The 144,179-nt window shown below is 46.7% G+C and overlaps 6 protein-coding genes across 10 annotated transcripts in view; 5 read left to right on the forward strand and 1 right to left on the reverse strand.

Moving 5' to 3' along the window:
* The first annotated feature begins 2,419 nt into the window (after window positions 1-2,419).
* Window positions 2,420-26,142, forward strand: SKIC8 (SKI8 subunit of superkiller complex). Of its 2 annotated transcripts, XM_078773060.1 has the most exons (11): window positions 2,420-2,567; window positions 5,038-5,061; window positions 5,222-5,249; window positions 5,391-5,496; window positions 6,783-6,955; window positions 7,071-7,219; window positions 16,560-16,653; window positions 21,547-21,640; window positions 22,663-22,755; window positions 22,919-22,997; window positions 25,593-26,142. In XM_078773060.1, exons 2-11 carry the CDS (start codon window positions 5,050-5,052, stop codon window positions 25,680-25,682), a joined length of 918 nt encoding a protein of 305 aa, XP_078629186.1. In that variant the 5' UTR covers window positions 2,420-2,567; window positions 5,038-5,049; the 3' UTR covers window positions 25,683-26,142. The 2 variants fall into 2 exon arrangements, with proteins under 2 accessions (XP_078629186.1, XP_078629185.1); XM_078773059.1 differs by lacking the exons at window positions 2,420-2,567; window positions 5,038-5,061 and having other exon boundaries at window positions 5,186-5,249.
* LOC137421939 (dnaJ homolog subfamily A member 1) lies at window positions 24,294-50,920 on the reverse strand. 3 transcript variants are annotated; one of them, XM_068108538.2, is made up of 9 exons: window positions 50,861-50,920; window positions 34,996-35,152; window positions 32,660-32,843; window positions 32,347-32,451; window positions 29,943-30,170; window positions 29,738-29,852; window positions 29,458-29,573; window positions 26,942-27,042; window positions 24,294-26,768 (listed from the first exon to the last, which is right to left on the reverse strand). In XM_068108538.2, exons 2-9 carry the CDS (start codon window positions 35,125-35,127, stop codon window positions 26,544-26,546), a joined length of 1,206 nt encoding a protein of 401 aa, XP_067964639.1. In that variant the 5' UTR covers window positions 35,128-35,152; window positions 50,861-50,920; the 3' UTR covers window positions 24,294-26,543. The 3 variants fall into 3 exon arrangements, with proteins under 3 accessions (XP_067964639.1, XP_067964640.1, XP_067964638.1); XM_068108539.2 differs by lacking the exon at window positions 50,861-50,920 and adding an exon at window positions 46,823-46,947; XM_068108537.2 differs by lacking the exon at window positions 50,861-50,920 and adding an exon at window positions 45,259-45,554.
* Window positions 50,921-80,587: 29,667 nt separating this feature from the next.
* Window positions 80,588-100,252, forward strand: AK2 (adenylate kinase 2). The gene is made up of 6 exons (XM_068108541.2): window positions 80,588-80,796; window positions 81,983-82,108; window positions 82,484-82,594; window positions 82,742-82,836; window positions 89,691-89,763; window positions 96,750-100,252. The coding sequence occupies exons 1-6, from the start codon at window positions 80,692-80,694 to the stop codon at window positions 96,951-96,953; spliced, it is 714 nt and encodes a 237-aa protein (XP_067964642.1). The 5' UTR covers window positions 80,588-80,691; the 3' UTR covers window positions 96,954-100,252.
* Window positions 100,253-109,922: 9,670 nt separating this feature from the next.
* ACOT13 (acyl-CoA thioesterase 13) lies at window positions 109,923-115,586 on the forward strand. Its single transcript, XM_078772576.1, has 2 exons — window positions 109,923-110,274; window positions 115,178-115,586. Exons 1-2 carry the CDS (start codon window positions 110,102-110,104, stop codon window positions 115,332-115,334), a joined length of 330 nt encoding a protein of 109 aa, XP_078628702.1. The 5' UTR covers window positions 109,923-110,101; the 3' UTR covers window positions 115,335-115,586.
* A 117-nt stretch (window positions 115,587-115,703) lies between these two features.
* On the forward strand, window positions 115,704-129,632 carry LOC137421933 (uncharacterized). Of its 2 annotated transcripts, none has more exons than XM_078773061.1 (3): window positions 115,704-115,935; window positions 127,182-127,400; window positions 127,679-129,632. In XM_078773061.1, exons 2-3 carry the CDS (start codon window positions 127,185-127,187, stop codon window positions 129,002-129,004), a joined length of 1,542 nt encoding a protein of 513 aa, XP_078629187.1. In that variant the 5' UTR covers window positions 115,704-115,935; window positions 127,182-127,184; the 3' UTR covers window positions 129,005-129,632. The 2 variants fall into 2 exon arrangements, with proteins under 2 accessions (XP_078629187.1, XP_067964631.2); XM_068108530.2 differs by lacking the exon at window positions 115,704-115,935 and adding an exon at window positions 123,996-125,109.
* Window positions 129,633-140,070: 10,438 nt separating this feature from the next.
* Window positions 140,071-144,179, forward strand: part of GMNN (geminin DNA replication inhibitor) — an 18,770-nt gene continuing 14,661 nt past the window's right edge. The window contains exon 1 of the mRNA XM_068108529.2: window positions 140,071-140,217. The gene's annotated coding sequence lies outside the window, so the exon portion shown is untranslated. The remainder of the gene's footprint in view (window positions 140,218-144,179) is intronic.

The following is a 144,179-nucleotide window of genomic DNA, read 5'->3' on the forward strand; positions in this document are numbered from 1 at the left end:
GCTGCCGAAGCAGAGGGTGACGACGCGTGGGCCGAAAGTGCGTATGGCCGAGCCATTAGCAGCGACCAAAGAGGGGCCGCAAATGGCGTCCCGCCTGTCCTGCTCGGAGGCGGGTATGACGCTCAGTTGGGCGCCGGTGCCACACAGGAAACGCCGCCCAGACGCTTTGTCCCGAATAAACAGCAAGTTGCCCGAGTGGCCGGCGCTCATGGCTGGGAATGAACGCCGGCCCGGCCGTTTCCCGACCTGCCGAAAGTGCACGGGGGCCGGCACGTCCGAGCCTTGTGTCCGAACCTGGCGTGGTAATAACACCACGCCCGGTCAGGTGGAGGCCCCGGCCGTCGTGTCGGAAGCGGGCGGTGCGGCGTGGCGGCCGCCAGTTGCACCGGCAGTTTGGCCTCCAACCGCGCAGGGCGCTCGGGTGTCGTGGGCGTCGCCTCGGACGGCGGCGGGATCCAGGTAACCGCGCCGATGTGCTGGCCCGCCGAGGAGATTTTATCGGCTTCCCTGGCGAGGGCGCCGGAATCCGTGATCAACGTGCCAGCCAGGGCGAGGCGTACCGGGTGAGGCAGCTGGCGAAGGAACAGCTCGCGGAACAGAAAATCCGGAGAGTGCTCACCGAGCAACGAGAGCATATAGTCCATGCGCTTGGACGGGCGCGTGTCGCCGAGCTCGGGCAGAGCGAGCAGGCGCCGTGCGCGTGCTGCCGGTGAGAGGGCGAAAGCGTCGAGGAGGAGTGTCTTCAGCGCGTCGTATTTGTCAGCAGCCGGCGGGTGCTCGAGGAGGCTCAAGGCGCGGGCCGCGGTGGCGGAACCGAGCGCCGCCACAACATGGTGGAAGCGGGTGTCGTCCGCGGTGATGCCTCGCAGGGCGAACTGAGAGTCCGCCTGAGCGAACCAAACAGCCGCGTGAGCCTCCCAGAAGGTAGGCAGTTTAAGCGTCACTGTCGTATCCATGTCGGTAGGTCACCAATGAAGGAACTGCGCTCCAACGCGAGTCGAAAGAATTGACGCGACCAAAGACGGAATTCGTCCGAGTTGCTTTATTGAAACAAAACAGCTCAGGTATTCTGACAAGCCCGTTTATCGGGCAGCAATATATATACACATTTATGTCGGGAAGTTTGCCCGGCAAAAGCTATACCGGGCATGCCCGGGTGTCAAGGGCGAGCCTTGGAAAGGCGAGTCTGGACCTGCCCGGGCGTGTTTGGCTGCGGCCTGGCAAGTCGAGGCTGGGCGTGCCTGGGCGCTCTGGACGAGCCCTGGAAAGGCGATAGCGGGCATGCCCGGACGCTCTGGGCGAGCCCTGGAAAGGCGATAGCGGGCATGCCCGGACGCTCTGGGCGAGCCCTGGAAAGGCGATAGCGGGCATGCCCGGACGCTCTGGGCGAGCCCTGGAAAGGCGATAGCGGGCATGCCCGGACGCTCTGGGCGTGCCCTGAAAAGGCGATAGCGGGCATGCCCGGACGCTCTGGGCGAGCCCTGGAAAGGCGAGAGCGGGCATGCCCGGACGCTCTGGGCGAGCCCTGGAAAGGCGATAGCGGTCATGCCCGGACGCTCTGGGCGAGCCCTGGAAAGGCGATAGCGGGCATGCCCGGACGCTCTGGGCGTGCCCTGAAAAGGCGATAGCGGGCATGCCCGGACGCTCTGGGCGTGCCCTGAAAAGGCGATAGCGGGCATGCCCGGACGCTCTGGGCGAGCCCTGGAAAGACGAGACCGGGCGTGCCCGGGAACAGTGAGTCCGGGCATGCCCGGGAGAGGCGCGTCTGGCCTTGTTCTGGCCGGTGCAAGGCGATTGTGTGCATCCAGCGGTAACCGCTACAATATCATATATCATAATTAAATACGGTATAGCATGATATTTCAAAAAGTTATGGACGGATTATGACAAAACTAGCTGGATGAGTTGGTTAAGTGACAATAACTTAATAAGCCGATTAGATTTTGGTTCAGATCTGAAATTGAATCGAGATCCGTCCTATCAGTGGGATACGAAACGTAAACTGTGTATAGCTATAGCCTGGTGGAGGTATGCTCCCCACCGAATGCCGTTTCTAGTTAATTTTGTTAGAACATACAGGATAGAAGTAATTAATTAATATAATGGAAAATAATTAAGATAATCCCAAAATATATTTCACCTTTTTAACATGTCTTTTATTTTCGAGGATTTTTTTTGTATTACCACAGTTAAAACGTTTTTCCTGTGGTTGCACGTCAATAATATTACTTGAGGTGTATAATATATATTAGCAGCTTGAATGGTGATTTCACCTTTTATCTTCTTTTCTCTATTCTATCTTGCTTTTAACTAATAAACTGCTTGTTTTGGTTTTCGTGTTGGTAAACAACTCCTCTAGAAAACGTTGGTATTGTCAATTAAAATTATAACAAATTGGCATCAACGACTGTCTGTCTTTGGGATCGTCATCGTCGTGACGTCGATTGAGCGCGACGCGTTTGATCCACCCCACGCGTTGTGTGTGTGACAGGAATCTTTACTGAAACTGGAGACGTGAAGCATTTAATTGTTTATTTATCGTTCGTTACTGTACTGGAACATTGTTGGTAAGGACTGTACTTTCAGCCCAATGTTTCTCGAGTGCGGACATGAACTGCTTGATTGATAATGATAGTATTAGTCGTTGCATCGATAACGTGTCCCGGTAGATCATGACATTACATTTATTGACGCTGCTGGCAGAGTAAGCACAGTAGTAGTGATGTGCAGTGAGTGCTGTGTTCCTTGTCCTCTTGTCATGACCTCCGGTTCTCGAGCTTTTATCCATCACAAAGAATTTCTGAACGTCAGTTTTGTCGATTCGCTTAATGATTTTAAAGATCTGGATGAATTCGGCCCGTTGTCTTCTGTAGACGAATGGGGACAATTTAGCTGCTCTCAAGCTGCATTGTTCTTCGATTCTCATTGTTCTTATACACAGGACACCACGTGACATGACCACACCGAGTTCCAAAAATGTCCATAGTTGGTCATATCATTCCAAAGAGTTGTATACTTGGAGTCGCCCTTTCCTCGCCACTCCTGAGAATGACCTCTTGATGCCACCCATAAGAATGACCTCCTGATGCCACTCATGAGAATAACCTCTTGATGCCACCCATGAGAATGACCTCCTGATGCCACCCATGGGAATAACGTCTTGAGGCCTCTCCTGAGAATGACCTCTTGATGCCACCCATGAGAATAACCTCCTGATGCCACCCATGAGAATAACGTCTTGAGGCCACTCGTGAGAATAACCTCTTGGTGCCACCCATGGGAATAACCTCTTGAGGCCACTCATGAGAATAACCTCTTGAGGCCGCCCATGAGAATAACCTCTTGAGGCCGCCCATGAGAATAACCTCTTGGTGCCACCCATGAGAATAACCTCTTGGTGCCACCCATGAGAATAACCTCTTGATGCCACCCATGAGAATGACCTCCTGATACCACTCGTGAGAATAACCTCTTGGTGCCACCCATGAGAATAACCTCGAGGCCACTCATGAGAATGACCTCTTGGTGCCACCCATGAGAATAACCTGAGGCCACTCATGAGAATGACCTCTTGATGCCACTCGTGAGAATAACCTCTTGGTGCCACCCATGAGAATAACCTTTTGAGGCCACTCATGAGAATAACCTCTTGATGCCACCCATGAGAATAACCTCTTGATGCCACTCGTGAGAATAACCTCTTGGTGCCACCCATGAGAATGACCTCCTGATGCCACTCGTGAGAATAACCTCTTAAGGCCACTCATGAGAATAACCTCTTGATGCCACTCCTGAGAATGACCTCTTGATGCCACCCATGAGAATAACCTCTTGAGGCCACTCGTGAGAATAACCTCTTGAGGCCACTCATGAGAATAACCTCCTGAGGCCACTCATGAGAATAACCTCCTGAGGCCACTCATGAGAATAACCTCTTGAGGCCACTCATGAGAATAACCTCTTGAGGCCACTCATGAGAATAAACGGAACTGGGTAACTCGATAAGAAATGCAACTCATTCGCCAAAATACAAGACATTGATGTTCTCTTCATGTGCAACTCTTGCTGATGATCTGGTTTGTTGGGACTTCAAACAACAGCTTCCACACATTGCAAACCTCGGACACTGCGGTACACCACACCACAAAAACACCACAAAAATATCCAAGACATCATCAAGTAACATTCAGATGGTGCTTCACTAACTTTGATCTGTCAACAGAAATTGCTCTAAGTCTTGATAATGGAGAATATCGGTTGATAAGTAGATCTCCACAATGGCTGATTGTCTTTGAGTCGTCCATTGTTCATGAAACTCCATTATTAAGGGAAAAAAGCAAAGTACAATCATCTAACAGTATTCATCGGGCAAAATCCCGACTAGTTATAAGACACTGTTTATGTCCATATACCATGGAAGAAGTTTCGGGAACTGAGTGGCGTGCTGACGAGGAGGGGAGTGTCGTTGAAGCTGAAGGGAAAGGTGTCTGCTTCATGTGTGAGAAGTGTTATGATTTATGGGAGCGAGACATGGGTAATGAACGTAGAGCAGCAACGAAGGCTGGAAAGGGTGGAAATGTGAATGGTTCGGTGGATGTGCGGAGTATCGTTGAGAGAGAGGAAGACAAATGATGAATTGCGAAAGATGATGGGAATAGAGCCTGTGATTGATGCTGTGAAGAGGAACAGGTTGAGATGGTTTGGTCATGTGTTGAGGAAGGATGAAAGTGACTGGTTGAGAAGAGTGATGTAAATGAATGTAGAAGGAAGTAGAGGACGGGGAAGACCGAGAAAGACTTGGCTAAAGGTGGTGGAAGAAGAAATGCGGGCAAGGGGGTTAACAAGGGGAGATGCAGAAAATAGGGCAAGATGGAGAAGATCTTCATGGGGACCGCAAGGCTAACCCTCGCTCGAGCAGGGAAAATGGCCTTAAAATGCCTGTTGTTGTGGTTTATGTCCATATATTTGATTACTTATTTATTTATTGCACGTGCTAGCTTAAGTGACTAATTGTTTTGGGTTTTTTTTTTCATCCAGGTGATTTTTGAAATGAGCACACAGGTATGTGCTATTTTATTTCAATATTTTATAATGAAACTTTTTATTTTTCTTTCTATTTTATTTCTTTTATTTTATTTCTTTTATTTTATTTATATTTTATTTCTATTATTTCTTTCTCGCTTACTTTAACACTAAGCAAATGTATTGTTTTCATTTCCAGTACAGTGTATTGTTCAAGCAAGAGCATGGTAAGATATGGAATGTTGTTTTCACATATATATGATGGAATATCTGCTTTTATGAATGATGAAAATGCAGAATGCAAATTTTTTTTTTACGAAAGGTTTGTTTGAATTGATATTTTTGATGCCCGTTGTTTGTTTTACCAGCCCATACTGATGCCATATGGACAGTGGCTTGGGGTAAAAATGAAAACGATGGATCAGAAAACATCGTCACGGGTTCTGTTGACAACACAGTAAAATGCTGGAAATGGTAGGTATTTGTGTTTATAGCCTTTACTGAATGTGTGCTCATTAAATCTTTAACATTCGTCTCTTCTGAATTATCAGCATCGTAAAGTCCCAGACAATGAAGCTTTTTATAATCATCCAGATCCTTGCAAAAAAAATTATTTTTCATAAGGAAATATTGGACATTCTAGCTCGTTTGGATTATTTATTACATCTGCAGGCTGAAAAGGTTGTGGATATCTATTTTTTGATAGTGGGACGAGGGGGACAAGAACTTCAGTCTGTGGGATAGATTTTTTTTAAGGAATGACTTTGAACGACAGAAGATTCCCAGTTTGCGGCTGGCTTTGGAGGCAGGTTTGTTATATAGTCGGCCCAGGAGAGGTCCTGGCTGATGGTGAGGCCGAAAGGTTCAAGGGGCTGAACCTCTTCCACCACTGGTTGATCTTGAAATCGAGTTAGGAATAGAATTCTGGACATACGCAGACAGCAACACCAACTCCTGGACAGGGTGGGTCGGGTGGGGAAGGAGGAAGGAGGAGGGAGGGGGAAGAGGAGGAGGACAAATTTACTCATTCGAAGAGTGATTTAACCTCGGTGTTGCCCAGATAAAAAGGTAATTGTAATACCTTCTGCGACCACCACCAGGTGGCGCTACACGGTACATGTCGACATAGAAAATGTATGCCCCCACCAGCCACCCACACCCCTGCGTGAGGCTGCGGCCACATAGCCTATGGTACCCCCCCACGCAAAGCTGTATTTGTACCCCGAGTTTGGAGTTTGTAACTTAAAAGATGTGGCCGTGCATAGAACAGATACCTACATACAAAGAGATAGAGAGATTTTTGCCTTTTATAGATATAGATATTATATATTATATATAATAACCATATTCTCAGTGTGTGCATGTTGTTTTTTAAATGTAGGACAACATTAGGAGGGATCATTCTGCTTTTACAGAAGTTGTGGACATGAATATAGAATCTAGATAGATTGAGACACAGCATTTCATCATGAGATCACAGTATCATGTGCTAAATGCTCAGATGTGAGCATATTCCGTCTGCCTTTATTCGTTGAAGGAAAAACATTAAATATTCCATGGTGTCTTTTACAATGAGTCGGCGAGATATTGCTGACATGAACAAATTAAAAATTCCTGCCCTAACGACTACGGAGAAGACAATAGCACCTCCCCCAGTATATGCCTTGCCAAAAAACTGCTTCGGCCGCACCAACGCTCTGTAACAGAGGCGTGGTACATCACAATCAGGATAATTCTTAACCTTGTTTTTATTTTTCAAGGATGGACGATAAACTAGAACTACAGTGGACATTTGACGGTCAACGGTTGGGAGTAGTGTCTGTGGACATCAGCCACACGGGGACCTTGGCTGCCTCCAGCTCGCTTGATGCTGGACTTCATATCTGGAACCTGGAATCTGGAGAGAAATTGAAAACCATTGATGCAGGTCCCGGTGCGTAAGGATCGAGTTGATGATTACGATAAACCTTTTGATATATTGTTTGTATTTCAATGTGTTGATAACATACGTACATTAACGGTGCATCAATCGTGTGCTTCAATTCCAGTGGACGCATGGTCGGTCGCCTTCTCACCGGACTCGCAATTCCTGGCTACCGGAAGTCACACCGGCAAAGTGAATATCTTTGGTGTCGAGAGCGGGAAGAAAGAGTCATCCTTTGACACGAGGGGGAAATTTATTATCAGCATAGCATATGTAAGTACCTTTCTTCCCCAATGTTTTTTTGTTTCAACTGCAAACCCAACCCTTTCAACCACACTCTGTGGATCAGTGTGACATGCAGGCCATCAGATGCAGGAAAATTACCCCCTGCCTGACGATCATCAGTGAACCATTTGAATTTTTACTGTTATTCCTGTTATGACCGGTAGCCTGGTGTTGGCTTAGTGGTTAGGGTGCCAGCTTGGGATCGTCGGATCCTGGGTTCGAATCCCGGTCAATCACTGAATTAACGCCAGGGGGTCGACTCAGCCTGTCATCCTTCCGAGGTCGGCAAATTGAGTACCAGTTCACCGGTAATTCCCTGTGTGTCGCAAAAGACGACTAACCGTGTTGGCGGCAGGAAGGGCATCTGGCCATAAAACATTGCTTCAAAAAAGGGGACCACGGTGTCCGAAAAAGACAAACCCCTGCTCTGCGGGGAGAAATGGCCTCCAAAGGTGGTTCTTATTCCTGTCATGACCGAGTAATTCTACTATGATTACCTCCTGACGCAACCATTCATTGTTCCCACTACCATTCATTGTTCCATGCAACCATTCATTGCAAGTCACCCAGTCCCTGCCGCTGAAAAACATCCTCATAGCATGATACTGCCACCACCATGCTTCATGGTAGGGATGGTGTTAGATCGGTGATGAGCTATGCTTGGTTTCCACCAGATGTAGCGCTTTGCATTCAGGCCAAAGAGTTCAATTTTCGTCTCGTCAAACCACAGAATATTTTGCCTCATGCTCTCATAGTCTTTCACATGAATGAATGAATATGAATGATCGTTTTAAGGCCATTTTCCGCGCTAGAGCGGGGGTTAGCCTTGCGGGCCCCATGACAATCATGGTTCCCTGTTTGAGGCAATGTTTTTATGGCCGGATGCCCTTCCTGACTTTCACATGCCTTTTTGCAAACTCCAAACATGCTGTCATGTGCCTTTTTCTCAGGAGTGGCTTCCGTCTGGCCACTCTCCCATAAAGGCTAGATTTATGAAATGTTGCAGAGACTGTTGTCCTTCCGGCAGGTTCTCCAATCTCAGTCAAGGAACTCTATAGTTCTGTCATATTGGTCATGGGGTTCTTGGTCACCTCTGTGATCAAAGTCCTTCTTGCTTAGTTGCTCAATTTGGTCGGACGGCCAGCTCTAGGAAGAGTCTGGGTAATTCCATATTCTTTCCATTTCCTAATGATGAAGTTCACTGTGCTCTTAGTGGGGCGGCTTAGCCCAAATATTCAAAGAATTGTGCATTTTGTGATACAAGCACCAAATTTGGCACAAATGTACATTAATATGTTGCGAACATTTTCAGATATTGGGCCACTTGAAATTCTCTCTTTATGTCCGCCATATTGGATTTCAAAATGGCCGCCACTTGAAATCTACATTTGCTATTATCTCTGGACGTAATGCAGCTATTGACTTGATTCTGGTATCTAAATGTATGTTTTTGGGGGCAAGGAATCCAATGGTACCAATTTCAACTTAATATTATCTATCACAGTCTGTTATATAATTTTATTTGGAAATTATCTAGGCAAATATTGGATTCAACACAATACTTTGAAAAGAATGTCTTAGTTCTGTAAATATAAATAAATAAATAAACTATACTAAATCACTAGTAACAACTCAGACAAGCTCATATATACTGGCAGTCTAAAATATAAATTCATATCCCATTAGGAAACAAAGTGACCCATTCATTTGTGTTTTTCATATGCATATTTTATGTAACATTACATTCATATTGTCAATAAATACCAAACATGCATAATCCCCTTTTCCTAGACCCTTTAAGCCATCTTTTGTGTTTCTAGAGTACAGAAATTTCTTGTATAGGCTTCCATCTGTCTTGTTTCCTTAACAATGCACTGTAGCATGTCTTTAACAATGTTTACAAACATGACTCCACTACATGTCTTTAATCACAGCCCTGACCCAAATAAAAGAGTAGAGAGGCTGCATGTGTGTTGACCCACATCAATTGTGTTCTTTGTGTGTGGCTGTGTTTAAATCACCTTGTGACTCCACATAAATGAGTTAATTACATACAATCTGGGCTCAGCTAGACAACATTGTGTGGTCAGCAATGAAGACGAGAGTCTGAATTACATGTATGCAAAAGACCTTGTGAACCAGTGAAGCAAATACACGGGTAAGCATGAATTAAATCTAGGGCATGATATAATTTCCATGATGTTTACCTCTACACTCAATGGTGGAAGGAGGTAATGTTTTGATCCCAGCTTGTCTGTATGTCTGTTTGTCTGTTAGTCCACAAAATTCCAGACAAAGCTTGTAGTAGTGGTAGTTGTAGTGGTAGTGGTGATAACAGAAATTGTTATATAGAACTGAACTTATATTATTATTATATGCAGAAAATAACTTCATTTCTATATGCCCTGCAGTGGACAGGTTAATTGGTTTATGCACTGAAGGGGTCACCCTGGTGTGCACTGCTGTGTTCTGCCTCACTGAGTTGTTCAGGTATGATGTACTCAGCACAAGCTTACCTGATACACATGTGTGCTGGCTAAAACCACTTGTCTGGTGGGCACGACAGAGGCAGGTTGTCTCATAGCCAACCTGGTCTTACTTTTTTGGGGTTTATCTGAAATTCTTACTATAAGGCTTTAAATTAGAAATGTTTTATATAAAGTAGTATTTTGAGTGAAGTGTGTATTCCACACTGACAGTTTTGACATGTTCTGAATTTAACACGAAGGCTGTAATTAACAGAACGGGGTATGTCTGGAAAATGTACTGTCCAACCTAATAAGAGTTTAGACTGATTTATATTTAAATCTTGGCTGTGTAAATATTGTAAGAATTTATGAATTCAAATGTTTTGTAAATATTCAATAAATTTGGGAATATTTTTTAACTAAAGAATCTCATGTGATTTTATTTCTCTTCTTGCCTCCGGTATGGGTGAAAATTTAATTCCGGCATAATCTCACAAAACTAATTCCCCAAGTGTGCCAAGCCAAGTCAAGTGACTGCAGCAGCACTGTACATCCTGCAACACCGTGCCTACAACCACTACTGTCTGGGAGAAACCAGGGATGCAGAGGACCTTCCGGAGTTTGAAGACTGGTGTTGCCAGAGAGGAGAAGACATCCCCCAGTTTCACTACTGGGCAACCGTGCTGGAACTAGAACTGTTGGTTCTAGTGTATGTGCGTTCTCTCAGGCAGGGATCGTTAATGATGTACCTCGATGCTCTGACAGAGCTGGTCCCCTGGTTCCATGCACTGGATCACACCCACTATGCTAGGTGGATACCAGTGCACCTGAAGGACATGACCGAACTCACCATCAAACACCCAGATGTAGCCAGGAAATTCAGGGAAAGCCACTTCACCGTTCAGAAAACACAGAGGGTGTTCTCTTCAATCCCGATTGACCAGGCACATGAGCAGAATAATGCCTGCATCAAAGGAGACGGTGGAGCAGTTGGGCTCACTGACAACCCTAGTGCCCTACGTCGCTGGATGGTTGCGGGACCAGAAGTTGCCAGGGTGATCGAAGAATTCCAGGATGGGAACCAACACTGGAGACGGCAAACAGCAGACACACGTCATCATGATCAGACGCCAAGTGTACAGGCCTCATTTGTGAAAGATGTTCGCTCTCTCGTCGGTGTCATAGAGGAGATGGGCAACCCATTCGAGGAGGAGAGTCAGGATGTAGTCAAACTGGACACAAAGGAGATCGCAGATCCTGCTGCTGTGGAGACCGTGATGAATGCCAAGAGGATTGGCCAAGAGCAGTTCGAGGCTTTCACCAGAGAGTGTCTGTTGGACAGAACAAAGGCAGTGGACGCACCCATTCCTCGTAACAAGCTGAAGGTGTTCAGCACTTCCACTCCAAGAAGCCAGAGCAAAGGTCAGCAACAGCTCGCCTCCATCAAGAATGACCGTGAACTCTTCGCACGCCTGTACATTGGCTGCCAGACGAGGGATGGAAACCTTGAGGAGTTCTTTTGTCACGAGAATCAGGCATGTCCTCCTGCATTGTCTGATGGTGGAAGCCTCTGCACTGGTACCAAGAGTGATCTCCTCACATGCTTGGAAGAAGTCTCCGACGCAAAGACAGAGACTCCTGTCACGACCTGTATTGTGCTTGATGGAGCAGCCATCGTCCAGATGCTGAAGCCGGCTGCATCAAAGACCTTTGAAGAGTATGCACAACAGATCTTCATCCCATATATGTCCACGAAGCTGCAAACAGTGTCACGCCTGGATCTGGTCTGGGATACTTACCTTGCTGATTCACTGAAAGGTAGTACACGTGCAAAGCGGGGACAAGGTGTGCGGAGACGTGTGGTGGCTGCCGCAGCCATACCAGGAAACTGGCAGAACTTCCTACGAGTGGACAGCAACAAGACCGAGCTGTTCAGGTTCCTCTCAGCAGCTCTCATGGAATGGTTTGACCAGGAGGACAAGCAACTCGTCATTACTGATGGAGAGGCAGTGCTCAGCAAGCCACTACTGCCAGATCTGACCTCACTCGCCCCATGTAACCATGAAGAGGCTGACAGTCGGATGTTGCTGCATGCATCTCACGCAGTCCAGCATGGACACCATGCAATACTCATCCGGACTGTAGACACCGATGTTGTGGTGCTGGCAGTGTCCCTGGCACAGGAGTTGCAACCAGAAGACAAATTGTGGCTGGCATTCGGAACAGGCCAGAGTTTCCGATACCTAGCAGCACACAAAATAGCAGCTGGATTGGGACGAGAGAAGGCTCGTGCACTGCCAATGTTCCACGCTCTAACTGGATGCGACACTGTGTCTAGTTTTCATAGACATGGCAAGAACACTGCGTGGGCAGTCTGGACGGTACTGCCAGAACTCACTGAGGCGCTGCTGCTGCTGTCCTCTGCACCTCGTGACATACCAGACGATGCAATGCGCATCATCGAGAGGTTCGTGATCCTGTTGTATGATCGAACCAGCAAATGCACAGACATTGACAAGGCCAGGAGGAAACTCTTCGCAAGGAAGAACAATGTGCAGCTCATCCCTCCAATGAAGGCAGCTCTGGAGGAACATGTCAAGAGGGCAGTGTATCAAGGTGGACATGTGTGGGGTCAGATACTGCTGCCAGCACCAGAGCTCCCTCCACCAACCAACTGGGGTTGGTCAAGGACTGGAGAAGGACAGTACACACCTTACTGGACCAGGCTAACTGAGGCAGCTCACAGCTGCATTGAGCTGGTTTCTTGCAAGTGCAAGAAAGGGTGTGTGAGGCGCTGCAAGTGCAAAAAGGCTGCCCTTCAGTGCACAGCCCTCTGTGTGTGTGAAGGGGACTGCACATGACGATGAGTCAACAACATACATGTACTTGTGGCAATGCTGAACTTGTTAACATGACACTGTTTATGTACACGTATCTTCAGTACCGGTATACACCTAGCCTCAGATACCAGTACACCTAGCCTCAAATACTAGACCATGTAGCATGTCAGTATTATACCTAAGACATTTACAGAACTAAGACATTCTTTTCAAAGTATTGTGTTGAATCCAATATTTGCCTAGATAATTTCCAAATAAAATTATATAACAGACTGTGATAGATAATATTAAGTTGAAATTGGTACCATTGGATTCCTTGCCCCCAAAAACATACATTTAGATACCAGAATCAAGTCAATAGCTGCATTACGTCCAGAGATAATAGCAAATGTAGATTTCAAGTGGCGGCCATTTTGAAATCCAATATGGCGGACATAAAGAGAGAATTTCAAGTGGCCCAATATCTGAAAATGTTCGCAACATATTAATGTACATTTGTGCCACATTTGGTGCTTGTATCACAAAATGCACAACAGGTTTGCTATGCTGCTACACTATCTGGGGAACTCCCAACACTCCAGAAATTGTGTTATACCCTTCCCCAGATCTGTGCCTCCTCACAATTCTATCTCAGAGTTCTCCGAACAGTTCCTATTTTTCTAGACAGCACATTTCGAAAATCCTCCTGACAAATGTCACACACTCACTATGTCTCTCCATAAAAACTGTCTGGAAAACCCTCCCATCTACTTCATGGTAGAGTTTCTGCTCTGACATGCACTGTCAACTGTGGGACTGCACAAGATCTGCCAACGTGTGTTTCTTTGTAAATCATGTCAAATCAATTGAATTGGCCACAAGTGGACTCCAATTAAGTAGTAGAAACCAAGGATGATCAAAGGAAATCATGACAGGATCAAATTTGGTTTCAGACCAGGTTATTCTACTCTGGACATGCTGCTTCTGCCGTCTCAACAATGGATGGAGGTCCTCAATGCCAAACAGGAAATCAGAGCTGTCTCCCTTGACATATCATGTGTCTTCGATACGGTCTGGCACCCCGCCCTGCTCACCAAACTGTCGTCCATGGTATCCATGGAAACCTCCACGCATGGCTTGCGGACATCCTCTCTGGTCGCAGTCAACGTGTGGCCTTGAATGGATTTCTCTCATCTCCCCTTCCTGTTCAGGCTGGAGTTCCCCAAGGCAATGTTCTGGGCCCTGTGCTTTTTCTGGTCTTCATCAATGATCCCTCCAACTCTCTGGAAAATCCTCTCTATTTGCTGATGACTCAACTCTGCTGCTCCATACCTCATCCCTCAGATCGGCAGTCTGCAGCCTCCCCACTCTCTGCAGACCTGGACAAAATCACAGACTGGTCAAAGAAGTGGAGCATGTCTTTCAATCCTGACAAATCTCACGCACTCGCTATGTCTCCATAAAGACCGTCTGGAAAACCCTCCCATCTACTTTCTCAACATTCCTCTCCAAGACGTTCTGTCACTCAAGCTTTTGGGTCTCACTATCTGCCATGGTCTTTCCTGGGAAAACCACATTTCCAAGCTGGCCTCCAAAGCCAGTTGCCAACTGGCCATCCTCCATCGTGCAAAGTCCTTCCTTGGCACACCTGAGCTCCTCACCACATACAAGGCTTTCATCTGCAGCTCAATGGAATACTGCTCTCCACTCTGGGCTGGAGCTCCTGCCTCACACCTAGCTCGGCTTCACGCTGTTGAAACCAAAGCTTGCAGAATCATTGGAATCTCCCGCGATGAAGCTAAATCTGAGGGCCTTTCACTCACTCACCGCAGGCAGGTTGGTGGTCTTTCTGTCTTCTACCGACTACTCTCCGGCCTAGCTCCCCCAGCTCTGTCTGTGCTCTGTCCCCCAAATATTCCCACAGGTCGCACAAGATCTGCCAGCAACCCTCTGATGGTTAAACTGCCAAAATCTAGACTCTCTGCTCACCTTCACTCTTTCATTCCTCTTTTCTCCTGCCTCTGGAACCAACATCCCTCAATGTTCAATCCCACTCCACCCTCCAGGTCTTTAAAACAGCTGTTCACCACCATCTCTTATCTTCCCTCATCCAAAACCTTGATCGTTTCTACCCCCATTAATTCACCCCAGATTTTTTGAATTTTTTTTGAAATACCGACTTCCTTCATGGAAGTCCTGGCAGTGTCCACTTGTTTTTACCTCTGCCACCCCCCCCCCCCTTCCCATGCCTCCTCCCCTCACCCCCCCCCCCCCGCCCATGCCTCCTCACTCCCCCCCTACAGATCTCCCGATGTCCCTATTTTCTACTGTTGTACTTGTGTACTTCCCTCCCTCCCCCCCCCCCCCCCTCTACAGATCTCCCGATGCCCCTATTCTCTACTGTTGTACTTGTGTACTTCCCTCCCTCTCCCCATCTTGTCTTCTGCTCCCTTTATTATGTTTTATGTATCTTTTTTTTTTGTGTGATTAATGTTAGCTCTTACATGAGCCTCGATCTTGTATACAAAAAAAAAGAAAAATTTGGATGCACCTTAGCTCAATTTGCAGAGTCATAGCAAAGGGGGTTGAATACTTATTGACTGAAGATATTTCAGCTTTTCATTTTTAATTAAGTTGTAAAAAAAAATCTAAAACAATCATTCAGGCTGTAACATAACCCCTGGCCAAAAAAATGAGCCAAGCTGTGTTCCTTTTTTCAATTTTGTAGCCATAGATGCACAGTACATATTCCAGTTTAAATTGATTACTCAGGTTACAGAAGCTAAAAGCCCTCCGAGTGGTTTACATCAATTTTTATGAAAAAAAATTGTGTTTTAAGAAGTTTTGGTCTCAAAGAAACGAAAATTACGAAATTTCCGTATTTTGGCCTTTCATCTTTAAAGGCCAATATCTCAGGTCGGACAAAATGGATCAAAATTTTATACTTAAAAAAGGAAGATAAGTATTTTGTATTGTTCTGTGTCACAAAAAAAAAATTACTGTTAGAAGTATACTTTTAAAGATCTGCAATGCATTATTTTCAGGTGTTAAGGTTTTTTTGACTGTTTAGTGCATATGTAATTTCTCAAAAATGCTCTAATTTATGACTGTATGATTAGGGTGTCATCTTTGGGACATGTATGCTGCCATAGGATACGTGCTTTGACGGCCTCATTTATAAACGTAGTGCCATGCAAATGTGCGTTGTGTGGTTATTCCAAAGAGATTAAAATCGCAACCTATCATCAAAACTTTATAAATGGGAAAGTGATGTGGAACTTCCTAGTCCAACTTTTCTTGGAGTACCCATGTACTTTTGAGGTCTTTTGTAACCACCATATACCAAACTTATTGAATTCCATGCGAGAATGAATGATTGTTTATACACTTCCAACAGGGTCATCCAATTATTTCACAATGCCCACATGGTAATCTGACAATTCTCCAAAATTAGCTGTCGAACACGTTTAATATTTGAGTGATAGCAGTTGCATGTCGGAATGCTCGTGAACGTCACTGACTCATGACCGTTGTCAACTCTGGGTCATTTAAACATGCATGACCACATTGTGCAGCCAGTTTAACTCTGAATTTCAGCCCGTACCTTCCATACAATGAACTTGATGGCAAACACCTGTCCCAAGCAAGGTACACGAGACTGTTGGTCACCATCTTGGTTTTATGCAGAATGCTTTGAGCAGCATATATTGAATAGACAATATTGCACAAACTTTCAGCATAATGAACGATTTTTTTTTTTTACATGTTGCACACATAAAAGTCCACGTCACCTTTGAACCACCCTCGTACATGCATAAAAAGTTGTGCTGGGACGAGAGGATTTTGAAACATTGGGTCCTTGTACATGAATTGCAAAACACTCTGGCAGTCAATGAACAAATCGATGTCGCAAATGAGATGTGAAACTGTGATAATCACCAACAAAGACCTCAGATGGGTGCACCCAACAGGCACAACCCCCAATAATAATGGATGCAGGATATTGATGAATGCGTTGTGGTCGTGTTTTCCCGTACGCAGAGCCCCGACGGCAAGTGCTTGGCCAGTGGTGCGATTGATGGAATCATAAATGTGTTTGACATGGCCACCGGCAAGTTGCTGCACACGCTGGAAGGTGTGACCCAGCATTATTTACCGTATTCCATGGATGATTCTGCCATTATCTAACGATACAGTAATCTTCAAAATGGTACACAAATGTTACATGGGTTTAACTCGACAATGTACAATCACCACATGTGGGGAAAGTGGACAACAGACCGTGTAACGTGAATATCGAACGACACTTTAGTTTCTCCTTTAATGTCTCACATGGCAAATCCCACAAGATAAAGATTTTTCTTTCCAGTAAAAATGAACATTGAGAAGATTGCTATAGACTGCCAGTTTCATGTTAATTAAATGGTATAATAAAATAATTAGTTAGAGGACAGTATTGTAAAGTGCGCAAACCTTCGTGAATGGTAACCGTACATGGGCGACTGCCCCAAGAGTTCCAAATTATCTAACTGGGCAATTCCAACAGCCATCACGACCTGGTGCTTCTTCCTGGTAAATGGTAAACAAAGATGGCAACTTCACGCTGTTTCAACACAACTTAATGACCTGATGGTGACAATATAAAATGAGCAAAAACACACACACACACACATATATGATACATGATGGACACGAGGCACAAGTCCTGATGGAAGCCTTCACATAGCACGACCAATGAACACACACCCATTTTTTTATTTTTTTTTGTATACAGAATCGAGGCTCGTGAAAGCTAACATTTATCACAAAAATAAATCAGAGACAAACAAACAAAGTATATAAAAAGGGGAGCGGTAGACAAGATGGGGAGAGAAGGGGAAGCACATAAACACAACATTTAAGAGCAGGGACATCGGGAATGTGTGGGATGGAGAGGGATTGGGGGAAGGCGGCGTGGGAGGGGGGGGGGGGGGGGGTGGGAGAAGTATAAACACAGTACAACAAGGACTTCCAGGAAAGAAGTTAGTATTTCAAAAAAGTGGATTTTGGGTGAAATTAGCAGGGGTAGAAAAGATCAAGGTTTTGGATGGGGGAAGATAAGAGATGGTGGTGAACAGCTGTTTTAAAGACCTGGAGGGAGGAGTGGGATTGAAGAGAGTGAGGGAGTTTGTTCCAGAGGCGGGAGAAAATTAATACCTCTACTTCCGGCCGCACACCCATGTAGGATGGAGGGTTGGGAATGGTGAGTGGTGGAGCACGTTGACAAAGCAAACTCACTGGGGAGGGAATTGATGTGAAGGTATAACTGCAGTTAGTGGTGACCACCACCTGTTTGGAGCCCTGTGCCAGGACGGACCTAACGCCGCTATCTCTGACTCGACTGGGACGGCCTCTGCTCCCTGGATGCAACCTGGGGAAACCCCGCAGGGAGAACTCTAACCCGACTAATTAACTTGGGTCAAGCTTCACGACTCTACTCGCACCCAACTGAATACACTCAGAACTTTACGCTGAAGTTAACTGTTCAACCTCGCGAGATTGGAGATCTCGCGAGATCACGGCGAGGTCACGTCTTTTCGAAGCTGTTCCATGCGCTCACGCTTTTGAAGAAGCTAAGTGATCTTTCACATTTGTGTTTTTGTCGTATCTTTATCTTTCTTTCGGTGCATGTACCTATTGGGGTGACTTTAATAGGTTTCTCGGTGTTGGTTTTTCATACCTGTGTACAGAATCGTCGGTTTTTTTCGTATCGTGTATTCTGAGGCCTAGTGTAGTACTAGTCGGCTACCGTGTCCTCAGACCTTGGCTTGAGGCTTTTGTTTTTTGTCTCAGCGATTCTTCGATCGCGCTGCAACTACTTTCAGTCTCTGTTTTTCACGGTCTTTTCACCCATACTCCCTTGTTTTAAAATCTCAAAAAAAACCCAAAATTTTTTTTCCTTCCCTGTTCTTATCCGCTTGTGCGTTCTTATTTGTTCTTTCGTTCTTCGTTCTTTTGGTCTTTCGTTCTTCGTTATTTGTTCTTTCGTTCTTCGACCACGTTGTTCGAGATCACGTGATCAAGTTGTTAATACATGTTTCATCTGTCCCCTGAAGAACTTTATTATTATGTCATATTCTATAACACTTTTTTCTACTTCTTCTATAAAAGGATGCTTTCGACTTGCTCACCAATTCTATTCATTCAAAAAAAAAAATTCCATCTCTTACAGTGCATCTTTCATTCATTCCCTAAACTCTCCAGAACTCTACCCACCCTTCAGCGTCCTCAAACGTATTTTTGACTCGAATGTCTCAAGAAACTCATTTTGCAATAAATGTTCGTTTCCCATAAATCGTACACTTTTCAAAATCCAATCACACCCCTCCCCTCCAAATCTTCCCCATCACCCATCTCTGTCAAATCTTCCCCCTTGCCCCTCCCCCCCAAATCTTCCCAAACACCCATCCCTTTCAAATCTCCCCCGCTGCCCCCTTCCCTCCTAAACTACCCCCACACCCCTCCCCTCCGAGACTCTCCCTCACTCCTCCCCTCCTAGAATCCCCTCTCACCCCTCCTCCTCAAAGCGTCCTCCCCGCTTCTTCCCCCTTCCAACTTTCACCTTCATCTTCCTCAACCTTCTGCCTCACTCTTCCCCCTCCTCAAATAACACCTCACTGCGCCTCACCCAAACACCATCAAACCTTTTGTCCGCCCCATTCTTCCCTTTCTCCAAGCTATTCTGTAATCTCTGACACACCTGCAACAGCTCTCCCTACCTCTTCCTCCTCTTCCACATCCTGCCCTACCGCTCCCCCCCCCCCCCCCCCCCCTGTTCTGTATCCGATGCTCCCCCTTCCTCTTCCTTAACAGTATGGACCTCAAACATCCGGGGCCTTCGCTCAAACTTAACTGATCTCTCCATACAGGTTGCTTCTGACAAACCAGACGTGATCTGCTTAACAGAAACCTTCCTCCTTCATGATGTCTCTGATTCCTTGGTATCTCTCCCAGGTTACTCCCTCCTCCGGTATGATAGACCTGGGCCTCGTCCTGGAGGTGGGGTTGCTATCTTTATAAAAAACTCTCTTCCTCACTCGCCCTGCACTGCCCTCTCTCCACCTCACCCCCAGGAATACCTTTGGCTACGGCTTCCCCTTCGCTCCCACCTTTTGTTCATATGCGTGTTGTACCGTCCACCAAACAGTGATGACTCCATCGACATCTCGCTGTCTGATAATATGGACCAACTTCTATCTACCCATCCCAACTCTCTCTTCCTCATATGTGGTGATTTCAACTGTCACCATGCCAGTTGGCTGGGGGTGGGTACCTCTCTCACCAGCCATGGCTCTTCAGCAAAGGACTTCTGTGGCTCACTGGGACTGACACAATCTGTCAATTTCCCAACCCGGATCTCAGTCAACGGAGAATCTTCTCTTCTGGACTTGGTTATGACTAACTTCCCTGAAAATGTCTGCTGCTCTTCTTCTGCTCCAATCGGCTCTTCTGATCATGTGCTTGTTAAAGTGGACATCTCTCTGACCATTTTCAGAGAGCCTCCTCAGCGTCGACGAGTCTGGCATTTCACTCAGGCCAACTGGCACGGTCTTCAAGCAGCCATCAATCATCTGGACTGGTCTCCCATCTCGACTGCCTCTGACATCAACTCATCCTGGGAATTCTTCCAAAGTAAATTGCTCTCTCTCATGCACAGATTTATCCCTTCTCGTCTTCAGTTGTCATACCCTTCCTCCCGTCCATGGTACACGGAATCTTGTGGTGAGGCTATTGCGGCAGGTTGGTGGTCTTTCTGTCTTCTACCGACTCCTCTCCGGCCTTGCTCCCCCAGCTCTCTCTGTGCTCTGTCCCCCCAATATTCCTTCAGGTCGCACAAGATCTGCCTGCAACCCTCTTATGGTTAAACTGCCAAAGTCTAGGCTCTCTGCTCACCTTCACTCTTTCATTCCCCTTTTCTCCCGCCTCTGGAACAAACTCCCCCACTCCCTTCAATCCCACTCCTCCCTCCAGGTCTTTAAAACAGCTGTTCACCACCATCTCTTATCTTCCCCCATCGAAAACCTTGATCTTTTCTACCCCCGGTAATTCACCCCAGAGTCCTTGCAGTGTTCATATGTTTTATTCCTCTCCCACCTCCCCCCAAGTCCTCCCGATGTCCACATGCCTCAAATGTTGTGTTTGTGTCCTTCCCCCTCTTCCCCCTCTCTTTTGTGTCCTTCCCCCTCTCTCCCCATCTTGTCTGCCGCTTCCCTTGTTTTTTGTGTTTTGTGTGTCGGTTTGTCTTTTTGTGTGATTAATGTTAGCTCTTTCACGAGCCTCGATCTTGTATACAACAACAAAAAAAAAAAAACCTCTCCCTCTAAGAGTGGCGACTTTTTTATTCTTTAAATACTTGGTGAGGCTCGTATTAGAGCTGACTGACGCGCGCACACACATACACACCTTAATAAAAATGCTAATTAGACAAGCGTTACGCCTAGGTCCCCCGTCGGTGGTGAGTTGACAAAGTGGAAGACGCAAGGCGGCCATCTTGTATTTTGATGTGGCGACCCAATTTTCAATAGCGTTATTCCTTATGCCTAGATACACCCACACACCAGATTAGAAGTTGGTACTTCGCTTATTTTTCAAGATATTCCGCTCACAAGGTTCAGACATACATAGCGTCAGACATACATGGCGGTGGCCATCTTGGATTTTGACGTGGGTTGCACCCACACACCAAATTAGAATTCGGTCCTTCGCTTACGCACGCACGCACGTCCGCACGCACACATGCACGGACGCACATACGGACGGACGGACGCACACACGGACGGAGGGGAAAACCATAGTCCCCCTTTCGCTCCGCGGTGCGACAGGGGACAAAAAGTGTACATAATGCCAGCTTATTTGATCGGTCAGTGTTCATGCTTTAGCAATGTCCATGACACCATCTTGCAAAGGTCTACATGTGTTCATGCTCCAGCAATGTACATGGCAGCAAGCCATTTGTGTATGACATGTTACAAATACTTCTTGCCTGCAGGACATGCCATGCCCATAAGGTCACTGACTTTCTCTCCCGATTCTCAATACCTTGTGACTGCGTCGGACGATGGGTACATCAAAATATACGACGTGTAAGTACCGAGCTTGTTCCTTGGTTTTTACCGTTGGTCTTATAACTCTGCATCTAATCGTTGTATTTTGAGGGGCACTCCGTATGTATAATCTGCATGTATAATCGTATGTATAATCTCGGTATATATATGTACTCGGTGAAGGGATTGGGCTGATAAATAAGGCCGAGGTGTGGGTGTCTGAGTTGGCTCGTCTGAGTTGACAATCCCAAAAAAGTAGAACTTGCACAAACTTTTTGTTGTTTCTTGTATCAATAATTGGGAAAAAATTCCATATTTACTTACTTCAAGGTGACCTTACAAAAAAAAAAAGCATGGCAGGTATTCTGTGGTCATTTCCTTGAACCAAATTCTCACTTCATTTAAAGTCTAAATTATATTGAAACGATGTAATATGTCACCATTACTAACACGTGACTTTCAAAGTCAAGTATGAACGCTAAATGAGGCCTTTTGCACATGCGATGTGTGCGTGTTTTCAGTTACTGCTCATGGGGCACTTTTAACCTGACGTTACTAGTGCAAAATCTGTGATTCAAATCGTCCTTTAAATGTAATTCTCAGCAGTTAGATGGAAGAGTTGAAATTTCAAAATGGTTAACCATAATTGTTCTCTTACCGAATGCAAATCGGGCTCGCGGAAATCTAGGAATACAGTACGAGAAATATCATCGATTGAGAGGTGACGGGTTCGTATGTTGTAGCGTCGGCAGTGGATAGAACACACATATACAAACACATGGGCGGACGGTTCCGAAGGTTCAACTTTTACCAATAGATGCAAAAATCTAGAATAATTTGTCTTGTGGCCCCAGAACCAAACGAGCAATATATTTATAGCAGGTGTCAATATTGTTGCCACCCCTTCCTCTTCCCCAACATGATTAATAGCGAATACATTTACACTGTGGTGCGCAATCGCCAGACGTGTGCCATATTAAACACTGTTCTGCCTTCATTTATTTTTGTCACGTCTCCCTTTACCCAATGTTTTTTTTTGTCTTTGCCCAAATGTTAAACAGGCAACATGCAAACCTGGCAGAGACACTCAGTGGCCATGGTTCCTGGGTCCTGAATGTGGCATATTGCCCAGACAATGCACACTTTGTCTCAAGGTCGGTTTTGCTTTTATTTCAATGTTATCATTTCATCACCCAGGTTGGTAGGATAGTCTGAGCCATTTTTTAAAAATTACTTCATTTCATCAACCCATCACTGAAAGGACACCTCATCCCACATGCAGTTAACTATCTCCTCTCACCCTGCAACCACATCCAGTTCTTCTGATAAAAGCATCAAGGTCTGGGAGACTTCATCACGGACATGCATCCACACATTTCTGGACCACCAAGATCAGGTAACAGTTGATCAGTTCAGGTAACTGCATTGCTTTGTTGTTTGTACTGATAATTTGTATGGGTTATCAGTGGGTTTAGGCCTTTAAATTTCCAAAACTAGGCTGGGTTGTGACTTATCCAGGATTTTGGTGACCAGGTCCAGGTGACCAGGTGACCGTCCCAAAAGGGGACGTGGCTTAATGTTGTATACTCCACAACGTACAGGTGATGAGGCCACCTGCATCTGTATTCAACATGAGCGTGCTCCTAATTGGCAAGGACAGGGTTAGAGTAAGGTACAGGTATCGGGCCGTCTCATCACTATGCCCGCCATATGCGGCAAAGGTGTGGTCCTGAGTTGAGGCATTCTCATGTGAGATGGTTAACAGTGCTGGGCTGCCAGGTCAGTTTGCCTAACCCACCAGCCTATCATGGCCTCTAGGTTATGGGTAGGCTTGCGTGATTCTTAAAATTTGAGAATCGATTCCAAACTGCTGTTTTGATTCCAAATCTTCACCAGAATCGAATGAATTCGTCCTTGTTACACACCGAACCTACTCAACTAGTTTCGTCTGATTCCGTCCTAACTTTGAGATATCTTGCACACAGACAGAGGTGAAAGCACCTCAATCCATCATTGGTGGCAGAGGGAATAAAGAGAAACATGGAAATGCTCCTGCTGGAGAGGGGGAAAAAATAAGTACAATTTGCTTCAAATTAATCCAAACCTCTGGGAAAATTGTATTTTTTTTGCAACTTGATTAAAAAAAATTAAACCAACTTTACCTGGGCAGTGTATAAGACAAAAGCAACAGACAGCTCCTCGATTGTTCCCGACTTTTTTTTAATTTGCTGTTAAGAATTAATCAGCGATATCTTTGCTGTTAAGAAATATGATTTTGGAATTTCACAATACACTATCCTCGATACAGATATAATAGGCTAATGCTGTCTGTGCTTACCGGAAGAAGTCCGACAAACGTGCACACAGTTCGTGAGGACATGTCCGCTCATTTTCTTCACAACTTGAACAAACTAGATGCAGAAAACGGAATTTGTCTTTGCTTTGTGAAAAATGACAGGAGAAGCTTTTGATATAATTTGGTGAAGCAACGAACCAATTCTCATTGGACGAAGAGAGATAAGGCATAGTAAGTAAGAATCGCCTCCGGCGACTTGAATCCGTTACAGGTGGGTAATCGGCTCTGTAGAATGTCGGGTTCGATTCCCGGCTCTGATGGAGGGGATCAATTCTTCCACAACAGGGAGTAGTGTAATCCTTCACATGGTGAATAAAGCTCCAGGCTGCAAGATCATACAGGTAAACCAAGCTGTTTTTATTAATATGCCATCTTAACCAATGCTTCGTAGTTTGTCGTCAATCGAGTTCCATCTGCATCCGATGTGTGAAGACATCCGACCAAAAGCATTTATTTCTATGCCCGCGATAAAGTATGTCAGAATAAGATGAAGAAGTGGAATACAGGTGGATGTAGGTCGTTTCGATAGTGAAGTCAGTCAGTGAGCACCGAGAAAATCTACATATGTATGTGTCATCAAGCTAGAAAGAACTAGAACGACACTCTTCGATGTCACATCAACCGATATGCCTCCGCCCACATTATTACATCATTGTACATACTTGCACCAAGTTTGATTTAAATCCATTCAGCTGTTCTCAAGTATCACATTTTTACCAGACATGACCTCTGACCTGACCAAAATTACCTCACTCCTCACTTTTTATGTCAAAACCTAATCAGTTTGCCTTTCCATCACATATACTTATACCAAGTTTGTTCAAAATCCCATCACTGGTTCACAAGTTGGCAACAATTTTTACTCAACATGACCTCTGACCTCGTGACTCCAAAATCTAATCAATTCATCTTTACCTCATTGTGCATACTACCTGCACTAAGTTTAACTAAGATCCCTTCAGCCGTTCTCAAGTTATAGACCTATTCCAGACCCCAGAATCAAATAAGTTCATCTTTACATCATAATACATACTTGTACAAACTTTGGTCAGAATCCCATCGCTGGTTCACACATTTTTGCGGTAACAGGATTTTTACCTAACATGACCTCTGACCTTTGACCTCGTGACCCCAAAATCTAATCAGTTCAACATTACCTCATTATACATACCTGCACCAAGTTTGACTAAGATCATTTCAGCCGTTCTCAAGTTATCGCGGTAACGAAAACCTATTGGACGGACGAACAACCGGACAGACAACCTGAAAACAAAATGCCTCCGGCGAGTTGTTATGGTTAGCCGAGTGCAGGTAGGAGTGCAGAATAGGCAGAACACCTGGGCAGGACAAATACCACCCCCAAAAGGGTTTAAATGGTGTGCTTTGGGACTTGGCACTTCAGCTTTACAACTTTGTTATTGCTTCTCTCAGTGGATATCTCTCTACTCGAGTTGATGTAACATGTAACTATAGCTTAAGTATTATGACCACTCCATAGGTGACATGCCATTTTGGATTATGCAAATTTTTAACCAGACCACCACCTGCTTATCCAAGCTTTCTTCTCACATTTGTAAATGCTTGTAACCAAGTGTGAAATACTCCAAGTTCGTTACCTTCGGTTTCTCTTTTCAGGTGTGGGGTGTCCGGTACAACAGCAATGGCTCCAAGATTGTGTCTGTCGCGGAGGATCGGGCGATACACATATATGATTGCCCATTGTGACCAACCTACAAACTGCCAGCTGACATTTCTACAATATCCCACAAATCAATAAAATATTTACATTTCATCAATTCCTGTTTTCTCAAAGGGTCTCAAGTTTTACAGGAATAGAAGAAAGGTTCAAGTTATATTTGTATGACTTGTCTAATAACCAATAGTGTAATTGGTGCTGCCTTTATTACGTAAATGCAATGGTGCTCAGAAACGCCCCCCCCCCCGCCCCCACTCCCCCTTACCCCTTCTCTCCTCCATCCTCTTCCAGCCACCACACATTCCACAAACCAAAGAGCGTGGGAAATTTAAGTAACTGGGATAAGTTCCACTTTAGTAGTTTATCGTTGCCAAACAGGAGAAAGTGATCGACCTCATTCCTTAAAAGAAATGGCATACAAATCTCAGAACTGTACAAATGAACTGTTGTTAAATAAAAGGCTCCAAAATAAAGGAAAGTAATAAATTACCCATTCGTAGTCACAAAATGTGGTGGTTTATGGTGTCATTTGCAAAGATGGTAGATTGTATATATTTTTTAATAAAAATAAAAAACCCCGACTTGTAATGCTTTTGAGGAAGGGTGGAATGTCAGTGGAGCATCAGATTTAAATAATTTGATCAAACACTGCACTCGACATCAAATTTAAATTATGTAACCTGAGTGCAGGATTTACACTTTGACTGCTTAAAATCACAGCAAAGACGGCTCACTCGGGCAACAACTCCACCAATCTTCTGCAAATGACGTGTTTTACTGGATGATGAGCTGTTGAGATGAAGACAGATGGTTTCAAGTCTTGCGGTGGTAGCACCAGGACCGGGTTGAGGAGCAAACGGTTGTTTTGCTGAAATGGGCAGAGTCGTGTCTTAGGAACTCTGGCATTGGACTCCGGGTGTGTGCTGTGCATACGGCCCGTCGTCCTCATCGCAAGCCTCATGGAAGCGCCGTCGCCGGTCGTGCCCCGGTTCGAGGCTCACCAACTCCATGGCCTTGATGTCATCGGAGGGGGGCTGGTTGGCCCTGTGGGGCAGCAAAGCCTCGAGCTCCACCAGGCGATTTGCCGGCAGGAAATCCGCTGGAGGAAACTTAACCTGTATGAAAAGAAAATGAAAAATTCAGCAATTTGATTCCAAAAAAGACAAGCCAAGGAGAGCCATTTCCTCATTCTTCCACCGTTTTCAGACTTGGAAAATTCCATCAATAAAATAACTAACAAACTTAAAACCCTGCATTATTCAAATGTAAAGGACCTCCAAGCACTTACACTGAAATGAATAAACAACCTTCCTTTTTCAAAGGGATTGCGGTAGAAAGGTATTCCTTCATTCAGCACGCACTTCACATCACCAGACTTGATTATGTCTCCTATGAGCAAACAAACACAAACTGAGCACATACTGCATAGGTCAGATATAACATGCACTTCATTGGCCCTACATGCAAGCATGGGATAGTTTTTATAGTGGAATAAAGAAGTAGCTGTAGGCCTTGCAGCTCATGCAACCACCCGGAGGGACGCACCAGTTCCCTAGAACTATAGCACCGGGGGGGGGGGGGGGGGGGCGTCTTGTCTTCCCCAACTGTGTCTCTCCCTCAGTCCCTCTGTCCCTATCGGAACGAAAGCGAGCCCGTATCCTAAAGGCGCTAAGTAACTAATATCCGATATTTCAAGGGTCGTGTGCATGCGTAACAGGAAGCGTTTGCTTGTTGAATCAATTACTAATGTACATATGCGATTGTGTAAATATGGATTGCTGCTCCACCGGGCGACAGCACGGCACATAGGCCTGAACGCTTGCTCAGGAGACGTGGTGTCGACTGGCGTTTCCGGGGTCATACCACCATGACTCACCGATTCGGACCGACCGGAATTATCCAGGCAGACTGACCACAACAATTTGGTGACAGGAGTGGGATTCATTCCAGGGGTGATAGTACACCCCAAAGCCAAATTGTAGAGCACATGCGCATACATTATGATTTAACCCACCACTGCTATGTTGCGCTCCGGTGAACAAAACCGAGAGGGCAAAGTAGAATTAACCACCTCAGCTGGTACCCCTGTAAACACCTCCCTACAGACCAATCGGGTGCTTCCAACTGAACAACTAGCAGGAAACAGCAGGCAGAAACCCCCCAGAAGCAACTGGAGGCCAACGCCGCCGCTGGCAAACTCTAACCTACAACTCACGATTATGCCGACCATGTGCCACGAAGTGGTTTCCTGCAAGGACAGGGGTGGGCAAGCTGGGTATACAGGCTGTGTGTGACCAGCAGGTAGCAAGGATTCAGGCTGAGCTAAATGCCAGAATGGAGGCTCGTCAGCCCAAGCAGGAAAATACGGCAAAATACTAGGTGGGAGTGTGGGACATGGAGTGGAAAATGGTGGTTGGTGAGGCCAGGGGTTTAGAAGGAATTAGGGCCACAGTCAGAGAGCACTACTGGGCATGGCCAATGGAAACGCTACCCAAGGGTTTGGAAAAACGACTCAGCCATACATCTGGGAACACCTATTTTTACACCACCACCAGTAAGCATAGCCAGTGGGCATGACCGATGGCTGAGGTAAATACAATTTTAAAAGACAATAAACCAAAGGGAAATAAAACAGAGATGAAGAATTTAAAGCCAGATGGGGAAAGAGGAAAATTCCAAGAGAATCTTGGGGAAAAGGTGCAGGAAGCTAGGTAAACTTGTAGTGTCTCCGCGCTTATTGGGTGGATTAGCGGGGACACTGAGACTGCAGGGAGATGTCAAGTGGTGGACCCGGGCAGTGTGTGTGCCAAACCGCTGAGCATACAGAAAAGGGGCCGTGCCGAGAGTGCGGCGTGAAACACGCTGCACAAGACGTGCCGTGCAAGGGTTGTCAAACCACGAAGGACAAACCAAGAAGATATCACACCTTGCGCACGCAAGTAGGCAAGGAAGTAAGAGCAGACAAGCAAAATAGGCAATAACTTTAGAAACAAAACAATAACGGATAACCATTCCCACGTTATACAAACAAAATGATACACAATTGATCGAACAACAACAGCTAATTACCCTGCAAAAATATTTCACTTATTGGCACATACATGCGTTGCATCGGAGCTTTTCATTATTTTCCTTTTGAACCTTTAAATTTTACTTTTACCCGACTGAGAAGGACACTTGCAAACAATAAGCACTGGTAGAGTACCTGGACATTTGAACCTCGGATCACGGCATCATGAGCTATGTGCTCAGATGTGAATGCCAAACATGCAAAATCAAAGAGTTAACATGCCAATCACAATTGGAGACACGAACATGGGCAAGAGGTGATACACGAACATGGCAAAAGACATCATGCTGGGTTACATACAATAAGCGAAATGCCCTCAACCTTGCTTTAAATGGCATGTGGCCATAGCCCCAGGAGGCCAAACGCATGATTAGTGTAGTCAAAACAACTCATGATCCACCTTTTATAATAAATCCTTTTATCCACAATAAATAAATACTTTCCACCCACAATCCTTTTATAATGATTTGAAACAAGAAATCCTATTCATTTCCATTTCCGAATATATTTGGCCAAAAACTGGCGAATCAACCCTCGGAAGTGCTCCCCGGGCTAGATGCATACACTCGTTGACCCTCGGAAGTGCTCCCCGGGCTAGATGCATACACTCGTTGACCCTTGGAAGTGCTCCCCGGGCTAGATGCATACGCTCGACCCTCAAAGTGCTCCAAAGCTCGATGGGTATGCCACCTGGGTTTGTATTCTGCCGATGGTTCAACGTCAGGATGCCATACCTGGGTGCAAAGTGATCACAATTGTCCTGTTGTCTAAAGTTTTGATGGGTCGCTGGAAACCACACAGCGATTCCACCAAATCGATCTCCATCTTCATGCTGAGATCTTCATCCTGCCTGAGAAGTTTTATTTTCTGTTAGGTGATTGTGGTTAAGAGAGCAGGGTGAGAATGCAAATGGCTGGTGAAACAAAAACAAAGCAGCAATTCAAAATTTGATGTGGTAAGGATCCACAGCGAGGTGTGCAACTTTTCCATGATCCATGCATTTTGTCTTCCAACCTGCTAAAAGTCGGATGATCCTTCTGATCAAGCACGACGATTACATCCCCTGGTTCATTATCAGGCTCCTGGTCCCCTTCACCGTGAAAAGTAATTTTCTGGCCATCCTTCATTCCTGTAGATCAATAAAAGGTTAATTTTCCCCCCTTTCATAATACAACCAAATAATCCATCATCATCAACCAACATTTAAGGACCAGCGGACCTTTGTCAATGTGCACTTCCAGGATTTTCTTTTCACGCACTATCTTGCGGCCATTGCAGACTTTGCAGCGATCACGTGGGTTCATGCGTTCTCCCTGACCCTGGCATGCGTGGCACAGCGACTGAAACTGCTGCACCATCCCCGGCCCAATGGGCTGGATGCGCATGAACATTCCGCTTCCTTGGCAGCTCAGACACTGCTCCAGAGCACCCTTTCGTCCACCGTGGCCTAGCAAAGATACCACAAAATAGGAACAGAACTTTTTTTAAGCTAAAGGTTGAGATGATTGGAAAAAAAGAAAAATCACGTGAATAATCTCGTTATTACATACTAGCAAAGGTACCCGGCGTTGCCAGGCAACGCAAAGCCACTTCGTGACAGGAATATTAAGAGTGGAGGGAAAAAGATGGGGGGAGGGGAGGGGGGAGAGAGAGAGAGAGGAGCAGAAGTGGAGGGTAAGTGGAGTGGAGGGCGGGGGAGAGGAAAGGAGGGAATAGGGGAGGGGTTGGAGAAGGGGGAGGGACGAGGGGAAAGAAGAAGAGGGAAGGAAGGGAGAGTAAGGGGAAAGGGGGAGAGGAAGAGGGAGGGGGAAAAGTGATGGGGAGGGAAGAGAGAGGAGGGGAAAGAGAAGGGGAAGGGGTGAGAGGTGGAGAAGAGGGGAGGGGAACGGAAGGCAGCATGAGGGGAGGGGAAAGGAAGGCAGCATGAGGGGAGGGGAAGGGAAGGCAGCGTGGGGGGAGGGGAGTGAAGACAGCGTGAGGTGAGGGGAAGGGAAGGCAGCATGAGGGGAGGGGAAGGGAAGGCAGCAAAGGAGAGGGGAAGGGAGGAGAGGGGAAGGGAAGGGAAGGGAGCATGAGGGAAAGACAAAAGGCATTAACAACAAAGGAAGGGAACAAACAACAAAAAGGCATTAACAAATAAAGGAAGGGAAGGCAGGGCATTAACGACAATTTAAGAAAAACTAAAAGCAAAAAAAAATTAAGCAAAACGACAAAAAACAAATGGAAAGGTAAGAGAATGGTGAATCCACTGTGTGCTCCATTACCAAGCATATTGTAGAGAGCTCGCCAAGCAGCTTAGGCACTCAAGCAGCACTCCAACGAAAGGGTTGATGAGGAACGGCTAGCTTGGCAAGTTATAGAAAGCCGAGTGCTTCTGGTTTAAATGGCCGCAAATGTTTGGCACTTCCGACCTGTCAATCCCCATTTCCTTAATACTTTAAAATAGACTCAATCCAATCATTCTGGGTCTATCACGTATAGGGAATTTTAATAAAGATCGTTCAAGTTCAGGTTTTATACAAGTATCGCAGGACTCAGGACAGCAGAGTGTCACCCTATCATATGGAGGTATGAATTAAGATGACAGAGCAAAAGGAGGGATGACAGCCTTGCTTAAATAAATAAACAAGTAAATACACTTCCTTATAAGAATCGCCGTCTTAAATTTTTGAGACTTCTATACTTAGTGTACGGAACCCGATCCTCAAATCCAAATCCAAATTTTGATTACATGTTTTAATTAGTCCGAAAGGTGATCGTGGTTCCAAGGCAAGGCACATTTTAATAGACCGAAACAAAATGGCGGCGATGTGACAGTGGGCTGGCCAAGATGGCGCACCGCTATTTTTGTAAGGCTTATTTTGTTGGTTTTTTTGTGATGATCACCCCCGAAATTATTTTCAAAAGGGGTTTTTTAACACACCCAAACACCCATGTTTCATTCATGCATGCCCTTGGAGTTCGACAAGTATGTGTACAAAGTTTAGGGCAGCTAGGTTTCATGGTCTTGGAGTTATGGAGGAGACTGACTGACGGACTGACACACACTCATTATTATTATTATTATAGATGTCCAGTAAATAAGTTTCTCACATTATTTGTTTTTGTTTCAGAAATATAAATAATGACAAACTATTAAGACGACCAGACTCGTGTTAAATTAATGGTGAGGCACAAGAAGAGCACACTGAATCAAACAATACATTTTCACGATTTCTCCTAAAACATGACTGCACTCAAACTATTCGCACGAGCTTTAGGCGGAAGAGCTTAAGCATCTGTTGAGGAGGTTAACATAGCCATAGCCATAGCCACATTCACTGCATTAAGAGCATTTTAGAAGGAAGCCACCTGCACCAAATTTAGCACCAAACAACACACATTGGAGAGGATGGAGACTTCAGAATAATGTGACATGGATAAGGCTAATAAATGGCACTACGTCTAATATGTATGTGGGGTGACAAAACATTTGAGATTGACCCGTGTATCGTTCATCAAACCGAATAAACAAGGGTTAGCAGCACTGGCAGCAAATGTCCCAATGGATCACACAAGAAGATACATTAACATCTGATGAACACAATTTACAAGAATAAGCACCAGTCGATATTCACACGCACCTTCACACTTGTCACAGATTACGTTCTTCTGCAGTGCAAGTTTCCTGCTCGAGCCATTGTACATCTCCTCAAGGCTTACAGACAGCTGGTGCACAACATTCTTGCCTACGGAGGAGGAATTATGCGATTGTGAGATTGCAAACGAAGAAGAAAATCATGACCACGTTAGTGTGCCAATGTTTCAAAAGGACCGACCTTATGTAATGTGGGTCCAAAACAATCGAATGATCTATGGTCACCATGAACTACAGCAAGTGAATACTGCCAAATGTTTATCCAGTGACACAAGGTGCAATCTTAAGAGGTACCTAACCTTTTCTTTCCCTGTGGTTTCGAGAGCTGCCGCCACCAAAGAAAAGGTCAAAAATGTCCATTGGAGAGCTGAAGCTTCCGCCAGCACTGCCGCCTTCCTTGAGTGCCTGCTCCCCTCCACGATCATACAGCTCTCGTTTCTTGGTGTCTGATAGAACCTCGTATGCCTGCGAGATCTGCTTGAACTGCACACGACCCGCCATGGCATAATCTCACCAAAGATGGATGGAACCATCATCACTGGCAAACCGATACAACCTTTCCCTTTTTGAGACCGAAACCTCGCATCTTTGATTGTTTTGAGATAATAATTTGTTTGCAACCTGGGAACACTAATGTTACACAAGTCAGGGCATCTTAACCCTCTTGTGCCCAGTGTCCGACATATAGTACACCTAATGAAAATGGTCTCCCAGTAATTCTCATTACAGAAAATGCATGGCTAACGAGACTGATCACAGAGATGTGCCCAAGTTTCATTTTCCAAGAAGAGAGGTTTCCTACCCTGTATAAATTTTGGAATGATGATGCAATACTACTGTTGCAATACTACAGTACTACCACCGGGCACAGAAGGTTAAGCACGTGATCCAGCTGGAGGTTGAATGGCTGTTCCACCTCCTTGAACTTCCACTTTTCACAAGAAGAGGTTCCCAACTCACAAAAAAAGCATAACCAAATTCCATTACCTCAATCGCGATCCGGTGTGGGATCAACAAGATGCTATATTGTACATATACTATCATCAATTTTGCTCATTGGTTAAAGGTCCAGATCAAAATACCATTTGTTTTATTAGACTTTGAGGCACAATATGCTGCGCATAAACAAGGAAGAATAAGAGCTTCCTGTTTAATCCTGGAAAATTATAACTTGCTTTTTTATATTGTGTCGAGGCTCATGGAAGAGCTAGAATACAGACTGGACCAGGACGTCACAGAGCAAAAATAACAGTTGAAAGAGAGGGGAGAACACACACCAACAGCAGGGTTGAGGGACAAAATAGAGACTTGAAGGGATAAGAGCCACAAGGAAGAATGAGAGCAAGGGGAGACTCGGGTTGATGGATACAGCCACAAACTCTCAATCGCAGAAGTGGGAGGAGACTTCATGTAAGGACACTTCTTGGTAAATGATGGCATGCTCCCATCTCCCCATCTTCCAACGTCATGAGAAATAAATGTCAGGTGATGTGATGTGTAAAGAAGGCAAAGTGAAGACGACACTAACTTTTGAGTGATTTAAATTTGTACATTAATCTTTGGCAAGTTATACGTGGAGGACCACCATTAATTAAAATTATTAAACTCCATTTAATATTCAATTGCGCAATAATCAGAAAGAAGGAATGTTTGTGTATCAAAATATTCTTCCCTCTAGAATCTACATCTTCAAGACAGCTGTTCACCAACATCTCAGATCATTCCCCATCCAAAACCATGTTTTCTACACCGTCAAACCACCCATCTCCGCAACCCCCAAATTTCCAGCTTTACACACTGAGAGTTTGCTTCTGTATCCATCTTGTCCACCCCCTGCATCCTCCATCTTACCTCATTCCTCGAGTGTCCAAATCTCCCTCTATTTTGTCCATCAGCCCTGTTGTTGACATTTCCCCCTTCTCTTTCTGCTGTTTTTTTGTTCTGTTACGTCCTGGCTCCTGGTCCATTCGGTACACGAAAAGAAAAAAAAATGAACCACAGGTAATTTCGCTTGCTTCAAAATATTTTCTCACTGCTTGTTGATTAAAATAAAATCCTGGAGATCTCGGTAATGCTTGTTAAAATTTGAGAGTCATCGCCAGAACGTGCCAAGGAAACAATTGTGGGTGACCCGGAAGTGCAAACATGACATTTCAAAATTATTTGAATCCATGGGTATGATAGTGGACCGTGGACTGGCATCCATAAGTTGTTAATTTGAATCCAGCTAAAAGGTGTAGTATCAAGTATTTGGATTCCAACCTTCTGGGGAAGCTGTTCAATTTTACTCAAGAGACTCATCATGCCATGATCGGATTGGCCATAAAACCCGAGCTGGCTCATTATTTCAATAAACGGAGGAGATAAGCCGTCATTGCTGTCTGATTTGGACTGCATGCGATGCCATTCCAAACTCGACTCTCAAGAGCCTCAGGGGCAACTAAGGATGGGCACCCAAAGGCTGTACCTATAAAAGGCAGTATCATCGACATATACCTGACAGAGTTGAGAGAAATTCCAAACAAAAATACCACTTGACATACACCATCATAAGCGCAGAGATAAACATGACAAAAATCAATTACACAATTACAACAGGACTGAAAAACAGCAGTCTAGAGACAAGACGACGTACCTTTTCTCCTTCATTCGGATTCTTATCTGGATGGTACTTCAGAGCCAGCTTCCTGTACGCCTTCTTCAGCTCATCTGCGTTTGCCTGGGGCTTCACACCCAGGCGGTCATAATAACCCGTTTCCTTTACCATGTTTGCGTTGCAAAATATTCGTACACTGCAAAAAAAAAATTTTTAACACCACTTTTTTTTTTCCAAAAAACATTGTAAGCAGACGGTTCATGAAGGTGTGATCCTAGGTTCAAATCACATATATACTGCATTGAGGTTTGCATTGTCCACTACAGTCACCGTGATTCACGTAGAAGTACTACACAGTAATAAGAGTGTGTCATGTCCCCTATACTTCATGTAAAAGTACTTCAAAGTCCTTGTCCAAAATATAATAAATGTACTAGCTCTGCAAAGAGCCTTTAGACATCGTAGGAAAACAAATTTAATAATAAAATTAAAATATTCAGAGAGAATGAGCCTCGGACAACATTGAAAACTGTTTTCTAAAACACTCAGACGCGTAGTGTTGCATGAAATCACTAAATACCATCGTGTCTATAGTAATATTTTTGCATTCTTCAGTTGAGAATACAAGATGATTAACATGGATGCCAGACTGAAGGTTTAACAATAATTCATGCTAAACACAAATGTATGTAACTATAGTATGCATTGAGAACTAGAATGGCAATCCATTGCCTCACGATGAATCCAGATTTGCCTCAATCCAGAAGATGAGCACAGTCTCGCCTCATGCGCTCATTCCGAACAAAAATACCATCGTTAACTGAACTCGCTACTATTATGGTCCATGTACGTGTATCATTCATGCACCCTATTAGGTCACATACATTGACATTATCCGTAGCTTTATAAATTGATTATTAGGATATTTAATGGCCAGTTTTGTGCACATTAAGGCTAAAGTGCGTCAATGAAGGTGAATATGAAAAAAATTCAAACGATTTTCCCCATGGTTACTTGACAATTGATAATATGTATGAAGTTTCGCATCGATCTGTTAAGCGCTTCTGGAGATGATGATTTTTTAAATCTTTTTTTTTTCAATCCAATATGGCCGCCAGACCACGTAACCGATGACGTTATAAATACAATTCTTCACTCACATCGGGTCAGAGATCAGATATATGAAGTTTCAGATTTTTCGGATAAGGATTTCAATTCAACCAATTATGCCTGGAATACCACTTCACCGATGATGTCAGCTTTATCACTCTACATACCCCATTGAGAGTTTATGACATATGCCAAGTTTCAATTTTTTCGTCAGGTGGTTTTGAACATGATGTCCAATTTTTTTCCCTTTAATCCAATATGGCTGCCACCCCATATGACCTATGACATCAGTTATCAATAAAATATTATCCATGGGGATTCCTCCTATGTTTACAGTTTCGCATTCATCGGACAAGCGGTTGTAGAGGGAAAAAGTTTTAAGAGAAAATATATAGACGTGCACACGGACGCACGCAATTCATTCGGGGCAAGACTAATGAAGAACTAGTCTTGCTGGTAAAGGCTAGTGTCAACCTATGTCAGCAAACATGTAGAACAATGGATTCGATCAACAGGATGTTTGTTAGGGTATGCGCGCAACTGCCGTTGTTTGGGGTATGTGCGTCAACCGGCATTGATCGTATCAAAACGTTTTGTATTAAAAAGATTTTTTGGCATCATTGCTTTTGCATCAAAAGATATCCCTTCCCTTAATTTTGGCTTTACCATAACTGAAGACTATGAACAAGAAGCTGCCATAGGCCAATATTGGAAGAAAGGGGGGAAAAAGAACATCAATGGTACTCAAAAGCTGCTTTTCTTCAGCCCTCTGTCATTGGCTGTGCCTGAAAATGAGAGATTATTCTTCTTCTCCAGGAAAAGGACAAGCAGTGACTGTTGAGAAGTATCTCTGGAAATCTCAGGAAATCAAACGACATGTGACAGAAACTTATGATGAGCATTAGTGTGACATTGAGATCACGGCGAGGCCACGTCTTTTCGAAGCTGTTCCATGCGCTCACGCTTTCGAAGCTAAGTGATCTTTCACATTTGTGTTTTTGGCGTATCTTTATCTTTCTTTCGGTGTATGTACCTATTGGGGTGACTTTAATAGGTTTCTCGGTGTTGGTTTTTCATACCTGTGTACAGAATCGTCGGTTTTTTTCGTATCGTGTATTCTGAGGCCTAGTGTAGTGCTAGTAGTAGTAGGCTACCGTGTCCTCAGACCTTGGCTTGAGGCTTTTGTTTTTTGTCTCAGCGGTTCTTCGATCGCGCTGCAACTACTGTCGGTCTCTGTTTTTCACGGTCTTTTCACCCATACTCCCTTGTTTTAAAATCTCAAAAAAAAAACCAAAAAATTTTTTTCCTTCCCTGTTCTTATCCGCTTGTACGTTCTTATTTGTTCTTTCGTTCTTCGTTCTTTTGGTCTTTCGTTCTTCGTTATTTGTTCTTTCGTTCTTCGACCACGTTGTTCGCGATCACGTGATCAAGTGATCAAGTTGTTAATACATGTTTCATCTGTCCCCTGAAGAACTTTATTATTATGTCATATTCTATAACACTTTTTTCTACTTCTTCTATAAAAGGATGCTTTCGACTTGCTCACCAATTCTATTCATTCAAAAAAAAAATTCCATCTCTTACACAATTACAACAGGACTGAAACGGTGCATCTTTCAGGGACGGTGCATCTTTCATTCATTCCCTAAACTCTCCAGAACTCCACCCATCCTTCAGCGTCCTCAAACGTATTTTTGACTCGAATGTCTCAAGAAACTCATTTTGCAATAAATGTTCGTTTCCCATAAATCGTACACTTTTCAAAATCCAATCTCACCCCTCCCCTCCAAATCTTCCCCATCACCCACCCCTTTCAAATCTCCCCCCCTGCCCCTTCCCTCCTAAACTCCCCCCACACCCCTCCCCTCCGAGACTCTCCCTCACTCCTCCCCTCCTAGACTCCCCTCTCACCCCTCCTCCTCAAAGCGTCCTCCCCGCTTCTTCCCCCTTCCAACTTTCACCTTCATCTTCCTCAACCTTCTGCCTCACTCTTCCCCCTCCTCAAATAACACCTCACTGCGCCTCACCCAAACACCATCAAACCTTTTGTCCGCCCCATTCTTCCCTTTCTCCAAGCTATTCTGTAATCTCTGACACACCTGCAACAGCTCTCCCTACCTCTTCCTCCTCTTCCACATCCTGCCCTACCGCTCCCCCCCACCCCTGTTCTGTATCCGATGCTCCCCCTCCCTTCCTCTTCCTTAACAGTATGGACCTCAAACATCCGGGGCCTTCGCTCAAACTTAACTGATCTCTCCATACAGGTTGCTTCTGACAAACCAGACGTGATCTGCTTAACAGAAACCTTCCTCCTTCATGATGTCTCTGATTCCTTGGTATCTCTCCCAGGTTACTCCCTCCTCCGGTATGATAGACCTGAGCCTCGTTCTGGAGGTGGGGTTGCTATCTTTATAAAAAACTCTCTTCCTCACTCGCCCTGCACTGCCCTCTCTCCACCTCACCCCCAGGAATACCTTTGGCTACGGCTTCCCCTTCGCTCCCACCTTTTGTTCATATGCGTGTTGTACCGTCCACCAAACAGTGATGACTCCATCTACATCTTGCTGTCTGATAATATGGACCAACTTTTATCTACCCATCCCAACTCTCTCTTCCTCATATGTGGTGATTTCAACTGTCACCATGCCAGTTGGCTGGGGGTGGGTACCTCTCTCACCAGCCATGGCTCTTCAGCAAATGACTTCTGTGACTCACTGGGACTCACTGGGACTGACACAATCTGTCAATTTCCCAACCCGGATCTCAGTCAACGGAGAATCTTCTCTTCTGGACTTGGTAATGACTAACTTCCCTGAAAATGTCTGCTGCTCTTCTTCTGCTCCAATCGGCTCTTCTGATCATGTGCTTGTTAAAGTGGACATCTCTCTGACCATTTTCAGAGAGCCTCCTCAGCGTCGACGAGTCTGGCATTTCACTCAGGCCAACTGGCACGGTCTTCAAGCAGCCATCAATCATCTGGACTGGTCTCCCATCTCTACTGCCTCTGACATCAACTCATCCTGGGAATTCTTCCAAAGTAAATTGCTCTCTCTCATGCACAGTTTTACCTCTTCTCGTCTTCAGTTGTCATACCCTTCCTCCCGTCCATGGTACACGGAATCTTGTGGTGAGGCTATTGCCCAGAAACAACTTGCTTTCGTCTCCTGGAAAGCAAATCCAACGGAAGGAAATCTCATTTCCTTTCACAAAGCCCAAAACAAGTGTGTGTCCACCCTCAGGAGAGCCAGGAAACAATATCTCTCCATCCTCAGGACCGAACTCTCTTATCTGTCTCCCTCTTCCAAATCCTGGTGGCGTCTGGTAAAATCTGTTTCTGGTGTTTGTTCCCCCCCCCCATCCCCTCCCTCACCTTAAATGGCCACACGGCTGACTCCGCACGTGAAAAAGCCGAATGCCTCAACTCTGTGTTTGCCTCTAAATCTTGTGTCCCAAACCCATCCCTCTCTGTACCCACCGTACCCAGTCGTACCCAGCTGCTCCTGGACTCTGTGTCCTTTCCTCCTGACAAGGTGGAAAAGTGTCTGTCAACCCTCGACTCTGATTCTGCAACTGGACCTGACGGCATCAGCCCACGGGTCCTAAAATCATGTTCTTCCGCTCTTTCACTCCCTCTCTCTGTTCTCTTCACCCTCTCTTTTGCTCAAGGTCATCTTCCATCTGCTTGGAAATCTGCCAACATCACCGCTTTGCACAAAAAAGGTGCAAAAACAGATCCCAGCAACTACAGACCAATCAGCCTTCTCCCAATTATCAGCAAGGTCATGGAATCCATCATTGCTTCAGATATGAAATCTTTCCTCTTCTCCAATGGCTTGATCTCTGATCATCAATTTGGTTTCAGACCTGGACACTCCACTCTGGACATGCTGCTTCTGCTTTCTCAACAATGGATGGAGGTCCTCAATGCCAAACAGGAAATTAGAGCAGTCTCCCTTGACATATTACGTGCCTTCGATACAGTCTAGCACCCCGCTCTGCTCACCAAACTCTCCTCTTTTGGTATCCATGGAAATCTCCACGCATGGCTGGCGGACTTCCTCTCTAGTCGTCGTCAACGTGTGGCCCTGAATGGGTTTCTCTCATCTCCTCTTCCTGTTCAGGCTGGAGTTCCCCAAGGCAGTGTTCTGGGCCCTGTGCTTTTTCTGGTCTTCATCAATGATCTCTCTGACTCTCTTGAAAATCCTCTCTATCTCTTTGCTGACGACTCTACTCTCTGTCGCTCCATTCTTCATCCCTCAGATCGGCAGTCTGCTGCCTCCTCACTCTCTGCAGACCTGGACAAAATCACAGACTGGGCAAACAAGTGGAACATGTCTTTCAATCCTGACAAATCTCACACTCTTACGATGTCTCTCCGAAAAGACCGACTGGACAACCCTCCCATCCACTTTCTGAATAATCCTCTCCAAGAAGTTCTGTCACTCAAGCTTTTGGGTCTCTCTATCTGCCATGATCTTTCCTGGGAAAACCACATTTCAAATCTGGCCTCCAAAGCCAGTCGCCGACTGGGCATCCTCCGTCGTGCGAAGTCCTTCCTTGGCACACCTGAGCTCCTCACCACATACAAGGCTTTCATCTGCAGCTCAATGGAATACTGCTCTCCCCTCTGGGCTGGTGCTCCTGCCTCACACCTAGCTCGTCTTCACGCTGTTGAAACCAAAGCATTCAGAATCATTGGAATCTCCCGCGATGAAGCTAACTCCAAGGGCCTCTCACTCACTCACCGCAGGCAGGTTGGTGGTCTTTCCATCTTCTACCGACTCCTCTCTGGCCTTGCCCCCCCAGCTCTCTCTGGGCTCTGTCCCGCAAATATTCCTACAGGTCGCACAAGATCTGCCTGCAACCCTCTTATGGTCAAACTGCCAAAATCAAGACTCTCTGCTCACCTTCACTCCTTCATTCCTCTTTTCTCCCGCCTCTGGAACAAACTCCCTCACTCTCTTCAATCCCACTCCACCTCCAGGTCTTTAAAACAGCTGTTCACCACCATCTCTTATCTTCCCCCATCCAAAACCTTGATCTTTTCTACCCCCGCTAATTTCACCCCAATTCCACTTTTTTGAAATACCAACTTCTGTCCTGGAAGTCATTGGTGTCCTTGTGTTTTATACTTCTCCCTCCACCCCCCCCCCCCCCCCCTTCCCATGCCTCCTCCCCCCAAGCCCTCTCCCTTCCACACATCTCCCTGCTCTCGGATGTTGTGTTTGTGTGCTTCCTCTTTTCTCCCCATCTTGTCTTCCGCTCCCTCTTTTTGTGTATTTTGTTTGGCTGGTCGATTTGTTTGTGAAGTAAATGTTAGCTCTTTCACGAGCCTCGATTCAGTATACAAAAAAAAAAAGAAAAAAAAAAAAAAAAAAGTGGGTGGCTTGCATTATGAATGGCAAAACCCCATAAACCCAAGTGATTCTTCCTCTTCTTTTTTGCTTTTCTCGGCGGATACATATCCTTCTGGTCCAAAGAAGCGACGTTGACCTCTGTTGAAGCAACTGAAACCAGTCAAACACACAAACTGTCAAAGGAGGAAGCACGGAAGGTGCTCGATGCACTGTGTAGATATGACCAAAGAAGTAAATGGTGTTATAATAATACACGAAGGGTGAAATAACATCATATAAATGATTTTAGATGCCAAAAGTATTCATTTTCACACCTGAAATCATCCAAGACAGCACTCTAAGCATTTGACCAATTGATCTGAAGAGCTGCAGCAAAACACGCAGTTGCACAGAAGACAACTTTTATATTTTTCACTTTAAAATCTTTTCCATTTGTTTGTTTCTTCAAAAGTTTTTATATGGTGTTTGAATCACCTTTCTGACTTTTTTCAGAGAGGAGTCAAGATTTTGAACAACAGCTGAAAGGCAAGATCAGGCCAAACATTGGTGACCCGTATCACGACAATAGTTTCGCATCCGGTCCGAAATTGTGGCTTAAAATAGTTGTTTGACCCCTCCAAGTGCACCGCTGTGTGTGTGTGTATACATACATATACACACACACACACACACACACACACACACACACACACACACACACACACACACACACACACACACACACACACACACACACACACACACACACACACACACACACACACACACACACACACACACACACACACACACACACACACTATAAAACAGGAGTGTCCGTCCATCCCCAAACTACTCCCTCAGTTTTGGGGCTAGCCCCGCCAAACCTCCTGTGGAACCGTTTTGGGGTCCCAGCCGATGTTCTAAGGTAGGTAGGAGGTTTCAAAAATTCCTCAATGAAATGATTTTTAAATTAACTATATACGAACCTGCCGTGAACAGATGACAATAAATGAGCTGATTTGATATCCCAATACAACCGTCATTTAAAACAGTATTTTATTAAAGTATCAATTTATAATTGGAATGACGTTTGGAATTGGGTGAATACAATTACGATTTTGAATTTGTAATTGTATTCACCCAACCGTACGGAACTACTTAACATCCGGATATAAATACTTATTGATGTCACGAATGTTGGTAAAAGTTTATTTTTTATATTAATACTATTTAATTTGTGATTGGAGTTATGCTGTTTGGAATGAAAATAGAGATATCGAACTCAAGTGAATGACGAAATGATGTGACGGTTTCTACTTTCTAAGCGTGACATTCACGGATTGCCATATGCAGATTCGCCATTGACTGGGTATGGAACCATTCAAACGGGTACGTTTTTTGTGGAAGTCCTTCACGAGCCTGCTGTCCATGCTTGATGTTTGACTACAGGTGGCACAGAATGTGGAATTTATTTGTTCCATGGTTTCCCATTTGTCTTTTCTTTTTTTTACCTAAGTCTTTCACGAACCTGCTGTCCATGTCTGACATACAACTGAAGGTGCTACAAGAATGTGGAATTTACTGGTTTCATGCTTTAGCATTCACCATTTTTGCATTGTCTGTTTGCTTATGGCCTCCCACCCGTGCACAGCATGGGTACCTCGCATATATATATATATATATATATATATATATATACATACACACACACACACACACACACACACACACACACACACACACACACACACACACACACACACACACACACACACACACACACACACACACACACACACACACACACACACACACACACCGTGGGGACGGTCGTGGGGACGGGGTTCCGACCGGGCGAGCCTCGGTCATCGGGCCCGGGACCGCAAGGTGCCGTGCCGAGATGGTGCGTGGAATCTCGGCCCGACCAAACCACCTCCCTTGAACCGAAAGCCGGACGGATTCAACCTGCAGGCGACCAAACCACCCGCGTTCATTGCTCGGCTGTGCGAAGCCCGGCTTTGGGAATGTAACGACGCACCGAGGCTCAAGTTTAATGAACGGTGATGATGATAGTGTTTTTGATCCGAAATTTAGAAAAGTGAATAGAATTGGCAGTAATTGGAAAATTTTTGATTGGTTGCAATTGGATGAGCCAAATTGGTAGTGAGAGGTGCCCGATGTGGTGGGATGGCAACTCTGCCATCCCTCACAGCGGGGGCAAAGGAGCACTAGTTATGGGGTTGGCAGTGAAAACTAGCCCGGGAGGGTTAGGATATCGTGTGTAGGGATCTAGAGAAGATGACGATAGGTAACGGTAAGGTTAGGTAGTGACAATGATACCTGTAGTGGGGACACAGGTAGATTAGTTTGGATTATAATGACGAGGGAGCGCAATAGTTTAAAGGGGCGACGGGGAAGCGCGAGTTTTAGCAGGGCAACAGGTAGGTCAGATGATGCCGTGTGTTTGAGAATCGGAAGTGTATTGAGCGTGGAAGTGTATGGAGCAGTGAGTGAGGAACGATTGAGATTGCACAGGTGTGCAACTGAACAGGTGTATGGAGCAGTGTATGAGTGAGTGATGGTGATGTGTGCTGTGTTGACCAAATGGTCCAGGAAGGAAGGAGGGTGCAGGTGGCACCAGGTGAGATTGCACAGGTGTGCAACTGCAGGTGTATGGAGAATGGTTGTGTGGAATACATGGAGTGTGGAATATATGGAGTATGGATGGATGGTCGTGGAGTGAGTATGGTGGAAACTGTGGAGTGGAGTCGATGGTGCGAAGGTGTGGATGGGGGAAAGGAGGATGGACCCCATCACGAATACCCGGGGAGGGTAGTGTAAGAGTTAGGTAGAGGGTACACGTAAATTGTGGTTGGATATTGGCATCTGTGGTGCGTGTGGAAGAATGGTGCGTGGATGGGTGCATTAGTGTTGTGGAAATGGCTGGGCGTGTAGCCTGTTAGTATGTGTAGTTGATTGGGCACCCCACCACTGTGAGGATGTCGGCCAGGTGAGGCCGCAGGTGGGCTCTGGGAACCGTTAGAGTTGTTGTGGATGGGGCCCGAGGATCCGGAGGACGGACCCGGGTAGCCCAGTGCCAGAGAGGGCACCGAGTGGGGAGAGCGCCAGAGGGCCTTCCCCAGTTAGATAGGTTAGGGTGAGGAGCTAGGAAAGCTCGGGTGGCAACTACAGTGATGGAGGTGTGCAGGTGGTTAGACCTGCTGGGAGAGCCACACGACCCAGTCCTGAAATTGTGCAAGGGCACCGGGAGTTGAATCGGGGGAGTGAGACACCAAATTGATGAAGCACCACAGTTTGGTCAATGGGAATTTGGTTCTTAAAACCGCATAGAGTAAGATTGCCAATGGATTGGCAGGGAAAGACCCCGGGTAGTGTAAAGTGTGTTAATGTCATTTAGAAGGTAGTTAGGATTGAAATCTCCTCGCACCATCTACATCCACTCACCTGAGGTGACAGAATGCCACACCATGCCATGTTATTGTTTTTTTTTGTGCAAATGTTTGGAATGTGAGACGCATCATGACGTGGGTGTGACATTGTGCTGATGTTCCATCTCTCCCTCCTTATGAGGATTGATGATGAATTGATAATGGCAAATTTGGTTAGAAATTGGGATTGTGGATGAATTTGGTATAGGGGAAATATGGGGAAGACGTGACGGTAGAGACGAATTGTAAATTGTTGTAAATATGGGGTAAGGGCAAGGGTAGAGTAGGTAACAGGGGGGATGACGTACGGTAGGGACGAGCTTTTCTCCGCTCAGTCTCCAGACGCACCTCACTCTGCATTGCCTTCGTTGATGTGTACCCTTGTGACTTTACCCCTCACTCACCTGTCTTCTCTGTCTTCCTTCCCCGACCCATGGATCGTGCTCTCTGGGCACTGAGGGGAGCATGCGAGGGGCCGCGTCGGTGTGCCCAAATCCTCGCAACCAGCTGCTTGCATCGATGCACCACTTATGGACCACATGTCTGTGGCTGAGCACCACTCATGGACCCCACGGGTTGGGGCATGGCCCCTCTGCTGGGACCGGCCACAATGGCCCAAGATCTTGCTTGCGGACCCGGTGAGGTGGCACCAAGCCCACAGGTGAACCACCCATAGTCGGCCCCTGTGGGCCATAAATAAAAATTGACACGTTTTGTGCATTTTTCAGTTTTATATCCACTAAATAGGCCGCCAGTAAGAAGAACAAGTTGACAACATCTGGAAGAACATCAGCCAGCAGAGGGAGCCGAAGAGCAAGACCACCAACAGGGGTTTGTTTTTTTGAACTGTGGTGACTGTGCACTGACTGGTGCTTTATGGGGCTCTTTATTGGTGCTGGTGCATCGATGCAGCGCAGGCTGTCTCTCCCCCCCCCCCCCCCCCCCCCCAAAAGAAAAATCACAGGTCCTGGGTTGTGTTTTGTAAATAGTCCAAGTAGCGTCACTTGTAAATAATGCTCCCCACCGTGCATGTTTAGTTTGAGAACCATTCCGCAATTCGGTTATCCTGTGGGCGTGAATCTGTTAGGTAGGGTGCAATGCAGCAGAGGGACATACTTATTTGTGTTTTAAAACTGTCGCACTCAGGGTCAGGTTAATTGTAGAGGGAATTACACCTACGTGCCACACTAAGTTAAAGTTTTGTCGGCCCGAGATGTGCCGTGAGGAATGAGGGTGCTGTGTTACGGTTTTTAGAACCTTCACTTTGTAAATTTAGTATTAAAATTTCCTATGTACATTTCCCCTTTAATTGGCTGTTAATTGAAATGAGTGCACCGTAGCTAGTCCATGTACAAGCACGTAGGCCACCATATACCCTTCTCTATAGTTATTTCTTATTCTATGTTAGTATAAGGCTCTGTTTCCCATTAGTTGACTGCATTGCACCAGATGAAATAAGATAGATCCCCTTACAATTGCCCAAAACCTCCATTTCCAACTGCGTCATTGCCATTCGCATTGCCAACTACATTTGCCGCCATTATGGCGAGGTCATCTCGGAGAAGAAGGTGGGAGGAGTAAACCAAGCGTCAGGAACAAGGCATGGCTTTGCTAACGCCTCATCAAGGGGGCGGGATCGGTGAGCCCTCGCGACCAATCCAGGCCGAGGCGAGCTCACCGATGGGCGTTTCTAAAAGGCCGGCGGCTTGATCACCATGCGCCTTATAAAATGAAGTTGGGAGGGACTGCTTCGAGAGATGACCGAAGCAGATGACCGAGGAAGCCCCCACCAGCGGATGACCGAGGAAGCCCCCACGAGCAGATGAGTAAGGAGTCCACCGCAGCGGAATCCACCGCAACTTTGAGACCACCGCAGTTTTGACCACCGCAGGTTTGAGCTTTGACGGCAGTTGCGGCCGCGAAGCAACGCCGCCGTGCGAACACGCTTGAGGGTCAGCGGCTGCTCACCTCGAGCCGCGTCATCACACCAACCGGGCCCGCATCCTTCCCGGTGATCCCATCTTCTCGTCCGTCCAGCCATCCACCTCCTGCCATTCATTCCTGCTTCATTCCCCGTGTAAGTCCGATTGTCGTCTGTCCTTCGTGTTGTCCCTGGGAATAAGTAAGACTGTATAGGTAAGTTAATAATTGCACTGTGTCTTCTTCTCCTTCTGTCTTTATTTTAGTTTCTTTCCTCCTCCTTGGTTCCTTTGATTGTGTAAATAGTAATTGGTTAATAAATCCCTGTTCTTCCTACCTTGCCTTCTTTCCTTTACATCCGTTTCGTTTTAGTGATTTCCCCATTGAATACCTGTGGCACGATTTGGCCAACGTTTCGAATCGGGTCGAGTTTTTGTTAATGGTTCGAGCCGCGGGCTGCTAATCCGCTCGGCAAAATAACATCTTGTCCGCGGTCTCGAACGAGATTGCTCACCTGCCTCGTGGAGGGAGCTGGGCAGCTTCAGGGCTCACGTCGGTCAGTCGCAGACAAGGGGATTAATTCCCCCTTGGTAAGGGGAAAAAGGGCCGACGGTGAGATCCGTAACAATATATTTCAATCAGAGAGGGTAATGCCCAAAAAGAGATCAATTTGAAATGGAATGATCCAAATATCCATTACTGTACGGTAGATTAATTAAAATGAAGTCGACTGCATAAGCATGAATATGAGAAACAAATACAATGGAATGGTCCAGATCATTTACCAATTCAAAGCCTTAGTCCTACCAATTACAAAACACCACCCACGTTGCTATTTTCAATAGCTTAAGGAAATGATGCCACAAGTTCACATAAAATGTTTTTCTCCATATTTTTCTCTTTTTTAATTAACAATCTCACAGAATTGGCAGGATGGCCTCGATGTACGAACACTCACCTCTAAGCCATCTAGCCTGGGTTGGAATCTCAATCCAGCCATAAACTGCCATCATAGCGTTTCATCAATGTGTGTGTCGTCCCTTGGATGGACGTTAAACTGAATTATCTGGTGGACGGCAAAGATCCCACGGTGTCCTTCGCGAAAAATGGGCGAGCTATCGCCGGCACCCTAAACCAATTCGAAATTCCTGCCCTGACTTCTTGGTCAAACGTCAGGCCTGACCAACCAGATTGTGAATGATTTTGGCCAAATACCTCCCCGGCAAACCCAACAAGCATGTCGGAATAATCGCTGCCATTAAAGATAGAATAATAATGGGCAATCTCCCACATTTTAATACTTCTAGATTAGGCCATTAAAACACTGACAATCACTAGGTAAGTTCACCTGTTTGCAAAATAAGCTTGTTAAACACAAACCAACGGTGACTTCAGTTGCACGCTCACGCACACTAACACGTGGATCTTCCACGTCCCTTAACTTGTGATTACAGACGGTACACCCAGCTTAACTGTCATCCGACGGTTGGAGCAATTTGTGATACAATGTTCCTATCCGTGCAGCATTATTCCAACTGTTCATAATCTGGATTAGAGTCCCTGTATAAAGAGAGTTGCGCCATGCGCTGACCCGAGATTTCTGGTCACGTGATTTCGTGGCGCCATTTTGTGTCTAACTTCACCGTGCGTGAACGTCAGCTTGGTACGGGAATGTTGTTTATTGCCAAACAAAATGACTGGTTGTTCTGCTTTTGGTTGTTCAAACCAATCTGGGAAATATAAGATGTATAGATTTCCAAGTGATAAAGTCAGAAGACAAATTTGGGAAGCGAAAGTCAGACGAAAGAGCTGGAAAGCGATCGACTCCTCGAGACTCTGCCAGGTAGGCCCACGCCGCTTGATGATCGATGTTCAAAAGCAATTCTATCTGCTCGGTTTTTTTTTTTGGTTGTCTGTCCGTTGAAAACCCTTTTAAAGGGAAGTGATTTGTGTTTGTTTATAATCTTCAAGGAGCTGACCAAAAATGCATTTCCGTGGGAAGAACCCTGCTCAATTTTTTTCGGGTAGTCCTAGTGGACCGCATATTGTCATTGATTGATGAAATGTCCCGGTACAGTGACATTGCCTGGTCTGCGGTTGGGTAGTCTGCGGGCAATGTCACTGTACTTTTTCAGAGGGAATTAATTTTGATTTTATAGGGGTGGGAAACCCATGGTCCGTTTTGTTTTCAGTTGTCTGTCCGTCCATTCAAAACTTATTCCGAGGCAAGTTATTTTTTTGGTTTAAAATCTTTAGCCTAATCGGCAATCATAAAAGCAATTTTAGGGGGGGACCTGCTCAATTTTTTTGCGGGTTGTGCAGCCATCCATACGTCCAAAATTTGACGAGTTATTGTTTGCTTTGTACAGTGCTCATGCATCTTGTGGCATATTTGCTCAAATATTTCCCACCCCGGGATTTATGGCCAAATTGTAGTGATGGAAGATTTTGCACATTGGACAATCCCTATATATTTAACCTGGTGACAGCTATCGTTCCCAAAACATACAATATTTCTAGGTGATTAATGCAGTAAAACAGGTGTATTTGTGTACCCACATTTAAAACTGGCTCAACTTTCAAAAGCTGTTATCCCTGTTTGATATCAATATACATGTGGTCGATAGAGCCAGCGATTTGTCTGGCCATCTTCCGGAAGATTGTCCATGTGATTTTCTGTTGTGGAAGTACTAGTACATGACAGCTCATTAAAATTAAACTGTGTTGTGTTAGAATAAAAATTTCAATAAATAAATACATCAAGGACACTCATTGTATGATTGCAGGAACATTTCGATGTGAATCAGTTTGAGAGGGGGCGAGCTGATGACAAAAAGAGGTTGAAGTGCTCTGCAGTTCCAACAATATTTAGCTACCGGAAACCCGTGAAGCTGCGCAACTCCCCCAAGAAGCGTGGTCGGCTGGAAGTCCTACACCGGAATTGCTCTCGGCACCCTTTAAAAAATATTGGATATGCCCACACTCCTTTCTAAAAGTTATTAAAATTCAGAGAACGACAGCATTGGTTTGTCTTACTTATAATGTTAGCTCTTATATGCAGTGTTGGCTTGTAATATGCATTGCCATACCACTTTTAATATCACCACACAGCTCTTTTTCACGGCAATAGCTGAGTTTTTGACAAAACAAATATCACCTGTATGTAATAATAAGACTAAATATGTGTAGTAAATTTTTTTTTAGCAGGTTTAGAATATATCACCCCATATCGCGAATGTACATGTATATCTAATCCGACACACTTAGACACAAAATGGCGTCCAAATTTGAGTCGACACAACTCTCTATATACAGGGACTCTAGTCTGGATTAGGAATGGAACCCACAGCAAGCAGCTCAAAGGTGTGCACTGGGATCAGATCATTTGTGCAAGAAAAATAATTTGGTTATTTTTTTAGCAGGTGGATTCAATTTGGTGCAACGAAGACGATTAAAGAGAAGCCACATTTTAATATCTTGTGAGGTTAGTAAATAGTAAGTTATTAATTAGCTGATTTTTAAAGTGGGTCGTGGGTGCTGCATATTGGAGCATACTTCAAAACAAAATCTTCTTCTTCTTCCTCTTCATCCTCGCTTACCTGGACCGTTTGAAATGGGAAAACGCTAAAATTGGACAGCAATGGGGGTGTTTCGCATACATGGCGGTCTCACGATGATGATAACACGCTCGGGCAAGTCGAGACGCGCTTTATTCAAACAATGGAGCTTTAATTCATTACTACGTCATTTTTTTTAAAATCATCAACACACGAGGCCCTGTTAAAGAACCGGTAGTTTGTCTGAAACGTCCCATCGTAGTGCAGGGAAACCGACCAGCGTTTTCGACCGACAATAGTGAATGCGATAAGAGACACGACGAAACCTTCAGGCGCGCTTTGGAGTCCATTTTGAACGTCAAACACTTTGGAAACGCACGACAGTTCCATCCCTCGCTTGTTATGCGCTCGGTTTGCTGTGACGATTGAAAATGTTATCACAAATTCGATCAGGTGGATCGCCTCACATATTAGCTCGGGAGATTATAAGAAAAAGTTTCTTAAATTCTCCACATACTGCGAAAAATACCTGAAGCACCTTCCCGTAGAACGCGCTGATCAAGCCCGTTTTCTTGTGAGGTCACTTCCGTTCCGTCGTCTCTGGGTTGTTTGTTTTGAATTTTAATGTCACCACTTTCCACAAAAATAAATATTGATAACTAGCACTGAATATTTGTGTTTATAACATTAACTCCCGCTGTTATTAGTGTTGTTTGGAAATATATAATAAAAGGTAGAACGCAACTCCCTAGCTTGAATATGTTGATATACACCTCCAATATAATTATACAGGGTGAGTCATAAATCCCAGGACACGGTTTTAGATGCTAATTTGTTTTTAGCATGTATTTATAAAGTTTTCTTTTTATTAAGGTAATACAAATAATACATTAAACCAAGATGGCAGGCACCAGTTCATTTATAGTGGAAGAGAAGCTGGTATGACAGTTCCATCTCTTATCTTCCCCCATCCAAAACATTTTTTTTCTTTTCTACCCCCGTGAATTCACCCAAGATTCACTTTTTTGAAATACCGACTTCTTTCATGGAAGTCCAAGCAGTGTCCATGTGTTTTATACCTCTCCCACCCTCTGCCCCCCCCCCCCCACTTCCCCCTTCCCCTGCCCCCCCCCCCCCCTGCCAAGCCCTCCCCCTCCCACAGATCTCCTGATGTACCTGTTCTCTCCTGTTGTACTTGTGTGCTCTGTTATGTGCTCCTCCCCAGACCACGGTCACGGTGTACCTCCGAGCCCCGAGAGGAGTCACGGCAAAGATGTGTTATTCTGTATGTCAAAGATCAATGGTGAAGCCACACCATTTGTTACCAACAAACAAGTATTGTATTAAGATCACACAAGAATAACAGTACAACAACAATAGTAATCAATTGTACAACCAATATATATTTCCTATGATGGTACCATCAGGTTCGTACAATATAACTCACTGTGCTCCAAGTGAGCGAAAAGAAGAACATTCCCAATGTCTCTATTCCGGCATCAAGCCAAAGTCCATCCGCTCCAGTAATCGTCAGAACGATGTCTAATCGAGACCAGAATCCCGTTCGGATGACAGTCACAGTCCCGCTGCCAAAGCTGCGCAAAGGCGCCCTCAAGGCGACCGGGAAATCACACCCTCAGGTATGGACGTTCCACGGCTCCAAATCGGCGAACCGCAGATTTCCCACTCAAAAGCCACGTCACACATGCACACCAGATTAACGTCTGAATGCGGTGAAAATGGTTGAAGCGAAGTGAAAAACCTTGAGCGATGCGCAAAGCGCGCGAGTCAAAATGGCCGACGGCCCGTTCTCGAGGCGTAACGGCACTACGATGATTCTCCTCGGAATCAACCGCAAAACCTGACACGCAGGTTGATCTGTCACAGCGATAACAACTCTGTCGCAGGAATCCCTTTCCTGGGAAACCCAAAGTTCACTCATGACTCTCGTTCGCCAACGTTCGCTCCAGACCTCAAAGCAGCTAGGCTTCTTGTCCGACTCACTCGCTCCGCCTTCTCTTCCTCCTCTTCCTCTTCGTCGTCGTCCGGTTCCGGTTTCATTTAAAACATTAACTTTTTTACCTTTTGAAAATAGTAATCTCTATGTCCCTTAAACGACAACAATAATAGTACATGGAATCAAAAATGTTTACAGTGGATGAAAAGCACAACAACGGAAGTGACAAATCCGTAACAGCTTCCCTCTCTCTACCCCCATCTTGTCTCCCGTTCCCTTTATTATATGTTTTATGTGTCCGTTTATGTTTTTTGGTCATTAATGGTAGCTCTTAAACGAGCCTCGATCTTGTATACAAAAAAAATACATTAAAATGATTGGTATGGTACCACAAGAGGAGAAACACAAACAAGACGATGAAACAGGTGTAAGAAGACCTCAAGGAGCATTTTGGAAAGTCTTCACTGTCAAAATCAAATCCTCATCTTTTGGGAAAAAAGGAATTTCAGACCGGAAGTGTACTCGACAGCAAGCGCATCAGACGACCAAAAATTCGTGGTATGGGAATTCAAAACATTAAAACATCCGTTCTCAGATCTCCGAAAGAATCATCACGGAAACGTTCTGCAGAGTTGGGCATTTTGTATTCATCGTTACGTTGCTATGTAGGTATTGTAATTGTTATATTGCTGTAATATGTAATTATTACTCTTGTTAGCATGTATTACTGTTATTACTGTAATATGTTATTACTTTTGGGGCTTATGGCTCACCCTGGTACATGGTATTGTCAAGTCCGTAGCCGATGAAGACCAGGCTTGGACAGATAGCTGAACAGTTAACTCTGAGGTGTATTTTGAAACTTGGTGGGATTATCTTTTCGCGCACGTGCGGGAAAGGCCCCGAAGCCTTAGCTGAACGGACGGCCACCACGGGGTTTATTACTCGAACCCACAGACAAGTAAACGAACACGACACAAAAGTAAGATGCAACAAATATGGGTTTAATGAAATAATTGTGAGATGATAAAATGTCAAAAAAACCTATAATCCCTCATTTGAGACATCTCCACTCAGACACATGAAACAGACAAGGGAATGATTAAGAAAATAAAAAGAAAATCCCCCCTTTGTCTTTGACACTCGCCTCTGGTGGGGTCGGTCACCGAAAGGACCGCGTGGTCGAAACGCCCGAACAATGACGCCGGTCAAGAGCACCCGCACACCGCAAGCAGCCAAACATCTCCCCCCCCCCCCCACCCCCCCTCTCGTTCGATCCCAAAGCCAATACGACAGAGAGAGAGAGAGAGAGAGAGAGAGAGAGAGAGAGAGAGAGAGAGAGAGAGAGAGAGAGAATCCGCCTCTTCCTCCTCTGCTCCACGCTCGCATACGAGCCAGGAACAGCCAGGCCAGGGAAAAAACACGAGAGGAACCATGTGATGGTGTCGTGACGTCACGTGACGGTGCTCGAGGTCAGATGGAGGAGTTTTATTTTTGCAATCCTCAAGCGAATAAATGTCAAAGCACATCAATCATTGATAGGTTGCTCTGCTCTTTTTACAGCGTAGCCCATAGGGCAAAGCCGTCGAGAACAGTGTTTGTCCGTCTGTATGTATGTATATATGTCCTCTCAAATGTATACCAATCAGAGCTGAGGATCTGGTCACATGGCAGGGTGATGCGATTACGTCTGATGTCATTCCGGCGGCTGACTCGCCACACACCGCCATTGCCGTTCCTGCCGAACATATTGTCGAACCTGTCATATTTCACAATCGCCATGCTCTACCTTTACGTTTTTCATTCAGTGTGAAACACAAACAAACCGATTGTTAAAATGACCATTAAATATCAAAAGCATCGGCGTTAAGTCTTCTCCAACAATACGGTACGTACCCAACCCTTGTGGAGTATAATCTAGATTACAGTAGATCTTCCCTCCGTTCTGTAAGCAAAACTTACCTCACAGATGTTTGGATTCCTCTAAATTTCTTTGTTTAATATTATAAACACCAGTAGCGACTGTTTAAAAAGCGAATCATGTGTGTTTGTGGTTTATAATATTTTACAAGCCCGGCTATGCTGCTGTTACGTGTTAGACTTTCTGTCTTGTTTTGTTATTACTCATACGTGATCTGGTGTTGTACGAGTGTGTGTGAGCATTTGTGTGTGCTTGTTGTTGTTGTGTTTCTGGGGTACAACTATGGGTGGTTTCGTGACTGGGTTGTGTGTGAAGAGGTACAGGTTGTGTGGTTGTTGGAGTTTCCATTGGTTGTTATACACACGTGGGTGTATGGGCTCGAGTGTTGTTGTTGTTTGTTGCTCACCATATCCAGCTGTTTGTACCATCCAGTTTTTTAAGTTTGAGGAATAAAGGTTCCCCCGCAAACATTTTAACATCATAAGATTCCTTTTGTCGGCTCACCGCTGCGGCTTGCCGAGCACTTGACTGACTCTGCTAAAGCAGAGGGGGGATGAGACACGTCAACTTTTTGAGGTTCAATCAAAAACACCTCAAGGCCATAGCCAAGCATTCCAGCTCGACTCAGTATTCGTTATGCTATGGGGAACCAAGGAAGTTGATTCACATTGAGCAATCTTTGTATCAACTTTAACTGAAAGGCCATCAGACAAAACTTGACATCAATGAGCCCTTGGCCACCATTGGACAAGGGGTGGCAAAATCTATCCGACCACAACCATTGATAACCTCCCCGAAATAAATTTACCAGGAGCCATTGATGATCCTTGAGCAAGACACCTGACCGTTGTAGGCAGATAAATTTATGCCACAAGACAGTTAAGATGTTTAACAATTAATATGCGGCCTCTGAAAGACATTTGTGGAAGGAACCTTTTCCATTTGTGAACACACTTGGTTACCTGATCTACCTCTCCTTCCCAGTTGATGATATGATAATGTACTTTTCTGGATAAAGTGTAAAGCCGGAAATAAGGGTCTAGGATTGAATAGTAATGGCTCAAGAGAAAGACTAAACAGTAGCCCTGACAATGGACAGCCTTGTCGAACACCCCTCTGAACCTGAATGGGTGAACAGAGATCATTGTTTACTTTACACAAACTGGATATATTGTTGTAGAAGAATTTGACAGAACTGATAAACTTTTCACCAAAGCAGAACTTTTCCAAAACATGAAATATGTAAATGTGATCAACACTGTCAAAAACCTTTTCAATGTCAATGAAAATCAAACCAACCCCCTCTTCCTCCTTAAGGCCACAGTCAATCAAATATCTAATTAAGAAGATGTTATGGGAGATTGATCTTCCTGGAATACTGTAACTCTGGTCAATATGAAGACAGTTCCAATGTCAATCTTTAGCTGATTGGCCAGCAATTTGGAAAAGAGTTTGTAGTCAGAAGACATTAACACAACAATGAAACGGGACACCAGTTCTCGATCCGATGGAGAACACCACTTTTTTGGAGAAGGCAAACCACCCCTTTCTGCATGAGAGGCAGTAGGCCAGAGTATCCTTCTTGCAGAACTATCAGTACTTCTGGATCTAAAATGTCCCAAAACGCTGTGAAATATTCCACTGGAAGGCTGTCGATTCCAGGGACTTTTCCGTGTTCAAAGCTATGCAGAGCTACAGTGAGTTCCTCCAGGGTAAACGGCTTATGTATGTATGTATATGTCCCTTCCGCCTGTATTTTGCAGGTTTATTCCCTTTAAAATCCGTTTTCTCCGCAACCGTTGGTCTGATTGGCACGAAATTTTCACCATAGGAGCGCCTCCTCCTGTATAATTTTAAATAATTATGACGGCATAGGTCACGTGTACGGGTGCCATCTTGGATAAACCGAAAAAAATTGCACCTCTATATCTCCGAAACCGCTCCATGGAAAAAATTGAAACGTGGCTCATTGTAAAGTACTCCCCATGGGGAATAAATGCTGTTAACAATGGTGTCATAGGTGCCTTCATTGTGACGTCATAAATCGACAAGTAGAATGCTTGATCCAATCCGTATGAAATTTATCCGGCAACGCAGTTGTTAGACTATTTGTCTTGTTCATTAATTAATTCCCTTAGATAAGCTTTTTTCAATAATAACTGAAGTTTCCTATCATTTTGAGATTTAGCTAAGTCTTGCTTGAACTGCAAAATTTCAGCTTCTAAGAGTGAAATTGCACTTTTGTTCTTACTTGTGAAAAAAAAAAAAAAAAATTGGCACAATTACACGAATTTAGGCTTTGCATTGTCCCACCATAACTGCACAGAATAGAAAAGGGTTTTCTTTGGATGAGTGTTTTCCAAAAACTACAAAAAGCATCAGTAAGAGAGCAATCCTCTAACCAGCTGGTATTGAAAGTCCAATACGCACCTTCACGAATTACCTGAGAATAGGATAGGCCAAGCAAGCAGTACCAGGTGGTGATCAGAGAAACTAGAAGGAAATTGATTACAAGAAACGAGTACATTTATAAAAGTGGAATTAATACCTTGTAAAAGTGGAATTAATATAAAACCTTGCAGGAGTTATCAACCCGCTAGGAGACCGTCACCATGTTGAAGCTGTGGGATGCTGTATCGCCATGCATGAAGCATGAAGCATGAGCACACCAAGTGATGAAACACAATGATATATATATAATTATATTGTTGCAGATCTAGAATTACGGCGCTCCCCTTACCGAGGGGGGTTTAATCCCCTCATCTATTAAGCTGGCCGTCCGACTCCTAGAAGATATCGTGCTCCTTTGCGGGGTTGAGATTGACCAGGGTGACTGGTCAACAGGTTCCCAGATACCTTTGCCAACCTCTCCGCAAAGCAGGACGATACTTCTGCTCGAGCCACGGACAAGGTGGAAGATTGCCGAGCGGTTTAGCAATCCGAAGCTCGAGCCGTTAGCAATAAAACTAACCCGATTCTGAGCGGTTCTAATCATGCCACAGGTACTCAATGGGGAAAAGACAAAGACGATCGGACGAGAGGAAACCAAAAGGTAAGGAAAGAACAAATACGATTTATGAACTACACTAAAAGAGGAAACGAAAGGCAAGAATATACAAAAGAAGGAAATAACCTCATAGGGCAACCTTATACAGTCTTATATTATCACATGCCCAGGACAGTACAAACACACTCACACGAATGGGGAATAGCAGGTAGAAGGAGAAGGGTCAAGCAGATGGTTCCAGGCTCCGGGTCCGCCGCGAAGAATGGCAGGCAGCTTCGCGTGTCGTTGGCGCACGACCGGACCTTATAATTATGCGGGGGACTGGGATGCCGCGTACGTAATCTTCGTGCCAACTCTCTCTCACCCAACGTTCATCTCAGAGGGTACCCTCGCACAGGTCGCTCCAACAACGTGGCAATCAATCGAGCGCTCCCCGCGCAGTTCGTTCACAATCAGCATCCCCCAGCGCAGTCCGTCAAAGGGCTTCGCGCTCGCGCTTATATCATCGCGCGTCGAAATCAAGCCGCCTTCATAGGGCTAGGCCCACTAACGAGCTCACCTCAGCCCTGGTTGGTCAGCGAGGGCTCACTGGCTCCACCCTCGACGGCTCGTGGGCGAGGCCACACCTCTTCCCGTGGCTCCGCCCCTTCTTTCCTCGAGCCGACCGCATGTTCAATGGCGTTTGGAGTGAGCGCTAAGGCAGCGACAACGGCACAATGCAGCGAACGCTGCTAATAAGATTATGTGAGAGCATTGGGAAGGACAAGTCCCGTCTGTAGGTGCTACTGGCACTTTGGAGAGAGAGAGATTGGGGGTAATTGAAGGGGCCTAGGTTATTTGATTAATACAAGGCAGATTCAACTATTGGAAACAGATCCTTAACTAGAACACATACTAATGAGATAATTAAAGAAGAAGCCTATGGTGTCCTACGTGTTGCAATATGACCTAACTAGGGTGCGACATTTGACCTTTACACAAAAAATGGGAGTATTTACAGGGGATTATTTATAAGGGGTTATTACAATATTTACAAAGTGGAGGGTTCTAAAAACCACAACACTGCACCCTCATTACCTCCAGGGCCGACCCGGCCCAACAGAACTTTAACTTAGTGTGACACTCAGGTGTGGTAACCCTCTACTTTTAACTTCACCCTGAATGCGACATTTTTAAAACAACTAAGTATGTCCCGCCTGCTGCGTTGCGTTCTGTCTATCAGACTCACGCCCACAGAATAACAGAATTGCGGAATTGTCTTCAAAACTAAACATTGACGGTGGGGAGCATTATTTACAAGAACACTATTTGGTATTTACAAACGCGAACCCAGGACCTGTCTTTTGGGAAACAAAAGAAGATGTTTTGAAAAGAGGAAAGTGGTAAAACGGCATGCACTGCACTGCACCGATACCACCAGCACCAATAAGCACCAAAAGCACCAAAAGCACCAAAATTCACAAAGCACCATCCAGTGCACAGTCATCACAGTTCAAATAATAATGATGCCTTGCGACGTCTTCTCTGCTGGGCCGATGTTTCTGGACGACTTCTTTGCTTGCGGCCTATTTAGTAATAAAAAGAAGGCACAAAACGTGTCCATTTATTTATGGCCAGCAGGGGCCAACTAAGGTGGTCCACCTGCATGGCTTAGGTGCCACCTTTACCGTGGTCTGCAAGCAAGATCTCCTGGCCACAATGGCCGGTCTCCCAGCAGAGGTGCCAGGCCCCAAAATGTGGGGTCCATGAATGTGGTGCTCGGCCACAGACTTGTGGTCCATATGGGGGTGCTCGGCCACAACAACATGCAGTCCATAAGTGTGGTACCGGTCCAGGCAGGCAGCAGCGAGGGCGCGGGCACACAACTGCGGACACCTGCGCACTCCCCCCGGGCCCAAAAGAAACAAATCCGTGAGTGGGGGAAGGAGGACAAGCAAGCAGCGGGGCAAGATCGCAAGTGTACACATCAACACAAGGTAATGCAGAGGTGAGGTGCACAGGAGAGCGAGCCGAGAAAGCTCGTCCCTACCGTACGTCCCCCCCCCCCCCACCCCCCCATCACCGAATCTACCCTTGCCCTTACCCCGTATTTACACAATTTTACAAATTCGTCGCTACGTCTTGTCTTCCCCCTATCTCCCCTAATTCCAAATTTGTCCACAATCCCTCTAACCAAATTTGCCCTAAAGCCCAATTTCTCATCAATTCCTCCTAAGGAGGAAGAGATGGAACATAACAAGCACAATGTCACCCCCACGTCATGACGCGTCTTACATACCAGACATTTGCACAAACCGGTGGTGTGGAGTCCTGTCACCCTGGTGAGTGGATGCGGATGGTGCAAAGAGACTTGCAATCCTAACTATACTCTAAATGACATTAACACACTTTTCCTTTACCCGGGGACTTTCCTTGCCAAACCATTGGCCATTTTTACTCTATGTGGTTCTAAGAACCGAACTCCTATTGACCAAACTGTGGTGCTCACCAATTTGGGGTCTCACTCCCCCGATTCTTCACCCTGTGCCCTCGCACAATTTCCAGGCTGGGTCGTGTGGCGCTCCCAGCAGGTCCGCTCACCTGCACACCTCCGCCACTGTAGTTGTTTCCCGAGCTTACCTGCTCCTTACCCTAACCTACCTGGGGAAGGCCCTCTGGTGCTCTCACCCCCTACCGCCCTCTCTGGCGTAGGGCTACCCGGGTCTGTCCTCCAGATCCTCGGGCCCCATTGAACACTACTGGCTCCCAGAGCCTACCTGCGGCCTCACCTGGCTGACAGACTAACAGCGGCGGAGTGCCCATTTAACCATACGTACTAACAGGCCACACGCCCAGCCAATTTCACTCTACTAATGCACCCAACACAACACTTCTGTGCTACTACACGCACCACAGATGCCAATATCCAACCACAATTTACCTACTCCCTCTAGCTACTTTTAAACTACCCTCCCCGGGTATTCGTGAGGGGTCCATCCTTCCCCATCCACTCCTTTCGCACCAACCACTCCACTCCACATATTCCACACTCGTCACTCCACACCATCCATTCCATATAACCATTCTCCATACACCTGTACTTGCACACCTTGTGCCCACACACCTGGTGGCACTTGCACCCCTGGTGGCACTTGCACACCTGGTGGCACTTGCACCCTCCTTTCCTCCAGGACCATTCACTCAATATCATGCCAATCATCATGCTCACCACAAATAACTTCCATACCAATTCCTCATTTCCATCATCCTCTCTACAAACACACTGCATCATCTGATCTACCTAGTTTCCCTCTAACTTAGTGCTTCCCCCAGTCATCCCTTATTCTATGCACATCCTACGTCATTATCAACCAGCTACCCTACTCTACGTCCCCTCTACCGGTATTAATGTCACTACTTAACTCTACAGTTACCTATTGTCATCTTTCTAGATCCCTATCATTATCCAAGCCCTCCCTGGCTAGGTTTTCACCGCCATAACCCCATAAACGCAAAAGCTCCTTTGCCCCGATGTGTGAGGTGAATGGTAAAGCTACCATTCGCCATCACTAACACTACTACCATCAATCGTCCACTACTCTGAGCCTCTCGGTACGTCATGACATTTTCAAAGCTCGGCTTCGCAAAGCCGAGCAATGAATACGGGTGGTTTGTCGCCTGTGGTTGGGTCCGTCCGGCATCCGATTCAGGGGAGGAGGTTTCGTCAGGCCAAGGCTCAAGGCACCATCCCGGCACAAGGCCGTGCGCTGCCAAGAGCGATGGCCCAGCCTTGCCCGGGTGGAGCGCCGCCACCACAAGGGGGCGCCGTTCCGAACCCTCCTACCTTCCCTCGAACGGGGCCGCCCGCTTTGCCTGGCAAAGCTCGGAATCGACCGTGCAGGGCGGGGCCCGGCCCGAATCGTGCACGACGCTCCGAACAGGAGCGACGTGACACCGATCCCCGCCGGCTCCCGCAGCACACAATGCCCGGCACGGACCGGGAGCTCGCGTCGGCTATCTGTCAGCCTACACGCTGTCCCGGTCAACGTCGATGCTTTCCTTACATGCTCGCACGCATACGCGACCCCTTTTACACTCACATTCGCACACCAAGTCGTCCTCTCGCCTTCCATACACCATGCATTCCAGGCATTCCATTATTGCACTTTCCCCTCGTGCATTCTCTTCCCGACTCGCACCTACACACTCAGGTGCACTCATAACGCCCACGCACTCCTCGCGTGCACTCTCCCCCGTTACGTACTCCATAACCACCACGGGCGTGCACCCTTCGGTTACATCCCCTGTAACACTCCCCATCACGCGCTCCACAACCAACTCACTCTCTGTATCACAATCACTCCCACTTCCACACTCCGTATCGCATTCATCACTCATACACTCCGATGTGCGTTCGCTCTCGCACTCGGTATCACCCTCGCGCTTCGGTGCCGTTCGCACACGCGTGCCATTGCCATTCACACAGCGCACCACGGACCTCCCACAAACGCCCGGGTTACGCTGGAATCCCAAGCGCGCGAACATTCCTTTCGTGACAAACACTTTCCTGCAAAACCTCCCCGCACAATATACAGCCCGACTCACCTGGGCGCTTCTTCCTCCTAGCTCCAACACCACCTGCAAATCTTTATTCGGGTTAAGCACGGCATCAGGATGTGAATACAGACTTTGTGCATTATCCATCTCTCCCTTCAATTCCTTTTCTAAATCTGCCGTCTCTCCCATTTAATTCCAATTTCCACTACAACCACGTCTTTTTCTTTATTCAGCTCGACGACCGCGGGCTCACATGAATTTGCCTTGTCCAATTCGGCGGCCGTCGGGTTTTTCACACCCCGTGTCGCGATCTCTACCCCGGTCCAGTTACCTGCGCCTTGCTCCGCCTCACTCAATCTGCGCTCCTCTAGCCACGTTACCTCGTCGCGTACAAATGCGCTTTTCCCGCTTGACCTGCGGTCAAAGTCCTTTCCCAATGCTTTTATCTGGCCACGTATTCTGGTTCTAAACCCTTCAATTTGATTTCCCATGTCATTTCGCAATTCACCAATTTGGCTTCCCATCTCATTTCTCAATTCCCCAATTTGATTTTCCATATTACTTAACTCGTCTCTCAATCCCCAATTTGGTTTTCTAATCCCCCAATTTGGCTTCCCAATTGCTCACTGTTCCTCTTCAGGTCTTCACCCATCTTGACCATAAAGGCCCTCATCTGCACCATCAATAGGCCCCAGTCTACTGGTGCCGCGGGCTCGGCTGCCGCGGCCATGTGCGAGGCGCCGCCATCTTGTGCTGCCGCGACCCATCTTGTGCGCCTGCAATCCCCTCTACCGCACCTTCTTCAACCTCCTCCTCTATCTCCCCCATCTCCTCTCTGGGGTCCTGGGTCGACTCTACCCCCTCTTCTATCTCCCCCACTGGCATCCGACCGCCTTGAATATCCATGGCACGATTCAATTTGGATCTTAAAAATAATTTTGGCCGCTCCTAATTTTTTGACCACATTTTTTAGATGGATTAAAAAATTTGGTTCGGGTCCAATCCCACTCCCTGACACCAATTGTTGCGGATCTCGAATTACGGCGCTCCCCTTACCGAGGGGGGTTTAATCCCCTCGTCTATTAAGCTGGCCGTCCGAGTCCTAAAAGATATCACGCTCCTTTGCGGGGTTGAGATTGACCAGGGTGACTGGTCAACGGGTTCCCAGATACCTTTGCCAACCTCTCCGCAAAGCAGGACGATACTTCTGCTCGAGCCACGGACAAGATGGAAGATTGCCAAGCAGTTTAGCAATCCGAAGCTCGAGCCGTTAGCAATAAAACTAACCCGATTCTGAGCGGTTCTAATCGTGCCACAGGTACTCAATGGGGAAAAGACAAAGACGATCGGACGAGAGGAAACCAAAAGGTAAGGAAAGAACAAATATGATTTATTAACTACACTAAAAGAGGAAACGAAAGGCAAGAATATACAAAAGAAGGAAATAAAAGGACATAGGGCAACCTTATACAGTCCTATATTATCACACGCCCAGGACAGTACAAACACACTTACATGAATGGGGAATAGCAGGTAGAAGGAGAAGGGTCAAGCAGATGGTTCCAGGCTCCGGGTCCGCCACGAAGAATGGCAGGCAGCTTCGCGTGTCGTTGGCGCGTGACCGGACCTTATAATTATGCGGGGGACTGGGATGCCGCGTACGTAATCTTCGTGCCAACTCTCTCTCACCCAACGTTCGTCTCAGATAGTCCATGGGCTGGATAGACCCACCGTGCACCCCCCCCCCCCCCCCCCCCCAGATTCCTCACCCACTGGTATATTTTTGTCCATTAGGGCTTCCTTGATGAAAAAAAAGATGTTAACAAGGAAAATGTAGGGATGGACATTATGTTATCACCCTATTTTCATCGGTACCCCCTAGACGACATTTTGCGATTTTTGAATATTTAATTTAAGGGGGTATGGTTACTTTTTTGGCTAGTATGTCAGTATCAACAATCTGATCATTACAATTTATATATCATTTAAAAGGTAATTGAATTATCTCTCCAATGGTGTATTAATATTTCAGCTACCACCAGTACTCATACATCTACAACCGTTCGAAGTGAATATACAGACTTGGCATTTAATATGGAATATTTTTTTTGTGGGGGTGAACTTACTTTTCAAGATGTCTTAAAACCAAAAGTTCATTGGAATTATGTTGAAATTATTTTACATTTTGTTAATGTGACCTTTAAAAGAAACAAAAACCACATTTGACATTTCGAAACAAATAAATTGATACTTGAAAGTGATGAAAACTGATATCGAACTCAATTCATGGACAGTACTGTGTTAAACTTCTGTACGTTTTCCATAAGTATCTCTTTATTTTGCACATTAGCCAAAAAATTTTTTAATAAAAACAAAAGTTCAATTACGACTGGGATTACGGACAGTAAAATTTCAGTTCAGTTCTTCGTCTAACCCCCACGAGCATTCAGGAGAGCACGTACACGTTGAGGCATGCTGTTCACGAGATTTGCCAATGTTTGGACAGGAATCGCTTGCCATGCAGTGACAATAGCCTGCTGCAATTCACGCACAGAGGTCGGCTGCTGGTCCAAGTGGTCGATTTGACGCGTCAATTCTGCCCACAAGTTCTCTATCGGAGTCATATCCGGGGACATGGCAGGCCACTCCATATGCTCTACACCACGGTCAGCAAGAAAGTGTTGGATCATGTGAGCACGATGAGGCCGTGCATTGTCATCTTGGAAGACAAAGTTTCCTCGAAAGGCTGCATGAGCAAATGGAAGCAATGTTTCTTCCAGAATGGCCCTGTACTTGAACTGGTTCAGGTTTCCATTCAGAACAACCAGGTCAGTTTTTCCCCCTGCATGAAAAGCAGCCCAAACGGCCACCCCACCACCTCCAGCTTGGACTCTTGGCACTATACAATCTTTGTTGTAGGCTTCATGCGCTTGTCTGTGCACTCGGACGTGGCCATCTTGACGATAGACCAGAAATCTAGACTCGTCACTGAAGATCACGTGATTCCAGTGTCCTGGCTGCCATTGACGGTGCTCTCTGGCCCACTGCAATCGGCGCTGGCGGTGTTGTCTGGTCAGGCGTGACTTTCTCAGGGGAGGCCTGGCACGATAGCCTGCTTGAACCAGTCGTTGGTTGACTAGCCTTCTGGATACAGGCATATTTGTCAGTTGCTGCCACTCAGCCCTAAGCCGATTAGCTGACTTGGTACGGCCATTGCAGACTAACCGGTGCAGCTGGCGATCATCCCTCCTTGTGGTTCTGCGGGGACGTCCTGGCCTCGGTATTGGAGTAGGGACACCCCTCTGAGCATTTCGGTTCAGGATCTTTGACACCTGACCTTGAGTGATGCCATACTGCCGAGCAATACCACGCTGTTTCATGCCGTAATTTCGTAAAGCCACTACTCCATGACAAACAGCATTGTCGAGTTGACGGACCCTCTCCAGAGGAAGCGGCAATAACTTTTGGAGACGTGCAGCAGTTGTTTTCCACTAATACAGAACGCAACAACCCTCGTGCACCCGACTGTGAAGCCAATCATCAAATGCACCTGTCCGTACATTTTGCCACGCCACCTGTGATATAATGCTGTTGTTGAATTCTTGCTGCGACAGACAATCAGTGACATGGTTCTTTTAACAAATAAATCACCAAAGTGTAAAAGAAACTCACCAGATTGATATACTGAGTTAAGAAAGTAAACCCAAGTCAAGAAAAAAAAAATATTCCATATTAAATGCCAGGTCTGTATATCGACAAGTCTCATAAAACATCGAAAATATCCCCTCGTATACCAAAACATATTTTTAAATATTTTTTTTTAAACAGGTACACGCTATGAGTATTTATAAGATGGAAACACATGCAAGAAGATAATCAAAACATATTTTGACTTTCAGATTATTATAAGCCTCAGGAAAATGTGAAAAACCAAGATGGCCGCCAAATCGTCATACGAAAATCTGTAAATTCTCATATTTTCCCTCTCAGATGAGATACATACATGAATGAAAGTTCCTTTTGTATGTTTTCAGACCTAAGGAATCCATTTCCACCAATGTGTTTAGAAAATAAGTACAACTTATCAAGATGGCAGGCATGTCCAATTGAAAATTGCTAAACATTGCTGATAATTGATAATAATAATATGCAGTGCTAAAATAACAAATGCAAAACTATGTTTCGTAACCTTTCGTAACCATGATTAATACCAAATATGATCAAAATCCATTCACCATGTTCACATTTGCAGACTGCAGAGCGGTCGCAAGGAAATCTCTCGGACGCCGCGTAACCCTAAACCACGGTGTTCCCGACTTTCGTCCGGGGGATACAATATTTAATCACCCACGGAAATCAAAACAAAATACAAAGTGAGTGAGTGAGTGATATGGAAGTTTTACAACCCTGTCGACACCTTAATGGATCATATTGTGGTTAAAAACATGTCGACTATGCACAATAACAACTAAAAATTGGTAAAACCAAGGCAGGTCAACTACCGAACGGCAAATAACAAAATACAAAGACTTATTTCATTATGGTAATACTGAATTAAATGACCAGGTAATTAATGTGGACAGTAACATGGTAAATCACATCTGCAGAAACATGATATACATAATTATATTGTGAAAGTATTCCTAATTGATTAACAATGTTTTTGCAATATCAAAGAGCAAACTCTCTCATGAAACAGCTGGCTAAGTGCCATCATCATCATAATCACTGCCATCATCGTCTTGTGAGAAGTCGTCGACTCCTTCATCTTCATCCTCATCGGAGGCACCCGAATCATCTGAGTCCTCGGTGTCGGTATCACTATCTACATCCGCACGGTCGACTGGTAGTGCGTCTCCTTCAATCCACACCGGTTCAAGCTTGTCACCTTTTCCAACTTTCCAACTATTACCGTCTGCAGGACTTGGGACATCAGGTTGTGGAACGTGTGCCCTCTTCCAGATGGCCACCTGGTAGTTTACTCGCCTAATATGCTGATGCAGTACTGTTACGCAAGGGGGAAGCTGGCTGAGGTCAATATTCCCACTAAGATTAACTGCTCCATCAGGACTGCCACATTTCTCCTTAAGCATTGCGTAGCGTAAGTTGTCTACCTTCTTATACCGGGGTTTCCCGTAGATAGCACACGTGAATGCCTCCAATTCAGTGTACACAGCTTCAGGAACAGTCCATTCGTCTCCAAGGCTCGCTAATACAGACTGGAATGCTGGCATTTGTTGGAGCACTTTAATTGGCCGTAAGCCCTTGAAGGCACTAGTGGCATCACAGTGCGTAAATGCATGTAAGGCCATCACGGCAGTGCAGAACTGTTGACCATAGCCATGTGCAAGATCTGTGACATTTATGAGCCGCTTTTTATTTCCAGAGCCTGTGTCGAATAGCAGTGTTACATCTAGGGTCGGAGCGTGATGAAGAGCAATGAAGAACACATCGCTATCTGGACTTCGGATACGTACAACCTGGTATCCTCTCTCTTGTGCATAGACAGTATATGATGACTCGCGTGTCTGTCTCCTCTTGTGTTGAATACAGGGAAGTAATTTCAGTTCTTTTCATTGTGTTTCCATCATCTGAGCTCAACATGTAGGCATGTCCTTCAACTACGACAACCATCTTATGCTGGAGCAGTTTTGAAGCGAATTCGTTCTCACTCCAAACATCACTCAGAACTTGGCTCAGTTGTATTTTGTTGTGATCATTCATTAAGAAGAGCTTCCAATTGATGGGTTTCTTTGTCAGTGGTCCACGGATAATCAACTTATCTCCGCATCCTCGTCTTTCATGTTCCATCCCCTTCACCGATTGAGCTTTGTACATGTCTGTGCTGAATACAATGTCGTTCTGCTTGGGCATAGCATCATATATTCTGTAAGCGATTTGTTGGAAATTGCCTGGGATGTCCTGCAAGGTGTGAAATAAGGCATTGCCATATTGAATAATTAGGGTATCAGCTCTTGGTAGTGGAACATCTTCTGTATCCTTCAGGAGATATTGCAGACCCTTCGCTTTGTCTGTCTTGGCCAGGAATCCGTCTGCGGTACCCATTAAGTATGGAACTGGAGTGATAGGGTATCTCATCAAATTTTCAACATCTATAGCACCAGTGGGTTCTGCTCGGACCAACAGCTGTAATGCAACACTGCTGTGCTGCTTATATGCAAGGACCTTTACTAAGCGTAGAACCTCATTCTTAGTTATGATCTGCTCATCGACAATGGCGCACACTGTTGAAAATGCATTGTGATGAGCCATACTCATGTCTTGTTGTTCTTCTTTCGCTTCCTCATTGTCGCTGTGCTAATACAACGGATCCTGGATATATTTGGTTCGGCATGACTGATGGTAGCGGGCTTCACTTGCAAATAGATCGTATCCCTTGATGCGACGCAACATGTCATCGTCCGACTTTTTCGTTGCCACTTTCAAGATATTTTCGCCACCGCCAAACTCAAACTTCCATGTCGCCTCGGTGGTCCAGTTTCCATGTTGCTTGACCTTTTTTCGTCCTTGCTTGTTGCAGAAGATGCAGTCAGGCTGGAAGATAACTTTGTCTGTGTCGTCGGATGAACGTCTTGTTGGCCGAGATGTACCAGATCGAGATGTACTGGGCTCATCTACAGAGGAAGCTCCGCATAAGCGATTGAGGTTCATGGTGAACCTTTGATAGCAGTGACGGTGGTAACCATGCCGACTTGTGAGTGTGTCTGGAACCTGGGAACAGACATCGGGCATTCGATACGGAGACGTTGCTGCTTGTGAGAGTCGTTTTTTGCAAATCTCTTGAAGCTCGTCGAGTCTTTCTTGTGTAAGGTAAGTGAAGTTTTCCGGCGAAGAGTCTGTGAAATGGATGACACAGATATCAGGCTGATCTACAGGGTCATCTCCACGCTCTTGTTCACATTTGCGTCTTTTAGTCTGTTTCATCTTGATCACGGGCTACACATCGTTATGGAACATATACCTGAAATGATACAAAAACAGGATTCGGTCATAAACTGTACAAAACAACCTTTCATTGTTGTAACGATAATTTCACGATGATACAAAAATGTTAAAACATAATTGATGTTTAGCAATTTTCAATTGGACAATGGACATGGCTGCCATCTTGATAAGTTGTACTTATTTTCTAAACACATTGGTGGAAATGGATTCCTTGGGTCTGAAAACATACAAAAGGAACTTTCATTCATGTATGTATCTCATCTGAGAGAGGAAAATATGAGAATTTACAGATTTTCGTATGACGATTTGGCGGCCATCTGGGTTTTTCACATTTTCCTGAAGCTTATAATAATCTGAAAGTCAAAATATGTTTTGATTATCTTCTTGTATGTGTTTCCATCTTACAAATACTCATTAATAGCGTGTACCTGTTTTAAAAAAATATTTAAAAATATGTTTTGGTATACGAGGGGATATTTTCGATGTTTTATGAGACTTGTCGATATATACTCACTTCGAACGGTTGTAGATGTATGAGTAGTGGTGGTAGCTGAAATATTAATACACCATTGGAGAGGTAATTCAATTACCTTTTAAATGATATATAAATTGTAATGATCAGATTGTTGATACTGACATACTAGCCAAAAAAGTAACCATACCCCCTTAAATTAAATATTCAAAAATCGCAAAATGTCGTCTAGGGGGTACCGATTAAAATATGGTGATAACCTAAAGTCCATCCCTACATTTTCCTTGTTAACATCTTTTTTTTCATCAAGGAGACCCTAATGGACAAAAATATACCAGTGGGTGAGGAATCTGGGGGGGGGTGGGGGGGGGACTGCACGGTGGGTCTATCCAGCCCATGGACTAAGAGGGTAACCTCGCGCAGGTCGCTCGAACAACGTGGCAATCAATCGAGCGCTCCCCGCGCAGCTCATTCACAATCAGCATCCCCCGGCGCAGTCCGTTCAAAGGGCTTCGCGCTTATATCATCGCGCATCGAAATCAAGCCGCCTTCATAGGGCTACGCCCACAAACGAGCTCACCTCAGCCCTGGTTGGTCAGCGAGGGCTCACTGGCTCCACCCTCGACGGCTCGTGGGCGAGGCCACACCTATTCACATGGCTTCGGATGACCTATTACGTCCCTTCCGGACAGCGCTAAATAGGGTTTCGGGACCAAATTCGCTGTTACCTAAGTACTAGCGCTGCCCTGGAAGCGAGGGAATAAGTCTCGCATGGACCACGTGTGATGGTGATACGCCGAGCGGTTTGCATACACGTAATCCGCGCTATTATTAGTTACTAGACCCGATTGAAGCGATCTTATTCGTACCACGGTTAGTCAATGGAGAAATCACAAAGCCGATCGAATGGGAAAGAAAAGGAAGAACAAATCTATCTATAATTCCACTAATCTCTGTGTGTATGTTTGTTTGTATGTTTGTATGTTTGTATGTTTGTATGTTTGTATGTTTGTCTGTGACCGCTGTTTCTCGACAACTACCGGTCCGATATACTTGAAACTTGCCAGGTATATTGCTGGGGACCCGAGGATGTGCCTTTTCAAGGTTTTAAATTAATCGCAGAAGTAGTTACCGAGCTATGTCCAAAAAACGATTCAACCAATCAGAGAGCAGCGAGCTATCACGTGTGCCGAACGTGGCGAACAGACTCTGCCTCGGATGGCACATTTGAGAGCGTATTCATTTATTTCCCGTCGGCAAACTATGTTGCCGTTAAACTATGTTTTAAAACTAATTAAAACTAATTTGCGATTCATCGTAACTGCGATTTGCGACCTTCCGGACAGTCAAATGAGGACGTCACTTCCGGACTTACGTAGCGGCTAGCGGACGCCATTTGGAGGAGCTGGGAGGACTCAGTCGTGATAGAGTGAGCCTGAGTGAGTATATCAAGACAAGAACAAGATCTAGAAGGAGGTATGTACGGTGCGATTCATATAATATATTGTTTAGTTATCGTCGATGAGGAATTTGGGGGCCCGATTAACTGCAGCGCCATCCGAGCTGCGGCGTCGGGACGATACATTCATTGTACGGTAACATCACGCACTTACGGGCACGTCCTATATATATAGTACGGGCATGCCCTAGTATGTTTAATTATGATTGCACGTATTTACAGCTCAGGATGAAGAGACACAGGGAAATCCTTAAACAGTCTTACTCTTAATACCCCAGGACAAACTGGCACGTCTGACACACACACTCACACGGGGATTGCTGATGGGCAGGATGATGTTAACCAGCGCCGTGGTGGTCGTACAGGATCGGCTCCGTCTCACTCTCCACGGTCCCCGGCACGTCCCACGAAGATGAAGGTAGGCGAAGGCAGGGACTCGTATCGTGTCGCTCGAACAAAGCGGGTAATCTCGGGGCGAATGGTAGAGGGCGGACTTTGCACAGCTGGCGGTTACTCAGCCGCATTCACTCGCTTTGGCCAAACCGCATGAGTTATCAACGCCCTGTCTGCGCCCACGTATTCCACGTAACAAAGTTCTTTCAGCGTGGGTGATTCCCGTCAAGCGCGTCTCCTTTCTCCGTACTCAGAAGTCACTTCAGCGCACCTCTCCCGTAACTCTGGTCTGTGCGCAACTCTGCTCAACTCACGAGCGCCTCTCCCATAACTGGACTGAGGTGGGGGCTTCGCGCAAAGGGTTTTTATTGCCACGCCCTTAGCCCGATCGAATGTCCCAACCACGCCCTGTGATGCTGCGCTGCTCGCGCTCCGATTGGCTGGTTCATTCTTACCGTCCCCACTGCTGCCGCGCCGAGCTCAACCCTCCTTCACCTTTCGAGGCCCTGCCTCGTGTTAACTTGACTAGTGGACAGCCAAATGGGACGTGGGATGGATTGCGCCCATAGAGGTAGAATGGAGGTCGGAGCAAAATGATTGTAGGGCCTATTCTCCTGCCTTTACACAACGCAGGTACTAAGAGAGGAAATGGCCTATTCTTACACATACTAAGACATAACTATACTACAAATGGGCCTATATGTTGCTCGTGTGACTAACTATGGGGGGCAAACCTTTAACATTTATTGATTTCAATGTGCCAATCTCAAAACCGCAGCAATATCTTTTTGAGATTTGGGATGTGCTTCTGCTGTGTTTCTATCGAAATTGGGTTATAAGTTTTATAAGTTATTAAAAAGTTCAAGCATCACCGCCATTAATGTTTAAGGTGCCATGAAGCACTTCCTTTCTTTTCATTCTGGATCATATCAGGGGAGTTTGGTTTTTTTTTTGGTTTTTTTTTTGTATACTGAATCGAGGCTCGTGAAAGAGCTAACATTTATTTCACAAACAAATCAACCAGACAAACAAAACACACAAAAAGAGGGAGCGGAAGACAAGATGGGGAGAGAAGGGGAAGCACACAACCACAACATTTGAGAGCAGGGAGAAGTGTGGGAGGGAGAGGGCTTGGGGGCAGGAGGCGTGGGAGGGGGAGGGCGGGGGGGGGGGGAGGTATAAAACACAAGGGGACCGAAATTAGTGGGGGTAGAAAAGATCAAGGTTTTGGATGGGGGAGGATAAGAGATGGTGGTGAACAGCTGTTTTAAAGACCTGGAGGGTGCAGTGGGATTGAAGAGAGTGAGGGAGTTTGTTCCAGAGGCGGGAGAAAAGAGGAATGAAGGAGTGAAGGTGAGCAGAAAGTTATGATTTTGGCAGTTTAACCATAAGAGGGTTGCAGGCAGATCTTGTGCGACCTGTAGGAATATTTGGGGGACAGAGCCCAGAGAGGGCTGGGGGGGGCAAGGCCAGAGAGGAGTCGGTAGAAGACGGAAAGACCACCAACCTGCCTGCGGTGAGTGAGTGAAAGGCCCTTGGAGTTAGCTTCATCGCGGGAGATTCCAATGATTCTGAACGCTTTGGTTTCAACAGCGTGAAGACGGGCTAGGTGTGAGGCAGGAGCACCAGACCAGAGGGGAGAGCAGTATTCCATAGAGCTGCAGATGAAAGCCTTGTATGTGGTGAGGAGCTCAGGTGTGCCAAGGAAGGACTTCGCACGACGGAGGATGCCCAGTCGGCGACTGGCTTTGGAGGCCAGATTTGAAATGTGGTTTTCCCAGGAAAGATCATGGCAAATAGTGAGACCCAAAAGCTTGAGTGACAGAACTTCTTGGAGAGGATTATTCAGAAAGTGGATGGGAGGGTTTTCCAGTCGGTCTTTTCGGAGAGACATCGTAAGAGTGTGAGATTTATCAGGATTGAAAGACATGTTCCATTTGTTTGCCCAGTCTGTGATTTTGTCCAGGTCTGCAGAGAGTGAGGAGGCTGCAGACTGCCGATCTGAGGGATGAGGAATGGAGCGACAGAGAGTAGAGTCGTCAGCAAAGAGATAGAGAGGATTTTCAAGATAGTCAGAGAGATCATTGATGAAGACCAGAAAAAGCACAGGGCCCAGAACACTACCTTGGGGAACTCCAGCCTGAACAGGAAGAGGAGATGAGAGAAACCCATTCAGGGCCACACGTTGACTACGATGTATGATGACATTGATGTATGATGTATGATGACATGTTTGATGACTGTTGATGACATTCCAACCCGGATTTTGGGATAATGGCCTCAGTCTATGAAATTGTGGTTTCGTTATTTTTGTGGTTTTGTTATTTTTGCGGTTTTGTTATTTTTGTGGTTTTGTTATTTTTGCGGTTTTGTTATTTTTGTGATTTTGTTATTTTGTGGTTTTGTTATTTTTGTGGTTTTGTTATTTCAAAATGTTTAAAATTTCTGATTCTATACTTTGCAGTCTGAATGAAGGAATAGTCAGGTCCACTATGTTTTTCGTTCAAAATTTTTGGAGATTATCAAAACTATACATTTTTTGAATATTCAGAGCATGAGGAATCCAAAAATTAATGTTGGCATTGGCGTAGACACCTTTGCGAAAATGACACTCAGGACAATGATGAAGATCTGTAAAAGCATATTCCTGAACGGTATAGACCTAGTAGATCCTGTATATAGGACTTATAGTTCAATCTGATACTAACAAGGCTACTTTCCTGCTTTATAAACCCATACCTATAACTTCAAAGGACTTGCAATATCATGTATTATGTAATACAGTTTTATCACAAATATAAAGACAATGGTTTTCATTTACCTTTGTTTGTCGCTTTTCTATAATCCTGAGCACTATTTTGAGGCCTTTATTGGATTCCTTGACCCAGAAAACATAGGATTAGCATATTTAATTAAGTTTCTAGGTTGATTCGAAGCCGAGATAGCGCAAAATATGTATTTTATGGCGGCCATTTTGAAAATCCAAAATGGCGGCATGCAGGTGTCTGTGCAAATGCCAACATTGATTTTCGGATTCTCCATGCTCTGGTGATTCCAAAAATGTACAGGTTTGCTAATCTCCCAAATTTTTGAACGAAATTATATTTGTTAACATAGTGAACCTGACTAGCAAAGCAAGGAAAATGTTTCTTAATTACACTTCTCTGCCGAGCATTATGGGGTACGTGGGAGAGTACTCCATTATGGGGTACGTGGGAGAGTACTCCATTATGGGGTACGTGGGAGAGTACTCCATTATGGGGTACGTGGGAGAGTACTACATTATGGGGTACGTGGGAGAGTACTCCATTATGGGGTACGTGGGAGAGTACTCCATTATGGGGTACGTGGGAGAGTACTCCATTATGGGGTACGTGGGAGAGTACTCCATTATGGGGTACGTGGGAGAGTACTACATTATGGGGTACGTGGGAGAGTACTCCATTATGGGGTACGTGGGAGAGTACTCCATTATGGGGTACGTGGGAGAGTACTCCATTATGGGGTACGTGGGAGAATACTCCATTATGGGATACGTGGGAGAGTACTCCATTATGGGGTACGTGGGAGAGTACTCCATTATGGGGTACGTGGGAGAGTACTCCATTATGGGGTACGTGGGAAAGTACTCCATTATGGGGTACGTGGGAGAGTACTCCATTATGGGGTACGTGGGAGAATACTCCATTATGGGATACGTGGGAGAGTACTCCATTATCACATTATGGGGAACGTGGGAGAGTACTCCATTATGGGGTACGTGGGAGAGTACTCCATTATGGGGTACGTGGGAGAGTACTCCATTGTGGGGTACGTGGGAAAGTACTCCATTATGGGGTACGTGGGAGAGTACTCCATTGTGGCGTACGTGGGAGAGTACTCCATTGTGCGGTACATGGGAGTGTACTCCATTGTGGGGTACGTCGGAGAGTACTCCATTGTGGGGTACGTGGGAGAGTACTCCATTGTGGGGTACGTGGGAGAGTACTCCATTGTGGGGTACGTGGGAGAGTACTCCATTATCACATTAAGGGGTACGTGGGAGAATACTCCATTGTGCGGTACGTGGTAGAGTACTCCATTGTGGAGTAAGTGGGAGAGTACTCCATCATCACATTATGGGGTACGTGGGAGAGTACTCCATTGTGGGGTACGTGGGAGAGTACTCCATTATCACATTATGGGGTGCGTGGGAGAGTACTCCATTGTGGGGTACGTGGGGGAGTACTCCATTATCACATTATGGGGTGCGTGGGAGAGTACTCCATTGTGGGGTACGTGGGGGAGTACTCCATTGTCACATTATGGGGTACGTGGGAGAGTACTCCAGTGTGGGGTACGTGGGGGAGTACTCCATTGTCACATTATGGGGTACATGGGAGAGTACTCCATTGTGGGGTACGTGGGAGAGTACTCTATTATTGTGGCGGACACAAGCAAGGGACACGAATTCAGCGCACCAGCAGGTGGCGCGAACGTCCAGGCGGGGAACTGGATTGCATGCCCCGCCTATCGACCGATCGGCCACGCCCGGGGACGAGGCGTGGCCTCGGCACATATATGCGGGCTCTAAGCTCAAGCCCGCCCAGTGCTGCAGTTCGAGCTTTCATAATAAAGACTCTTGGTTTTATCAAAAGCGTTGTGGCCTACCTCTTTGGCAAGCAAGTTGTGTGCGCAGCACCACACTTCACTGGTGACCCCGATTGGTTCAGTCGTTGCTGACCACCGAACGTGCCATGGCCAACAACGCCGTCGCGGTAAAACTCCCAGAGTTTTGGGAAGCACAGGCCGATCTGTGGTTCGTGCAGGCCGAAGCGCAATTTCAGCTTCGAGGCATAACGGCGGACGAGACCCGTTACTACCACGTGGTCGCCGCCCTCGGGCCCGGCACGGCCGCCCGAGTCGTGTCCATCCTGCGGCACCCGCCGGCCGACCACAAGTACAGGGTGCTCAAACGTCTCCTCATCGCCACGTTCGGCCTCACGGAGATCGAACGGGCCAACCGCCTCCTGGACCTTCCCGAACTCGGCGACACACGACCATCCGTGCGGATGGATTATATGCTGTCGCTGCTGGGTGACCAAGCCCCGGATTTCTTATTCTGGGCGCTTTTCCTACGCCAGCTACCTCTACAGGTACGCCTCGCGCTGGCTGGTTCCAACATAAGGGAACCCCACGCCCTGGCCGTAGAGGCCGACAAGTTCTTCGCGGCTTGCGACACGCGGTCGAGTTACGGTGCGGCCGTCGTGGATCCCGAGGTTGATGCTACTGCGTCCCTCGTGGCCGCTGCCACGCCCCGCCCACCACCACCACCACCACCACCGCCGCCGAGAAAACCGCGGCCGCCGCCGCCCCCGCCGCCGCAAGCCTGGTGCTATTTCCACGCCAGGTTCGGCCACAAGGCTAAGAAGTGTTGCCCGCCGTGCTCATTTGGCAAGTCGGGAAACGGCCAGGCCGGCGCTCGGTAGCGGCCCTGAGCGTCGGCCATTCCGGCAGCCTCCTCTTTATCACGGACACCTTGTCCGGGCGCCGTTTCCTCTGCGATACAGGAGCGCAGGTAAGCGTCATCCCAGCCTACACGTCCGACAAGCGAACCGCGGGCCAGGGCCCCGCGTCGCTTGCCGCCAACGGTACACCCATCCGCACGTTCGGGAAGCGCTGCCTCTCCCTGCGGTTCGGAGGGCAGCGCTTTCAATGGTCGTTCGTGACCGCCAGCGTGCCCATGGCATTGCTCGGTGCGGACTTCCTATGTGCGCATGGGTTGTTGGTCGACGTAAAGCGCAAACGGCTCGTCCAGGCCGAAACCTTTCGCTCGCTCGCTTGTTCGCTGAGCACCTCGTTGAGCAGCTCACTGAGCGGCTCACCGAGCGGCTTGCCAAGTGGCTTGCTGGACGGTTCCGTCCCGGCGAGTTTAGTTTGCACGCTTCCGGCAGCGGACGACTTTACCCGCCTCCTCGCCAGTTTCCCGGCCCTCATGCGGCCCACCTTTTCAGCGGTGGCCGTTAAACACGGGGTGGAGCATCACATCCCCATGGTCGGGCCGCCGGTCTATCCCCGGGCACGCCAACTTGAGCCCACGAAGCTCGCGGTGGCGAAAGCGGAGTTCGCCACGCTGGAGCGGCTGGGGATCGTGCGGCGCTCCAACAGCGTGTGGGCTTCCCCGCTGCACATCGTGCCGAAGCCCGGCGGGGGATGGCGGCCGTGCGGGGACTACCGCCGGCTCAACGATGCCATCACCCCCGACCGCTACCCGGTCCCACACATTCAGGACTTTTCCGCCCGGTTGGCCAACACGACCGTCTTTTCGAAGGTGGACCTCATCCAGGGCTACCATCAGGTCCCCGTCCAACCGGACGACGTCCCGAAGACGGCCGTCATCACCCCTTTTGGCCTCTTCAAATTTCTAAGGATGCCCTTCGGGTTGAAGAATGCGGCTCAGGCATTCCAGCGGCTTATGGATAGCGTCTTGCGCGACTTACCTTTCCTGTTCGTCTACCTGGACGACATCCTAGTCGCGAGCGCGTCCCAGGAGGACCACCTGCTCCACCTCCGCACACTGCTCGAACGCCTGGGCCAGCATGGCCTAATCATCAACCCTGCCAAGTGCCGTTTCGGTGTCACCACCATCGACTTCTTGGGGCACCGCATCACTGAGCACGGGGCCGTCCCTTTACCGGCCAAGGTGGAGGCGGTCAGGGATTTCCCGCGGCCCCGCACGATCAAGGGACTCCAGGAGTTCCTGGGCATGGTAAACCTTTACCACCGCTTCGTGCCCCACGTCGCCCAACTCCTCCGCCCCTTGCACGAGGCCCTTCGGGGCAAGCCGGGCAAAGGTGACATCGCATGGTCGGAGCCGATGGCCGCGGCATTCGCGGGCGCAAAGCTGGCTCTGGCCGATGCCACCATGCTGGCGCACCCGGCGCCCGATGCACCGATCGCCCTCACCACCGACGCGTCGGATTACGCGGTGGGCGCAGTGCACGAGCAATGGGTGCGTGGTGCTTGGCAACCGCTGGCGTTTTTCAGCCGGCAGCTTCGCCCGCACGAACGCCGGTACAGCACCTTCGACCGCGAGTTGCTCGGACTCCACCTGGCGGTCCGACACTTCCGCCATCTGCTGGAGGGCCGCCCGTTCACGGCCTTCGTTGACCACAAGCCCCTTGTGTTCGCGATGGCCAAGGTCGCCGAGCCATGGTCGGCACGGCAGCAGTGCCACCTCTCTGCCGTGTCCGAGTACACGACGGACATCCGTCACGTGGCGGGTAAGGACAACCCGGTGGCGGATTGCCTTTCCCGGTCCGTCGTGCACGCGGTCCACCTCAGGGTCGACTATGGCCGGATGGCGGAGGCCCAGACCGCCGACCCCGGCGTCCAGGCCTTGCGGACCGCCGTCACGGGCCTCCGCGTCACCGAGGTGCCGTTCGACGCTGCAGGCACGGCCCTCCTATGCGACGTCTCCCTCGGCCGGCCTCGCCCCATCGTGCCCGCTGGCTGGCAGCGCCCGGTGTTCGACGCCATCCACGGCCTGTCCCACCCTGGCGTGAGGGCATCCCAGAAACTCGTCGGGGCAAAGTTTGTCTGGCATTGCCTCCGGAAGGACGTCCGCGACTGGGCCAGGACATGCCACGCATGCCAGCGCGCAAAGGTCCACCGCCACACCCAGGCACTGTTGGCCCCGTTTACGGTGCCCGAGCGGTGGTTCGACCACCTGCACCTCGACTTGGTGGGACCTCTGCCCCCCTCGCGAGGGTTCACCCACCTCCTCACCATGGTCGACCGCACCACACGGTGGCCGGAGGCCGTCCCATTGGCGGCGACGTCTGCGGCTGAGGTGGCGCAAGCCTTTATCGCCACTTGGGTTGCCCGGTTCGGTGCCCCCTCGGACATCTCGTCCGACCGCGGCCCCCAGTTCACCTCGGAGCTCTGGGCCGCGGTGGCGCAAGGGCTCGGGGTGAAACTACACCGCACCACGGCCTACCACCCCCAGGCCAATGGCCTGTGCGAGAGCTTTCATCGCTCCATGAAGGCCGCGCTCCGGGCCAGCCTCTGCGACGGCGGCTGGGTCGACAGACTCCCCTGGGTCCTGCTGGGCCTCAGGACGGCGCCCAAGGACGACCTGCGCGCGTCCTCGGCAGAGCTGATCTTCGGGCAACCACTGCGGGTACCGGGTGAATTTATCCCCGACTCCACAGCTCCTTGGTCCGCGGCACAACAGCGCTCCGCCCTTCAGGAGACCGCCCGGAGGTTCGCCCCGGTGCCAACGGCACACCACGGTTGCCCGCCTTTCCACGTCGCCCGGAGCTTCGCACGGCAAAGTACGTGTTCGTCCGGCACGACGCCCACCGGGCACCGCTACGGCCCCCGTACGACGGGCCCTTCCGCGTGTTGGAGGCCGGGGACAAATTTTTCACGGTCGACATCGGCGGTGCCCCGGATCGCATTTCCGTGGACCGCCTCAAGCCGGCCCACCTCGATACGGACCACCCCCCGCCAGCGGCTCTGCCTCCGCGTCGAGGCCGCCCCCCGGCGGTCGGACCCCCGGCACCCCCGCCAGCAGCTATGCCTCCGCGTCGAGGCCGCCCACCGGCGGTCGGACCCCCGGCACCCCTCAGCCCCGCCACCCCCCAGACCGGCACCCATCGCCAGGGGGCGTTTCGGCCGGGTCATCCGGCTTCCCCGCAAACTCACCCTTCAGGTGCGCGGGAATTCTGGGGGGGCGCGTGTCGCGGACACAAGCAAGGGACACGAATTCAGCGCACCAGCAGGTGGCGCGAACGTCCAGGCGGGGAACTGGATTGCATGCCCCGCCTATCGACCGATCGGCCACGCCCGGGGACGAGGCGTGGCCTCGGCACATATATGCGGGCTCTAAGCTCGAGCCCGCCCAGTGCTGCAGTTCGAGCTTTCATAATAAAGACTCTTGGTTTTATCAAAAGCGTTGTGGCCTACCTCTTTGGCAAGCAAGTTGTGTGCGCAGCACCACACTTCATTATCACATTATGGGGTACGTGGGAGAGTACTCCATTGTGGGGTACGTGGGAGAATACTCCATTATCACATTATGGGGTACGTGGGAGAGTGCTCCATTGTGGGGTACGTGGGAGAATACTCCATTATCACATTATGGGGTACGTGGGAGAGTACTCCATTGTGGGGTACGTGGGAGAGTATTCCATTTTCACATTATGGGGTACGTGAGAGAGTAGGTTCACTGTCCATCACGGGACGTACTGTATGTCAAATAACACATCCTTGGTCACAATCACACAATGTGACAAGCGAAACGTTTTCGATAAATACAAATAATTATATTATATCTGAGAAGCGATGACATCGTTTTATTTTTGATTCACGTCGTTGGTCGCACTTCTCATATTTATTAATTTTACTGAAATAGTTTAAGGGAATATTTTGAAGCGGTGTATTATCAATTGAAGATTATACCGTTGCTTACTCAATATATTCATTGTCTCAAAAGTGTTTTTTATATGAAATATAGATGAAATGTAAATAAAGTTTTCAATATGTTTTTACGAGTGGATTTCATTAAATAAATATAAAAAAAACCCAACATAGATCACAGGAAGCTGAAGGGTTCTGAAGGTGAATTGGTCTACCACGCTACCACGTGGAAGTGTTTCAGGTGTCTATGCGATCAGCGATGGCTCCATCGGCTGAACCTCATCAGTCGGAGACCAGAAAAGGTGTTCGGGCCATCCTTCTGGGTCCTCCAGGTGCCGGCAAGGGGACACAGGTGCGCTATGCTCGTTCCAATTCACGGCGGTGGGCTTCCGGTTACCTGCGGTTGTATCTTCAAGTTCAAGGGGACACGTTGCAGAAGTTGGGGAAAGACGAAAACTGCGCACATTATAAATGTTTCGCGCAATTTCCTTCATACACAAATAACATCCGCAAAGTGAACGTAATTAAATTGCCAGGTCCCCCTCTCAGCCCCCCCCCGCTCCCCCCATACCCCTCCCCCAACCGAAACATTTGAGGATTTATTGAGTTGAAAATCTTGAAATTTGGTCAACCTGGCTGGGGTATATGCCGAGTTTCGTTCTAGTTGGTGCTGGCTATTATTATCATTATAATTTTTATCATTGTTTGGAAGAAGTTTCGGGAACTGAGTGGCGTGCTGATGAGGAGGGGAGTGTCGTTGAAGCTGAAGGGAAAGGTGTATGCTGCATGTGTGAGAAGTGTTATGGTTTATGGGAGCGAGACATGGGTAATGAACATAGAGCAGCAACGAAGGCTGGAAAGGGTGGAAATGCGAATGGTTCGGTGGATGTGCGGAGTATCGTTGATAGAGAGGAAGACAAATGATGAATTGCGAAAGATGATGGGAATCGAGCCTGTGATTGATGCTGTGAAGAGGAACAGGTTGAGATGGTTTGGTCATGTGTTGAGGAAGGATGAAAGTGACTGGTTGAGAAGAGTGATGGAAATGAATGTAGAAGGAAGCAGAGGACGGGGAAGACCAAGAAAGACTTGGCTAAAGATGGTGGAAGAAGAAATGCGGGCAAGGGGGTTAACAAGGGGAGATGCAGAAAATAGGGCAAGATGGAGAAGTTTGTCATGGGGACCGCAAGGCTAACCCCCGCTCTAGCAGGGAAAATGGCCTTAAAATGCATGTTGTATGTTGTTGTTGTTGTTGTTTTTGTTATCAATACTCATTAGATATCATATGCAGCCTTGACATGAGGTATTTGACTTGAAAAGGTGAAAATTCAGAGATGGCATCTGGCTGCACTATGTTCATGCCCAATTTAGCTAGAATGGGTATTTGGTATTAACAGGGAAGTGGTGTCATTTACAAATAAATAAATAAAATTTCTGCTGCCCGGCCTACTACATGTTCCTCCTGTGACATTGACTGTTAAGTAAAGAATGGATGTTTGTTTTCATGACTGCTATTTACTTTATTCCACTCTGTGCAGGCTCCTCGTCTTGCTAAGGAGTTTTGCGTTTGTCACCTCTCCACTGGGGACATGCTTCGTGCCATTGTTGCTTCTGGTTCCAACCTCGGTCGCAGAGTCAAAGAGACCATAGATTCAGGAAAGCTGGTAAGGGAAATGAATGAGGCTCCATCGGAGCACCATCCAATAGGACGAGACTGTATCAAATGTTGTGGTTGTGTGCTTCCCCTTCTCTCCCCATCTTGTCTTCCGCTCCCTCTTTTTGTATATTTTGTTTGTCTGGTTGATTTGTTTGTGAAATAAATGTTAGCTCTTTCACGAGCCTCGATTCAGTATACAAAAAAAATAAAATAATAATTCCTGTTTGAGCGGGTCTATTTCCCTTTCCCCAAATGAACCTCATTTCCTCCCACCTGCCCCCCCATCGTCTCCCAATTTGAATTGCTTTGCTTTGAACCACTCGTTATACGGTGAGGTCCCCATCTGCTGAACGTGCCTATCTTCCGGTGCTGTGCATGGCAGGTGGGCGATGACTTGGTCGTGGAGCTAATTGAGAAGAACCTCGACACCCCATCCTGTAAGAATGGTTTTCTCCTTGATGGATTTCCACGCACATTACCTCAAGCTCAGAAGGTGAAGCTTCTGCACATGGACATGAAGTGAAAAACAGAAAATAAGTTGTGATGTATAATTATCTTCTTGCAAAGTCACAATCCAGGTGTGCTTTGACGCTGCATGGCATGATCTCCTTCGCCACTTCCCACCTCTCGCACTCCGCAGCTGGACAAGCTCTTGGATCGCCGTGGAGAGGAACTCGATTCGGTGGTTGAGTTTAATGTCGACGATTCGCTGCTCGTGAAAAGAATTACTGGAAGGTAGGTGAACGGATGTATGCGGAAACGTATTGTCATGTGGACACAAGATGGCCGCTTGCTCTACCTCTCCCCCATCCCATAGCCCCTCCATAATTTAAGAAAAATGGTGGGAATGAAACTAATAATGTTCATAAGTTAATCGACGAGGTTAAATCAACAATAATTTGGCCTCGGTCGAGCAAAGCGAGGTCTATTCCGTTTATTCCTGATGCATGAACCACCTTGCAACCCATGCCTGCAGAAAAAGACAATTTGGAACGCCGGTCGCATTTTCCATCAAATAATCATGCAATTTTTTTTTTTTTTAAATCTCCATGGCTAGCTAGGTGTGCCTATGTTGGAAGTTTTGTGGAAATCGCTCAATTGATTGGGAAGAAAATGAATTTAAAGGTGAAAAAGTGAAGTAACAGCCATGACTAATTAAATAAATAATGAAAATGAAACCTCCACGTTCTTTTCCTTTGTTACATGTCTTTACAAGATGCGCATGAGAGCTTTGCAGCCCAAGGCATGATGGCGTACATGTGAGGCGAATCTACATTGAGATAGCCGGCCATTAGCCTCACCATAGGAGCTGATTGCCAGGGTGGAAGGTGTTGAAGAAATCTGCAATTGGCCTCATCAAGGGAGCTGGCTCACATGAGGCCAGATTGGTGGTTTCGAGCATGAGGCCAGATTGGTGGTTTCGAGCCTGAGGCCAGATTGGTGGTTTCGAGCATGAGGCCAGATTGGTGGTTTCGAGCATGAGGCCAGATTGGTGGTTTCGAGCCTGAGGCCAGATTGGTGGTTTCGAGCCTGAGGCCAGATTGGTGGGTTCGAGCCTGAGGCCAGATTGGTGGTTTCGAGCCTGAGGCCAGATTGGTGGTTTCGAGCCTGAGGCCAGATTGGTGGTTTCGAGCCTGAGGCCAGATTGGTGGTTTCGAGCCTGAGGCCAGATTGGTGGTTTCGAGCCTGAGGCCAGATTGGTGGTTTCGAGCCTGAGGCCAGATTGGTGGTTTCGAGCATGAGGCCTGATTGGTGGTTTCGAGCATGAGGCCAGATTGGTGGTTTCGAGCATGAGGCCAGATTGGTGGTTTCGAGCCTGAGGCCAGATTGGTGGTTTCGAGCATGAGGCCAGATTGGTGGTTTCGAGCATGAGGCCAGATTGGTGGTTTCGAGCATGAGGCCAGATTGGTGGTTTCGAGCATGAGGCCTGATTGGTGGTTTCGAGCATGAGGCCAGATTGGTGGTTTCGAGCCTGAGGCCAGATTGGTGGTTTCGAGCATGAGGCCAGATTGGTGGTTTCGAGCCTGAGGCCAGATTGGTGGTTTCGAGCCTGAGGCCAGATTGGTGGTTTCGAGCCTGAGGCCAGATTGGTGGTTTCGAGCATGAGGCCAGATTGGTGGTTTCGAGCATGAGGCCAGATTGGTGGTTTCGAGCCTGAGGCCAGATTGGTGGTTTCGAGCATGAGGCCAGATTGGTGGTTTCGAGCATGAGGCCAGATTGGTGGTTTCGAGCATGAGGCCAGATTGGTGGTTTCGAGCATGAGGCCAGATTGGTGGTTTCGAGCCTGAGGCCAGATTGGTGGTTTCGAGCATGAGGCCAGATTGGTGGTTTCGAGCATGAGGCCAGATTGGTGGTTTCGAGCATGAGGCCAGATTGGTGGTTTCGAGCATGAGGCCAGATTGGCGGTTTCGAGCCTGAGGCCAGATTGGCGGTTTCGAGCATGAGGCCAGATTGGTGGTTTCGAGCATGAGGCCAGATTGGTGGTTTCGAGCATGAGGCCAGATTGGTGGTTTCGAGCATGAGGCCAGATTGGCGGTTTCGAGCATGAGGCCAGATTGGCGGTTTCGAGCCTGAGGCCAGATTGGCGGTTTCGAGCATGAGGCCAGATTGGTGGTTTCGAGCCTGAGGCCAGATTGGTGGTTTCGAGCATGAGGCCAGATTGGTGGTTTCGAGCATGAGGCCAGATTGGTGGTTTCGAGCATGAGGCCAGATTGGTGGTTTCGAGCATGAGGCCAGATTGGTGGTTTCGAGCATGAGGCCATATTGGTGGTTTCGAGCATGAGGCCAGATTGGTGGTTTCGAGCCTGAGGCCAGATTGGTGGTTTCGAGCCTGAGGCCAGATTGGTGGTTTCGAGCATGAGGCCAGATTGGTGGTTTCGAGCATGAGGCCAGATTGGCGGTTTCGAGCATGAGGCCAGATTGGCGGTTTCGAGCCTGAGGCCAGATTGGCGGTTTCGAGCATGAGGCCAGATTGGCGGTTTCGAGCATGAGGCCAGATTGGCGGTTTCGAGCATGAGGCCAGATTGGCGGTTTCGAGCATGAGGCCAGATTGGTGGTTTCGAGCATGAGGCCAGATTGGCGGTTTCGAGCATGAGGCCAGATTGGCGGTTTCGAGCATGAGGCCAGATTGGCGGTTTCGAGCCTGAGGCCAGATTGGTGGTTTCGAGCATGAGGCCAGATTGGTGGTTTCGAGCATGAGGCCAGATTGGTGGTTTCGAGCATGAGGCCAGGTTGGTGGTTTCGAGCATGAGGCCAGGTTGGTGGTTTCGAGCATGAGGCCAGGTTGGTGGTTTCGAGCATGAGGCCAGGTTGGTGGTTTCGAGCATGAGGCCAGGTTGGTGGTTTCGAGCATGAGGCCAGGTTGGTGGTTTCGAGCATGAGGCCAGGTTGGTGGTTTCGAGCCTGAGGCCAGATTGGTGGTTTCGAGCATGAGGCCAGATTGGTGGTTTCGAGCATGAGGCCAGATTGGTGGTTTCGAGCATGAGGCCAGATTGGCGGTTTCGAGCATGAGGCCAGATTGGCGGTTTCGAGCATGAGGCCAGATTGGTGGTTTCGAGCATGAGGCCAGATTGGCGGTTTCGAGCATGAGGCCAGATTGGCGGTTTCGAGCATGAGGCCAGATTGGTGGTTTCGAGCATGAGGCCAGATTGGCGGTTATGAGACTTGCTCGGCTCAGCTCACGCAGAGAGGCTGTTGACCGTTACAGCTGCTCTGAGAGAGCGGCTGTTACACCGGAGGAGAGGCAGCTGTTTGGAGGAATGGCTGTCGTGCAGAAGGGAGGAGAACACCTGGGTCTCTGAGTGTGCAGAGATGAGTGTGCCGGAGCAGTGTACATTTAATCCGCAGAATAACGAGGGCTTTGAGGGAGCGCTGATTATGGAGCGTGAGGAGTTTTTACGCCGGGTTACCTCAGGGTTTGAAATTGACATCTCAGCATTGTTACCTCCGCCACCGAAGGTCGATGGAGGTTATGTTTTCACCCCTGTCTGTTTGTTTGTTTGTTTGTCTGTGAACAAGATATCTCAAAAAGTTGTGTAGGATTTGAACGAAATTTGGCAGTGAGGTAGTGTATGTGACAAGGACGAAATGATTAGATTTTGGTGAAGATCCGGATTCAGATCCGGCTAGTAGAATTTTTTAAGCGATTCTTCATCATTGGAAGATAGGGCCAAAACCGACATGTAGCAGGATATCTCAAAAAAGTTGTGGACGGATTTGGACGAAACTTGGTGGATCGGTTGTGTGTCTGACACTAACTAATTGATTCGATTTTGGTGAATATCTGAATATGGATTCGGATACGAGAATTATTTAATTTTGAAGTGATTCTTCACCATTGAGAGATCGGGTGAAAAGCGATACATAACATGATATTTTAAAAAGTTATGGACGAGTTATGACTAAACTTGGGGGACGAGTTGGTTGGGTGACAAGAACAAGCTGATTCGATTTTGGTTCAGGTCCGAATCCCGATCCGGCCTATCGGTGGGATACAAAACATAAACTGTTCAGCCTGGTGGAGGTATGAGCTCTACCGAGTGCCATTCTAGTGTATTCTTGTAGAGTGCATGAGCACGAAGATAAGAACTGTTCAGAAATCTGCGACATTTGATTTGTTCGAGGGTGGTACTGGTTAAAACGGTTTTATTTACCGATTCATTTATATTTGTTCTTTCCGTACTCGTTATTAGTCCCCTACCGGTGTACACCGGAGGGGACTATAGGTTTGCACTCCGTCCCTCCGTCCGTCAGTCCGTCACGCAAAGAACAGTTTTCCGGACCTTTTTTCTAAACGCTTAATGCTAATGATTTCAAACTTGGCACATGGTTTCCTCATGATATGTTACAGATCAAGTTCGAACTTCACGACGTTTCGATCATTTTTGACAAAGTTATGGCACTTTGAACTTTGGGAATTCTGATAATTCTGATGATCCTTAACTCAGTGCCATTTTTAGTTTTAATTTCCTTTAAAAAAAAATTTCTCTGCAATAATAGGACCGATTGAGATCAACTTTTCACCGTAGGTGGGACTCGGCTGTAGAATATTTTAATGGTAATTATGACGTCACAGGTCACGTGGTTCGGCCGCCATATTGTTTTTCGTGAAAACACGAAAACCCCTTTTTCTCTGCAACGGCTAAACAGATCGAGGCCAAACTTTGCAGGCAGAATCGCATACCCATGACGAACAAAAAGGTCAACGACCATGACATCATGCGTCACATGGTTCCAGAGTTATGACGTTTTTAAGGATGAACCTTTAAAACCGAACTCCTCCCTCATTTTTGATCCAATCGAGGGGAAACTTCACAGATCTGTTCAGCATGTCAGTCTACTAAAATGTCGTTTTGGCATTTGCGATAGGGCACGTGGTTTGGTAGATATCGTTAATTAAAAGAAAATATTTTAAAAATGGATATCTCTTGAATCACTAGTACCTCAGACCGTGAGTTGAATGAATTATCGTTTTTGAGGCCATTTTTCCCCGCTAAAGCGGGGGTTGGCCTTGCGGGCCCCATGACAATCATGGTTCCCTGTTTGAGGCAATGTTTTTATTTTGGCCTCATGTACATTGCTCTCATGTGCAATGTATATTTGTAATTTTATTTTTATAAAACACATCAGAATTCCCAAAACGAGTTGGTAATTATATAATTCACACAGTGCAATACGTGCAAGCCGCTCCACGGAGCGACCTTGCGGGCTTATCAACGAGGCGAGGTGTGACACATGTATGTGTCTCAGCATACCTCAGATCAAGTTTGAAAACTAGCATCAACCGTGCATAAATTTGCATATTCGATCATTTTTGACAAAGTTATGGCACTTTGAACTTTGGTAGGGGACATGTATTGCAGCGCAATACTCAGAATGCTTGTTGCTTCATGTTATCCTTCCCCCGTACCATTTACTTGTTATAGATAAATGTACCTAGTCTTGGGGTTAGATTCTGTTCATTGAAGTGATCTCATTTGGTCTCATTTGGTGATTTCATTGTCATTAGACAAGCCGGCTCGATCCGGGTCTGAGTTATTGCGATCTACGGTTGCTCCACCAGATTAGGAAGGTTGTAAGTACTTATCAGCGCATCACTCAGTTATCACACGGTCCCAACGAATATTTAACGTGAGAAACAGATCCGGGAACTTGCTCGGGGTTGTGGACTTAGCTGGTGGTTGCCAGCAGCTCGATTTTGATACGACCCGCGGAACTCGAACCGGGTAATCAGAATGGGCCACGACTGTTACAATATATTTAGCTCTGTCGTATAGTATTTAATTTAGTATTTGAAACAAGTAATCAAGTTTTTAATCTTCTTTGCTGTTATTTCCAGACTCGTCAACTGGAAAGTTTTTCATAAGGAAGTGTTGCACAACTTAGCTGTTGACAACTACATATATTGGTGTTTGAGTATACAGTACTCCTTCAAGTATGTTGCTGCGGTTATGGAATATTGACCCCTGGGGGAGTTGCATCCAACACCTAGGAAACTCTGAGTTAGATATTTTATTAGTATGTGTGCACAGTCAGGGGTCTCTTCCCTTCATACAGGGGATGGGAAAATGCGTTATGTGGGTTTAGCAAGGCTCTTTCTATACCCCATGCCTCCCTAACACCCTTGCCTCTCAAACCCCAGACCCCATTGGAATCCCCCCTCCTGCCCACCATCTTTATTTAACATCCATCCCAATCCCTCACCCTTTCACTTCCAAGTCGCTATTCCCTGTACCTCCCTAACACCTTTCACCCCTTGAACCCCATCCCTGTACCTTTCCCATTAAGACCACACAACACAACATTTCTCACACATGCACAGTACAAAGTCGCTTGCAGTGCTAGGTGGAGAGTATCATGATTGCATAGCTGCCAGAAGAATCTTCTGGAAATGTGTCTACTACTTAGTCATGGGGGATTCTCCTAGAAGAGCCTCCATTATTAAATCGCAGAGCTCGACCTGTCGGGAGGACTCGGCAAACAGGAACCAATGAGGATGGGCAGCACGGGGGTCAGAGCGGGTGGTAACCCTTGCTCCCTGGAACCACTGACTGTGCGGTGTCAGTGTGCTGGATTGAAATTTGCTCCCTCGCCACGGCTGGCCCCGGGAGAGATAAAAGCCGAGTGACGGAGGCATTGGTTTTGGGTTGTCACAGTCCGTGTGTTGTCGTTATTTTTTTTGGTTTTTTTTAAAAAATCGTGATAACTTGCGAACGACACAGATTTCAACCGAACATGGTGCAACTATGCAATGTAAAACAAAGATTAAGTGAATAGAATTTGCATTCAAAAGGTGGTCAAAGGTCACGTGCCCTTCACAAATCTTTGCAGACCATAGCTCGAGCTTGAAGCATCTGATGTTTTCTCTTGTTCTTCTCTTCTACTTTTCTCTTTTCCCTTTTGTGTTCTTTCATGTGGCTTTTAATTGAGATCAAATGTGACGGTGGCTTCACATCAGCCTCGTGCGGAGGCCTATCCATCGATGCATTCACGGCAAATTGCATTTCCTAGTTTATTTATATTCTCTATAGTCCTTCTGCTCACAAATTTCATATTTAATCGCTCTTTAACCTGTTGCCATCTCTTCTCAGGCTCTTGCATAAACTCAGTGGCCGGACATACCACGACGAGTTCAATCCTCCTCTTGTCAGCATGAAGGATGATGTGAGTCGAGGGGGGCGGTGGGGGGAAGAGGGAGGTAGATGTTAGATTTGCATGCAGGTCTTTCATATAGATTAGAACAATGTCTCATATATGTTGCTGCATGGTTTTGGAGACATTTTGAGGAAACATTGGCACTCACTTTTTCTTTTCTTTTTTCAAGTATTTGGGTATGTTGAATCAAAATATCTTTTGATATTCCACCAAGATGTATTGCAATAAGCCAATTCCATGCACTGTGTGTTTGTAGGCATCAGAAACACAGCATTAGACACAAAGATCGTAGCTTTATCACTTGTCACCCCTGTCGAGTTTAATAATTTTGTTGGCTGTGCCTTCTAATAATTACAATGGATTATCCTCACTGCAAAGTCTGGGTGCGTGCTACGAATGATAGTTTTTTTTTCTTCTTTTTTGCTTTGTATACAAAGTTGAGGCTCCTGAATGAGCTAACGCATTAAACACAAAAAACATAAACGGACACATAAAACATATAATAAAGGGAGTGGGAGACAAGAGGGAGAGAGAGAGAGAGGGCAGCACAAAAGCACAACAGTAGAGAACAAGGACATTGAGAAAACTGTGGAAGGGAGAGGGCTGGGATGGGGGAGGGGTAGGGAGGGGTACATGGTATAAAACAAGTGGACACTATGAGGAATTTCAGGAATGAAGTCAGAGATTGAAAAAGGTGGATATGGGGTGTATTAACGTGGGTAGAAATGATCAAGGTTTTGGATGGGGGGAGATAAGAGATGGTGGTGAACAGTTGTTTTGAAGACCTGAAGTGAGGAGTGGGATTGAAGAGATTGTGGGAGTTTGTTCCAGAGGCAGGAAAAAAGAGGAATGAAAAAAAGAGTGAAGGTGAGCAGAGAGTCTTGATTTAGGCAGTTTAACCATAAGTGGGTTTCTGGCAGATCTTGTGTCCTGAAGGAATATTTGGGGGACAGAGCACAGACAGAGCTGGGGGAGCAAGGCTGGAGAGCAGTCGGTAGAAGATAGAAAGACAACCAACCTGCCTGCGTTGAGCGAGTGAAAGGCCCTCAGAATCTACTTCTTCGCGGGAGATACCAATGATTCTGATAGCTTTGGTTTGTACAGCGTGAAGCCAGGCTAGGTGTGAGGCAGGTGCACCAGTCCAGAGGGGAGAGTAGTATTCCAGCAAGCTGCGGAAGAAAGCTTTGTATGTGGTGAGGAGCTCAGGTGGGCCAAGGAAGGACTTGGCACGACGGAGGATGTCCAGTCGGCGACTGGCTTTGGAGGCCAGCTTGGAAATGTGGTTTTCCCAGGAAAGATCATGGATAGTGAGACCCAAAAGCGTGAGTGACAGAACTTCTTGGAGAGGATTGTTCAGAAAGATGGGAGGGTTTTCCAGATGGTCTTTTCGGAGAGACAAAGTGAGTGTGAGATTTGTCGGGATTTAAAGACATGTTCCATGTTTTTGACCAGTTTGTGGTTTTTGTCCAGGTCTGCAGAGAGTGAAGAGTCTGCTGCCTGCCGAACTGAGGGATGAGATATGGAGCGGCAGAGAGTTGAGTCATCAGCAAAGAGATAGAGGATTTTCCAGAGAGTCGGAGAGATCATTGATGAAGACCAGCAAAAGCAGAGGGCCCAGAACACTGCCTTGAGTAACTCCAGCCTGGATAGTCAGGGGAGATGAGAGAATTCCATTCAGGGCCACACGTCGACTGCGACCGGAGAGGAAGTCCGCCAGCCATGCGTGGAGATTTCCATGGATACCATAAGCGGAGAGTTTGATGAGCAGAGCAGGGTGCCAGACCGTATCAAAGGCACGAGATATGTCAAGGGAGACAGCTCTGATTTCCTGTTTCGTGTTGAGGACCTCCATCCATTTTTGAGACAGTAGAAGCAGCATGTCCAGAGTAGAGTGACCTGGTCTGAAACTAAATTGATGATCAGAGATCAAGCCATTAGAGAAGAGGAAGGATTTCATTTTGGAAGTGCTGATGGATTCCATGACCTTGCTGATTATTGGGAGCAGGCTGATTGGTCTGTCGTTGCAAGGATCTGTTTTTGCACCTTTTTTGTGGAAAGCGGTGATGTTGGCTGATTTCCAACCTGATGGTTGATGACCTTGAGCAAAAGAGAGGGTGAAGAGAATCGAGAGAGGGTGAGATAGAGTGGCAGAGCAGGATTTTCGGATCCGTGGGCTGATGCCGTCTGGTCCAGTTGCAGAATCAGAGTCGAGGTTTGACAAAAACTTCTCCACCTTGTCAGGAGAGGTCCAGTTGCAGAATCAGTCGAGGTTTGACAAAAACTTCTCCACCTTGTCAGGAGAGAAGGACACAGAGTCCAGGAGCAGCTGTGTTTGACTGGGTAAGGTGGGTACAGAGAGAGACGGGTTTGGGACACAAGATTTTGAGGCAAACAGAGTTAAGGCATTCAGCTTTTTCACGTGCAGTGTCAGCTGTGCACCCGTTTAAGGTAAGGGAGGGGATGGAGGGGGAACAAACACCAGAAACAGATTTGACCAGACGCCACCAGGATTTGGGGGAGTGAGACAGTTTTGAGAGTTCAGTCTTTGTCGGAGAGAAATAGTGTTTCCTGGCTCTCCTGAGGGTAGATACACACTTGTTCCGAGCTCTGTGAAAGGAACTGAGATTGCCTTCCGTAGTATTTGCTTTCCATGAGGCAAAGGCAAGTTGTTTCAGGGCAACTGCCTCTCCACAAGATTTAGCGTACCATGGATGGGAGGAAGGGTATGACACCTGAAGATGAGATGGGATAAATCTGCATGAGAGAGAGCAGTTTACTTTGGAAGAATTCCCAGGAAGAGTTGATGTCAGAGGCAGTGGAGATGGGAGACCAGTCCAGATGATTGATGGCTGCTTGAAGACAATGCCAGTCGGCCTGAGTAAAATACCAGACTCGTCGGCACTGATGAGGCTCTCTGAGAATGGTCAGAGAGATGTCCACTTTAACAAGCACATATTCAGAAGAACTGATTGGAGCAGAAGAAGAGCATCAGACATTTGCAGGGAAGTTTGTCATAACCAAGTCAAGAAGAGAAGATACTCCATTGACTGAGATTCGGGTTGGGAAATTGACAGATTGTGTCAGTTCCAGTTGGTCGCAGAAGTCCTTTGCTGAGGTGCCAAGGCTGGTGAGAGAGGTACCCACACCCAGCCAGCTGGCACGATGACAGTTGAAGTCGCCACAAATGAGGAAGAGAGAGTTAGGATGAGTGGATAGAAGTTGGTCCTTGTTGTCAGACAGCGAAATGTAAATGGAATCGTCACTATTTGGAGGATGGTATAGAACACATAGGAACAGAAGGTGGGAGTGGAGAGGAAGCCGTAGCCAGAGGTACTCCTGGGGGTGGGGTGGAGAGGGCAGTGCAGGGCGAGTGAGGAAGAGTGTTTTTGATTAATTCGATAGCAACCCCACCTCCAGGATGAGGCTCAGGTCTATCATACCGGATGAGGGAGTAAGCAGGCAGAGAAATTAAGGAATCGGAGACATCGTGAAGGAGGAAAGTTAGGGGAGGGGGGAGGGGGAAGATTTTAAGGGGAGGAGTGAGAGATGAGATTTGAAGGGGAGGAGTGAGAGGTGAGATTTGAAGGGGAGGAGTGAGAGGTGAGATTTGAAGGGGAGGAGTGAGAGGTGAGATTTGAAGGGGAGGAGTGAGAGGTGAGATTTGAAGGGGAGGAGTGAGAGGTGAGATTTGAAGGGGAGGAGTGGGAGGTGAGATTTGAAGGGGAGGAGTGAGAGGTGAGATTTGAAGGGGAGGAGTGAGAGGTGAGATTTGAAGGGGAGGAGTGAGAGGTGAGATTTGAATGGGAGGAGTGAGGAGTGAGGGGTGAGATGCAGATTTGAAGGTGAGGGGTGAGGGGGGAGATTTGAAGGTGAGGGGTGAGGGGGGAGATTTGAAGGTGAGGGGTGAGGGGGTTTTTTAAGGTGAGGGGTGAGGGGAGAGATTTGAAGGGGAGGGGTGAGTTGGGAGTTTTGAAGGTTTTCAATGAATTAAAAAATAAAAAATAAACTCATTTAGAGGCCATTTTCCCCCGCAAAGCGGGGGTTGGCCTTTTTCGGGGACCGTGGTTGTTGTTGTTTTTTGGTCCCCTTTTTGAAGCAATGTTTTACGGTCGGATGCCCTTCCTGCCGCCAACCCTTTTTGTCGCCTTTTTACGACAAGCAGGGAATTACCATTGAACTGGTACTCAATTAGCCGACCTCGGAAGGATGACAGGCTGAGTCAACCCCCCTGGCGTTAATTCAGCGATCGACCGGGATTCGAACCCAGGATCCTGGGATCCTAAGCTGGCACCCTAGCCGCTAGCCAAACACCAGGGTTCTCAATGAATAAAAGTAATGCCTCTTATTCTATTTGTCACTAAATATAATTCCAATTACAGGGAATATGCTGACATATGTGGCAAATGTAAAGTTATTTTTACACATAATCTCCATCAACTACAATGCACTTTCATAAGCGCATCAATCAGACTCTTTTTTTCTGGTGTCACTGTGGTTGCAGGCTAAACACTTTGAGGATTGTCATGTCTATCGGTTTCCCCATGCTTGAACCGCCTTGCCCAATGTCTAATTGTGTTCGCATCAATGGTAGTCAGGGCCCTTAGGGATATTTTGGTTCAAATTCTTCCAAAAGCATCAAATTTGGCGCAGATGTTGCCCATGCCATACTCTTTCGATTTTTGACGGGCGCCAAGGGCGGTATGATCCGGGGACCATACCGGTCCATCCTGCCATGTCACCTGACCTATGACGTCATAATTAGGATATGCATCCAATCACATGGCGTACTATAAGTGGTCAAAGTTCTAAATGAATCGATCGAAAAATGAAGGCAGGGATCCATTTTTAAGGTTTTCATAAAATCCAATATGGCCGCCAGGTCACATGACCTATGACATCATATTTATGACATGTATACAATCATGTATACATGAACCCGGATCATGATCGCACAAAAATTAAACACAAGGATATGGCATACAGTTCATAAAACATCAAAATCCGTACCTTTGTAATTAGACTGAAGAACTGCATATGCCTGAAAATTAGGAAATCGACATGTAAATATTTCCTCTAATTGTCAAAAATAAGGTCAGAGTTCGATTACCCAACCCAGAAACATAAAATGGTGAACCTCGCGTAAATCTTGACAAAAAACTCAAAAACCGACGTGTTTGACTCAAAAATGACCTTTAAGATGACCTTGAGGGTTGACCTTGACCTTGAATCATCAAAATAACATCATAATTGGATTCCTCGACCTCGAAAACCCCTGAAAAGTGGTATCATACATGATTCCAACCCTTTTGGTTATTTAACTGATTTTCCTCTAATCCGGGTGGCGGCCATTTAGTATTTCGCCAATATGGGGCCCCCGGGGGGGGGGGGCGCCCGTTATGGCGCCCGTCAAAAATCGAAAGAGTATGGCATGGGCAACATCTGGGCCAAATTTGGTGTTTTTGGAAGAATTTGAACCAAACGGCCCCAAAATATCCCTAAGGGCCCTGACTATGGTAGAGTTGCGGTACACATTATTTAAAGGTCTATGAATATCCCCTGGAGGAATCTCTTCAACAACAATAACAACAACAACAACAACAACAGGCATTTAAAGGCCATTTTCCCTGCTAGAGCAGGGGTTAGCCTTGCGGTCCCCATGACAATCTCCATCTTGCCCTATTTTCTGCATCTCTTCTTGTTAACCCCCTTGCCCGCATTTCTTCTTCCACCATCTTTAGCCAAGTCTTTCTCGGTCTTCCCCGTCCTCTACTGCCTTCTACATCAATTTCCATCACTCTTCTCAACCAGTCACTTTCATCCTTCCTCAACACATGACCAAACCATCTCAACGTGTTCCTCTTCACAGCAGGAACTTCATTCACAGGAATCTCTTCACAGTAGGAAATTAACTTACCGTTCTCTGCTTTGAACGCACATGCAGTGGGGCAGCCATTTTCAAAGTCTGGTGTGATGTTGTCACATTACCGATCACAGTGACGCTCAACTTGAAATGGATGCGAGATACAAACCTTTCACTGTGATCTCGCATAGCTTTCCTATGGCACTTTGGTTATTAACTGAAATGAAAAATAGGAGGCACTACTTTTGTACTGACCCACGTAAAAACATTTCCACATCCTCACATCGTATGAACACCTTCGACTCAGCTTTTTTCTGGACAGCCCAAAGCTGTCATCATGCACCTTCCGCCAAGGTATCGCTCTGTATACATGTGTGTTAGTTGAACTTTTGCTGACAGTTGGGAAGCTATTATGTCAACATCTACGATAGATGGAGTCAAGTGTGTCAACTGCAATCGTTATGTTCAAATATGCCATTGGCAATGTATACATATCACAGCAATTCCCCCAATATTCTCTGCTGTACTATAAAAGGAGCCGTGCGGGTCTCTATGTGTTTGCGCACGTTCCACCCATTGGTTGGACAGTTCGCCTGACCCCACCTACTCTTTCTAAATTTAGGAATCCTTTAGAATTACCTTTTCTCTCAAGATTTGCTCTTACTGTGGAGGTTATGCAGGTTTGATATTATTTCTTGACTATTTTCTCAAATTTCTTGTTGAACAGGCGAACAGGCAACGGAACGGGTTCCTGTGAATTTGGTGATGTCATGATGGGGAGCAAAAAAAACGTGTGTGTGTGTGTGTGTGTGTGTGTGTGTGTGTGTGTGTGTGTGTGTGTGTGTGTGTGTGTGTGTGTGTGTGTGTGTGTGTGTGTGTGTGTGTGTGTGTGTGTGTGTGTGTGTCACTGTGGGGTTGGGGGGGGGGGGTGATGTAATCCCCCCACGGGTCATGTGCTCGTATCTACCAAAAAGCCCTGACGTAACTGTTGTGCATGCATATACATGTATTTATGGCTTCATCTTCAGTAACAACAATCTGCTTGATTCTTTACAAAGTCTAAATAACCTGACCTTTTTTTTTTTAAAGTGTATAACATAACCACAGACTCTATTCTGTATGGGGCTGCTCATAGGTAACTGGAGAACCACTCATTCGCCGCTCTGATGATACAGCTGAGACACTACGCTCCAGGCTTGTCACGTACCATGAGCAGACACGGCCCCTTACTGCCTTCTATCAGCGCCGCGGGTTACTCACAACATTGGATGCATCACAATCACCCGATGTGGTCTTTGCAGCTATCTTGGCAGTTTTTGCCAAATTCAAGACCACTTAGTGATCCAAGAAACCTTTTGGATTTGGTGCTTCTTGCTACATTATTTGTTTTGCCTATATACTTATTTTTACAGTTTTATTCAAAGCACAGATCAAGTCTAAATGGGCCAAAAAAACAAAACGCAAGTTCCAATAAATATTGAGAGGACCTAAATGGGCAGCACGGGGGTCAGAGCGGGTGGTAACCCTTGCTCCCTGGAACCACTGACCATGTGGTGTCAAAGTGTGCTGGATTGAAATTTGTTCCCTCGAGACCACGACTGGCCCCGGGAGAGATAAAAGCCAAGCGACGGAGTGACGGAGACATTGGTTTTGGGTTGTCACAGTCCGTGTGTTTATATCGTTTTTTTTGTTTTTGTTTTTTTATCATGATAAAACTTGCGAACTTGCGAACGACACAGATTTCAACCGAACATGGTTAACAAAGGACTCCTATCCCAAAGGGCAGTCACAACTCCCAAATAGTGCTGTCTGTAGCTTTAATGGCTTCATCAGCATAACGAAAACCACTTTGCATTTGAGGAAGTACGAGTCTTGCATCACTTTGTTTACAAAAATATCCAAGCTATCAATTAATCCACTTTATTTCATTGGGAGGAAGCAAGGGGAGATGGGATGAGTGCTTCATCATGGACTCTTCTTCAGACTTCTTTAAAAAAACCCTCAAATCAAAGTTTTCTTGGTGATTATTGACCTCCTGAATCGACGAAAGAGCTCAAGAAGCATAATCATCACAGCGTTCCAACCTGACTGAGGTGTGTTTAGGTCTGACTGGTGTTCTGCCATCAACGTGTTACCCCTCGATCTTCTGTCAGATCATGCTTCCATTATCATGGCTCTGAAACAATCATTTGAACCTCGTGAAAAATTTACCTTCTCCCTCCTACTTACTTTGCCGAGAAGATACTCGTCATAGTTTACGTTCACATCCATATGCATTTAACGTCTTGCTTCTGGCCCATGATCTTGTGAAACAACAACCATTTTCCCCTTTTTCAGGGGTTTGGTCAAATGGCATTTCTCCAAATGGATGTATCCAACGCATCAGCGTTGTGCAAACCCCATACATTCCACATCTTTCTTGACGGTCTCGATCCTCATCTTGTTCGGACATCCTCTTGGCCTCCTTCCTTCTTCCACGTGCTTCATTACTTATTTTACAGCTTGATCTTCCGACCTTTATTGCACACTAGCAAAAGTACCCGGCGTTGCCGGGCAACGCGGGGTTGCTTCGTGACGGGAACATTGAAGGGGGCGGGAGGAGGGAATGCGTAGGAAGGGTTGAGGGTTTGAGGAGGGAATGGGGAGAAAAGGATGGCCATACCAACCAAATATTCTCTTCCTTCTCTTGTCTTTTTAAATCTCTTCCTGATTTCAGAGCTCAGAATTCTTTTGAAAACTATCCATGCATCCATCGTATCATTCCCATCTCTGCTCTTTCCATTATTTTTACATCTTTGATCTGCATTCCCACGTTTCGCTTCCATATATCAATGCCTGTCGGATCCAGGCTTTATAAACTCTAACTTTTGCAGATAATGGAATGTTGCTGTACTTCCTGATTCCCTCTAGTTGTCTCCAATTATTCCAGGCTGATTTTGATCTTGATCTAATGGCTAATTCTGCTCCTGATGTCTCTATCATGTCTTTAAGGTAACAGAAACCTGTGACTTTTTCGAAATTAAATTCTGAATTCTGGAGCCCTTCTCTTTTGTTCTTAATCTCCTTGAAATTACTGATCCTCGCATTTTTTACATTTGAAAATCCCAGCTTTTGTTCCCAGAATTTCCTGTGATACCTTCGTACCTCTTGTGACTCCATCTATAACGCTGTGCCTCCGTCGAACTGAATTCATTCCATTTGAACAAGGCCATCACGCATCGTCTTGTGAAAGATGTCATTATATCTTATAAACATCCCCAAATAGGTAAAAAAGAAGAATATCTGGCTGGCTCTTCTATCCAAAGCACAGTGTCATCGGAGATCAAACCTGGGATTCGGCATACCTTAAGCTGAGCACATAAATAATTGCGATGACTTTTTAAAAGTAATAAATTGCATTTGCCATATTTGCTTCGGGGAAAACGAGATTGTTCAGCTGATCAAACAAAAACTGAGCACGATTCAATGTCTTACTCTGAAATCACCAGCAGCAGCTGAAACGTCAATTGACTCGTGTGACTTCACAAACTGTTCGATTTGCATGCAAGTGCGTCTTCAGCAGAACATTTCAAGAGTTCCTTCAAACGGAGCCTCTTTACGTGATACCTATTTCCAAGTGCCATTTTTAGCGAAGTACTCTCGAAGATCTGGTATCGTATCTGAGGCATTTTGTAGATGGTGTCGAGTTTGAACTTTTTGCTTTTGCATCCATTGGAGGAATTCTATGGTATGTAATCACCAGGATGCCTAAAGTGTTGTGATGCAGCAAGCTCAGGGAAAAATACTTCTATTTGATAAGCTGAAAATACCTTTTTAATGCCTGTAGTTGATTATGGTGGGATGTTGGTGTATACCGAGTTGAGGAATCGATGTGTGCAACTTGCTCATAAGAGCAGGCCAATTCGATTTAGTGCCATATATATATATATAACACGGGCAACTCAATTGAAAAAGTTGGGAGGAGAAGGGAGTAAAGAGAGAGAAGTGAGGGGCATTGGACTGTGAGGGGAAGGGAGGGAAGCTTTCATGTTGAATGACCAAATATATTTTCGTCTACCTGTTGATCTTTTTTTTTTAACCCTACTTATTGACTTGGTCTCTTTGCAACTATTGAATCTTCAATTGAGAGCTGTTTTCACTTGTTTGTCTTGTCCTATTGAATCTTGCATATGTCTCGCTTGTGACGTGTGACACGGGTGCTCACTGCTCGCTCTGGTCCGCGGTGGCCTGTCGGCATGGGTGTTGTTAGTTCGAACTCGCACGTCAATCGTTGTGGTGCTATTATGATTTGTCAAATTATGGAAATTTTAGAACTGCTATGCACAGCGCAAAATATGTCTGAAGCAACGCGTGAACATTGGATTGACCACCATGTGTGGAAGGATTTGTTGTGTGGGGGAAAAATCCTGTAGATTATGAAAGTTATTCTTTCTTGATGTGTGTATGGTTTTAAACGGGTGGATAGGTGATTTGTCCAGAAAAGAAGCTTCAGAATGCCGGAAATGTCTAAATCAAGATGACATCTGTGTATTGTAATATGCGGATGTGCTAGTGTTGGGATGTTAAAGTGGGACTTGCTAATGTTGAGTATTAACAGTGCTTCATAAGAATGGTGTCAAATAAATTCTTCAAAAGTGATGTGTTTTGTTTTATTGTTTATCAATGCTATTTGGGAAGGATAAAATCGTATTTTGTGTTCCACATGCTCCATCTGACACTCGAGTTCGTTTGAGGGATGGATCAATTGAATGTACTCCCCTCAGATGTCAGTTGAGAAATGTGGGGATGGATTCTTCACCACAGTCTCCATGAGCCAATCACCGGGCAGTACATGTGGTGGGGCTCTTTTTCAGTCCAACACACTAGACGAGGATTACCCTCATTAACACCTTGGATTACATCCACTTACCTTGTCCACTTGCTGCTGAAAAACTGCATCAAAACCAGTCTGCCTGGAAACTGCTATCCTGAGCGACACATCACAGGGTGTACAATCGCAATTTAGTCAAGGCCCCTATCCTGGACCTGGGAAGTGTTGCCATGTGTCCTGGACCTAAGGCCTAAGTCACACATAGGCGGATATTTTGGCGACTGCCGGCGATCAAGATTTTTCGGCGATTTCGGGCGGTCAAATATGGTCAGGCGGCCACATTGCGACTGCATTGCGACGAAGCACCGACCTCACCCCGAGTGGGATGGCGACTGTTGAAGATCGACGACGACTGCATTGCGGATGCACGGGGGCAGCGTGGCGACAGTCTGGCGGCTAGATTACGACCGATGGCGGATCGCGGCGACTGCATTGGGGCCGGGTGGCGGTTTACTCCGACGTCCGCAAGACTGCAATAAGACCGCCGGCGATTGGAGACGATTCACACAACTTTTTAAATCTTTATTTCTCTATTTTACATTTCACTTTATTCATTTCAATGATGTATGACATGAAGCATAAAGATGTTTGATGTACAATAAGAAAGTTAATAAAGATGTATCATTGTAATGTAATAATCAAACTTTTCTGCAGGGAGAGAGAATGGAAATAAAGTCCAACAAATTATTTCCACTGGTCCCAAGTCCCATAAATAAAGTTTCCAAAGGACCAAAGTCCCAAAAATAAAGTTCCCAAAAGTCCCAAGTCCAAACAATAAAGCCATATCCTTGTCGGCACCACAGGACCTCACTCCACGGAGACCCTCACACCATCCTGTCTTGCCATGGAATCGTGGTATGTCGTAATGCAGTCGCCAGGCAGTCGTATCTCTGTCGCCAGTGGCCGTAACTCGGCCGCCACTAGTCCTACTGCTGTCGTCGTCAGTCTCCCATAGCCGCAGGGGAGACGTGACAGTTCTTCTGTAGTCGATATGCAGCCGCAACAGTGTCGGCCCGTAGTCGTGAAGATGCCGCAGGAAGGCCGAATGGCATTCGCATCTGTGCCGTGCTAGCTGGTGGGGCGATTGCGGAAGACTATGAGCGACTGGGTTGCGGCCGCTTTACGCTCTTATTACGGATACCGACGACAGCATGGCGGTTCCATCACGACAGCATGGCGGATCTTTTTTGAGGACGACTGAGCGCGCCGTTTTTAAACATAAAAAAAAATATTTTGCCCCTTTGCGGCTCTTGCCGACTGCAGCCGACCTGGGGAGGATAACCACGACTACAGAAGACCGTCCATTACGGTTTCATTACGATTGTCGGTGGGTGGTGGCGATTTTTCCAGTCGCCAGTAGTCGCCGACAAATCCGCCTATGTGTGACCGAGGCTTTAAGCTGCCATGGAGAAGTTTAAAAAAAATTTTATTTTATTTTGAACAACAGGTGAAGCAAGTGGTTTCATGCTGCTATCTTTTGGTTACAATGCGAGTGATCTTTACCACCCATAAGATACTCCCACCAATCCGGAAATGTGTACTCCCTTGTCATTACCACAAAGTTGTGGTGATTGCCAACAATCAAGACACAGGTCGTACAAATCCAGCTCCCACATACAGGCAATTGTTCCCACATACAACAACTAATGCTGCAATCGGCCAGCATTTGTTGAACTATCCTGAATGTGCAGAGGACTCACGCCGAGTCTTTAGATTGTGACTCGTGCATGTGGCGTGGCACATCCTGATGAGAGACAGGGAAGTGTGGGTGGGAGAGAGGAGAGACAGGGAAGTGTGGGTGGGAGAGAGGCGAGACAGGGAAGTGTGGGTGGGAGAGACAGGGAAGTGGGGGTGGGAGAGACAGGGAAGTGGGGGTGGGAGAGAGGAGAGACAGGGAAGTGGGGGTGGGAGAGAGGAGAGACAGGGAAGTGTGGGTTGGAGAGAGGAGGGACAGGGAAGTGGGGGTGGGAGAGAGGAGGGACAGGGAAGTGGGTGTGGGAGAGGGGAGGAGGATACTTTTGCTAGCTTTTCCTGTCACTTGGGATGGGTACTCTTCCTAGTAAACGTATTGAGTACCGAGCAGCAGAGGATTTCACATCCAACCAAACTCATGAAACTCTTGGACATCATCGCTGAGCTACAAAACTGACACCCAACACATCTTATACAGCCAGACTCAAAATTGGTTTAAGCTCATTACTTGGACTAAGCATGGATCTAATGCATTTTACAGTGGGTAGGTAGGTCCATGACTACTCAAATTTATTATAACTTGAAATAATTCCACAAAGTAAGCAAAACCGCAAACATATGCATAGGGCAACCAGAACGGGTATTCGATGGAGAGCATACCTCCACTTAGCTGAATAGTTTACCTGTTGGATACCACTGATACTGATAAGTCGGATCTGGATTCGGGCCTTACCCCAAATCAAATCGGCTTGTTGATGTCACCTAACCGACTCATACCACGTTTAGTCATAATTCGTCCACAACTTTTTGAAATATCATGTTATATATATCGGTTGTAGCCCTGCCACTCAATGGTGAAGAAACACTTGAATAACTAGTTACTAGATGGTATTCATAGAATACTTACCCTGTGCAGTCAACTTGATGTGAGCCAACTCTTCTGTTTTTGAACATTTTTTTTTTCTTTGATCCAATATGGCTGCCAGACCACGTGAGCGATGACATAAATTTATATTCTCTAATATAATTGTTGCATAGATCACGCTCAATACATTTCAAACTGATCAGACAAAGCGTTGTCCCTGTCGAAGTATGACGTCATAATTATGGCACCAATGACGTCATCGTTAACAACACCTATTCCCCATATGGAATTCTTTACAATGAGCCATGTTTCAATTTTTTCCATGCAGTGGTTTTGGAGATATAGAGGTGAAACATTTTTCGGTTTTTCCAAGATGGCGCCTGTACCACATGACTTATGACGTCATGATTATCATCAAAATATTCCACATCAGGAGGCGTTCCTATGGTGAAAATTTCGTGCCCATCAGACCAACAGTTGCTGAGAAAAAAAAATCACAATGATCGGATAATTGTTGTACTTGTCGAATTATGACGTCATAACGAAGTCACCGATGACCATCATTAACACATCTTATTCCCCATGTGGAGTACTTGACAAGGAGCCACGTTTCAATTTTTCCCAAGGAGCGGTTTCGGAGATAGAGGTGCAACTTTTTACGATTTTTTCCAAGATGGCACCTGTACCACGTGACCTATGACGTTGTAATTATTATTTAAAAATTCCACAGGAGCTGCACATATTCTGAAAATTTCGTGTCCGTCGGTCTTGCAGTTACAGAGGAATTTTTATTTTATTCATATTGATAAGATCAAGCGTTGTACTTGTCAAATTATGACGTCATAATTAAGGCACCGATGACATCACCATCAACATATCTTATTCCCCATGGTGAGTACTTGACAATGAGCCATGTTTCAATTTTTTCCATTGAGCTGTTTGGGAGATATAGAGGTGTAATGTTTTTCCAAGATAGCGTCTGTAACACGTGATATATGACGTCATAATTATGAATAAAAAAATTATACAGGTGGAGGTGCTTCTATGGTAAAATTTCGTGTCAATCTGACTAACGGTTGCCGAGAAAATGGATTTTTAAAATGCAGACACATATGGCACACGTACGTACCTGAATGCTTAACCCCGCTTTTCACTTCGCGAGCGCAGGGTAATTAAATAATTATATTAGCCGGACCCAGATCTTCACCAAAATCGAATCATTTCGTCACGCCTGGCCCGTCCGGCGACACCCAGTCTCGCCGTTCCCGGGCATGTCCAGACTCGCCCAGGTCTCCCGGACACGCCTAGTCGCGTCTTTTAAGGGCAAACGCTCCGGCATGAGATATTCGAGTGCTTGTATATAATGCTGCCCGATAAACGGGCTTTTCAGAGTACCCGAGTTGATTTGATGCAATAAAGAAACTCGGACGAATTCCAGCTTTTTGTCGCGTCCATTCTTTCGATTCGAGTTGGAGCACAGCTCCTTCATTGGTGACCTACCGACATGGACACGGCAGTTGCCCTCAAACTGCCTACCGTCTTGGAGGCTCACGCGGCAGTTTGGTTCACCCAGGCGGACTCCCAGTTCGCCCTGCGAGGCATCACCGCCGACGACACCCGCTTCCATCATGTGGTAGCAGCACTCGGCTCAGCCACCGCGGCCCGCGCCCTCAGCCTCCTCCAGCACCCGCCAGCCACTGACAAGTACGGCGCGATCAAGAAGCTCCTCGTCGACGCATTCGCCCTCTCATCGGCGGAACGCGCACGGCGCCTGCTCGACCTGCCCGAGCTCGGCGACACGCGCCCGTCTGAGCAAATGGATTACATGCTCTCGTTGCTCGGGGAGCACGCCCCGGATTTTCTTTTTCAAGAGCTGTTCCTCCGTCACCTGCCTAGCCAGGTACGCCTCACCCTGGCAAGCACGCAGATCACGGATCCCCGCGCCCTCGCCAGGGAAGCCGACAAGATGTCCTCGGCAGGCCAACGCATCGGGGCAGCGACCTGGAGCCCGCCGCCGTCCGAAGCAACGCCCATGGCGCCCGAGCACCCGGCACGGTCGGCGGCCGAACTGCCGGCGCAATTGGCGGCTGCTACGCCGTGCCGACCGCCTCCAACACTACGACCGGGGCCTACACCTGACCAGGCATGGTGTTACTACCATGCCAGGTTCGGACAAAAGGCCCGGACATGCCGACCCCCGTGCACTTTCGGCAAGTCGGGAAACGACCGGGCCGGCGTTCATTACCAGCCATGAGCGCCGGCCACACGGGCAACTTACTTTTTATCAGGGACAAAGCGTCCGGACGGCGCTTCCTGTGTGACACCGGCGCCCAACTGAGCGTCATACCCACCTCCGATCAGGACAGGCAGTCCGCGGTTTGCGGCCCCTCCTTGGTGGCGGCCAACGGATCGGCCATCCGCACCTTCGGCCCGCGCAACGTCACCCTCTGCTTCGGCAGCCAGCGCTTTCATTGGACTTTTGTGACCGCAAGCGTGCCCATGGCTGCTGGGAGCCGACTTCCTCTGCGCACACGGGCTGCTGGTTGACGTCAAACGGCGTGGCCTCGTCAACGCCGAGACCTTCAGCTCCCTGGCATGCACGTTGAGCAGCTCCGCGCCGACCAAGCTAGCATGCGCCCTCCCGGCGGCGAACGAGTTTGCTCGCCTGCTCGTGGAGTTCCCGGCCCTCACGCGGCTGACGTTTTCGGCCGTCGCAGTACGACATGGTATCGAACACCACATACCAACTACGGGCCCGCCGGTCTACGCCAGAGCCCACCGCCTCGACCCAGCCAAGCTCGCCGTGGCCAAAGCCGAGTTCAACGCTTTGGAACACCTCAGCATCGTGCGGCGCTCCGATAGCGCGTGGGCTTCGCCACTACACATCGTACCGAAGCCGGGGGGCGGCTGGCGCCCATGTGGTGACTACCGCCGCCTTAACGACGTTACCACCCCCGACAGGTATCCGATCCCGCACATTCAAGACTTCTCTGCCCGTCTGGCAGGACGGGTCGTTTTTTCGAAGATCGATTTGATACGGGGATACCACCAGGTACCTGTCAGGCCGGCCGACGTCCCCAAAACGGCCGTCATCACGCCGTTCGGCTTATTCGAATTCTTTTGAATGCCATTTGGCCTCAAAAACGCGGCTCAGGCGTTCCAGCGCTTGATGGACGGCGTGCTGCGCGACCTGCCATTCCTCTTCGTCTACCTGGACGACATCCTCATCGCCAGCGCGTCCTGGGCCGAGCACCTCCTCCACCTCCGAACACTGTTCGGGCGCCTCAGCGAGCACGGCCTAATCGTCAACCCGGACAAATGCCACTTCGGCACGACGGCCGTTGATTTTTTGGGCCACCACATCACCAAGAATGGGGCCGTGCCGCTGCCTACCAAGGTCGAGGCCATCACAGCGTTTCCGCGTCCCCGCTCCATCAAGGCCCTGCAGGAGTTCCTCGGAATGGTGAATTTCTATCACCGCTTCGTGCCCCGCACTGCTCAGCTCATGCAGCCCCTCTACGAAGCCCTCCGGGGCAAGCAGGCCAAACACGACGTCGTCTGGTCCGCAGCCATGGACGCGGCATTTACAAGCTCAAAACGGGCCCTCGCCGACGCAACACTGCTCGCTCACCCGGTGCTCAATGCTCCCATCGCCCTCACCACGGATGCCTCCGACTACGCGGTGGGCGCCGTACATGAGCAATGGGTGAACGGGGTTTGGCAGCCACTCGCTTTTTTCAGCCGGCAACTCCGGCCGAACGAGCTGAAATATAGCACGTTTGACCGCGAGCTCCTCGGTCTACACCTGGTCGTTCGCCATTTCCGCCACCTCCTGGAGGGACGACCCTTCAGGGCTTTCGTCGACCACAAGCCGTTGGTCTACGCAATGGCCAAAGTCACGGAGCCGTGGTCGGCCCGCCAGCAGCGCCACCTCTCCGAGCGAGTTTACCACGGACATCCGGCACGTCGCCGGCAAAGACAACGCCGTGGCCGACTGTCTTTCTCGGGCCAGCGCGAACGCGGTCCACCTCGGCGTGGACTTCGCGCTTATGGCGGCTGACCAGACCACCGACACCACGGTGCAAGCCCTCCGGGCGGCGGACACGGGCCTCCGCCTGGCCGACCTCCCCTTCGCGGACACTGTCCTGCTCTGCGACATCTCCCAAGGCCAGCCTCGCCCCATCGTGCCCGTTACCTGGCAACGCCGCATCTTCGCCTCCCTCCACAGCCTTTCCCACCCGGGCCGGAAAGCTTCCCAGAAGCTGGTGTCGGCTCGATTCGTCTGGCACGGCCTTCGACGGGATGTCCGCGATTGGACCAGCACCTGCACGGCCTGCCAACAGGCCAAGGTCCACCGACACACCCAGGCCCCGCTGGCACCTTTCACCGTGCCCGAACGGCGTTTCCACCACGTCAACGTGGACCTGGTGGGCCCCCTTCCCCCATCACGGGGTTTCACACACCTGCTCACCATGGTGGACAGGACCACCAGGTGGCCGGAGGCCGTTCCCCTCGTCTCCACCACCACCGCCGACGTGGCGCAGGCTTTCATCGCCACCTGGGTCGCCCATTTCGGCGCACCGGCGAACATCTCTTCGGACCGCGGGCCGCAGTTCACCTCTGAGCTGTGGGGCGCGGTCGCCCGCAACCTGGGGGTCAGGCTCCACCGTACCACGGCCTACCACCCCAAGCCAATGGGTTGTGCGAGCGGTTCCCCCGTTCCATTAAGGCCGCGCTCATGGCCAGCCTTCAGGACGGCGGCTGGACCGACCGGCTACCGTGGGTCCTTTTGGGCCTCCGCACGGCCCCCAAGGAGGACCTCCCGGCATCCACCGCCGAGCTGGTCTACGGCCAGCCGCTACGCGTCCCGGGCGAATTCGTGCCCGACGCCACCAGTCCCTGGTCCGCAGCTCGCCAGCGCTCGGACCTCCAGGAGACCGCCCGACGGTTTGCCCACGTGCCAACGTCCCACCACGGTGACCCCCAGGCCTACGTCCCCCCAGCGCTTCGCACAGCGGAGTACGTTTTCGTGCGTCATGAGTCATGACGCACACCGGGGGCCATTCAGGCCGCCGTACGACGGACCCTTCCGGGTCCTGCGACGGGACGACAAGTCCTTCGTCATCGACGTCAGCGGCAGGTCAGACCGGATTTCGGTGGACCGCCTCAAGCCGGCGCACGTGGACATCGACCAACCACCTCGGTTGGCCCTTCCTCCGCGGCGAGGCCCCCCCCCATCCACGGTGCCTCCCGCTCGACCACCCACCCCCACACCGGACCCCCCCCCCCCACGACCCTCCAGGGGTCGCTTCGGCTGGGGTCATCAGGACCCCCCTTAAATTGACCCTGCCGGTGCAAGTTGATTCTGGGGGGGCGTGTGTAGCGGTTGCCGCTGAACATACACAATCGCCTTACACCTGCCGAGGACGCAACCACGGAGCGATTGCTGTGCCGGGCTCGCCCAGACCGCCCGGAGACTCTCAGTCTCGCCTTTCCCGGGCTCGCCCGGCCCGTTCGGCGACACCCAGTCTCGCCGTTCCCGGGCATGTCCAGGCACGCCCGGCCCGTCCGGCGACACCCAGTCTCGCCGTTCCCGGGCATGTCCAGACTCGCCCAGGTCTCCCGGACACGCCCAGTCGCGCCTTTTAAGGGCAAACGCTCCGGCATGAGATATTCAGAGTGCTTGTATATAATGCTGCCCGATAAACGGGCTTTTCAGAGTACCCGAGTTGATTTGATGCAATAAAGAAACTCGGACGAATTCCAGCTTTTTGTCGTGTCCATTCTTTCGATTCGAGTTGGACTTGGAGGACTTCAAGTCGCTGGATCAACCCACGCCACACCGGCCACCACCATACAACCCAGACCTCACCCACATAACAGTGCCTTTACATCTTATCTGTGTCATGATGTTAAATGGTTCCATCCGAACAATGTCCTCCGTCTCCTTCACAATACTTATGATGCTATTCCGACGCCGACTGCGTGGGGAGGATTTTATATACCACCTGTGAGTAAGGATGGGTCATTCCGCTCTCTTATGTCTTCGAGTTGGTAAGATTGTTGCAAGACCTGGTCCACATTTGCTAATATCTCTGCAATGGCGTAATGGTAATGAAAGTGCTCAGAGATGCTTGCTAAATAGCTTTTGTGTTCTCTTTTGAAGATCAGTCGCATTCAAGTGAATAAAAGCTCACGGGTTGGAGTTTTTTGGTGAATCGTCTCGTTTCGTTTTTACCACAATCTGTATCGACATTTGAAGTCACATCTTCGTGGCTGCGCATTTGCTCACAGGAAATGACTGGACTGGAGTCACTAACACTCAGTTTACGGAGTAATCGAAAAACTTCTATTTTCGTGGCGTAAACCGTTTGAAGGACAAATGGAGCAAGTGCATTTAAATGAAGGGAGACGTGTGGAAAAATGAAAGGATGGCGTGTCTTAGGCTATTGTATCTCGTTCCGAGAACTTTAGCGCCATTCGTGAGCAAACGGATCAGATGTTTTGTAATTAATTGGCGTTACGTGCCGGGAAAGATGGCGGCTGGTCGCTGCAGGGTTGATGGCGTGGTAAGATGGCGGCTGATGGCTGGAAGATTGATGGCGTGGTAAGATGGCGGATCGTGGCTGCAAGGTTGATGGCGTGGTAAGATGGCGGCTGGTGGCTGTAAGGTTGATGGCGTGGTAAGATGGCGGCTGGGTGGCTTCATCATCTGCTATCGGTTAAGCCACTTTGTCACACATTGTTGCTTCCGATTCACCCTTATTTGGTTATATAAATACCTTCTGCAGTAATTCAGCTGAACAAAAAACATTTATAAATGTATTTTAATGCATCCCGTAAATGTACAAATTTAAATTAGCATAACAACTGCAGTGGTGTTTGATTTTGTCTCGTACTGTCCTCGTCACGATTCAAATACCGCACTGCATATGTTTTTATTTTCTTTATTTCGTTTTCGACTTGTAATTCCATTGTTGACATTTGGCGACTATTAAAATAAGAAAACGCCGTTCGGCGTGAGGATTTCAGGAGGTAGAGGTTGTTGAGGGTCAGGTGAATGGTGATTAATGATTTACACAGCTCCAAAAAAAAAATCGCAAGGTCCGAGAAGGAGCGGATCAGGACAATGGCCGGCGAGGCGCTGCTCGTGACCGTCCGACAAGTGATGCGTGCATTCGCTGAAGGAGGGAGGTTTGGCAGATCTCTCACCAAGGTACGAGTATGGTCGCGGTTGGCTAAATCCCTTGTCAGCGTGAGGGTTAGGCCGACGGTTTGTTTGGGTTCCGGTTACCCGGTTAGGGTTTGTATTTTGGCACCATAAATCCTAATGATCGGAAGAGGTGTGTGTGTGTGTGTGTGTGTGTGTGTGTGTGTGTGTGTGTGTGTGTGTGTGTGTGTGTGTGTGTGTCAGTGTGTGTGTGTGTGTCAGTGTGTGTGTGTGTGTCAGTGTGTGTGTGTGTGTCAGTGTGTGTGTGTGTGTCAGTGTGTCAGTCATTGTCTGACGTTTTAGTAATGGTGGAAGTATCCACGTCCGTTTTAGTAAGGGATCAGGATTCATGGTTTGTGAGGTTTTCTTCTTCCCAAAGATTTGTTTCGAGCTCTTTTGAGGATTGTCACAGAACTTCGGACAGCTTCCAATTGCAGTTCGTAATATTCCCAGGGATGGTTTGTAGGATCTTTGTGAGATTCTTCTTGATCATTCCAGTTGCTCCAATTATCACTGGTACAATTTCAGAGCTCTTCAGCTTCCAGGATATTTTCACTTCGTGCTTGACGTATTGGTATTTGGTCTTTTTCTTGATTTCTGCATTATTTAGACCAAAATCACTGGGTACTGAAACCTCCATTACCATTGCCGTCTTACTTTTTGACAGTGGTGACAGTGGTGGTGACAGTGGTGACAGTTTGTGACAGTGGTGACAGTGGTGGTGACAGTGGTGACAGTTTTTGACAGTGGTGACAGTTTGACTGACAGAGGTGACAGTAAGGGAGGCATTAAAAGAGAGGCTGAGTAGGGTAGAGGATGATGTGGTTGAGCTTGAAAGTGGTTGGATGTCAATGAAAGCTAGTCTGTTGGGAGCCATTGGTGAGGTATGTGGATGGACAAAAGGACCACCGAGGCACTCGGAAACATGGTGGTGGGATGATGAAGTTGGAAAGAGGATTGACGAGAAGAGGAAGAAGTTCAAGGAGTGGCAGAAGGCGAAGGGTACGGGAGCAGAAACAGCAGAGCATGAAAGTTGTAAGGCAGCCAAAAAGGCTGCAAAGAAAGAGGTGGCAAAGGCGCAGGAGGCATGAAGGAAAATGTTCGGAGAACGCTTTGATTCGGAAGAGGGTCAGAGAGCAGTATTCAGGATTGCAAAGCAGATAGCGAAAGAGAGGTGTGATGTGATGGGGGTGAGTTGCTTGAAGGATGAAGTGGGACAAATCATTGTGGACCCAGATGGAATTAAAGGAAGATGGAAAATATATATGGAAATGCTGTTGAATACAGAGAATGAATGGGATGGCAACATAGAGAGTAACCCAGTTTTAGGACCGGCAGAGAAGATAACTGAGAAGGAAGTTGAGGAAGCGATAAAAGCAATGAAGAGTAGAAAAGCGGGAGGGCCGACGGGAGTTGTGGGAGATATGTTGAAGGCAGCAGGAAGTTGGGGTGTGAAGAGAATGACAGAGATCTGTAATCTGGCGGTGAAAGAAGGCCGCATTCCATTGGATTGGAAACTGAGTACCCTCGTCCCTCTATACAAGGGGAAAGGTGACCCTCTAGAGTGTGGCTCGTACCGAGCGATAAAGTTATTGGAGCATGGAATGAAGGTATTGGAAAGGGTGTTGGAGAGAAGGATAAGGAAGAAAGTGAAGATCGACGAAATGCAGTTTGGATTTATGCCAGGAAGAGGAACGACAGACGCGCTTTTTATTGTGAGGCAGTTGCAGGAGAAGTACATGGAGAAGAGGAAGAAGTTGTTTCTTGGGTTTGTTGATCTGGAGAAAGCATTCGATGGGGTTCCACGCAAAGTATTGACATGGGCAATGAGGAAGTTAGGAGTGGAGGAATGGTTGATCAGAGTAGTGATGGCAATGTACAAAAGAGCGCGCACAGCTGTAAGGACGAAGGATGGGAACAGTGGTGAGTTTGAGGTGAAGGTGGGAGTGCATCAGGGGTCGGTACTAAGTCCACTACTATTTGTAGCTGTGATGGATGTAGTGAAATTATACCAAAGGTGAACCCAGGAGAGATACTCGCTTCAGCCACTGAAGGGCGTCTATAAAACCTGGGACATCCGCGACGCTGAGCCACTCCTGTGACATTTACTTTACATGTAGTCTTGAATGGTACGTATATGCTAGACTCGCACATATATGCTAGACTCGCTTGCTTTGACTATTATTATCGGTCCTCTCTGTATGATACCAAGATCCTGATATCTATTGCATTAATGTATTTTTACAGGATGATGCCAGAGATCTAATTGAGATTAAACCTACCTATGGGACAAAGTTGTGGACCTGATTGATTTCCACGACACTTAATCTCAATTAAGATCTACGGAAATGGCGGGACACAAGATGACCAATGTACCGACACTCGGCGCCGACCCACAAGCTGAGGATTCGGGCTCGGTGTTCACTCACTGGCTCAAAACGCTGGAGAACCAGTTCGGCGCCCAGGATGCCGTTCCCACCGCTGAAACGAAGCTGTCTGTGCTACAGACCAAAGTCGACCACCACGTCTACAGGAGCATCGCACGATGTACGACGTACGATGCCGCCGTGGAAGAGCTAAAGTGACTCTACATTAAGAAACGGAGCGTGGTGTACAACAGGCATCTGCTCCCCACGCGGCGTCAACAGCCAACCGAGTCGATCGATCGCTTCGCTCAGGAGCTGCGGCACCTCCTCGCGGACAGTACTCAAGAGGTACAGACACATGAGCAAGTCCAGGACGATCTTGTCCGAGATGCTTTCGTCTCTGGGATCAGCTCTACAAATCTGAGACTCAGGCTCTTGGAGACAGCTGACCTGACGTTCGCGGAGGCCTTACGGTTGGCCAACGTTTACACTGAGGCCCGGGAACAATCCAACGCTTATGACCACGCACCGGTCGTCGCGGGGACTTCTCAACTCGCGCGGCCGGAGAGGGCTACCGCCGAGGATACGGGTGCGGGCTCGACTACGGCCCAGCCCCTGGCCGCTCCCGAGGTGGACTCGGATTCCGGCCTGGCAGCAGCTACAGCAGCCAGGCCCAGGCCTGACCGGAACGCGACGTGTTACTTCTGTGGCAACCGACAGCATCCCAGGTCAGCGTGTCCGGCTCGGGAAGCCATATGCCATTTGTGTTCTACAAAAGGACACTTTGCTATAGTCTGCAAGAAGGCCGCGTGGGGCACACGAGCACACGCGACCTTGAATGGGCTTATCGCCGAGCCAACGGACCGAGCACAGAGCGGGGCGCCTCACCCGGCCTTGATGAGCGGTCCTCCTCCTCGCGGGCCCCTGGCTGCACGCACGTCCTTGGTGAGATACATCGGGCTGCCGAAACAAATGGCGCAAACGCGACCGGCCGTGGAGCAACCGACCTTGACTGGCGTTCGAACGCCCTCCTCAAACAAACAAAAAGTTCCGGCTTTGAAAGCTCCTCCTGTTGTGCAACATACGCTGCACGTGACACGAGCGCCATCTGACGGCAGTTCGGACGAACGACTCGCTCTTGCTCCGGCACGTGAAAGTACAATTGACTGCGATCTTTCGCACGTGACACGAGCGCCATCTGACGGCAGCTCGTACGAACTACACGCTCTTGCTCCGGAACGACCAACTATGCGTTTGGCACGGGGGCCCTCCGGAGGCTCCTCAAACGACCGGAAAACTGCAGCCGGTGTGGGATCCACGCGCGAGGCGCGATCTTCTCGCTCGGACGGCGCAATACCCTCAATTGCCCTCTCTGGGCTCTGTCCCCCAAATATTCCTACAGGTCGCACAAGATCTGCCTGCAACCCTCTTATGGTTAAACTGCCAAAATCAAGACTTTCTGCTCACCTTCACTCCTTCATTCCTCTTTTCTCCCGCCTCTGGAACAAACTCCCTCACTCTCTTCAATCCCACTCTACCCTCCAGGTCTTTAAAACAGCTGTTCACCACCATCTCTTATCCTCCCCCATCCAAAACCTTGATCTTTTCTACCCCCGCTAATTTCGGTCCCCATGTGTTTTATACCTCCCCCCCCCCCCCCTCCCCTTCCCACGCCTCCTGCCCCCAAGCCCTCTCCCTCCCACACTTCTCCCTGCTCTCAAATGTTGTGGTTGTGTGCTTCCCCTTCTCTCCCCATCTTGGCTTCCGCTCCCTCTTTTGTATATTTTGTTTGTCTGGTTGATTTGTTTGTGAAATAAATGTTAGCTCTTTCACGAGCTACAGGCATTTTAAGGCCATTTTCCCTGCAAGAGCGGGGGTTAGCCTTGCGGGCCCCATGACGATCTTCTCCATTTTGCCCTATTTTCTGCATCTCTCCTTGTTAACCCCCTTGCCCGCATTTCTTCTTCCACCATCTTTAGCCAAGTCTTTCTCGGTCTTCCCCGTCCTCTACTTCCTTCTACATTCATTTCCATCACTCTTCTCAACCAGTCGTTTTCATCCTTCCTCAACACATGACCAAACCATCTCAACCTGTTTCTCTTCACAGCATCCATCACAGGCTCTATTCCCATCATCTTTCGCAATTTATCATTTGTCTTCCTCTCCCAACGATACTCCGCACATCCACCGAACCATTCGCATTTCCACCCTTTCCAGCCTTCGTTGCTGCATATTTAGTTTGACATATTTAATTATATTATGACTTGTATATCCACTCCCACCAGGAGCAGCACCACACGATACACGTTTACATGGAGAATTGGCGTCACCACTTAAGCTAAAGCAAATGGGGCTATAAATGTTTTAACCACCAAAAGAAAAATTCTGGGTACAACCACCAAGTTTCAACTCATTCCATCAATTGGTATACGAGTGCATACAAGATAGGCAGATAGACAGAGGTGGCGAGCTTTGTTGTCTATGATGATGATGATGATTTAGTGAGTTCTGCCAACAAGTCACCCCGATTATTCACATATTCTACACTATCTTTTCCCAGGTACATGAATGCAGCACGGGAAGGTGAAACTGTGGTGATCACAGCTCAGGTGCTAAAGCAAGGCCGGACTTTGGCTTTCGCCTCCGTGGACATTATGAACAAAGACACAGGTCGTCTCATAGCTCAGGGACGACACACCAAGCATTTGGGAAGTTAGAATGGAGAGGATGGATGAAGTGACGTGTTGTAATCACTGAACAGGTTCAAACTCAACAAACGTGGCTTTTTAAATACCGGTGTCCAAACACTAAAGGGATACCATACCTTTCATCACGGCTTCTTCTGATTACTCTGATTTGATGTTGCGTTTGCTGCAGACGTTTCACAACAGAATGGGTCTTCGTTTTGGGTAACCTTGTGAATTGTGAGCCAGTATATTAAAGGTCAAAATAAATCTATTCACTCTGCACCTCGTATAATTCTTATTGCATCCGATTTAGCTTCAGACCGACTTTGAAACAGTGGAAATCAGTGAATAGTTGGCTGGACATACATAATGCGATTGGGAGTTGGATATAATGCTGATGATTTGAATTGTGAAACGGTTTTCTTGGGGTGTTTCTTTATAGGCCTTATGGATCAGGATGTATCATTACATTTAAATGTTCAATTAAAATGGCGGAGGTCTAATGTCATTTGGTATTTCCATGATTGTTGTTTCAACCAGTGGAGAAATCCCTTTTTGATGACTGATATCAGAAATTGAAGGTTACTCATGTTTGGACTGACTTCAAAAGCTGTACTCACCAAAGTACGAGGTATTTGAACATCTCATTGTGATTTGGCTGTTACTTGTCTGATATCTGATGCAAGGTATTCTTCAAAGATGTTTTCTAGCTCTCCTATCTGCTGTCACTTCCATGAGCCTTGCTCTGGTAGAAAAAAAATAATCACAATTCCAGTTTGTCTCGATATCACATTGCAAGAACATCCTCCATAAATATTGAAGCTGAGAATCCTGAAACTATTTTTGGTGTTTCCATCTGAAAAAAACATGCTTGGGTAGGATGGCCCTTTTTTGGATTCCCATCTGAGCAGTGAGCCCCCAGGTTCAAACCCCATTTAGCTTCCTGTGTTGATATGTATGCTTCTCAATGCTTTTGCTATTTGTGTAAATAATTCTGACTAAGAAAAACAGTGCCGTTGAAAAACAGCTACAAATTAGAACAACACTCGGTAGAGCGCATACCTCCACCAAGCTGAACAGTTAACGTTTCGTATCCCATTGAAAGGCCGGATATGGATCCGGACCTGAACCAACATCTAATCGGCTTGTTCTTGTCACCAAACAAACTCATACAACCTGACCACCAAATTTCGGCCGAATCCATCCACAACTTTTTGAGATATCATCCTATATATCGTTTTTTTTTTGCAATATCACTCGATGGTGAAGAATCACTTTAAAAAATTCTCAGATCCGGATTTCGCCAAAATCCAACCATGTCATCCGTGTCACATACCAAACCTCTCCATCCAATTTCGGTGGCAGATAATTATAAATACCACCTTTGGTATTTACATGAATAACAATTATAAATACCACCATACCACCTTCAATGGTAGATTATTATAAATATCTAATTTATTGTTTTCTAATGAAGATTTTAAACTCCATTAATACTTGTACAAGTATGTATATATCAGAGGTAATGGAAATGGATACAAAAGGGTAAAAAAAGGGAAGGTTGTCTGAGACCTCTTCCCGAGACGAGTTTACAGTTCGTTATGTGAAAGTCTGCACCTGCCAAAGCGGTGATACATCGCAATGGTAACCCTGTAAGTACTCTGGTGAGGTAGTCGTAAGCAGTGCAGGTGGCATGGCAAATTGTATCTGTATGCAACGTACTACTTTTAGGTATGGATGTTTTGGAGCAGAGGTTTAAACAGCGAGCACTGCACAGAGAGAGCACTTGCTGTTTGAGTTGTCAAGTTTAGGTTTGATTCTCGACCTGATGATAAACTGTTAGATTGATGTTCGCATTGCATTGGTGAGTGCATGGGAAGGATCTGAAGATGGATGTGTCTTTTGTAGGGTATAGATCCCTTGAAGTCTCGCGATCGGTTATCAACGATACGTTCCACAACGTACGGCTCGGGTATTATGGCTCTGGTACTCCATCACGTATCGATGGCGAAGCCAGAAACACAAGCGTACTGGTTTCAGTTAAAGTGTAACTCAACCACCAAGTTTTGTGATAACTTGTCCATAACTTTTTTCTTTATGCTGCTCACAGACAAACAAACAAATAGGGGTGAAAACATAACCTCCATCCACCTTAGGTGGTGGAGGTAATACTAATCGGCACTTGCGCGAAGTACATTCCAAAAATTCCACAACAAGTGTTTGTCCACTATTAGGAGAGCCTGAAAACAACATCAGTCCATCGTCAAGATTGAACTTTCAAACTTGTCTCCCTCCTCTAAAACCTGGTGGCGCCTTCTTAAGTTTGTCTCTGGAGTATGCTCACCTCCATCCCTTCCCTCACTTAAAATGGCACCACAGCCGACTCCGCTCACGAGAAGGATGAATGCCTCAATTCTGTGTTAGCTTCCAAACCTTTTGTCCCCAACTGCTAGCTCTCAGTACCCATCCTTCCCTGTCATACCCAACTACTCCTGGACTCTGTGTATTTTGCACCTGAGAAGGTGAGAAGGTTCTTTCAATCATCGACTCTGACTCTGTAATTGGGCCGGATGGCATCAGCTCACATGTCCGAAAAACCTGCTCTGCTGCATTTGTACATCTTCTCTCTGCCCTTTTCACTCTGTCATTTGTGCTAGGCCATCTTCCATCTGGTTGGAAATCAGCCAACATCACTGCATTACGGAAACTGCAGACTTGGCATTTAATATGGAATATTTTTTTTTCCTTGACTTGGGTTTACTTTCTTAACTCAGTATATCAATCTGGTGAGTTTCTTTTACACTTTGCTGATTTATTTGTTAAAAGAACCATGTCACTGATTGTCTGTCGCAGCAAGAAGTCAACAACAGGATTATATCACAGGTGGAGTGGCAAAATGTACGGACAGGTGCATTTGATGATTGGCTTCACAGTCAGGTATACAAGGGTTGTTGCGTTCTGTATTAGTGGAAAACAACTGCTGCATGTCTCCAAAAGTTATTGCCGCTTCCTCTGGAGATGGTCCGTCAACTCGACAATGCTGTTTGTCATGGAGTGGTGGCTTTACGAAATTACGGCATGAAACAGCGTGCTATTGCTCGGCAGTATGGCATCACTCAAGGTCAGGTGTCAAAGATCCTGAAACGAAATGCTCAGAGGGGTGTCCCTACTCCAATACCGAGGCCAGGACGTCCCCGCAGAACCACAAGGAGGGATGATCGCCAGCTGCACAGGTTAGTCCGCAATGGCCGTACCAACTCAGCTAATCGGCTTAGGGCTGAGTGGCAGCAACTGACAAATGTGCCTGTATCCAGAAGGCTAGTCAACCAACGACTGGTTCAAGCAGGCTATCGTGCCAGGCATCCCCTGAGAAAGCCACGCCTGACCAGACAACACCACCAGCGCCGATTGCAGTGGGCCAGAGAGCACCGTCAATGGCAGCCAGGACACTGGAATCACGTGATCTTCAGTGACGAGTCTAGATTTCTGGTCTATCGTCAAGATGGCCGCGTCCGAGTGCGCAGACAAGTGCATGAAGCCTACAACAAAGATTGTATAGTGCCAAGAGTCCAAGCTGGAGGTGGTGGGGTGACCGTTTGGGCTGCTTTTCATGCAGGGGGCAAAACTGACCTGGTTGTTCTGAATGGAAACCTGAACCAGTTCAAGTACAAGGCCATTCTGGAAGAAACATTGCTTCCATTTTCTCGTGCAGCCTTTCGAGGAAACTTTGGCTTCCAAGATGACAATGCACGGCCTCATCGTGCTCGCATGATCCAACACTTTCTTGCTGACCGTGGTGTAGAGCATATGGAGTGGCCTGCCATGTCCCCGGATATGAATCCGATAGAGAACTTGTGGGCAGAATTAACGCGTCAAATTGACCACTTGGACCAGCAGCCGACCTCTGTGAGTGAATTGCAGCAGGCTATTGTCACTGCATGGCAAGCGATTCCTGTCCAAACCTTGGCAAATCTCGTGAACAGCATGCCTCAACATGTACGTGCTCTCCTGAATGCTCGTGGGGGTTAGAGGAAGTACTGAACTGAAATTTTACTGTCCGTAAGCCCAGTCGTAATTTAACTTTTGTTTTTGTTAAAAAAAATTTGGCTAATGTGCAAAATAAAGAGATACTTCTGGAAAACGTACAGAAGTTTAACACAGTACTGTCCATGAATTGAGTTCGATATCAGTTTACATCACTTTCAAGGATCAATTTATTTGTTTCGAAATGTCAAATGTGGTTTTTGTTTCTTTTAAAGGTCAAATTAACAAAATCTAGAATAATTTCAACATAATTCCAATGAACTTTTGGTTCTAAGACATCTTGAAAATTAAGTTCACCCCAACAAAAAGAATATTCCATATTAAATGCCAAGTCTGTAGAACGGCACTTGGAGGAGTGTATACCTCCACCAGGCTGAACAGTTCACGATAATTGTATCCCGACGAAAGACCGGGACTGGATACGGAACTGAACCATATATATGTGTATATATATTGTCCTGTCATCAGCGATTAAGACTGCTGGATGACAGATAGCCGAAACAGTTTTACTCCCAAGGTGGCAGCCCGAAAAAGGGCGGAATTTGCATCACGCATGGGACAAAGGAATTGCGAAGCGTTTATCTGATTTGAACACACGGGTATATTCCGAAACCACAAACAAGTAAACAGGACAGGCAATTCAACAATAATGATTTTAATGTAAATAAAGCAAGGGGTGAAATAAATGTTGAGGTAATCTAAAATTCCAACTGAGGTACCTCCACACACGGACTCAAAAACAACAGACAAGGAGAAAGATAATGAAATAAAATCCCTTTAGCCAGCCGACACTCAGCTTTGACCTCAAGTGACCCTCTTCGTAGAGCATGGGGCGATGGCTCCGGTGCGCACAAGACGCCGGAACTCACAAGATGGCGCCAACGGTGGTGAGTCGAGCAGACGAGACTGCCTCCTTTCTCCTCCACCGTCTGGGGAAGCACACGCAGCCTACAGCTTCCTTGTGAGCCAACAATAATTGAAACGCCTTTTCAATCGCCGCAGCAGAAACCCTCTCCTCACAGGCCGCACAAAATCGCCAAGCCTTCTTGTTAAAAACCAACAGAGAGAGAGAGAGATCGACTTCTTCACCAACGTCTTTCGAAGCTTCTCACTCTGACGTCAGCCCCTGGCCTTCTCTGCCAATCACGACCTTCAGGGGCATGGCCTGCCGGCTCTTTCTTCCACGCCCATCGTACCACTCTGGGGGCGTGGCATTTTGCCGTAAATGTTCATGTGGGCGGGACTTAGTTGCCGTGCGTGTTCATAGGGCCGGTGCTGGTTGTAAATGTTAAATGGGGATTTTCATGGCCGGCCTTGTAAATGTAAAACGTTAGGGAAAATCACGAAGGGAAAATCACATACTGGGGAAAACTAACCTTAATCCCTAACTAATTATCACTGTTTCACCCCTTGTGTGAAGACAAAAACAATTTTAAGCTAGAGTTTCCCTACATAAGTGCAACGAGATTTCTCCTATGCGTCCATGGTCCATGCCATAATTATACAGTCCTACTTACCTTATACAGTCACACAGTCACGTGAAAAAGTAAGTACACCCCATGTAAAGTTTTGACTTTTTCAACATATTTCAACATACAGCTATTTGATCTTCATTTCAACAATATTGACAGATAAAGGTGATATAATATAACAAATATCATGAAACATTTACATTTTGTAGTCCATTGGATAATTTAAATGAACATAAATGCAAATTTCGCATGTGGAAAAAGTAAGTACACCCTTGGCTCTAAAAGGTGGTATTGCCCCCTTTGGTAGAAACAACCTCAAGTAGGTGTTTCTTATAACTGTCTACCAGTCTCTGACATCGACTGGGAGAAATTTTTGCCCACTCCTTTATGCAGAATTCTTTCAGCTGTGTGACGTTTGAGGGGTTTCTTGCATGCACAGCTCGTTTCAAATCCCCCCACAACATCTCGATGGGATTTAGATCCGGGCTTTGACTTGGCCATTCCAGAACCCTCCATTTCTTTCTTTTCAGCCATTCCTTGGTGGATTTACTGCTATGTTTAGGGTCATTGTCATGTTGCAAGGTCCACCTTCGGTTGAGCTTCAACTTTCCGACAGATGGCCTCACATTATCCTCTAGCACCCTCTGGTACAATGAAGAATTCATAGTGGATTCTATGATGGTGAGCTGCCCAGGTCCTGATGCAGCAAAGCTGCCCCAAACCATAATATTTCCACCACCATGCTTTACAGTTGGTATCAGGTTCTTGTGGTCAAATGCTGTCTTTGGTTTTCGCCAAACATGTCTTCTGGTACTGTGGCCAAATAGCTCCACCTTTGACTCATCTGTCCAGAGCACATTGTTCCAGAAGTGCTGGTCTTTGCCTTGGTGTTCATTGGCAAACTTTAGTCTTGCCCTGATGTTCTTTCTGGACAGCAAAGGTTTCCTCTTGGCACACCTCCCATGTAGATCAAATTTGTGCAGCGTCTTTCTTATGGTAGACTCGTACACTTTGACATCAACAGTGGCAAGAGCTACCTGTAGGTCCCATGATGACATTCTGGGGTTCTTAAGAGACTACTTTCAGCATCTTGCGGTCTGCTTTTAGGCTGAACTTGCTGGGGCGGCCTGGCCTGAACAAGTTGGCAGTTGTTTGGAATCTTCTCCACTTGTAGATGATCTTCCGGACAGTCGAATGATTGATTTCAAATTGTTTGGAGATCTTTTTAAATCCCTTCCCAGACTTGTAGGCATATATAACCTTCTTTCTGAAGGCCTCAGAGAGCTCTTTTGATCTAGGCATGGTGACGCCGTGCACTTCAACAACAAAGAGCAAACCAAACTAAATGTCTGAGGTTTAAATAAGATCGGTTCCTCCAAGATCCTCTCTAACAATGTTCTAATCATTTGCACCTGAGCTGGTGCACCTGATTCTAATTTTAGGTATTTGAAGTAGTGATAAATGTAGGGGTGTACTTACTTTTTCTACATGCAAAATTTGCATTTATGTTTATTTAAATGATACAATGGACTACAAAATGTAAATGTTTCATGATATTTGTTATATTATATCACCTTTATCTGTCAATATTGTTGAAATGAAGATCAAATAGCTGTATGTTGAAATATGTTGAAAAAGTCAAAACTTTACATGGGGTGTACTTACTTTTTCATTTGACTATATATATATATATATATATATATATATATATATATATATATATATATATATATATATATATATATATATATCTATCTATATCTATATATATATATATATATATATATATATATATATATATACATACATACATACATACAGTGCATTCAGAAAGTATTCAGACCCCTTCACTTTTTTCACATTTTGTTATGTTGCAGCCTTATGCTGAAATCGTTTAAATTCATTTTTTCCTTATCAATCTACACTGAATACCCCAGAAGTACAAAGAGAAAACAGGATTTTAGAAAGTTTTGCAAATTTATTAAAAAGAAAAAACTGAAATATCACATTTACATAAGTATTCAGACCCTTTGCTATGACACTTGAAATTTAGCTCAGGTGCCTCCCATTTCTCTTGATCATCTTTGAGATGTTTCTACACTTTGATTGGAGTCCACCTGTGGTAAATTCAATTGATTGGACATGATTTGGAAAGTCACACACCTGTCTATATAAGGTCTCACAGCTGACAATGCATATCAGAGCAAAAACCAAGCCATGAGGTCGAAGGAACTGCCTTCAGAGCTCAGAGACAGGATTGTGTCGAGTCACAGTTCTGGGGAAGCCTACAAAAAAAATTCTGCTGCATTGAAGATTCCGAAGAGCACAGTGGCCTCCATAATTCTTAAATGGAAGAAGTTTGGAACAACCAGGACTCTTCCTAGAGCTGGCCGCCCGGGGAGAACTGAGCAATCGGGGGAGAAGGACCTTGATAAGAGAGGTGACCAGGAACCCGATGGTCACTCTGGCTGAGCTCCAGAGATCCTGTGTGGAGATATGGGAGAAACTTCCAGAAGGACAACCATCACTGCAACACTCCACCGATCTGGGCTTTATGGCAGAGTGGCCAGACGGAAGCCAAACAGTTCAATCTTGGTTTCATCAGACCACAGAATCTTGTTTCTCACGGTCTGAGAGTCCTTCAGGTGCTTTTCTGCAAACTCCAAGCGGGCTTTCATGTGTCTTTCACTGAGGAGAGGCTTTTATTTTGAAATACCGACTTCTTTTCTGGAAGTCCGAGCAGTGTCCATGTGTTTTATACCTCCCCCCCCCCCCCCCCCCCGTTCCCATGCCTCCTCCCCCCCAAGCCCTCTCCCTCCCACAGATCTCCCGGTGTCCCTGTTCACTGCCTTATATCCCGCTGCCTTTATTGCCTCGATCTTGTATACAAAATATATACATTATTCTGGGTTTTTGGGGTCTTTAAGGGTCTTTGGGATATTTTGTGTCTTCAGGGTGTTCGGGGTATTTAAGGGTCTTTAGGATCTTTATGGGTATTTGGGCTCTTTTTAGTCTTTAAGGGTCTTTGGGAAATTTTGGGTCTTTGGGGTCGTTTTGGTCTTTAATTGTCTTCAGGGTCTTTAACGGTCTTCAGGGTATTTTGGGTGTTTGGGGTCCATTGGCTCTTTTGGATCATCAGGGTCGTTTGGGTCTTTTATATCCTCGGGGTCTTTTGGGTCTTTGGGGCCTTTTGGGTCTTTCAAGGTCTTTAGGATCTTTTGGATTATTGGGGTCTTTTGGTCTTTTGGATCCTTGGAGTCTTCTGGGTCCTTGGGGTATTTTGGGTCCTTGGAGTCTTTTAACCAGTGGACACACAGTCGTGTTCAAATATTGCCCATTAAAACCCCACTCAAATCTCTCCTGAAGCACTACTCACAGCCTTTAAAACCGATGTCATTCAAACTCCTGGGATTCCCTATCACTATCAGCCACGATCTTTCTTGGACAAACCACATTTCAACGTTGACCTCCAAAGGCAGCTGCAGACTGGGCATCCTCTGTCGTACAAAGTCCTTCCTTGGCACACCTGAACTCCTATCCACCTACAAAGTCATCCGCAGCTTGATGGAGTGTTGCTCTCCCCTTTGGGTCGGCTCTCCTGCCTCACACCTTGCTCAGCTTGACGCCGTGGAAACCAAGGCCTTCAAGATCATTGGAATCCCCCGCGATGAATCCACCAATCAACCTATCCACCCATCCATCCACCAATCCATCCATCCTATCCATTCATCCACCCATCCACTTATACATCCATCCACCCACCCATCCACCAATCGGTCCACCCATCCATCCACTTATCCATCCATCCATCCACCTAGCCACATATCGACATATCCATCCATCCACCCATCCATCCACCCATCCACTTATCCATCCATCCACTTATCCACCCATCTATCTACCAATCCATCCACCTATCCACATGTCCATCCACCTATCCACGGCTACCGCAGACAATTTTACGCATTAACCCCTGGTTTGCTGGTTTGCTTTCATTAATCATACATTAACATAATTACGTAACACACTCGAATTTATTTTTAAAATAAACTTTTCTAAATAAGATAATCGGGACATGTTTACTTCCCAGTGTTTCTACATATCATTGGCTAGACTTGATCACGTGTTTCTACATCTGCTTCACTCATTGGCTGTTTTATTTTGCCGCGGGAGAAAGTCGTCTTGTCTTGTCTTTGTGTCCCCCGAACCCCGATCCCTGACTCTTTATTACGTTTTGCTTGGATTATACTTCATACAACCGCGTGGAAGATCCGCTTCAGTTTTACCTGGTATGTGGTGTTTTGCGGATTAAGCAATGGCGGTAAATTTCCAGTCAGGGCAACTTCCAATAGCTATTCTATAATCTTTAATATTAAAGAAGCTCGGCCTCGGTGTGTCTGCGTCCGGCCGTCGATGGGTCTTGTATTCCATAAAAGTGAAAGCTCTTCGGAAAGGAATAGTTGGACTATGGAGAGCGGGGCACCTTGACCACAGGGGCATCTTGAACCATAGGGGCACCTTGAACCACAGGGGCACCTTGAACCACAGGGGCACCTTGACCACAGGGGCACCTTGACCACAGGGGCACCTTGACCACAGGGGAACCTTGACCACAGGGGCATCTTGAACCATAGGGGCACCTTGAACCACAGGGGCACCTTGAACCATAGGGGCATCTTGAACCATCGGGGCACCTTGAACCATAGGGGCACCTTGAACCATAGGGGCATCTTGAACCATCGGGGCACCTCCAACCATAGGGGCATCTTGAACCATCGGGGCACCTCGAACCATAGGGGCATCTCGAACCATAGGGGCACCTTGAACCATAGGGGCACCTTGAACCAGAGGGGCACCTTGAACCAGAGGGGCACCTTGAACAATAGGGGCACCTTGAACCGCAGGGGCATCTTGAACCATAGGGGCACCTTGAACCATAGGGGCACCTTGAACCATAGGGGCATCTTAAACCATAGGGGCACCTTGAACCATAGGGGCACCTTGAACCATAGGGGCATCTTGAACCACAGGGGCACCTTGAACCATAGGGGCATCTTGAACCATAGGGGCACCTTGAACCACAGGGGCATCTTGAACCAGAGGGGCATCTTGAACCATCGGGGAACCTCGAACCATAGGGGCACCTTGAACCATAGCAGCACCTCGAACCATAGGGGCATCTTGAACCATAGGGGCACCTTGAACCATAGGGGCATCTTGAACCATAGGGGCACCTTGAACCATAGGGGCATCTTGAACCATCGGGGCACCTTGAACCATCCGGGCAACTTGAACCATAGGGGCACCTTGAACCATAGGGGCATCTTGAACCATCGGGGCACCTTGAACCATAGGGGCACCTCGAACCATAGGGGCACCTCGAACCATAGGGGCACCTCGAACCATAGGGGCACCTTGAACCAGAGGGGCATCTTGAACCATAGGGGCATCTTGAACCATAGGGGCACCTTGAACCATAGGGGCATCCTGAATCATAGGGGCACCTTGAACCATAGGGGCACCTTGAACCATAGGGGCACCTTGAACCATCCGGGCACCTTGAACCATAGGGGCACCTTGAACCATCCGGGCAACTTGAACCATAGGGGCATCTTGAACCATAGGGGCACCTTGAACCATAGGGGCATCTTGAACCATAGGGGCACCTTGAATACAGGGGCACCTTGAATACAGGGGCATCTTGAACCATAGGCGCACCTTGAACCATCCGGGCATCTTGAACCATAGGCTTCAATTCCCTTTGTATAACTCACTTCACATATATGTCTCCAGTGTATGATCATCTATTGGCAAGTCGATAACTAGTCATTAGCATTTTCCTTTTCGTTATGAAGATTACGTTAATTTTTTCGATTTAAGATGGCTGACGTAAATTTCATAGGGTAAGTTCTTCTTTATCTCGTACTATCGGTGCAGCAGGAAATTTGGGACTGCCAAATTAAACTGACAGTGTAAGAAATCAGGCTAATTATAGTCATCAATTGTTGATCCTCTCTGGACATAGAAAGTGAGCATGCATCTTTGTATAATGGTGTTACACAGGGAACCTTGAACCTGCACAGGTGGGGGCAGATCGAACCACGGTTCAAGGTGACCCACCGTAATGATATGGAGGAAAACCCAAATGTAGGGCATTAATTATTCACAAATATGATTCAATTTCTGTATTTAAATGGAGGTTTTGGTATCCACCTATGGGGTTATTTAGGGGGTGGGGGGGCTATTTAGTATCTACCTATAACTTTAGGTTAAAGATATCATGTCCCTGTAAAATTAGTATTTTGGAACTTAAGAATTTAAGAGAACCAGTGCTTTTTATTGCTTTCTTTCTTTCTTCCAGAAAATGGTACGCCACTATAAGCCAAAGACAGATCGAGGGAAAGCTGATGGAAGCCTGATGAGAAGAGCCGTGCAGGAAGTCGAAAAAGGGTTCTCCATTCGTCAAGTTGCTCTTGATTTGAAGATAGATAGAATAACTTTATCCAGATACGTCAAGAAATGCCAGTCTGGGCAGGCCAGTTCCAATGATGAACTTGTTCCACATTTCAATACCAGACAGGTTGGTAATGATATTCATTTTTATGAAACTTTAAAAATTACTAAATTGGATTTCGTACAAAAAAAGGTGACGCAGAATAATCTGTAAGTTTAAAGAACTGAACGTCATAAATTGTATAATGACAAAAGGTACAAGTGAATGAAAAGGATAACACTGGGATATTAAAGAATGTTAAATCAATACCATCAGAAAAAATTATACAGAGGACTAATAGGATCTCTTATGAAATGGGATTATTTTCCATTAACATAAAAACCTTCTCTTTCATGTCTTTTCAGATTTTCACAGAAGAAGAAGAACGAGGCTTAGAGGAATACATCCTAACCAGTTCCGTCATGTTTCATGGCCTAGGTTATGTTGCTATTAGGCGCCTTGGGTTCGAATACGCAGAGAGAAAACAAAAGAATGTCTCAGAAAGTTGGAGACACAATGCTATGGCAGGCAAGGACTGGATGTCTGGCTTTATGAAGCGGCACCCAAATATTTCCCTACGTTCTCCAGAGGCTACTAGTATAACCAGGGCCCAAGGCTTCAACAAAAAAGCAGTGGGAGCGTTCTTCGAACTTTGGACAAAAACACAGGCAGAGAAAAAATTTGGGCCCGAGTCAATCTTCAATCTAGACGAGACAGGGATTACGACTGTGCATAACATCTCAAAGCTAGGCCTACTGGCTGCAAGTGGAATGAAACAAGTTGGGCAAATTACTGCACTGGAGAGGGGGACAGTTGTGACTGTTTGTTGTTGTGTGAATGCAATTGGTAAAGCATTACCCCCGGTTATGATTTTTCCCAGAGTCCACTTCAAGGACCACATGATAAAAGGAGCTCCTCCGGGTACCCTTGGACTTGCCACACAGAGTGGCTGGATTATTGGTGAACGTTTTCCCCAAGTTCTTGAGCACTTCATCAAACATATTGGTTGTTCCATCGAAAAACCTGCTGTTCTTTTCATGGACAATCATGAAAGCCATCTGGGCATTGATGTCATTGATATCGCAAGGGAAAAGGGACTCTCTATCATAACCTTCCCATCCCACACTTCCCATAAACTTCAGCCCCTGGACGTCACAGTGTATGGGCCACTCAAAACCCATTACAAGAAGGCTGTCATTGAGTGGAACTTGAGCCACCCTGGCATTCGGATTACCATTTACGATCTCCCTGAGTGTTTCGCTAGGGTGTTTTACCGAGTCCTATCATTTGAAAACATCACTGATGGTTTTCAAAAAACTGGGATCTGGCCCCTGAATTCTGAAGTTTTCTCAGAGGATGACTTTTTGGCAGCATCAGACTTCTTAAATAACCGTACCAACGAAGCTGATGGAGCTCCAACCAACAACGGCGTCACTACTGGCGAAGATGTAAATGGCACTGCAAGGATGACCGAGCATGACCAACTCGGAACCTCAACCTCAGCTGTGAATACCAGTTTTGAAGAGCTAAAAGGACTACGACAGCTGTCCAAGAGGAAGGCAGCCGACCACTCTTCTAAGTCCCTTGCCAAGAGAGCATTTGTTAGGTGCAAACCAATTACAAGCACCGCTGAGAAACAAAAGGCCGAGAAGAAGCTAAAACAGAAGATTCACGATCAAGGAAGAAAGTAATTGTCCACGAGAGTTCAGATGATGATAACAGCATTTCTTACCATGAAGACTCGAGTGAGGTCTATGAGGAGTTGTTCGGAGATGATCCCTTAGAATTAGCAAAGTTAGCGGCAAAAGAACCAGAAATTGGTGACTTAGTGCTTGTGAAACTGACGCCTGTTAATTCAAATAAGGGGGTTCATTATGTTGGTCAAATTACTGAGATGAAGGAGAAGCTTCATACGATGTATAATTCTCCAGACAGTCGAGAAAAATGACTGGACGTTTTACCAAACCAACTATTGATGACAACTCCAAGATTGTGAGAGGTGACATGAGCCTTCTGCAACCCCTCACTACAGGTGGTACGAAGAGGGTGGCATCCATGATGCAATTCGGTATAGATCTTCGGGAGTATATCTGTCAATAAGCATATAATCAATCTAGGGATTTGCATATTAAAGAAGGCTTGCGATGGTGACAACTTCACATCTGACCATATTTGCACCTCTTGCTAGGCCATCTTGATACACCATGACAGGGAGTGATACACCATGACAGGGGACAGTAAAGAGTTTGGAGTCAAAAATATGTCGCAATTAAATGTTATACTGTTTAAGGTTAATTAAAAGTTTGTAATTACCTTAAATTATTGTCGTTTTTACTTCATTGGTGATCCCAGGGCATGGTTCAACCTACCCCACCCTTCCCCCTGCAAGGTTCAAGGTATCCCTCACACAGGGCACTTTGAACCACTTCGGATTTATTTTTTAACATCAAAATTGGCTGTGATGGAAAAATGCTGACTATTGTTGCTTCTGGCAGAATTTAGTTTAAATTCAAAACATATTTTTGGCCCATGGTGGAAGTTTGACTTCTTTGACGTTTCCAGTGTAGAGCCAAATGTTGAAAAATCTGTTCAAGGTTCCACACTCTTCTACTGCAGTTGCAAAGGTAAAGGCAGATTATAATCTATAGCTGGAACAGAATTTTAAAGGAAATAATTCTCAAGCTGCTTGGCAGAAAATTCAATCTGTGACTGGATGTAAAAGCACATCGATGGGGCTAGCAGACTGTTCTAAACACTTTGTTGATAATTTAAATTATTAGGTTATTTCTCTGAAATAACCTATTAGAATGGGTCCCGGCGATCCGTCGGACACCGTACCCACTCTGAGGAGAAATAATCTAATCGTACTAAAATATGCAATTTGGTGTTTGTCTGGCTGTCTGACTGACCCGCCCTCCCATCCCAAGGGGATTTCCCCCGCCAAGGGGGTTGTGTGTGGAGGTGCATATCCGTGTTAAGATAGCTTTATCGTGGCGTTTTTCCCAAGGCCGCTTCTAATAACAAAAGCAACAAGAAAAAGACCAGAGATTGCAAGCCCTCGCCAGGATGTATTTTCAGTGGTTTTTAAGGCTTTTGTGTGAAAACAAATATGGCGGCCGAACCACGTGATCGATGACGTCATAATTATTTATTTTTTCCCCACCAAATTTATGCCTACATGACGTTCAAGAAATTTCATCTTGATCGGATGAAGTTTTGTACTTGTCGAATTATGATGTCATAATGGAGGCACCTATGACATCATCATTAACATATTTTATTCCCCATGGAGAGTTCTTTACAATAAGCAATGTCTTAATTTTTTCTATTCAGCACTTTCAGAGATAGAGGTGCAAACATTTTCGGTTTTTCCAAGATGGCGGCCGAACCACGTGACCGATGACATCATCATATTTTTTTCTGCACCAATTTATGCCTACATGACGCTCAAGAAATTTCATCTTGATAGGATGAAGTTTTGTACTTGTCGAATTATGACGTCATAATGGAGGCACCTATGACATCATCATTAACATATTTTATTCCCCAGGGAGAGTTCTTTATGAGCCATATCTCAATTTTTTCTATTCAGCGTTTTCCGAGATATAAAGGTGCAAAGTTTTTCGATTTTTCAAAGATGGCGGCCGAACCACGTGACCTATGACGTAATTATCAATCAAAAATTCTACAGGTGGAGGTGCATCTATGGTGAAAACTTCCTGTCAATAGGACCAACGGTTGCAGAGAAAATCATATTTATTCTGTGTGGACAAACAAACAAGAAATATGTCATGCATAGCACGATACTTGCGAAGTCCCTGAAACAAATTTGACCTTAAAAATAATTGGTGGTTGATTTAAATGACCAAATATACAATAACACACACACACACACACACCACACACACACACACACACACACCCTCATCCATTCATCGTAGATGTGTGTATAGTCTTCCTGGAAAAAAAAGTCATGGGATCTTAAGATTTTGTCATGGAATTTTTATTATTGTTACGGTGCAGAAACCCTGACAATATACATACATTATTAATAGAACAGATTGAATGAACACTAAAATGCTAAAAGAAACAATAAAAACAAAAATCTAGTTGCAAATATCACAGAATGCAGAAAATGAGTGCCAAAATAGATCTTGAAATATTATAAAAGGAAATCGTATGCACACACTCTTCATTAACACTCACAAACAAAACAACTGTTGTTGATGTTCCAATCCACTGGAGCTGTGGGTTCCATTTGCATTACGTGTGATGTATAGAAAGGAATACAGCATCATGATCAGAGTAATGTACATCGTGTACATTAACACTTCTATGTTGTCCTTGTTAAAGTATGCATGGTCTAAAAGAGAACCACTGTCAGTTGTTGAATATTGTCAAGTCAGTGGCTGATGAACACCAGCCATGGACGAATAGCCGGGCGGGTCCTTCATTGCCGAGGCAAACGGCCGAAATATTGGTGGTACTTTTTATGGCGCGCGCGGGACTGAAAGGGCGAGGTGCTTACCTGCACGGAGCTCACGGGATTTTATGCAAAACCCACAGGACAAATAAACAACACAACAAATGAAATACCACAATAATACATTTAATGAAATTAAGCACGGAATAAAAATGAAAGGGATTGATAATCTAAATCTGAGGTAAACTAAATCCTAATTTGAGATGTCTCCATCAGACACGAAAACAGACAAGAGGAGAGATAATGAAAATAAAATATTTTAAAGCCGACCGGCACTCAGCTTTGCTCCAATGAGATCACCGAATGGAGTCGACAGCACCAGGCAGCCCGAAGACACTTGCGTGGGAAACGCACAAGATGGCACGTAGTTCCTCTCCGCGTCGCCAATAACGTGAGGGAGTTCGTGTGGCTGGTCCTCTTTTGCTCTTGTCTCCCTCCGAAACGTGACGCGGCTTCAGCTCCCACGAAAAACACCACCGTCAAACAACATTCCTGGCTCCAATGTTGCAAAGGTTCTCTGAGCTCCGAACAGTTCTCTGCACAAGTGCACACGGGACAAGCGACCATCCGCCACAAAGCCAGCACAAGAGAGAGAGAGCGATTCATCCTCTTCCCCTGCTCGAACCTTCCGCTCTGACGTCACCCCGACCAATCACCCCATGGTCGGGCTCGACCAATGACGAACTTCGGGGATGACGAACTTGAGCTTCTTTCCTTGCTCAATTGGTGGGCGGGGTTAATTGTCTATTGAGAACGTTCGGCTCTGCTCAGGAATGTTCGGGTTTCTGTCGCAGTTATGTCGGTTGTTGGTGTTGTTGTAGGTTAAAGAAGTGGATTTTTATGGCCGGCTTGTTATTATTGTAAACACAGAGGAAAAGGTCACAAGGGGCAGTCACATACTGGGGAGATTAATCTTACCCCCGAGAGCTAATTAGCATGTCTTCACCCCCTCCCTTGTGGAGAACACATAAACACCCTTACGCTCGCAGTTTTTTTTTAACTTAAATACATCGAGATTGGCTTCCTACTCGCACTCGGTCCATGCTACCAGACACAGTTCTATCTCCACTATATTATTTCATCCTCTACCCCCACAAACGTAACAATATTTTACATGTTGAGTAAATCCGTGTTTAGTCATGAATGTCAGTAATCGTGAATTACATTCCATCATCAGATCATCATTGAAATGACCCACAATAACTGTTGGAACATATAAAGGGATTAATGCCATCAATTCATCTGAAAGCTTAAGAAAATATGCCATTCTAAGAGATGGTGTTTTATAAACAGCCGCAACAAGACGAGATTTAGCACTTTCGAAAATAACGACTTTTGACTCCAGTCCTTGAACTTGTACAAGATCTAACTATTTTGGTTTGAGATAGGCAGAAGCACAGATCATAACACCATGTATTCTTTGATGGTCTTGAACATTGGGCACATCTTGTCTGAATGGTACATAATTGTTCATTTCAAGAAATGAATCATTGTTATGCTCTGGTGTCAAGTATGTTTCAGTAAAACACATAACATCTGTGCTGGCATAGACTGGCTTTTCTAAATATATTTAAGCTTATCTTAGAAGTAACGCACATTTAATTGTCCAACAGTGATCCATTCTGATTTACTCAAACTCTATATCATTGGCCTTTCCTGGGTATGCATGCATCTCAGCCTCATTTCGTCCATTTTTCTTTCGATGTTTTTATCAAACTTAATACCTTTTTGGTCAAATTGGCCAAAGGTGGGCGGTCCGCTTCGAAAGTCCGCTTATCCGCTTATCCGCTGCAGCGGACTAACGTTTTCGAAGCGGATAAGCGAATCGGAACAACCCCCGGAAACCGAAGCGGATAAGCGCAAGCGGACTACCGAAAAATTAAAGCGCATCGCGATTCGCCAAATCAGCTGTTAGCCTGAGCCGTTACTCTAGAATTGTGAATATTTATTTAAGTGAATAATAAGTGAAAACTGAATATTTTATTGGACGCTAGAGCGGCAATAACGTCAAGATGGAGAAAGCTGGTCGAGGAAGCCACTGAGGGGGAACCCGGGGCTCTCGCCCAATCTCTTCCCGCTCGAGTTCCGTGATGCTTGGGTAACTCTATTTCTCAGGCATAACACGCCGCTCCTGAGCTCTGCCTCGGTCGAGCGCGTGTTCAGCTACGGGTCGGACATCCTCAGGCCTAAGAGGTCGGCCCTGGCTGCACCGAACTTCGAGGCCCTCGTCTTCATGAAGGGCAACCTCCAAATCCTCAAGAAGGCCCACGAGGTGGAGGAGGAAGACGAGGACTAGTCAACAGACTGCTAGTCTGTTGACTAGTAGACTCTCTTGTCAAAGAAAGGACGGGCAAATTGATTTTTCTTTAATGTAACTTGCATATATTAAAATTATATTAAAATTAACTGTAGAGTAGAGTAGAGTAGAGTCGAGTGGAAAACTTTATTTCAATAAATTTTGAATAAATTTTATTTAAATAAAAATGTATATTTTTGATCTTAAAAGCTTTGTTTGTCTTTGTAGTAGTTAGAAATGGCTATTTAGGCTTAAAAAGCATTAAATTCCCTTTAGAAACGTCAAAAATCGCTTTAAAAACGTCGAAGCGCTTTATAAAAATCGAATCGAAGCGGATAAGCGGATAAGCGGTAAGCGGACTAAGATTTTCGGCCGCTGAAGCGGATAAGCGAATCGGACTACACAGGCTGGCGGAGCGGATAAGCGGTAAGCGGACTTAAAATTTTCCGAATCGCGCCCACCTTTATCAAATTCTGATATGTAAGCTGTCAAGTGATTTCACTTGCCTGAATGCTACATATTCCTGACCATATCCAAACCTATTAGCACCTTTCATACTGACACCAATTTAATCAAGGGTCAATCCTCAGCACTTATGAATAGTGACAGCCCATGGTAACGTGAGTGGAAACTGACGGTGTGCAATTTGTACACCTTTCTTTCGCTGTTTCTCATATTATTCTTCATGCCTCAGCACTGGTACTGCATTTGGATAATCATTTCTCCATCTGCTTGATCTTATCGCTAACTGCCCAACTTCAGTGTTGTCAAATTTCACAAGGATGGAAATAACCTGACCAGACAGAATTGCTTGTTATAATAGGTTGAACTTCACCCATGACACCATTCACCAAGCCATCTGAGGTATTAACATTCGCAGTCATCATCACTCGAGCACCAACAGTAACAACTGAAAATGTTTCCAAGCCTCCAGTGTTTGAATGTTTTTGTGATGAAGATACCTTACATAAATCGAATTGACCAATGCTATCAGGTTGATCATCTGATGCATGAATTGATATCTGCTGATCTTTGGGTGCCAGTTTGTCTAATTTTTCCGAATTGTGTCGCTGTACATCATGGTTGTATGAAAAAACATGAAGTGCATTTTCTGGGTAGGCCGGATCATCTACATTCATTTCTCTGGATCTCAATATTTGAATGTCTTGTGCCGTATATTGGCCATTTCTGATTCGACATAACAACTCAGCAAATTATTGGTCACCTCTTTGTCTCATAAATTCATCTTTCCATATTGAACCATTGGGTCTGGCCATAACATCCTTCACTGGTTGAAATATGGGCCTCTGCATGACAGATTGTAACTGGTCCAAATCATCTACTACAAGAACAGAAACGTTTCCAAAGAAAATATCATCTCCAGAGACATCTTTGATTTCATCCAGACGCCTATGTATATTTAGAACCATGTCTGAACCAACCATTGATACTTCGTCAATTATTATTAGGTGAAGATTGTCCAGCTTAGAACGAAGTGTGTTCAGCTTTTCATATGTAAGAGTTCCATCTTGTCCATACTTTCCTGTTCTCAAAAGTAAAGCTGAGTGAACAGTCATGCCACCAATGTTAAAAGCAGCAACTCCAGTTGGAGCAGTGAGAAGTGTTCTCCCCTCTGGGCCGGTGCTCCTGCCTCACACCAAGCTCGGCTTCACGCTGTTGAAACTAAAGCTTTCAGAATCATTGGCTCCCGTGATGAAGGTCCCGCGATGAAGCTAACTCCGAGGGCCTTTCACTCACTCACCACAGGCAGGTTGGGGTCTTTCTGTCTGCCCTGACGTCATCGGTGGTACCTGGCCAATCGGCGCTCTGCTTCCCCCTCTGTCCTCCTTCCACCAATCAGTGGCCAGATTCTTGCCCCTGACTTGACCCATCACGAGTCTCCGGGGCGTTTTTCGCCCTGCTTGAGCGATGTGTGCCTGCCAGGCGGGATTGTTAGCCTTGGTGCTTGATGCCTGGCTTCTGGTTAGGTTTTATTATTATTTATGTTGTAGTTTATGGGCCTTCCTCACTAGTGTCTATGGTGCAGTGCCAAAAGAGCCAAAGGATAAATCACATAGGGTAAGACTTACAAGGGATAATTTACCCTTATGCCCTAATCTAGTTAACAAGCCCTGCCCCCTTGTGATGGGGACGAATATACACTTAATCCGACATTCAGGCTAAACAGGACCTCTACTTATTAAATGGGGTGGTTCTTCTTCTTCACGACAGTCGGAGCATGATTCCTGCACAGATCTACCTGATCTATATATCACTCTACCCTAAAATTCATAACAATAATAATAATACCCCTGTCCCAAAGGGATGCTTCTTCCTTGACCAAACACCCGTGTAAAACGTGAATAAATATTTTACCGTGGCGTTTCGTGGGAGCAACAGCCCCTACCAGAAGGAAAAATATTATAAACCGCAAACACGTAGGATTAAACTTTTTAAACAGTCGCTAACACAGTTTAATACTAAAATGAAAGAAATTTGGAGGAATACAGACATCCAGGCAATCCATGCTTATCGCGTTGACAAACGCACCCCAACGAAGATCTACTGTAATATATAAAGCCCACAATGAAAAAAAAAATTCCCCTTTTTAAGGCCATTTTCCCTGTTGGAGCGGGGGTTAGCCTTGCGGGCCCCATGACTATCATCATGGTTCCCTTTTTGAGGCAATGTTTTTTTTATGGCCGGATGCCCTTCCTGACGCCAAGCCTTTAGTCGCCTCTTATGACACGCAGGGATATGGTGTACCTATTCTACACCGGGGATAAAGCCCACAATGGTTAATAGTTAATTAATTAATATTAATTGTTAATGACAGCATTTCGTGTTATTAAGTTAATATTAATGTTATTACATATCGATATTAATACTAACATCTCCCCTCCCCAATGGGTTTTTCCTTCTTGAGCAAACATAGTGTTAACGTGAATAAATAGCTTATCCTGCCGTATTCGTAGGAGCACCCCTACCCCAAGTAAAACATTATAAATCACAAACAGGAATGATTACCTTTTGAAACAGTCGCTACTGCTGTTTAACACTAAACTGAAAGGAAGGAAACCCATGGTGTGTTCAGTTACGAAGCTGATAGCTAGCGCTTGCCAAGCCAACCGTTCCTTATCAATGGTTTTGAATGAAGTGCTTGCTCAAATGCTTAAATCAATTTGCGAGCACTCTACAATAAACTTGGTAAATGTACATGAAACACATTACACACCCCGATGTTCTTGAGGCCCGACCCACGACCCTAGATCTATAAACATGCTATAAGCTGTCTTGTTTAGCGTTTGATGTATTTTATTGAGCTCAACCATCCATCGTTATTCCTCAAATGTTATACAAGTAAGAAAAAAGACGTAAAAAAAAGTCGGGATGGAATCCCCCAAAACAAGCAAACAAGGTAGGAAGGAATGACAACGAAAGACGGAAATGTCAAAACACGATATCATACTCCATGATACACATAAGGAACTTTGATACAGAAGGCTATTTGGTCCATCATGCCTTTGCTGCACCAACACCAGATACAATCACCCATCAATCCATTTACAAGCTGCATACACATCCTGTCAATATCCTTGTACCCCTCGATCTGCAACACATATCAGAACGTTTCTAATTCCAATATCCACATATCTACCCATCCACATGTCCACCTATCGATGTATCCACATAACTACCCATCCACATATCTACCCATCCACATATCTACCCATCCACATATCTACCCATCCACCTATCTACATATCTACCCATCCACATATCCACCTATCGATGTATCCACATAACTACCCATCCACATATCTACCCATCCACATATCTACCCATCCACATATCTACCCATCCACATATCTACCCATCCACATATCCACCTATCGACATATCCACATATCTACCCATCCACATATCTACCCATCCACCTATTGACATATCCACACATCTACTCATCCACATATCCACCTGTCGACACATCCACATATCTACCCATCCACATATCTACCCCTCCACCTATCGACATATCCACAAAACTACCCATCCACATATCTACCCATCCACATATCTACCCATCCACATATCCACATATCTACCCATCCACCTATCTACCCATCCACATATCCACCTATCGATGTATCCACATAACTACCCATCCACATATCTACCCATCCACATATCTACCCATCCACATATCTACCCATCCACCTATCTACCCATCCACATATCTACCCATCCACATATCTACCCATCCACATATCTACCCATCCACCTATCGACATATCCACATATCTACCCATCCACATATCTACCCATCCACATATCTACCCATCCACATATCTACCCATCCACATATCTACCCATCCACATATCTACCCATCCACATATCTACCCATCCACCTATCGACATATCCACATATCTACCCATCCACCTATCTACATATCCACATATCTACCCATCCACATATCCACCTATCGATGTATCCACATAACTACCCATCCACATATCTACCCATCCACATATCTACCCATCCACATATCTACCCATCCACATATCCACCTATCGACACATCCACATATCTACCCATCCACCTATTGACATATCCACACATCTACTCATCCACATATCTACCCATCCACATATCCACCTATCGACATATCGACATATCTACCCATCCACCTATTGACATATCCACACATCTACTCATCCACATATCCACCTGTCGAAACATCCACATATCTACCCATCCACATATCTACCCATCCACATATCCACCTATCGACATATCCACAAAACTACCCATCCACATATCATTATCCACCTATCGACATATCCACATATCTACCCATCCACATATCATTATCCACCTATCGACATATCGACATATCGACATATACACAAAACTACCCATCCACATATCTACCCATCCACATATCTACCCATCCACATATCCACCTATCGACATATCCACAAAACTACCCATCCACATATCATTATCCACCTATCGACATATCCACATATCTACCTATCCACATATCATTATCCACCTATCGACATTTCCACATATCTACCCATCCACATATCATTATCCACCTATCGACATATCCACATATCTACCTATCCACATATCATTATCCACCTATCGACATATCCACATATCTACCCATCCACATATCATTATCCACCTATCGACATATCCACATATCTACCCATCCACATATCATTATCCACCTATCGACATATCCACATATCTACCCATCCACATATCATTATCCACCTATCGACATATCCACATATCTACCTATCCACATATCATTATCCACCTATCGACATATCCACATATCTACCCATCCACATATCATTATCCACCTATCGACATATCCACATATCTACCCATCCACATATCATTATCCACCTATCGACATATCCACATATCTACCTATCCACATATCATTATCCACCTATCGACATTTCCACATATCTACCCATCCACATATCATTATCCACCTATCGACATATCCACATATCGACATATACACATGTCTACCCATCTACCCATCGACATATCCACATATCTACCCATCCATCCATCCAGATTCCATCTACCAACCTACCTATCTATCCACGGCTACCGCGAAGACCATTTTCCGCATTAACCACCCCCTGATTTGCTTTTATGAATCATACATACATTAACATAATTACGTAACACATTCGAATTTATTTCAAAAATAAACTTTTAATATTAAGATAGTCAGAACTCAGAAAACTTTTACTTCCCACTGTTTCTATATCGGATTAGCTGAATTTCTGACGCGTTTCTACATATGATTGGCTGAATTTGTTACTTGTTTCTACATCTTATTGGATGAATTTCTGACGTGTTTCTACATCTGATTGGCTGAATTGGTTACGTGTTTCTACATCTCATTGGGTATACGTGATCACGTGCTTATACATCTGCTTCACTCATTGGCCATTGCCTTTTGACGCGGGAGAAAGTGGTCTTGTCTAGTTATCCTGGTGTATTTTTTTCTCCCCGATCACTTTTACCTCGGTTTTTTTGTAGTGTGCTTCATACAACCGCGTGGAAGATCCGCTTCAGTTTCACTTGGTAAGTGGTGTTTGCGGATTAAGAAATGGCGGTAAATTTCCAGTCAGTGCAACTTGCCATAGCTAATCTATAATCGTTAATATAAAAGAAACTCGGCCTCGGTGTGTCTGTGTCCGGCAGTCCGACGGGTCTTAGATTCTATAAAAGTGAAAGCTCTTCGGAAAGGAATACGAATAGATGGCCGACTCTAGTTCCAAACCAAAGACTGAGGCAGATTATAAATTAAAGATGGAACGGAATTTGAAAGGAAATTCTTGAGCTGTTTAGTGTTTGGCAGAAAATGCGATCTGCGACTGGATGGATAAGCACATAGATGATGGGCTAGCAGCCTGGACTCAAGACTGTTGATAAATGTGAATGAGTAGGCTACCCACTAATACAAAGAGAGTAAGAGGTGGTGTCCGGCGACGAACGGACTCTGAGGTAAAATAACCTAATCGTCCATCTCATCTGTTAACATTCGAATGAAATAGCTCGCAAACTACCCCACCGTTCGTATTCTTTCCCTTCCTCTCTTCTGTCTCTTCCTCCTCTTTCCCCTCATCTTCTCCTCCTCCCTGGCTCCCCTCCTCCGCCTTCTCCCTCCTCCTTCTCCCTCCTCCTCTTTCTCCCTCCTCCTCTTTCTCCCTCCTCCGCTTTCGCCCCTCCTCCTCTTTCTCCCCTCCTCCTCTTTCTCCCTCCTCTTTCTCCCCTCCTCCTCTTTCTCCCCTCCTCCTCTTTCTCCCCCTCCTCCTCTTTCTCCCCTCCTCCTCGTTCTCCCCTCCTCCTCGTGCTCCCCTCCTCCTCTTTCTCCCCTCCTCCTCGCTCTCCCCTCCTCCTCTTTCTCCCCTCCTCCTCTTTCTCCCCTCCTCCTTGCTCCCCTCCTCCTCTTTCTCCCCTCCTCCTCTTTCTCCCCTCCTCCTCTTTCTCCCCTCCTCTTTTTTCTCCCCTCATCTTTTTTCCCCCCTCCTCTTTCTCCCATCCTCCTCTTTCTCCCATCCTCCTCTTTCTCCCATCCTCCTCTTTCTCCCATCCTCCTCTTTCTCCCATCCTCCTCTTTCTCCCATCCTCCTCTTTCTCCCATCCTCCTCTTTCTCCCCTCCTCCTCTTTCCCTCCTCTTTCTCCCCCCCCCCTCCTCTTTCTCCCGCCCTCCTCTTTCTCCCCCCCTCCTCTTTCTCCCCCCCTCCTCTTTCTCCCCTCCTCCTCTTTCTCCCTCCTCCTCTTTCTCCCCCTCCTCATCTTTCTCCCCTCCTCCTCTTTCTCCCCTCCTCCTCTTTCTCCCCTCCTCCTCTTTCTCCCCTCCTCCTCTTTCTCCCCTCCTCCTCTTTCTCCCCTCATCTTTTTTCTCCCCTCATCTTTCTCTCCTCTTCCCCCCCTCCTCTTTCTCCCCTCCTCTTTCTCCCATCCTCCTCTTTCTCCCCTCCTCCTCTTTCCCTCCTCTTTCTCCCCCCTCCTCCTCTTTCCCTCCTCTTTCTCCCCCCTCCTCCTCTTTCTCCCTCCCTCCTCTTTCTCCCCTCCTCCTCTTTCTCCCCTCCTCCTCTTTCTCCCCTCCTCCTCTTTCTCCCCTCCTCCTCTTTCTCCCCTCCTCCTCTTTCTCCCCTCCTCCTCTTTCTCCCCTCCTCCTCTTTCTCCCCTCCTCCTCTTTCTCCCCTCCTCTTTTTTCTCCCCTCATCTTTTTTCCCCCCTCCTCTTTCTCCCCCCCTCCTCTTTCTCCCATCCTCCTCTTTCTCCCATCCTCCTCTTTCTCCCATCCTCCTCTTTCTCCCGTCCTCCTCTTTCTCCCGTCCTCCTCTTTCTCCCGTCCTCCTCTTTCTCCCCTCCTCCTCTTTCCCTCCTCTTTCTCCCCCCCCCCTTCTCCTCTTTCTCCCCCCCTCCTCTTTCTCCCCTCCTCCTCTTTCTCCCTCCTCCTCCTCTTTTTCCCCCCTCCTCATCTTTCTCCCCTCCTCCTCTTTCTCCCCTCCTCCTCTTTCTCCCCTCATCTTTTTTCTCCCCTCATCTTTCTCTCCTCTTCCCCCCCTCCTCTTTCTCCCCTCCTCTTTCTCCCATCCTCCTCTTTCTCCCCTCCTCCTCTTTCCCTCCTCTTTCTCCCCCCTCCTCCTCTTTCCCTCCTCTTTCTCCCCCCTCCTCCTCTTTCTCCCTCCCTCCTCTTTCTCCCCTCCTCCTCTTTCTCCCCTCCTCCTCTTTCTCCCCTCATCTTTTTTCTCCCCTCATCTTTCTCTCCTCTTTCCCCCCTCCTCTTTCTCCCCTCCTCTTTCTCCCATCCTCCTCTTTCTCCCATCCTCCTCTTTCTCCCCTCCTCCTCTTTCCCCTCCTCTTTCTCCCCCCCCCCTCCTCCTCTTTCTCCCCCCCTCCTCTTTCTCCCCTCCTCCTCTTTCTCCCTCCTCCTCCTCTTTCTCCCCCCCTCCTCCTCTTTCTCCCCTCCTCCTCCTCTTTCTCCCCTCCTCCTCCTCTTTCTCCCCTCCTCCTCCTCTTTCTCCCCTCCTCCTCCTCTTTCTCCCCCCTCCTCCTCTTTCTCGTCTCGTCTCCTCTTTCTCGTCTCGTCTCCTCTTTCTCGTCTCGTCTCCTCTTTCTCGTCTCGTCTCCTTCCTCTTTCTCGTCTCGTCTCGTCTCCTCTTTCTCGTCTCGTCTCCTCTTTCTCGTCTCGTCTCCTCTTTCTCGTCTCGTCTCCTCTTGTCTCGTCTCGTCTCCTCTTGTCTCGTCTCGTCTCCTCTTGTCTCGTCTCGTCTCCTCTTGTCTCGTCTCGTCTCCTCTTGTCTCGTCTCGTCTCCTCTTGTCTCGTCTCGTCTCCTCTTGTCTCGTCTCGTCTCCTCTTGTCTCGTCTCGTCTCATCTTGTCTCGTCTCGTCTCCTCTTGTCTCGTCTCGTCTCCTCTTTCTCGTCTCGTCTCCTCTTTCTCGTCTCGTCTCCTCTTTCTCGTCTCGTCTCCTCTTTCTCGTCTCGTCTCCTCTTTCTCGTCTCGTCTCCTCTTTCTCGTCTCGTCTCCTCTTTCTCGTCTCGTCTCCTCTTTCTCGTCTCGTCTCCTCTTTCTCGTCTCGTCTCCTCTTTCTCGTCTCGTCTCCTCTTTCTCGTCTCGTCTCTTTCTCGTCTCGTCTCGTCTCCTCTTTCTCGTCTCGTCTCGTCTCCTCTTTCTCGTCTCGTCTCCTCTTTCTCGTCTCGTCTCGTCTCCTCTTTCTCGTCTCGTCTCGTCTCCTCTTTCTCGTCTCGTCTCCTCTTTCTCGTCTCGTCTCGTCTCCTCTTTCTCGTCTCGTCTCGTCTCCTCTTTCTCGTCTCGTCTCGTCTCCTCTTTCTCGTCTCGTCTCGTCTCCTCTTTCTCGTCTCGTCTCGTCTCCTCTTTCTCGTCTCGTGTCGTCTCCTCTTTCTCGTCTCGTCTCGTCTCCTCTTTCTCGTCTCGTCTCGTCTCCTCTTTCTCGTCTCGTCTCGTCTCGTCTCCTCTTTCTCGTCTCGTCTCGTCTCGTCTCCTCTTTCTCGTCTCGTCTCGTCTCGTCTCCTCTTTCTCGTCTCGTCTCGTCTCGTCTCCTCTTTCTCGTCTCGTCTCGTCTCGTCTCCTCTTTCTCGTCTCGTCTCGTCTCGTCTCCTCTTTCTCGTCTCGTCTCCTCTTTCTCGTCTCGTCTCCTCTTTCTCGTCTCCTCTTTCTCGTCTCGTCTCGTCTCGTCTCCTCTTTCTCGTCTCGTCTCGTCTCGTCTCGTCTCGTCTCCTCTTTCTCGTCTCGTCTCGTCTCGTCTCGTCTCCTCTTTCTCGTCTCGTCTCCTCTTTCTCGTCTCGTCTCCTCTTTCTCGTCTCGTCTCCTCTTTCTCGTCTCGTCTCCTCTTTCTCGTCTCGTCTCCTCTTTCTCGTCTCGTCTCCTCTTTCTCGTCTCCTCTTTCTCGTCTCCTCTTTCTCGTCTCCTCTTTCTCGTCTCCTCTTTCTCGTCTCCTCTTTCTCGTCTCCTCTTTCTCGTCTCCTCTTTCTCGTCTCCTCTTTCTCGGATCCTCTTTCTCGGATCC

Source organism: Myxine glutinosa, chromosome 2, assembly GCF_964187855.1.
Source record: "Myxine glutinosa chromosome 2, kmMyxGlut1.1, whole genome shotgun sequence".
Classification (NCBI taxonomy): Eukaryota; Metazoa; Chordata; class Myxini; order Myxiniformes; family Myxinidae; genus Myxine; species Myxine glutinosa.

Coding starts and splice junctions, on each gene's coding strand:
- SKIC8 (XM_078773059.1), top strand. CDS start 5,201: ATGTATTGTTTTCATTTCCAGTACAGTGTATTGTTCAAGCAAGAGCAT. Junction 5,497..6,782: donor ACAGTAAAATGCTGGAAATG/GTAGGTATTTGT, acceptor TTATTTTTCAAG/GATGGACGATAAACTAGAAC. Junction 22,998..25,592: donor TTCTGGACCACCAAGATCAG/GTAACAGTTGAT, acceptor TTCTCTTTTCAG/GTGTGGGGTGTCCGGTACAA.
- AK2 (XM_068108541.2), top strand. CDS start 80,692: ATGCGATCAGCGATGGCTCCATCGGCTGAACCTCATCAGTCGGAGACC. Junction 82,109..82,483: donor CCATAGATTCAGGAAAGCTG/GTAAGGGAAATG, acceptor TGTGCATGGCAG/GTGGGCGATGACTTGGTCGT. Junction 82,837..89,690: donor GTGAAAAGAATTACTGGAAG/GTAGGTGAACGG, acceptor ATCTCTTCTCAG/GCTCTTGCATAAACTCAGTG.
- LOC137421939 (XM_068108537.2), bottom strand. CDS start 45,548: ATGGCCCACAGGGGCCGACTATGGGTGGTTCACCTGTGGGCTTGGTGC. Junction 30,171..32,346: donor AATCTGTGACAAGTGTGAAG/GTGCGTGTGAAT, acceptor TATCTTTGCTAG/GCCACGGTGGACGAAAGGGT. Junction 29,574..29,737: donor GATCATCCGACTTTTAGCAG/GTTGGAAGACAA, acceptor AAAACTTCTCAG/GCAGGATGAAGATCTCAGCA.
- LOC137421933 (XM_078773061.1), top strand. CDS start 127,185: ATGGTACGCCACTATAAGCCAAAGACAGATCGAGGGAAAGCTGATGGA. Junction 127,401..127,678: donor CACATTTCAATACCAGACAG/GTTGGTAATGAT, acceptor ATGTCTTTTCAG/ATTTTCACAGAAGAAGAAGA.
- ACOT13 (XM_078772576.1), top strand. CDS start 110,102: ATGGTGATTAATGATTTACACAGCTCCAAAAAAAAAATCGCAAGGTCC. Junction 110,275..115,177: donor AAGGTACGAGTATGGTCGCG/GTTGGCTAAATC, acceptor ATCTTTTCCCAG/GTACATGAATGCAGCACGGG.